The 111,282-nt window shown below is 38.0% G+C and overlaps 2 protein-coding genes and 1 long non-coding RNA gene across 6 annotated transcripts; all 3 read right to left on the reverse strand.

Moving 5' to 3' along the window:
* Positions 1-8,933: 8,933 nt before the first annotated feature.
* On the reverse strand, positions 8,934-23,085 carry LOC114096358 (17-beta-hydroxysteroid dehydrogenase 13). Of its 2 annotated transcripts, XM_027939849.2 has the most exons (7): positions 22,876-23,085; positions 20,431-20,538; positions 19,326-19,457; positions 17,131-17,237; positions 15,269-15,406; positions 14,285-14,401; positions 8,934-9,217 (listed from the first exon to the last, which is right to left on the reverse strand). In XM_027939849.2, exons 1-7 carry the CDS (start codon positions 23,083-23,085, stop codon positions 9,127-9,129), a joined length of 903 nt encoding a protein of 300 aa, XP_027795650.2. In that variant the 3' UTR covers positions 8,934-9,126. The 2 variants fall into 2 exon arrangements, with proteins under 2 accessions (XP_027795650.2, XP_027795651.2); XM_027939850.2 differs by lacking the exon at positions 20,431-20,538.
* Positions 23,086-29,724: 6,639 nt separating this feature from the next.
* Positions 29,725-64,515, reverse strand: LOC114096349 (estradiol 17-beta-dehydrogenase 11-like). Its single transcript, XM_027939837.3, has 7 exons — positions 64,170-64,515; positions 61,797-61,904; positions 56,705-56,836; positions 55,374-55,480; positions 51,315-51,452; positions 33,166-33,282; positions 29,725-30,462 (listed from the first exon to the last, which is right to left on the reverse strand). The coding sequence occupies exons 1-7, from the start codon at positions 64,377-64,379 to the stop codon at positions 30,372-30,374; spliced, it is 903 nt and encodes a 300-aa protein (XP_027795638.1). The 5' UTR covers positions 64,380-64,515; the 3' UTR covers positions 29,725-30,371.
* A 1,810-nt stretch (positions 64,516-66,325) lies between these two features.
* LOC139706415 (uncharacterized) lies at positions 66,326-72,583 on the reverse strand. Of its 3 annotated transcripts, XR_011707989.1 has the most exons (4): positions 72,149-72,583; positions 69,295-69,362; positions 67,397-67,570; positions 66,326-66,549 (listed from the first exon to the last, which is right to left on the reverse strand). It is a non-coding gene; the product is annotated as an uncharacterized lncRNA (long non-coding RNA). The 3 variants fall into 3 exon arrangements; XR_011707988.1 differs by lacking the exon at positions 69,295-69,362 and having other exon boundaries at positions 72,149-72,576; XR_011707987.1 differs by lacking the exons at positions 69,295-69,362; positions 72,149-72,583 and having other exon boundaries at positions 67,397-69,288.
* Positions 72,584-111,282: the final 38,699 nt, after the last annotated feature.

The following is a 111,282-nucleotide window of genomic DNA, read 5'->3' on the forward strand; positions in this document are numbered from 1 at the left end:
TGTGCATGCAAGGTAAGCACTCTACCAACTGAGCTATATTCCCGGCCCTTCCAGACAGTTTTAAATGAACTATATTTTTAAAATGCCAACTTGTTACTGTCATAAAAACAACCTATATTTACAACTTTTGGAAAATGAATCCTTGTTTATCAATTTGTGCATTTATTCAAAACAAATGCATAAATTATCAATTACACATTATGTATGTAAAATTATTATAATTTTTATATATATTACATATATATTTTTCTACAATACTTTCATCAGCATTTGAAGTTTACTATTTTTATCAGTTTTCTGCTATAATACAGAATTCCACAGATTGGATAATTTATAAAGAAAAGACATTTATTTATATCTCGAAGTTCTGGAGGATGAGGAGTCCAATGTCAAGAGGATAGCATCTAGCTGGGGCCTTCCTGCTGTGCCATCCCACAGAAGGAGGAAGGACAAGTGAGTTCTTGAGAAAGGGAGAGAATGGGGTCAATCTTAACTTTTTATTGGGAGGCAACTCCCATAATAATTAACCCTCTCTGAAGATAAGTTATTCAAGATAAAACCACCTTTAAAAAGTTCCCTTCTTAGTATGGTCATGATAGTAATTAAATTTCATCATGAGATTTGAAGGGAACATTGAAACCATGGCAGATGCTGAGACTTAAATGGGTTGAGAACCACTACTTTAGGTTACATATTCTACTTGAACAATTCTCTGTAATCAACCAGTTCTTCATTAAGGAAAAACTTGAAGGAGTTTTATTATTATTGTAATTCAAATTTGAAATTTATAATGCATATCTTTATAGGAAAACAGATTTTGTTTTCCTATCAAAAGTATCCTCTTTCCATTCAAATAAAGTGTGGTTAAAATTTTTATTAACATTGATATATATTTTATATAAATTTGGTTTTGTATTTTTTAAGTAACTAAAGTTTTATTGTTTTTTTTTACTTGTTTGATTTTAGTGATTACCTTAATACTTTCATAAAATATTCCCTTAGGTGGTATTGAGTAAAATAAGCTGAATAAAAACCATCTTTTTCTGGAATCACTTTCAAGCACTAAATTTCAGATTAAAATGTTGTTCTTTTAGTAAACATAATGTAATTTCATTAATAGAATAATTTATTAGTACATGGGATTTTAATAATGACACATATGATTTATTTGCAATTATTACATTATTACATTATTATTACATATTACATTTATTTAATCATTTATTCATCATATAAGAGATGGCAAAACAGGCAATGAAAATTTTATTAGTAACTGAGGCTTTGCTTCACGCATTATTATGGTTTTAATGTGAGGCGCCTCCCAAAAGCCCATGGGTGAGACAATGCAAGAAGATTCAGAGGAGAAATAATTGGATTATGAGAGCCTTAACTCAATCAGTGAATTCATCCTCTGATGGAATTAATTGAGTGGTAACTGAAGGTGGAGAGGTTGTGGCTACAGGAGATGGGTCATTGGGAGTGTGCCTTTAATATATATTTTCTATCTGGTAAGTGGAGTCTCTTTCTCTGCCTCCTGATCATCATGTGAACTTCTTCCCTCCACCACACTCCTCTGCCATGATATTCAGCCTCACCTTGAGCCCTCAGGAATGAAGTCAACCTTTGAAACCATGAGCCCTCAAATAAACTTTTTCTCCTCTACAATTGTTCTGGTCAGGTCTTTTAGTCACAGCAGCAGGAAAGCTGACTTTTTCCTTAGAAGGATAATAAACAAGCACTAATGTTGAAATGCCAATAGGCTAAGAGTCTTTGGAAAGAATTGTTTTTCCAAAGCTAATAAAGTCTAAAACCTCAAAGCATAATAACTTAAGTGGCCTACTTTGACCGTTTATCTATGTCTTAGTTCATTTTCTGTTGTTATAACAAAATGCCTTGTGGTAAAGGAAAAAGGCTTGGTGAGCTTACAGTTTTGGACATTCAAGAGCATGGCATCACCCTTGATGAGCTCTGGTGACATTCTATGGCAGATGGTGTCACATGGTGGAAGTGTGTATAAAAAGAGATCACATGGTAAAGCTAGAAACCAGAGGGATTCAGAGGTCAGGTTGGTCATTTTATAACAACTCACTCTTGAGAGAACTAACTGGGGTCCTACAAGGACTACATTAATCCCTGCAGAGGGCAGTGTCCCTAAGGACCTAATAACCTTGCACTGGGCTCCACCTCTTAACGGTTCTACTACCTCTCAGCATTGGGTCACTGAGGACCAAGCTTCTAGTATGTGAGACTTTGAAGGATACACACAAGCCATATTCAAGTCATAACATTCTGTAATCTATTCCAAAATCCATTACTTTGATTCATTACTTTAAAATCAACTGTCATCAACCAGAAGGAAAGGAACCAGAGAGCATCAGCAACCAGGACTTAAAAACAAGTGACTCTCAAAGTTAACATTTCAAATGAAAAGGTTTAAGGTTTTATTTTATTCCCAGTAAAAGTATACCTTCAAGCCCTCAAGAGAGGAAAAGGAAGAAAAGTCAAAAACAATAAACCTAGCAGTGCTGAGACCTCTACTTCAACAAGGGCCAAGATGGTCTGGCAGTGGCCTTTCTCAGATCTTGTCTCTGAGGGGCTGGCAGAGAAACAAATGGCACTTGGAATATGCTTCTTGGTTTCTCTGTTCACTCTCTACCTGTTCTTTCCTGAATGAAAAGAAAAGTGTTGGCTTTAGATAATTTTTCAGAGTTATCTGAGATAAGTTAAAAACAAAATCAAATAGAAATATATTTCAAGTCACCCAGAATCTTGTCTTTTAGATTTCATCTTTAGGATCAGTCAATAATATGTTATAACATTTTCCTACTAAAAAAAAGAATATCTGGAAATATGAATATTTCCCTAAGCAACTTAAATACACATAAAAACATTTTCCCCATAGGAAAAGGGCACAACTATCTCATATATTTTATGTTTACAAAATAAAAACATGATTTTATATCTTAAATATTTATTCATTCTAAAAAAAGAGAGTGAAAGTTACATGGTGTTAGTTCAACCAGGAAAATATATTTCATCATTATGACATCCTTTATCAATGTCTATTACTGTGCAGAAAAATAGCATGCATTGAGTGACTTAAAGCAGCCACATTATGGGTTCATAATTCCATGGATTAAATATAAGCACTGCATGGCTGAACTCCCACTCAGAATTACACAACAGAAATCAAGGTGTCAGCCAGGGCTATGATCTTATCTGGTTTCCTAATCCTCTTTCAAGCTCCCCACCAATTGGCAGGATTAAAATTTCCTTGCAATTGTGGACTGACCTCCTGTTTCCCTGTTAGTTGTGGGTGGAGGACTGTTTTCAACTCTTTGAGGCCACCTCTTGCCATATGCCATCTATAAAATGAATGAATGTTGCTTTCTTCCAGGCCACTAGAACATGTCTCTATGACTTCTCCTGGAACCAGATTGAGAAAAATTCTTTGCTTTAAAAAATTTCAGACAGCCATATGTGGTGATGCAACCCTGTAATCCCAGCACCTCCAGAGGCTGAAGCAGGAGGATCACAAGTTCGAGGCTCTAAGCAACTTAGGAAGATCTTGTTTCAAGATAAAAAATAAAAAGGGCTGGGGATGTAGCTCAGTAATAACTTTGGGTTCAGTCTTTAATACTGCAAACAACAACAAACTCATGTGATTTGATTAGGATCACAAAGAAAATCTCCTTTTCTTGAAGCAAATTGTGTAACACGACTCAACCTCATCAGGGTAAAATCCATCGTATTTATAATCACAAGGATTATGCAGGGCATGTACAATAGGGAAGGGAATCTTGGACGCTATCTTGGAATTCTGCTGCTCACATGTTCTTTTACTATAATGATTACTAGAGGAACAGCGTTTCTAAGGAGTAGGTTTAAAAAAAAAGGAAAAGAAAAGAAAGACAGTCCCAAAGAAGAAATGGTCCCAATGAAGATCAAAAGAAGTCAGGGTAAAAAAAAAAAAAAAAAAAACTTGTTATTGTTGTGTGATGAGACAGAAATCTTGACTATAGTGATTCCATTTTGTTTAGTGACTCCATTTTGTGAAACAGCCATGCCAACTAGAAAGGTCATGACTGGGGCAAGTTGTTTTTCCTTTTGTTGTGGATACCCTCAAGAACATGGAACTATCTAACTGGGCTTTGTTTCTGTAACTGGGGTAACTGGGCTTATTTTGATTGGCTAACCCTCCCACTTCTGTTAACTTGCTTGCTTGCATTAGCTAAACCCCCTAACATCTCTTTTGTGTGTTTTTTTTTTTTTGCTTAAATATGAAGCCAACTTGAAGGGGGTACACCACTCTGACTATCTCACTTTTAGAGAGTAGAGTTTCCACTGCTGGCCAGCAATAAAGGCTTAATTGGAATGGCAATGCATGGTCTGAGAGTTATTTGAGGGTCTCGGTTTGATCCTCAGCACCACATAAATAAAATAAAGGTGGGCTGGGGTTGTGCCTCAGCCTAGGTCGTGCAAAGCCCTGGGTTTGAACATCAGCACCACATAAAATAAGTAAATAAAATAAAGGTATTGTGTCCACCTAGAACTAAAAATATTTGAAAAAAAACGAAAAAGACAAGGAAGATCAGTTGAGTAGACAAAGGGGAATAAAGGAAAGGGAGGTGGGATAGAATAGGGAAAGATGGTGATGTAACCTTCCTATGTACCTATATGAAAAAACCAGAATGAATCTCACAATCACATACATTCCCAAGATACTAATTTAAAAAATAGACTCTAAGATAAAAAAAGAAAGGGGAGTTTGAAAAGAGAAAGGGTGTAATAGAAGAGAGGTGGAAGATAAAATGCACCAAATAATTGGACAAAGTATTGAATAGTGAGTACAGAGCCATCAAAGGGTAAGAGATTTTGGGAAACAAAAAGGAAAAAAAATCCAAGTTATTGAAATTAGATGTGGTAACAAGCAATTTAGATTTTGAGTTGTTTGAGAATATTTAAGTCTTAAATATTCCCAAGTTGGCCTCAAATTGAAAAATCACAAAATCTCTTGATATAATGGATCATTATTAGAGTCCAATAGCTAAATAATTTTGCGTTTTATAGGTGTTTTGGTGTGAATTTATGAATATCATCTAACTGTATATGGATTGTGAAGCTAATTTGAATGGGAAATGGTTATATATTAGGCAAGTCAGAATGTGTTTTCTCATAATTTGACTGTGATTTCTGTTACTATAAAAGATTGTCATCAAGTTCATGCCATTTAAGTTTCCTATAATCTCATACTTGTTTTAAGCAACTGGTAAGAATTGATCATATATAATATATCCAATCAAAGAAGAGGGTTTCAGCAAAACACCTGGCATATGTGAAGAAGTGAATTGAAAAAGAAATCATAGTTTATCTAACAACCTTTAGATATAAGAGGAACAAAAAACAGAGAAGTTTGAGAGAACCCTTAGGGCAGGGTTAGAATTCCCATCTTGTGGTTTCTCACATAGTTTGTGAAGATATGAACACAAATGTAATTGGATTTGATGCCGTTATCACATATTTAGAACAGCTTTTGGTCACACGATGCTGCATTAAATTCAAAGCTAATGTCACAAAAAAGCAATGTGTCTCAAGCTTTAGTGCACATTATGTAGGGATCTTTTGAAAATGAGGATTCTGACTTAAAAATCTGGGGTGAGTCCCAAGAGTTTGCATTTCCAGCACACTTTCTGTGATGGCTACAAGGGCAGAGGGCAGTCCTAGGATGAGTCTTTTGGGCTTCCCTCCTTGTGAAAGTGGAGAACTTTAATGTTAGATGTTAATATTATCTTTGGAAACATTATCATATATGCAATATAAGATGTAGAGGCTAACTCAACATTGTCTCTTCAGTCCTGTATTCACTTGGGTTCCTTTAAGCTCTGTGTAAATCTGGAGGTGATCAGCAGTATCACTATTAGACCTGGCAAGTGGGAACCTTGTCCTAGTCCTGCAGCTCAGGAGCCTTGCTCTTTGGAGTGGCCTTTTTGAAAGTTTTAAATCCTCTTTTGGTGGCACTTCTGTTTCTCCCCTTTGGGGTACTCTCTCTCCTCCTGCATATATGGATTACAAGATATCCTGGAAAGCTCTTGGACTTATATCTATGGGGCCCTGTTTCCTGGCTATGCTCCAGGAGGTTCACCCAGAGAGCAGATTGTTACTGCTGGTTGGCAGATATTTCTTTTGCTGGATCATGTGAGATTGGGCTTCCAGAATGATGCTCGCATATTTATTTTGAGTGATGTTCACTTACATCAGACATAGTTCTAATTCAGGGCTTTGAGTGTTTATTATCTGTGTTCTGAACATGGTTTCACCCCTGATATGTAACATCCAAGGGCTGCAGGGATGGGATCAAATATCCTTGACATTAACTTGCCAGTAATTTGCCACTGTCACTCAGAACAGTCGCCCCATCTCCTCTATGTCATGGGTCAGGGAGTCTTTTGGTGGGAGACTGTATCTACTTCTTGTGAGGGCTCTCTAGATTATTGCTTCTCCATACCAATAGATCATTCTGATTGATGTAGTGATGCTGTGTTCTCTATGACTGGTGTTAAGCTGTCCCAGAGGAGGGTCAGACATTCCTTGTACAAAGGGGACTGCTGATTTTGTTCTCCTGGGACAAAATAATTCCCTCCTGCTGGAAGTGATGAATGGGAAGCAGGGTGCAGTCAACATGAAAAGTATCAATCCTGGGAATGCAGTGTTTAAGGCTGAAACAGTTCAAGACAAGTCATGGTTGGAAGATGTGTTGTTCTGTTATGTTGTAACATTCTATATAATAAATCAAATCTATCTAGAATTCAAATTTATCATTTGTGTTTTCCTGTATAGCCTGGGTTAATCTTGAGTTCATGGTTATTACCAAAGAAATGCAATACTCATCTGTCACAGTGGATGATATTTCACAATGCACAAAGTAATGGTGAAATACTAAATAAATAGTAGTACAATATTGTTTTAGTCAGCTTTTTCACTGTTGCAACTGAAAGAACCAATCAGAACAATTGTACAGGAAGAAAAGTTTATTAGAGGGCTCACGGTTTCAGAGGTCTCAGTCCATGGACAGCAGAATGTATTCCTTGGGGCTCCTGGTGAGGCAGGACATTATGGTGGAAGAGTATGGCAGAGGAAAGCAGCTCACATGGTGATCAGAAAGCAGAGAGAGGTCTCTATTCGCCAGATACAAATATATACCCCAAAGCCACGCTCCCAATTCCCACCTCCTCTAGCCACACCCTACCGCTTCAGTTACCACTATCAGGCTTGATCTTTCTTGCATTGCCTCACATGTGAGCTTTTGGGGAACACCTCTCATCCAAACCACAACAGACATTTCAGAAGGTAGAAAATTCATATTATTCCAATATAAACATGTTACAAAGAGCCATAGCATTATAAGTAATAACAGTATTGTTACCCCTTTTTTGTAGTGACAGGTATGAAGTTGACAAGGAATGGCTTATTTGATAATAAAGGAAATAAAGAAATAACTCCTGGACCAAACAAGAAGAGATGATACCTGGGTATCAAGAAGGATTTTACAGGGCTGGGGCTGGGGCTGAGCAGTAGCGCACTTGCCTGGCACGTGTGAGGCACTGGGTTTGATTCTGAGCACCACATATAAATAAATGAAGGTCTATCAGCAACTAAAAAAATATTTTAAAAAAGAAGGATTTTACATGCTCTGACTGGACAATAAACTAATAGCCCATTATTCCAAATCTTCAGTAAACCACAATACCACTTGCACATGAACTATGAATTTTATGATACATCTTTATTTAAGTAGTTTATATAGATAAGATCATTTTAAAAAGTATTTGCCTATAGATCTGCACTCTAGTGGCAGTCCTGGGACTGGTGGGAGTGAGGAGATGGAGATTATCATAGTAAAACATTTAGAAACTCAGCTGGAATTTATAGGAAAGAAGTCTACATTCACAATATTCAAGAAAAAAATGGGCAAAAATAGTTCATTTGTGCTTCCAGGCATTTCTTTCTTTTTTCTTTTTCGGCGGACACAACATCTCTGTTTGTATGTGGTGCTGAGGATCGAACCTGGGCCGCACGCATGCCAGGCGAGCGCGCTACCGCTTGAGCCACATCCCCAGTCCAACTTCCAGGCATTTCTGTGAGCTTTATTTAGAAATGATTAAAACCAAAAGTGGAATTAAAACAGAAAATTTTGGGCCAAGGGCATACCTCAGTGGTAGAGCTCTAGCTTAGCATACACAAGGCCCTGGGTTCAATCACTAAAAACTAAATAAAAATAAAACAAAAACAAAAAGAAAATCAAAACCAAAAACAACCCCCAAAATAGGAAGTTTTATTTTTTGTGGGGATTTATTTGGGTAGATTATGGTGTTAATATGTGTATAACTGAATATTTTTTAATTGGCTGGTATGTTTAGTAATTGCTCAATAATGTACAACAAAAACCAAATATGTACAAGAACTTCCATCAAGTAAAAGACTAAGGTGTTGAGATTTCACAATTGCAAATCTGTGTAAATATTTGGCTCACCAAGTTAGATAAACAATATAGCTCATTATTTACTCCCATGCTGTGAGAAAAACTGAACATTAAAGACAGATTATTAGTAAAATAAATTCTTTTGTAATTCATATAATCAAAGAAACAAGACAAAATTTTCATTGTTTACAAAGTGCCAACTCAAAGCAATATTAAAATCCTTCATCAAAATAGAAATCATTACAAATAATTTTTGGAAGGCAATCTGGCAGTATTTTATGGAATTTTAATGGTTTGCCTTATTGTTTACTTATGTAGTAATTTAGTTTATAAAATATTTGCACAACACTGCAAATATCTATGTAAAAACATACTTACTATCTTTTTTCTTGGTTGCCTAATGAACACTGTCTTAATCCTTTCCTGCTGCTGTAACAAAATACCACAGACAGGGTTATTTGTAAACAGTAGAAATTTATTTCTCACAGTTCTCTAGTTTTGAGACATAGAAAGGCAATTAGTTTTGCTGCTAGTGCCAAATCAATGTTTTTAATATAAACATCACTGGAAAATGTGAAAGAACGCTTTGAAGCATTGACTCTGTGCTTAGATTCACATCATAAATGTGCATACATCTTTGTCATACATCATTTCATTCTGGTTTTGTGACCAACCACTGCTTCAAATTGTATATTCTGTATACGACTTAAAGCTGCCAAGGCACGTTCAGGAAGAAACCTACATTAAAAAAAAAAAGAAGAAAAGAAAAATTTAGTTTAAAAATCACTGACTCCAAAGTCATTAGTTTGTTGTTAGTTAAAATGGCCTGACCATTGAGTTATCTAGCTTGTATTTAATTTTCTTCTCTTTCTTAGTGCCCCTCTCTTTTGTGTGTCTTTTAGCATTAGTAGTCCATATTGCAGGCAAACATAAAGAAAACACTGAACATAAAAAACACTCTTCTCACCCTCTCATCTTACGTAAAATTGTATGAGATCTTATATCTTTGATGATCTAAAACTGAAGATCTGAACTCATTGCTGAAACTGTTGCTTAATCTTGATGTCAAGACCATATAGACAGACAGCACAAGAACACACTCCATCCATTTCTCCACCTCTCCTTAAGTAGAAACTGAGTATCTATTACATACTTTATAAAAAGATGAACTAAAGTACTTAAAAAATATCCAGTGCCTTAGGAATTTATTGTTTAGTGGGGAGGCTAATATAGCAAACTTGAAACAATCAATGAAAAATATCAGCCACATACAGTTAAGGACTGGAACCATGAAGAGGGTTAACATGGGCTGGAATGTCAGAAAAAAATCTTCGAAAGACAATTGTATGTTCAAGGATGGGAAAAATTTTGATAGACCAATGAAGGAAAAGAGTATGACTAAATGGAAAGAGACAGAAATAACGTGTTCTGCAAAGAAAGTCATATTGGAATTTTGGTACTGTTCTCTAATTAAAGATTCAATTCCCTGCCTTGGGATGGGAGGCTAGAAGATGAGGGAAGGATCAAAGGGGCAAGGGAGATGAGGCTGGGAGAAGGACAAGGATAAGAAAAGAGCTGGTGCAGGCCTTTCAACTACTCATGAAAAGAAACCTTCATATTAGTAGTTGTATCTGCTCACAAAATGTCTCTCTGAAGAGGAAGTAAGCGTAAAGAAGACTAACTATTCAGGGAGGGAAACCCAGTGGCTTTTATGTACAGGTCCATCTCTGGGGACCATACTTTCTGAGGGGCCTCATCTAGCCCCTTCCTGGGTCTCTGGAAACCTACTATAAAGAAGCAGGAAACAAAAGCCAGTTTGACTTTGGCACTTGCTTTCACCCCAAGGGAAAGTGGCAGCTGGTGGTATCTGAGTCTCTCCCTAGTGGTTGTGGGTTCTCTCAATTATTGGGAGATCAAGTAGACAAAAAAAATCAGTAGCGCTATAGAAACCGAATAACTCTATCAACCACTTTGACCTAATTGACATTTGTAGAACCCTCATTGAGAGCAGAATACTTATTCTTTTCAGGTGTACTTGGAACACTTTCCAAGATATACCAATGTATATTCATCTATACTATATATTAATCTCTGGTATGAAACATATCGGAGATATAAAACATATCTCAACAAATTTAGAATATTTGGCTAATACAATAGAATTAAATTAGAAATGAACAGCAGAAAAATCTCTAGAAAGTTTCCCCAAATATTTAGAGACTAAAAAACATTTCTAAAGAGTCCATAATATAAAATAGAAAATATTTTGAACAGAATGTAAATAAAAACAAAAAGTATCAAATTTTGAGGGACAGAACAAAAGCACTACATTTGGGGAAATTAATAGCAATAAATGATTTTTTTTGAAAAAAATGATATATATATATATATACACACACACACACACACACACACACACACACAATAGAATACTATTCAGCTTCACAAAAGAAGGAAATGTATAACATGCAACAACATGGATGAATCTTGAGAACATTGTTCTAAGACATAAACCAGTCACAGAAATGCAACTACTGCATAGTTCCACTATATGAGGTATTCTAAAATTGTCAAATTCAGAGATCCAAACAGTACAATGGTGGTTTCTAGGTACTGATGGATAGAGAAATGGGGAGTTAATAATAATAGAATTTTAGCCAAACAAGATATTTGAACAAACTAGGTGGGTGTGGTGGTGCACACCTGTAATCCCAGCAACTGAGAAGGCTGAGGCAGGATCACAAGTTTGAGACCAGATTCAGTACTTTAGGGAGATTCTCAGCAATGTAGTAAGACTCTGTCTCAAATCTCAAAAACAAAGAAAGGAAGAAAGGAAGGATGAAATAAATAAAAAGAAAAAGACTGGGGATATAGCTCAGTGGTAAAACACCCCTAGATTCAATCCCTAGTATAAAAAAAAATAGCATAAACTCTAGAGATCTGAAGTGCAACATTGTATCTATGATCAATACCAGTGTAATGTACATTTATAAATCTATTTAGCACTGGTTGTCAGAGTGAGGGAGTTACTGTTGTGCCAATTCTTCCCACTTAGGGGGGACCCACTCTGGGTGATTGTACTAGTATTATCCAAAAATGTAGCTTTTGAGTTTGCTCCAGTTGTTGATAAATTGAGTCTTACTGAAGAGGACTAAAATCCTGATGTAGGTATTCAGTGTCTTAGCACAGTATCTTTTCATCTAGAGGTAGCTTGAAGCGAAGGGCTGAAGGCCAGGAATCCTGAGGAGTGGGAAAAGCCTTCTAGCATGGGTGATGAGGCCTGATTTCAACTTGAATTTCACTTTTTCCCCTCATCAGGTCTGAGCCTGGGACCACTTATGTGACCTTTCTGAGCCCCAATTTCTGAACCTGTAAGAGGAATAATAATTATTTGGCCCTGAAGGATTACTGTGAAGTTTATATTAGATAATATGTCCTATTCACAGGTATTTGGCACACACAGAAAGAATTGACTTTTCCTAGATGGTTTGGGTTCATCTTCCCCAAAAATCAATTGTCTGAATCTAACTGACCTTTCTTATGAGATATTAATAATTAAATGGTGTGATTTTCTCATCATTATGACACATCAGAGAAATATTAACCAATTAAAGTAATATGTCTTTCATCATCTCATTTGAGTGGGTAGACTCTTAGTTTTCCTCTATTGCTTATAACACTGATATTGTCACATTTACACTTTTTTAAAACCATGGCTTATGTTTTATATTTTTATGTATTTTATTTTATGTATTGTATTTTAAAATATAAATATCATTAATATAAAATTTTCTTTTTCCTTTGAATTCCAGTCCTAGAGAAATGTTTCTAGTTTTAATATTTCTATTAAAAGATCACCCCACCCCCCAAAAAATAAAAACCAAACTGTTAAGATGTAGATTTCATGTTGTGTTCCTAGCACAATAAAATAAAAAGGATAAAGTATCAAGTCAATTAATTCCTCCACATTAAGAAATTAGAAAAGAGAAAATTAAATGAAAAGTAAGTAGAAGCAAATTATATATATATTAAAGGAGAAATTAATTAGAACATAAAAAAATGGGAAAAATTAATTAAACCAAACACAAGTTTTTTGAAGAGATCAATAAAGTGGACTTCTAACTAGATTATGAGAAGAGAAGGAACAGAAATTATAGGTACCAGGAATAAGAAATTCTAAAGAGTTAAAGGACAATAAAGTAGTGTAATATACAAATTTATGTCAGTATTTTTGACAACTTAGATGAAATGGAAAAAATTCCATGAAAGACACATTACCAAGAATAAATAAGTAGCCCCCAAATTCCTATGGTATTAAAGAAATTAGAATTGTAATTACAAACTATTCCCTCTATGAAAATTATAGGCCCAGTACTTTTGCTGGTGAATTCTACCAAATGTTTACAGAGGAAATAATACAATACCACAAAAAGTATTCCAGAAAATAGAGGTGGGAATGCTCTCCAGTTCACTCTATGAGGTCAGTATTACCCTGGTATAAAATCAAACACAGTACAAGATAGAATTGGTTTATCTTTTAGAATGAATCAATGTAATTCATAATATTAAACTAAAATGGAAATATCATAAGAATTTCTCTATATATTCAGAAAAATCATTTGACAAAATTTTTGTCAAAGTAGTAAAAGAAGGGAAATCCCTCAATCTGAAACCAGAGCACCTGTGATAAAAAATAATTTATAGCTAACATCATATACAATAGTGAAAGGCTGAACATTTTCCTCTTAAAATCAGGAAGAACACTTAGATGCATGCTCTCTCTAGTTCTATTCAACACTGAATTGAACTGGAGATTCTAGTCAGTATAACAAGACAAGAGGGGCTGGGATAATGGCTCAGTAGTAGTACTCCGCCTCGCACGTGCAAGGCCCTGGATTTGATCCCCAGTCCCACATATAAATAAATAAAATAAAGTTATAAAAGAAAAATGGCAAGAAAAAGAATTAAAATCATGTAAAGGGAGAAATAAAAATTTCTTTTTCAATGATTGTATAAAAAATCTGATAGAATCTACAAAAGATCAGTGAGTTTAACAAGTTAGTTTAGCAAGGTTATAGAGTACAAGAATGAAATGCAAAAATGAAATATGTGCTAGCAACAAACAATGGAGAAAGAAAAAAATTTAAACATGCCATTTGCAATACTTGGGATAAATCTGAGGAAAGATGTGAAAAACCTGAAACTGCAAAACTCTGCCTAAGGATTTTTAAAAAATACTTACTTTTTAGTTTTAGGTGGACGCAATATCTTTATTTTACATTTATGTGGTGCTGAGGATTGAACCCAGTGCCTCATGCATGCTAAGTGAGCGCTCTACTACTGAGCCACAACCCCAGCCCCTTGTCTAAGGATTTGAAGAAAACAAAACAAAACAAGAAAGATAGATTGTGTTCTTGGATTGGATGAAATCAATAGTGTTATTATGTCATTTCTCCTCCAGTTGGTCTATAGTTGAAGATCAATGCAATCTCCAACAACATCTCAGCAGATTTTTAAAACATAGAGCTTTTATTAACTACTTCACTATATTATGTGCTTTTAAAACTGTCCTTCCTTCTGTTTGAATAGTCTTTAGCAAAGATTGGCCAGAGATGGTAGAGAAAAGGAATCATTTTCTATTTTTGAAATGAGTGAGAAAAAAAGAGGGAAAACTTAAATGTTCATCCCAGGAATGGAGAGTCTCCATAACAACTTTTACAACTGAAAGATTGTCAATAGTATAGTTCTATGGACAAAGAGTACAAATAGTCCATTTGTGTTTTAGGTGTTCTGTGCTGTACTTACTTTTCCAGTATTAGAGAAATACCAATATATGATGGAACAAAAATCATTTTCTTATTAGTAAGTATTCCATCTATCAGACTTCTTGCAACTTCATCTGTCTCTAATACAGGCCATAATCTGTGATTAAAAAGAAAAAGTTTATTTTCATTTTTAAAAAGATTTATTTATTTAAGTGCTAGGGATTGAGTCCAAGGCCTCACGTGTGTGGCTAAGCAAGTGCTTTACCACTGAGCTAAACCTCAGGCCCCTAGTTTCAATGTTTTTCATTAATGAAGATAGACAAATTAATAGATCCTTTCACCAAAATTAGAATTAGGTTTTAAAATGTTCCAGGTTCTACCACACAAATGTCACTTCCCTCTTTCCCACACATCTCATGTTGATATTTTGTTAATACAATCTTATATTTTTTCATATCTAGTAGGTGTATTTCTTAGCTCACACAGTATAAATACCAAAATGACAGAGAAGTCTTAGATGGTAAGGAATAGAGGAGCCAGAGAACAAAGAAGAATATGTTAGTTCTGTGGCCACTGCTGTGGACAGTATAAAACTGGCACATAGCCTTACCTTTCCATACTGTATTTGTGGAGGATGACCCACTATTGGGAAAGGGGATATTAGGTATAATTCAATGTGGAGGTGTGGTTTCCAGGAGAGAAGGCTTTCTCCATTACCTTAAGTGTGCCTCACTAACCCACCCCTCCCCACTCCTGCTCACTCTTGGCACCCAGGTGTGTATTCACCTTTTTGCTGGACACAAATACCAGTTGCCTAATTAATTGGAATCTGATCACGCCTGCTAGTCCCTAATTTGTTTTGCCCCCCTTTATTTGTTTAACGTCAAAGCAAAACTTAAAGGTAATAAAACAATTTAAAAGGAACCTCCCATTTTCTTAATTAACCAACTTAAAAAGTTTCTCAGATAGTTTTCATATCAATTTCTCATGCCATATTCCCATCCTAACTTGATTTTGACTTTACCTTGTGCTTGGGTTTTTGGTGAACCCAGTATCCACAAAAACTGGGCAGAGACATGAGGTTTTGATACCAGTTTTCCCCAAGGTTTCAAGTTCTGCTGTCAGAGCCCTGTGAAAGCCAACAGCCGCAAATTTGCTGGAACTGTAAGAGAATAACCAACCATCATCAGCTAAAAGAGAGCAAGGCAGTCAGCTATCTGTAAGAAAGCAGAATCATTTGATTTGAGAACAAGAAATCAAATCCCCCAAATCGTCTCCTTGTGATTTTTCTGAGAGGATGAATGGTCATTAAGTTTCATTTACATTTTCATATATGTTTAAACAGAATTCTGAATGTACCAAATTGCCTTTTTCTTTTTTGTTGCTGGGTATTTGAACCCAAAGCCTTGCTCATTCTAAGTGTGTGCTCTATCCTTGGTCCCTGTGCCCAGTTTCTTAACTAGCAACCATAACAAAAGAACAATTATAACTTTATTGGCTGGCCCAATGCTCACTTTTCCACCCTACATATAGCATTTTTCCATTCAATCTTCAAAATGTTTTCTAATCAGTTTTTTTTATTATTATTATTTTATTTAGAAAATACCAATCATGAAAAACATATTTAGAAATACTGCAAAACTAATATCTGTTTGGACAAACTTCTGTGGGACTCCGAATGTTTTTCTGCTTTTGATGACTGACCTGATAGTTTCCCTCTTGACACTGGTGCCACTTTGTCATCTCAGCACATGTCTTTATCTTTTTTTTTCTTTTCTGATTTTTGAAATGAAGATATTAAAATATAGGTTGTCTTAAAGATTCAATAAAGTACCTACCATATGTATGCTTTATCTATGTAGATTTATTTAAGTATTATGTAGATTTATTTAAGTATTAATTATATAAATGCTTTTGACCGAGGTGACACATAAAAACAGTAATGTTAGATAATGGTTGTTTTCTCCAAGGAGAATGAAAGAAAAACTATTATTACATTGAGTTTCTGCATTTCTAAATATTAAAACAACAGAAATGTTTAATCTGTGAAATTCTTATTTGCATTTTAAGATGACCAAGGAAGATTGGAACAGCCATATGTGTGTATAATAGCAATCTACCCTATGTTGAAATTTAACTGTATCTGTGACTGCATTCAGTGTCAGAGAGAATTTGGTTCTTGACTCATTTAACCTTGAATGTGTATATATAAGTAAATAATAGATCAACTAACTGCCAACCCACACATCTACCCATTGATACTCATGTGTTGGTAGAGATTTTTCTGAGGTTAATGTAAAGCTGAAGTAAGAAAGGGAGATACCATTACAGAGTATACAAGGAAAGATATCTTGCAAACAGTATATGCTGAAGGCCTCCTACTTCCTTTTTTTTATGTCCTTAATAGAGCCTGGGGGTGTGGTGTTTGCATTGTTTTTACTCAGGTGGAGGCCTCTCTACCACACGTGAGCACACACACATGCACAAATGAACTTTCACTATTCAAACACCCACTGGAAAATGTTTTGATGCAGAGTCCACTGTGGTTGGCTTATCTTGGACAGACATGCCATGCCATAGATTTGCATTCGTTTTAACTTCTGTATATTTTGTTTCTTATGCTATGTGTTTCTGATTTCTTCTATCAACATCTCTTTATTCCAGGAAGTTATGGAAATATACTTGGTATTTCTACTTTCTTACATTACTCTATAGAGGAATTTTCAAAGATATTTAAAATAAAATTACAATCATTAAAAAAATTATTCTAACTTACTTTTCAAATTCTGCAACTCCAAATTACTGTGCTGTGAGCATTGAAATTCAAAGACTAATAATCACTCAAAAGTACAGAAATACATAGCACTGCTGGCAAGTAATACTTACCAATATGGGATAAGATAGGGAATTACTCCATGGCCACACACTGAAGCCACTGTGACAATGTGGCCGTAATTTCTCTTTATCATTGAAGGAAGAAGTGCTTTTATGATCTTAATGCCAATGTAGAAAGAAGAAAAACAATGATAGAGGCATTAGGTTTCTAAATCAGGTCATCTTATTTTTGTTAAGACATAAGGGCAGACTGGGGATGTGGCTCAGTGGTAGAGTGCATACCCAGCATGTGTGAGGCCCTGGATTCCATGCCCAGACCACAAAAAGAGAATGGCATTTGAGAGAACTTTCCAATGAAATAAAATAATTGCAACATTTTATGACAATTTCTACAAAATGAGAGAAATGAAAAAGATAAGCATGTATTGGTTTTTAGCTGGCATTAAACACTGAACCTTGTCTATCATCTGCTAGGAACACACCTCAATATTCCCCTTTCTTCTCTCCAGAATACATATATGCATGAGTGCGTGTGTGAAAACACACACACACACACACACACAAACACACTAGTTCCTTTTTGGATATGTCATCTAAACAATGTTATTATTATTTCAGTGTTTTTCCAGTGGAGATAGAACTCAAGACCTCATGAATGGTAGGTAAGCAGTGTGCCATAGACTTATACCTCCAGCCTCTTGATTAAGGGAGAAATTCAGTCTTCAGAATTGAAAGAAATCCCTATGGTAATCTGGTATTTTGTAATTTTGATTGGGGATTCATCATTCTAATTACAAGAGTTGAAATCTTTTGTACCTGTCAAACAGTTGAGAAGAATGAACTAAGAGTCATATGGAGACCCAAACTGTTATAAGATATGAGTAGATTCAGCATCTTCCTATTTGTAATATTATAGAAATTATATTTAGTATTATATATATATATATATATATATATATATATATATATATATATATATATATACTACAATATACTAAATCTGTAATACATATATAGTATTATACGTCCATGTTATAGGAAACAAAAAGCCTTTCTTTTTCCCTCCAAACCTTACTGTTTTGTGAAAAATATCAATAATATTTTATAATCCTACCCCATAGACCCTATATAAATTTATTAGGCTAAAACTACCAAACCAAGCCACTTAGAAATTGTGGACCCATAGAAAGTATGAGGAGATAATGAATGCTTATTGTTGCTCAAACTTCTGAGTTTTGTTATGCAGCTATAGATAGCTAATGTATGGGTCTCTGGGTAGTTTTGTGGGCATGATCATCAATTCATATTGGCATGTGTGAGGGGCTGGGAAAGGTAAAGGGAGGCATCTCTTTTCTGTCTTCAAGAATCCAGATTTGCCCCAGGTTCTACACTAATAGTAGGCCTGGAAGATTGATTCATATAAATGCTTTCCACAAAGGCGGTTGAAATTCATATTTTAGTTTCCCACAAAACTAACGAATTATAAGAGGTTTCTTGAGCTTCTTTCTCTCCTTCCCATCCTTTCTTTTCTTCTTTCCTTTCTTTCCTTCTTTTTGTGCTGGACATTTAACCCAGGGCCTTGACACATTCTAGACAAGTGCTATACCATTGAGCTGCATATCCACCCCCTTTGAAAACACATTTTATTTTATTTTTCTAGTTTGAAAACACATCTTATTTTGAAACAGGATCTCACTAGGTAGTGCAGGCTGGCCTTGAACTTTTGATCCTCTTGCCTAAGCCTCCTGAGTAGCAGGGATTATAGGCATGCACCACCTCACCCAGCAAGCTGTATTTCTAAATTTTAGCATTCCATGGGTCTGGAACTTATCTCAGAGTCCTACCCAGAAGTGTCCCAAACTGCTGTATACATTTAAGTACTTTCTTTGATGTCTTTTCAGTTGTATATTTCCTCTAGAGGTTTGAAAAGACATCTACTGATGACTGACCCTCAACAAAGCTCCACAAATATTTGATAAGGACCTGGTACTTGCCAACTGTGTATTCAATACTGGTGGATAAGACAGATCAAGTGGCTTATATTCTGGTGTGTTGTGACCAATTGAACTCTAACCTTCCGTCAGAGACTGTGGCTCTTACCAAGCAAACTTGATAATTCCTGGTTTAAGAAAAAGATTTGGTGTGTTTCCCACACCCAGATGTGTGAACTCAATTATGAACTCCATGTGTCTTCAATGAAGGCATACAGATGTGCACAGATCAGAAATATTTCTGATTATACTCACCCAAAAATGTCCCAGGATGTTGACTTCAAATGTTTTGGTAATTTCCTCATCCTTGGTACTAAGAAGATCAGCTGGATATATTGCTCCAGCATTATTCACCACGATGGTTACATCACCCACTTCTTTCTTTATCTTTTACAATGGAAAGGACACATCAGTTGAGTTATACAAACTCAAAAGTTTTGGGGCTGATATCATCCATATTTTTTATTCTACTAAGTGATGTCTCAGAGTTTAGGCATGAAAAAGCTTCTAGTTCAAATAATAGATGCAAAGGCAAAACTTTCATAAATGTGGGCTAAAATTCTTTTAAACATCTAAATTTTAGTACCAATACATAATGGGATTTTGAAATCTTATCAATAAGGTAACTTTAATATTTGTGTTGATAAATTGATATATAAGTTCTGATTACATATTTTTCAAGTGCTGATTGAGTTATCACAGTTCCACCACCTACAACTACATGATCTTTGTCTGGATTAACCTCCTTGAGCCTTAATTAGCTTATCTACAAAATGAGATTAATAGAACCACTGAACTAAACTAACTTAAAGAATACAGTAGTTTATTGAAGTGTTAGGTTCATTGTGTGTACTTGATATTTGTTCTTTTAAAATTTGTTATAACGTCTTTTTTTTTTTTCAAACTGGGGATTGAACTCAAGGCTCTACCACTGAGCTGCAACTCCAGTCCTAGAATTATTATAACTATTATTACATTTTCCTTACTAGAGTAAATGATAACTACAATTTTAAAATCTTACAAAGGAAATATTAAAGGAAGAAAAATTACTGCAAAAATACCAGGACTGAAAACTAGCAAGTAATCCATTTTTCCTACTGATAAACCTTTTGTCAGTTACTCTGAGCCACTGCTCAAACTTCTGATCAGAATGAAATCAAACCACAATATGAAACCATCATAATGAGCAGAGTTGAGTGGCTTCTCTAGAACAAAAAAAGCGTACATATCCTTCTTTTGTCACATTACTTCATTTGGCAGTAAAGTCTAATTTAAATCAGTCATGAAGTACCTTTTATTTTGCATGTCAGGGGCCATTGATAACAAAATGTGTGACCTGAAGTCACGGGAGCTGTCTCACCTGATTCACGGAGCTGTAAATCTCCTCTCGGCTACTGCAGTCGACCACAAATGCATGCACAGTGGCCCCTAATTTTTGACATTCAGTTGCAGTTTCCTCAACACCATGCTGTAATTGGGGGGGAAAATATTCAGGAAAGAGTGGAAGAAAAAGCACTGGACAAGAAAATTTTTAAAAATATTAAAATTCACATCCAGAGTACCTCCTTATTTTTAAGAAACCTCTTGAGAGAGATTGTTTGCTTGCATTTCTGAAAAATTAGAATTCTCCTCAAGATTTAACATCTGCTGACTTTTATAGACGGTTATATGTTTTTAAAAATTATACTTTTCCCCTCACAATTTATAAACTATTCTCTGTGGTAAAGAGGTGAGGACATGTCAAAGTCCTTTCCTCCATTATTTGGGTTCATCCCTGAGGGAATGGTGGCTGGTTTTCCTTTACCAGCACTGCCTCCCCTGCATTCTCTGTATTTCATGATTTGGGGTAAACCCTGGAGCAGCAGCCTGAAATCCCAAAGAACAGTCTTTAAAGAGCCCAGGACTATTGTAGCAAAGCCAGTGTCCTTTCAATTAGCCTTTTGAGGGGTTGCAGAAGAGTAAAAGGGGGATGGGTCAGGAGAGTCACTGACTTCAGCTTCAGCAGGTAGCTTGCTCACTGCCAGAGTGCATGGAGGACTATGTAATTCTCCATTCTGTCTGTAGATTCAAGGTCATAAGCAGCATTAGTAACCAGAGCTTTCATCCGATACTTTGATGAAGAAAAAATTCTTGAGTTATATCATTGAGCTAGAGCACTGCAAAATGTGGTGCCTTGTCTTTTTATAAATGAAATGCATGCTTCATTTGCAGCTTCAGTGTGCATTGTGAGCTCCTCTTTTCACTGTGTTCCTAAAGCAGCAGTTTCGATGGAACAAGGGCCAAACTTGCCTCTCATCTTGGAAGGCAAAAGAAACCAGCTATGACAAAAACCCAGTTGGTCCTTGACTAAATGAAAACTGAATTACACCCGATAGCCTTAGAGCAAGTCATTTAATATTTTAATATTTAACCATAAAATTCAAGGATTTGCAGAGAATTTTACAAGGTTGGGTTACCCATCATTCAGGCAGAACCTTAAGTCCTTTTTAAATAACTTCTTTCTAATTTTATGTTTGCCTTGTCACTGGAAATGTTAAAATTGAAAAAAAAAAAAAGTAATAGATATAGTCCTCTCTCCAAAAAGACATATCTGGAAAGAGATCCAAAGGTTAAATTTTCATGGATTTATGAAATAAATGCCTGAGAAAAGCAGATAACAATTTTCTCAATTTGTAAATTCTTGTCCTAATCTAGAAAGTTTATTGGAATTTCTTCAACGATCAAATTCATGCCAAGTCATTTTCATATGTCAAATCGTTTTCATCTAATATACAAATGCTCCTATCTGTTAAGTAAGGAAATACCAACTTTTTCTTGAAAGTTATTCTTCACTATCCAGAAAGAACCAGAGAAGAATTAGTTCCTAAAGTTCAGGAGATATTTTCAAAGTCCCTAGGAAAATAGGTGTCAACTAGACATGATGGCAAGGAACATGAGAGTAATAATTTAATGGCAATTTAAATCTCATTGTGATTGGTGGAAGATCTGGTTTTCAAAAAAATTTTGCAAGTTTTCCAATCTTAAATTTTTTTGGTACATATATTCATGATTTTATGAGAATTTATGAGTTTAGGGAAAACCATATACAACCTCAGTTATTTCAGATTTTGGGGAGGTAGTTAAGATAGCATTTACAAACAAGAATACAAGAGAAATATGAATATCCAAGAGAAATCTTGACTCCCTGCACTTAGATTTTATTTAACATATCTAATGCTAACCATGTGCTAGGCATTATTCTAGGCACTTAAAATACATACTTAATGCTCTTGTCTAGGAGTTGGCAACATTTTTCCTCAACAGGCCTAAGAGTGAATATTTTAAGAGTATATGTGTGAGACAGGAGGCACTAAGGGTTTCAGTAGCATGTTCTTCTTTGTGTTTTATTTTGATAACCCTTTAGAAGTGTTAATATTATTCTTAGCCTAGGCTGTCACAGGATAGATTTGGCCCTTAGCTATAATTTGCTATGGTTCTTGATACCCCTAAGGTATTATCCCCATTTCAGATTTAAGAAGGCTGAGACAGAGAGAACTTGTGACTTGGCTAATTTAAGCAGCTTGGAATGATCCTGGCTCTATGTTTTTTGTTATACTGTGCATAATGACCTTACTTTCAAAAAAATCACTGCTCGGGTCTTAATTATGTTCCCTTCATATAATCAACCTGATGCAAATGTATAATAAACTCCAGAAAATTTAACCAACTCTCATAAGAGAAATATGAAGATAAGCAATGCTAAATCAAGAAATAAAATATGAGTCCTACTTTGTGAGTTTAAAAGATTTGGCATTACATCCATTACCTTATTAATATCCCAAAGAACCAGTCTGCTTTTCCGCTTTGCAAATTCATAGGCAGTCAGCCTGCCTATTCCATGCCCAGCTCCGGTAATGAGAACAATCTCTCCAGCCACAGATTTTCTCCTTCGGGGAAGGAAAAACTTCACCAATGACTCCAAGTAGGAGTAGATGATGGTGACCAGAAGCAGGAGGATATCCAAGACAATGTTCATGGCTTAGCTCTACCCTCTTCCTCTGGCTATCTTTGTGTAGTCCTCAGAATGAGATGGCCTCTGCACAGAGCACCAGTGAAGACCTGTGTGCCCAGGTGTCGACAGCAGAGCTAGATGAGGAAGGCTTTTGTGTTCTGATGAGTCAGAGCCACCTCTTGAGTTTTTGAAGTGATGCCAGTTGCTAGCAAAAGCTTAGCACAGATCAAGGGAAAATGATCTTTGGTCATGTTTGTCTTAGAGCTGTTGTGTACCATGTTTCAACATGAAATTTAACCTCTAGAAGTAATTTTAGAGGTGAAAGATAATAGCCTGGTATCTCTCTGTAAATTGAGTGTGTGTGTGTGTGTGTATTTATTTTTTCAGAAGAGAAAAGGAGAAAGTAAGATCATTATCTCAAAAATTAAAACATGGGTCAGTGAAATGTAGTGGTTTTGATGTTATTCACAAAATTTCAGCATTAATACTATATTTCAGCTAACTAATCATCTTACATATGATTTTCATTTCTCAGAAAAACTTCTGAGGTTGAGGGAGATTTTAGGTTATGTAAGACAATCAGTTCCCTTTATTATGATATTTGAAAGATCATTTGACCAGGTGTTAGAAGTCTTGACATCTGACATCTGTTTTAGTTCAGGTAACTTTAACAAATTACATAAACTTATGTTGGCTTATAAGCAGTAAAAAAATTATTTCTCACTGTTTGGGAGGCTCTGAAGTCCAAGATTGAGGAAATGTTAGGTTCCAGAAGAGTCTATGTCTAGTGAGGACTGGCTTTCTGGTTTATAGACTGCTTTCTTTTCACTATGATCTCACAAGGCAGAAAGAGGAAAGGAACTCTCTATGTTCACTTTCTAAGGGCCTCATCCTACTGGCCAAGTCCTTATGATCTAATCACCTTCAAAAGGTCCTATTCATAATACTATCACATGGGGGTTATGCTTTCAACATATGAATTTGAGGGGAACACATTCAGTCTTTAGCAACTTCCTAGCCTAGTGAAAGAACTCTTGTCCATCAATAGATGAATGGTATGAGATACATAAACACACACACACACACCATATATGTACATATATATGTATATATATATATGGTATGCACAATGGAATATTATTCAGCTTTTAAAATGATAAAGGACTTTTTCTTTTCTGGAGGCTAAGACAACAGATTGGTTCCTGGACAAGTTAGCAAGCCCCTGTCTCAAAAAATTTCTAGAGATGATGTAGCTGAGTAGATTGAACTTCTAGGTTCAATCTTGGATCTAATTCCCAGTAATGAGAGAAAAAAAAGGAAGGAAAAACACATGCTACAACATGAAGGAAGCTCAAAGACAATATGCCAAGTCACATAAGCTAGACACAAAAGTACAAACATGGTATGATTTCACTTATAAAAAGTGCCTAGAGTAATCAAGTATATAGAGATAGAAAGCAGAATGGTGGTGGCTAAGGGACGCAGGTAGGGAGCATGGGGTGTTACAGTTTCAGTTTGGGATGATGGAAGTTCTGAAGGTGGGTGGTGGCAATGGTTGTACAGCAACAGGGATGCACTTCATGCCATTGAACTGTGCGTTTAGAAATGGTTAGAATGGTACACTTTGTGTTGTGTATGTGTGACTTTAAGTAATCCCTTTTATTTTTTCTCTGTTTTAGTTTCCTTTTCTGGAAAATATAGATAAAGCTCGTTTTACCCAATACAGACCTTTTCCCCACATCACAATGTCAACCTTCCTTTACACAAGGCAGTTATAAGGATCAAAGAGAGAGCATACATATGAAATGGCTTTACAAGTAGCTTGCTAAGTTGCCCAGGCTGGCCTTAGGCACTTGGGCACTTGTGTCATTCTCTTACAACCCTCTTGTCTTAGCCTCCAGAGTAGAAAGGTTCCTTCATTTTAAAAGTTGAATAATATTCCACTATTTATGTACTGTACCATTCATCTGTTGATGGACAGGAGTTCTTTCCACTCTTTGGGATGGTTACAGAAATGAAATAATAGTAATAGTGTTACTATTACTATTGAGCTCATGTGTTAGTGCAAGAAGGTTTAGAGGAGAAATATTAACCCAATCGGTAATTTAATTCCCTGATAGGGATTAACTGAGTGGTAACTGAGGTGGTAGGGTATGGCTGGAGGAAGTGGGAATTGAGGCATGGCTTTGGGTATATTTTTATCTGTCAAGTGGACTCTCTCTGCTTCCAGATCACCATGTGAGCTGCTTCCCTCTGCAGCACTCTTCTTCCACAATGTTCTGCATCATCTTGAGCCCCAAGAAATGGAGCCAGACATCTTTGGATAGAGACCTCTGAAACTGTGAACCCTCAAATAAACTTTTCCTCCTCTACAGTTGTTCTGTTGGATCTTTTAGTCACAGCAGCAAAAAAGCTGACTAAAACACATAGTAATGGGCTGAATTTATTAAGCACACACCATATGCCAGGGACTATGAATATTTAATCCTCCCAATATATAATTGAGGTGGAAACCATTAAAATCTGTATTGTATAGATGAGGAACTGATATTAGGGCAAATAAGTAACTTGTTGACAGTTACATGACTGGTAAGAAGTGGAATGAAAATTTAAGCCCAGAAAGTCTGATTCTGAAGCCCCAACTTGTAACTTAACAAGTTTCTGAATTAGCGCTGCTTTTGTACTACAGGGTACATGAGTGCATATCTGAGAGATTTTTTTGATTGCCACAAATCAGTCATGCTACTGTCATCTAGTGGGTAAAGGCCAGGGATGCTGCAACATCTTACAATGCATGGGACAGTCCTGTGCATTGTTTTGTTTTGTGTTTTTGTGGGGTTGGGGATTGAACCCAGGGTCTCATGCATGCTATGCAAGTGCTGTACTGTTGAGCCACATCTTTAGCCCCGTCCTGTGCATTAAAACAGAGAATTATCCAGCCCCAAATTTTAGTAGTGGTGAGTCTGAGACCCTCTGACCTATGCTATACCATTTTGCATCGGAGAGAGTATAATTGGTTAAGTTTGAAACTCGAGTATGTGTACACACAGACGCACACACAGATATGTGTATATATGTATATATAAGTGCTTGACTATTCGGCATGCAGTTTTGCAGTGTTATTTATATAAACTCTTAAATATTAACATGGGTAGGTTAGATTAATTCTCATGCTGGGCTGCAATGCAGAAATCTGTTTTCAGGTTGAGTGTCTCTAAAGGCAACAGTCAGTTTGCTCAGAGGGAGCTAGACCAGAGGACAACACCATCTAAATCCGTATGCTACTGATATACATCTGAAAAACCGTTTAAAAATTTATAGAGTCTAGATTATTTTGTTTCTGGGGTATTTGTGTTATCCAAGAAATAAGAAACACCAAGAAAGTGAAAAACAATATTTTTCTCAAATAGTTTGGATGCTTAAAACTTTTTGTCTATGAGATTACCTAATGAAACTTGGGAGGCTGAGGCAGAAGGGTCATTAGTTCAAAGCCAATCTCAGCAACCTACTGTACCCTGTCTAAAAATAAAAAGGGCTGGAGATGTGACTCAGGGCAAAGCAATCCTGGGTTTAATCCCTAGTACCACAAAGGTGAGAAGAGAGAGATATTACCTGGTGAACTACCATTTTTGTTTTCTGTTCCTCAAATATATAGGTTCCTATATACTTCCTTCAATAATGCTAGAAATATACAATCTACTCCCTGTTCCCTGCCCTCCCTACCTAATTTTTGGAGACATTTTGTTTGTATGTCTTTATGACACCATTAGCTTCATTTTAACATATTTTAATAATAAAAATGTTTAGTTTACTTTAATCATGTTTTTAGGTCAGTTTTTTTCTTCTGATATCAGTGAAGGTAACTTGAATTTGTCATTCATTTTCTTCATATCACATTTTAGGATGTTATTCTCAAGTAAAATTTTCTCAATTAAGCTAAAATCATCTATAGTATTTAGAATTTTATTAAACTCAAATACTTTCTGAACTCTGCCTTTTCCTTTTCCCATTGAAATGTCTGCTGGTGGTACAGTGGAGATATTTTAGGAACTTAGCTATGTGTCTGGAGTTCAGAGGGAGGATCTAGGCTGGAAAAAGAAATGTAGGGATGGTGACTGGTATGTGTATGTGTGTGGTGGGATTTTGGTGAGGTAGGGATAACTCCAGGCTTTTGGTTTGGGCACTTGTAAGTGTCATTCTCTATTAGGTAACACAGATGAGGTACAGGAGATGTTAAACTTTGCATATGTTGAGTTGAAGACATTTACTTAACTGGAACTGGAGATGATATAGATTATGTAGTCTAATTTAATTATTTTATGGATGAGGAAATGGAAGTTCAGGAACAGCTAGCTTACATGAGATTTCCCAGGGCATGTTCTGCAGTTTGAGGCCACCTGAAATTGTAGGGAAGACTATGTAAGTAAAAAATACCTCTAGGTCACTGAATCTGGGCTTGACTTAGTCATCCTAGATATCAAAACAAAAAACCCCCACAACTTTTTGTAGCCATATTGGTGCTCAAGCCAAGTGAAAATTCCTGCCTACTTTGGGGAAGAATTTAGTGTCCAGAGTGGGTTAACACTCTCCCAATATTGATTTATATTTATTTTGATTTCAGGAAACTTTAGACTGTGATGATAATAGGAATAGGCTAGGCTGGGCCTTTTTCAGGTGGAATAATTGGGCATCTGCATTGTAGCATTTATTGCATCTTAAAATGGTTGAATAGTTTGTTACTGTTGTAGATTCCTACTTGTGATTTTAAAATATTGTTTGAATTCCAAGGAAAGTTTGGGTAAATGGAAGTAGGGTAAATGGAAGGGTGCTTAGAACAATAATTCAACTCTCTGAGAATCCCAGTGAGGCTCTATGATAGGTCAGTAAGTCGCGATTTTCTATCCAGAGTTTGATTTCTAATTAGCTACAGAATTTTAGGTAGGTTGTTTCAACTTCTCTGGGATATGATTATCCATAAAATGGGGATAAGGGGGTCTACCACACAGAATTGTCAAAGGAAGCACATTTGGTTCTTGATCATTGTTTCCCTTCTTCATAATAACATTGAACCATTTAGCCAGCAGCCAAGTTGGTGTTGAAGATGTACTAAGGGTCAGTTTTAGATTTTCCACTCTTTCTAATCCCAGTTCCCAATAAAAAGACTACTTTCTGTCAAGTGAGAATGGCGGCCTGGGGTTGGGGGTGGGTGGTGGGAAAGCCTGGGAATGTTCTCAAAGGAAGAAGAAAGAGGCCAGTAAGTGTAACAGTCCTGTGGTAAGGTTCCAGAAGGATGTCAAGGATTCAAAGGAAGGCCTTGGGGTTTGTCGAGGGACGCTGGGTTTCTGACTGCAGGCAGAAGAAGTCTGTACCTCAAAAAAGAGAGCTGTGACTGTCAAAGGAGTCTTTCTCAATTTAACTAATGACAACATAAGCCTCTTTGGGTGTGACCCTTAGAAGTTCTGATGACTCAGATGGATTTTCTCATCTAACTATTGAGAGGTAGATTTCAAGTTAGGCTTAACTTCATTCAAATAACATTTAAATGTTTTCAGACTTTGAGCCTCAGGAGAAATTGCTTAATGTTGGTAAATTAGAATAAGCTTTTAAAAAATGCAGAGAACAAAATCAAGAACCTCCATCAACAAATCTGTTTCTTTCCTGCAGAGTGGGGCTCCAGACTCAAAGGCTCCTTTTCTGGGTTTCTACATCCACTGCCACATCCACAGCTAGTTCAAGTCCTTCTAACAATCCTACTGCACAGGATTGCCATGGGGTTAAATGGCAAACTGTGCCTGACATATGGTTAACATTCAATAAATGGGATAGACTACCATTCTGTCATATAATATCCAAAGAAGAATGCTTATTTCTCATCATGGTTAATGTTAAAGTTCATCCAAGTAATTTCTGATGAGTGTTTTAGGAGCCAAGACATATTTATTGGGAAAAGGGGAATACTATCAGTATACTTTGGTGTATGCTAAATGATCTTACTGAAGTTTCCTAAAGGCTTTCTCTTAGCTTACTTCATTGGCAGGCAAGCTGATACAGGTATTAAGTTAACAAATCTATTTCTAAGTGAGTTAGAAGCTTACTGTATTTACTGTATAAGGTAATTTATGGAAAAGAGGGAGAAACATAATGTGGAACAATGCCTTCTGAGAAATCTTGTAGAATCCATAGCACAACTTGCCTTAAACAGATTACCATGATTCTCATAATTTGCATTGACACTGATGAGATGACTTGTTGAATAAGTGAAGCTTTTAGCATTTGACATGTTATATAAACATTATTAATATGGATAAAAATCTATTACCTTGACATTTCTGAGCTTAAAATTTGCTCATTTGCTACATTCCACGGGGATCAGTGGTTCTTTCATGTTTTCTGAATATAACCATCTGATATAAAGATCAACAATATTTATTTCATGTACATGTGACCGAGGCAGTCAAAAAATATTTTTCTTTAGTAGGTCCCCAACAATCATACTTATTTTTTCCATTTAAAGGTCTAAACTTACAGTCTGATCTCATTGAGCTTCATACTTAAGAAATTTCTAGACACTTTAAAAAGAGACCTTTTATCATGATTGATTTTCCTTTAATTTGAAGGTTAAACTATGTGGTGTTTAAGACAAAAAGATGGAAACAACAAAAGTTGATATTTGGCCCAATTTATTATTGTTGCATTTATAAGTACATTCTCCCAATTCTCTGCCTTAAATCCCGGTGATGCTTTTAAATTTGTAACACGTATCCATCTCTAGTTTCTTTATGCTGAAATGTTTGACTTCAAAATGTGAAGCATGTCTCAGGAAATAGTGGTAACATGTAGGATGCAACACTTGAAAGATCACAAAATTCACTGTGAAATGCTACTAGACATGTAACCCTTCATTATATCTGGAGTTTGAAATTATGATTTTATACAGAATAGAAAAGGATATATGCCAGTTATATAAAATGTAATGCAATTAAAAATATGATATCTTAAACATTTATAGTACAAATTTTGAAAACCTGTAGATGAGTCACAAAATCTGAGAAATTATTGTGATGAAATTGCTTTTGTTCTTTTCTCCTCATTTTCCATAAGGTCAACTTTTAAGATCTATGTCTGTATTCCATGAAGTTAGCTTTTACCTACAGAACAAGTGGTAATAAGCCAGTATGGCATGGCCCCCAAAGGTGATATTGAGGAAAATAGGATAATAAGGGAAAATGATTTAAAATATTAAAGTTTTTATTATTATTAGATGAAATCAACTGAAACCTGGTAAATAAGTTTTTAAGAAAATCAGGTTCTTATTGTTCTTTTACTTTATATCCAATAACTGCATCAAACTTAATTTTTACTCTTTTTTTTAAAATTTCCCGGAAACGTTGAGGTAAGAACCTAGAAGAAAGATACATAAAAATAATTAGGAAATAAACATTAAGTGCATTTGCAAAATATCTTCTTTTAAAATACTTTAATTTCTCCTGAATCAGGTCATGTTCCTCTTAGATAAGATTAAGAACTTTAACTCTGAGTTTGTATTATATATTTTTTCCTATTAAATTCATTTCCTTTTCAAAAGGGTAGGAGTGACCTGAATATTTTTTGTAAATATACATATACATGTATAAACACACATACACACATATACATATATATACACATATGTATATACACATATGTACTTATCTTTGACGTTTATATTTATTTTTGAAATAAATATACTCCTATGTTTTTCAGAATATCTAAGGGAAGAGGCATGAAGAACAGAATAGTTGAGATACTAAAGGGTTAAAAATAGAAACATGACAATGAAAAATAAGTGAGAATAGAAGCTAATTTTATACTTTATAATTCAGAATGTTACTTAAATGTTCCACTAAAGATTGGGGAAATAGAACTGCTAAACAGAAAGGCAGCCAATGCACTTAGCTTTGAGAATACTGATGAACAAATTAATTGACCTTTGAGTTTAAATCCCTCACATGTAAATGGAAAAATTAATCTCTCTCTCCCAAGTGTTCCGTGAGGAATCTTTTTTTAAAATTGTTTTTAGTTGTGGATGGACACATAACCTTTATTTATTTATTTTTATGTGGTGTTGAGGATCGAACACAGTGCCTCACACATGCTAGGCAAGCACTCTACCATGGAGCTACAACTCCAGCCCTCCTGTGAGGAATCTAGTGTTGATAAAAAAATGTATTGAACAGTGATAGATATGTAGTATGTCTCATTTCCCAACATATAGTTAAAAGAATATTCAGGAGCTTGTAATATTCCAATGTGCTTGAGAGAAACAGAATTTTAAGTCACTGTAATATACAGAGATCTGACAGACAGCATTAAAATAGGGTTTGGAAATTGAATAGCCAGCCCTCATGGGGGGGAATTAAGGCAATGACAGTAATTGTAGTTGTAATAATAATAGTAAATAGCAGCATATAACATTCATTGAGTACTCATAGTATAAATACAGAGTACTTTAAATGTTTTATTTACTCATCTCAGCCTCAAAAAGTCCTACTGTTTTTTCCATTTCATAGAGGAAGAAACTGAGCTTCAAAGAAGTTCAGTAACTGATCTGTGTTTCTGTTGACAGCAAGTCCCAAACACAGCTTCATTCAACTCCGGAGTACAAACTTTGTTAAAGTTCTAGAAATCAGAATGACTTTAGTGCTTTCTATGTGCCAGTCACTTTTCAAAGTACAGGGGATATAGTGATGAAAAATTGGCAAATTTTTCTCTCCCAGAGAGTTACATTCTTAAGGGCCATAACACTGAGTGCTTATTTATGCAATGAGACACACACAATGCTAAAAACAGGTTCTCACTCATTTCTCATCAAGGACACCTGGAGCCTTATACCTAAATGTCTAGGACATATTCAACCATGGCTTCTAGCAGAAAGGGCTAGAAAGATTGACACATGTCATCCGTTAAATATGTAATTCTTTTGGTATTCTAGATCATTAATTCTCAAAGTATAATCTTTAGACCAACAGGTAACTTCTGGTAGCAGTTATCTGTTAAAATACATATTTCTGAGTCCCAACTCAATTATCCCATATTAAAATTTTTAGAAGTGAGATCCAGGAATCTATTTTTTAAATTTCCCTAGTGATCCTGATCTCCACCAACTTGGAGAAGCCTGAAGTTAGGTACTGGCAGCAAGAGGTTTCTTCTTCCAGTCAACTCAAGGCTCCTCTGCAGTTTCCCCTACTTACCTGAACAGCCTCACTGCCACACTGCTGTCTCAGGTGAGTGAGTCATGACAGGGCATATGTCATGATGAGGGAGTCTTTAAGCCAGAGGTTTCCAACATGGGCTGACATTAGTAATCCCCCAGAGAGTTGCTACATCTCTGAAAGCTAGGCCCATCATGGATCTTAAGGAGCAGGTCTCAGGCATCAGCATTGTTTAAAGCCCCCAAGTGAATTCCAATGTACTCCAAAGTTGAGTGCTATTGCTCCAAAGGAGGGCTTCTGGGATTTTAATATGTGTACAAATCATCTGGTATCATAGAAAGTTCTCATTCAAGAGATCAGGAGATTCTGTATTTCTAACAAACTTCCCAAGACACTTATGGAGGTAGTCCATGGACCCCACTGGAAGTAGTAAAGCTCAAGGATCTCCAAAATGATAAAAGATCATTTAGCAATTCCTATGCTTCACTATGATTTCCCACAAAATAAAAGGTGAATGATATCTGAGAATGAATATCTAAAACCTAACTAGGGTCTTCTTTTATCTCATTGCCCTATGATTTTTCTATGTGAAAATGCTTTAACATATCCTTCATAGTCATTCATTTGTAAGACAAGACTTCCAGAAATAAACATTTTTTAAAAAACAAAATGAATGTAAAAACATGTGGACATGATTCAGTTGGTTTACTCAATGGTTATACCAATCTCACCTACCTGATTAACCTGTGTGGTTTTTAAAAAAAAAATTGATAGAATCTTTGAGTCTATTGTTTTTTCTTAATTTAACTCTATTTAATTACACTTTATCAACTGTCTGGTTTAAAATATGAATTAAAAACATGTAAGAGATAAATGTTCACTTCCAATGCTGACAAACTTAACTGTTACTTACTTTTCCAAGATAAGTAAAAAGTTTAGAGAGGAGGGAACCAAAATCATCCTTTTCTCAGTCAGGATCCCATTCATTAGCTTGTCTACCACTTCCTCAGGTTCCAGGGTGGGTCCTAAACTGAAATCAGAGGCAGACTTTAGAAACAAAACATTCACTAAGGTTTCAGTTTTGGCTTAGTGTTAAATAAATGAAATTACCAGATGACTCAACGTAACTATTCTGTATCAGCTAGTTTATCAAAGGTGCTCAGAAATTGCAGCTACTTTATCATTAATAAGAACAACCATTTATTTAGTACTTATTAGGTACGATACATTGTGCTAGACCTTTACATTTGTTATTTAAGTTTTACAACACCTTAGTCATACTGTAAACTTTATTTTATGAATGATAATTATAGAAGCAACTAGGACTCAAAAATAAGTTAGCTATGTTAGGACTAACAAGTTCACTTCTAAATCTTGGGGAAGAAGTCAGATACTATTGTACAAGTTTTGTTATTATACTAAGTATCTCTAAAGTTTCAGAGGAATTAAAATATAGTTATTCCCCTGGCTCTACTTTCTTGATCATCCCATGGAACTTTTACATTTATTAGGTCTTGATTCACTTTTCAGCCTTGTTACTTAGTTCCATGTCACACACCATCACTGTGTAACCACCCTGCATCACAGACTAGCAAGTTGTCCCTAAAATGTGGCTTTTCACCAATCCCAAAAAACCAAAGCCTGAATGTTCACCCTGATACCTGATGCTAACACGCAATAAGGGGAGTATAGGGAAGAATAGAAGTGCTTTGGATTAGACAAATGGGAATGAAGGGAATGGAGAGGGGATGGGAATAGGAGATAGCAGAATGAAGCAGACATAAGTTTCCTATGTTCATATATGAATACATGGCCAGGGTAACTCCAGGTCATGTACAATGACAAGAATACTCCATGAATATTCCACGTATGTAGAATATGTCAAAATATACTCTACTGTCAGTATAACTAAAAAAACACAAATTTTTAAAAGTGGCTTTCAAGTCTGGGTGTTAGGGTTAAGATCACTTAGGGAGGATTGTTGTCATAAGAGTTTGTCAGTTTTTAATATTTTGTTAATCACTTACAAAAAGAGACACATAATTAAATGTACTCATGAAACTTGCCAATGTCACCAAACTGAGAGGCTAAGATTTTGGGGAAGCAGATTCTGAATGTGTATAATTAGTTAAAAGAAGTATGACAAAAAGTATTATACGAAGTTCTCTAGAAATAAATACATAATAGTGCATTTAAGAGGGAAAAAATAATGGAACTGAGCCCGCGGGGACTGCTTCTTGGAGCCTACTCTTATCGGAGCTTACACCGAGCACGGAGCGGCCAAGTTCCGGCTCCCGGAACTGCCCTGGCCCAGGGTTAGGAGCCCACGGAAACTGCTTCTCGGTCCGGGTCCTGCTGAGGGCCGGTCAGGACTCACCCGTTGCTTTGGTTGCCCGGCAAGGGGAACGAAATGCTGCCATTTGCATAGGATACCAACATGGCAGAGATCTGATGTCATCAGAAAGTGGCGGAGGAGAGAACTTCATCAATACCAGCGGCGACAGAAACAGTTGGTCTCCTGGTAGGGGGGGTGAGGCACAGACACCCGAGTCTCCTCAATTTGTCGTCGAGCCAGAGGGGAGGAGCCGGGCCGCCGCCAGCGCCCGGAGCAGGCCCAGCGGCTCACCAGCGTGGTGACCGCGTGACTCCAATTGGAGAGGGGGCGGAGCGAAGCCGCCACCCGCACCCGCAAGGTGGGCAGACCCGTGACCCAGTGGTACATGGGCGTGGTAGGAGGGGCAGGGCAGAGCCGCCGCCCGCGCTTGCAAGGTAAACAGACCTGTCACAGACTGGCGGGTCAGGCCCAGTGGCCTGCCAGTGTGGTACACACGTCACCCCAACTGGAGTAGGGGCAGAGCAGATCCTTCTCCCACGCCCGGATCAGGCCCTGCCGGTGTGGTGGCCACGTGACCCCAATTGGAGTGGGGGTGGAGCAGAACCGCCACCCGTGCCCGCAGGGTGAGCAGACCTGTGACCAACCTGCAGATCAGGCCCAGGGGTCCGCAGGCATGGTAGGAGGGGCAGGGCAGATCCGCCGCCCGTGCCTCCAAGGTAGGCAGACCTGCGACAGACCGGCGGATCAGGCCCAGGACCCTGCCGGCGTGGTACACACACCACCCTAATTGGAGTAGGGGCAGAGCAGAGTCGCCGCCCGTGCCAGGAACAGGCCCAGCGACCTGCAGACGGGGTAGTCACGACACCCCAATTGGAGTAGGGGCAGAGCAGAGCCGCCACCCGTGCCCGAAAGGTGGGCAGATCTGCGACCGACCAGCGGGACAGGCCCAGTGGCCTGCCGGTACGACAGACACGTCACCCCATTTGGAGTAGGGGCAGAGTAGAGCCGCCGCCCGCGCCTGCAGGGTAGGCAAACCTGCAACCGACCGGCGGATCAGGCCCGGTGGCCTGCCGGCGGGGTACACTCGTCACCCCAATTGGAGTAGGGGCAGAACAAAGCCGCCGCCAGCGCCCAGAACAGGCCCAGTGACCTGCCGGCGTGGTAGCCACGACACCCCAATTGGAATAAGGAGAGAGCAGAGCCGCCACCCGCGCCTGCAGGAAAGATACGCAAGCAGTATGAAAAGACAAGGAAAGAAAGGACCACAAGCAATGCAGGTCAACGCAACTTTAGGAGAGGTAACAGCTGCAGCAGATGGAATGTCAGATAAAGAATTCAGGATATACATGCTTCAGATGATCTGGAGTATCAAGGAAGACATTAGACAGCAAAATCAGACAATGAAAGATCACTTCGACAATGAATTACGCAAACAAATCCAGGAAGCAAAGGATCAACTATACAGGGAGATAGAGGTTATAAAAAACAAACAAACAGAAATCCTAGAAATGCAGGAAGCAATAAACCAACTTAAAAACTCAATGGAGAATACTACTAGCAGAGTAGAACACTTAGAAGACAGAACATCAGACAATGAAGACAAAGTATTTCAACTGGAAAAGAACATAGACAGCTCAGCAAGACTGTTAAGAAACCATGAGCAGAACATCCAAGAAATATGGGATAACATTAAGAGACCAAACTTAAGAGTCATTGGGATACAGGAAGGTACAGAGCTCCAAACCAAAGGAATGAGCAGTCTATTCAATGAAATAATACGAGAAAACTTCCCAGACTTGAAGAATGAGACAGAATCCCAAATCCTAGAAGCCTACAGGACGCCGAATGTGCAAAATCATAAGAGATCCACACCTAGACACATTATAATGAAGATGCCCAACATACAGAATAAGGAGAGAATTTTAAAAGCTACAAGAGAAAGGAAGCAGATCACATTTAGGGGTAAGCCAATCAGGATAACAGCTGATCTTTCAACACAGACTCTGAAAGCTAGAAGATCCTGGAATAACATATTTCAAACACTGAAAGAAAATGGGTTCCAACCAAGAATTGTGTATCCAGCGAAATTAAGCTTCAGGATGGAAGATGAAATTAAAACCTTCCACGATAAACAAAAGTTTAAAGAATTCGCAGCTAGAAAACCATCTCTTCAAAACATCCTCGCCAAAGCATTACAGGAAGAGGAAATGGAAAATAACAATGAAAACCAACAGTGGGAGGTAGGACAGTAAAGGGGGGGAAAATAATCAAAGAGGAAAACAAACCATGTTTAGTAACAGAAATAAACAAATATGGCTGGAAGAACAACCCATATCTCAATAATAACCCTAAATGTTAATGGCTTAAACTCACCAATTAAGAGACACAGGCTAGTAGAATGGATCACAAAACAAGACCCAACAATATGCTGCCTACAGGAGACGCATTTGATAGGAAAAGACATACATAGGCTGAAGGTGAAAGGTTGGGAAAAATCATATCACTCATATGGACTTCGGAAACAAGCAGGAGTGTCCATACTCATATCAAATAAAATAGATTTCAAGCCAAAGTTAATCAAAAGGGATAAAGAGGGACACTACATACTGCTCAAGGGAACCATACACCAACAAGACATAACAATCATAAATATTTATGCCCCAAACAATGGTGCAGCTATGTTCGTCAAACAAACTCTTCTCAAGTCCAAGAGTCTAATAGACCACCATACCATAATCATGGGAGACTTCAACACACCTCTCTCACCACTGGACAGATCTTCCAAACAAAAGTTGAATAAGGAAACTATAGAACTCAATAACACAATTAATAACCTAGACTTAATTGACATATATAGAGTATACCACCCAACATCAAGCAGTTATACTTTTTTCTCAGCAGCACATGGATCCTTCTCAAAAATAGATCATATATTATGTCACAGGGCAACTCTTAGACAATATAAAGGAGTAGAGATAATACCATGCATCTTATCTGATCATAATGGAATGAAACTGAAAATCAACGATAAAAGAAGGAAGGAAAAAGCATACATCACTTGGAGAATGAACAATAGGTTACTGAATGATCAATGGGTTATAGAAGACATCAAGGAGGAAATTAAAAAATTCTTAGAGATAAATGAAAACACAGACACAACATATCGGAATCTATGGGACACACTGAAAGCAGTTCTAAGAGGAAAATTCATTGCTTGGAGTTCATTCCTTAAAAAAAGAAAAAACCAACAAATAAATGATCTCATACTTCATCTCAAAATCCTTGAAAAAGAAGAGCAAAACAATAGCAAAAGAAGTAGAAGGCAAGAAATAATTAAAATCAGAGCTGAAATTAATGAAATCGAAACAAAAGAAACAATTGAAAAAATTGACAAAACTAAAAGTTGGTTCTTTGAAAAAATAAACAAAATCGACAGACCCTTAGCGATGCTAGCGAAGAGAAGAAGAGAGAGAACTCAAATAACTAGCATACGGGATGAAAAAGGCAATATCACAACAGACACTTCAGAAATACAGAAGATAATCAAAAACTATTTTGAATCCTTATACTCCAATAAATTAGAAGATAGTGAAGGCATAGATAAATTTCTTAAGTCATATGATCTGCCCAGATTGAGTCAGGAGGGTATAGACAACCTAAACAGACCAATATCAATTGAGGAAATAGAAGAAACCATAAAAAGACTACCAACTAAGAAAAGCCCAGGACCGGATGGGTATACAGCAGAATTTTACAAAACCTTTAAAGAAGAACTAATACCAATACTTTTCAAGCTACTTCAGGAAATAAAAAAAGAGGGAGAACTTCCAAATTCATTCTATGAGGCCAACATCACCCTGATACCTAAACCAGACAAAGACACTTCAAAGAAAGAAAACTACAGACCAATATCTCTAATGAACCTAGATGCAAAAATCCTCAATAAAATTCTGGCGAATCGGATACAAAAACATATCAAAAAAATTGTGCACCATGATCAAGTAGGATTCATCCCTGGGATGCAAGGCTGGTTCAATATACGGAAATAATAAATGTTATTCACCACATCAATAGACTTAAAAATAAGAACCATATGATCATCTCGATAGATGCGGAAAAAGCATTCGACAAAGTACAGCATCCCTTTATGTTCAAAACTCTAGAAAAACTAGGGATAACAGGAACATACCTCAATATTCTAAAAGCAATCTATGCTAAGCCTCAGGCTAGCATCATTCTGAATGGAGAAAAACTGAAGGCATTCCCTCTAAAATCTGGAACAAGACAGGGATGCCCTCTCTCTCCACTTCTGCTCAACATAGTTCTCGAAACACTGGCCAGAGCAATTAGACAGACGAAAGAAATTAAAGGCATAAAAATAGGAAAAGAAGAACTTAAATTATCACTATTTGCAGATGATATGATTCTATACCTAGCAGACCCAAAAGGCTCTACAAAGAAACTATTAGAGCTAATAAATGAATTCAGCAAAGTGGCAGGATATAAAATCAACACGCATAAATCAAAGGCATTCCTGTATATCAGCGACAAATCCTCTGAAATGAAAATGAGGACAACCACTCCATTCACAATATCTTCAAAAAAAATAAAATACTTGGGAATCAACCTAACAAAAGAGGTAAAAGACTTATAAAATGAAAACTACAGGACCCTAAAGAGAGAAATAGAAGAAGATCTTAGAAGATGGAAAAATATACCCTGTTCATGGATAGGCAGAACTAACATCATCAAAATGGCGATACTACCAAAAGTTCTCTATAGGTTTAATGCAATGCCAATCAAAATCCCAATGGCATTTCTTGTAGAAATAGAGAAAGCAATCATGAAATTCATATGGAAAAATAAAAGACCCAGAATAGCAAAAACAATGCTAAGCAGGAAGTGTGAATCAGGCGGTATAGCGATACCAGACTTCAAACTATACTACAGAGCAATAGTAACAAAAACAGCATGGTACTGGTACCAAAACAGGCGGGTGGACCAATGGTACAGAATAGAGGACACAGAAACCAATCCACAAAACTACAACTATCTTATATTTGATAAAGGGGCTAAAAGCATGCAATGGAGGAAGGATAGCATCTTCAACAAATGGTGCTGGGAAAACTGGAAATCCATATGCAACAAAATGAAACTGAATCCCTTTCTCTCGCCATGCACAAAAGTGAATTCAAAATGGATCAAGGAGCTTGATATCAAATCAGAGACACGCCATCTGATAGAAGAAAAAGTTGGCTACGATCTACATTTGGTGGGGTCGGGCTCCAAATTCCTCAATAGGACACCCATAGCACAAAAGTTAATAACTAGAATCAACAAATGGGACTTACTCAAACTAAAAAGTTTTTTCTCAGCAAAAGAAACAATAAGAGAGGTAAATAGGGAGCCTACACCCTGGGAACAAATCTTTACTCCTCACACTTCAGATAGAGCCCTAATATCCAGAGTATACAAAGAACTCAAAAAATTAGACAATAAGAGAACAAACAACCCAATCAACAAATGGGCCAAGGACCTGAACAGACACTTCTCAGAGGAGGACATACAGTCAATCAACAAGTACATGAAAAAATGCTCACCATCTCTAGCTGTCAGAGAAATGCAAATCAAAACCACCCTAAGACACCATCTCACTCCAGTAAGATTGGCAGCCATTATGAAGTCAAACAACAAGTGCTGGCGAGGATGTGGGGAAAAGGGTACACTCGTACATTGCTGGTGGGACTGCAGATTGGTGCAGCCAATTTGGAAAGCAGTATGGAGATTTCTTGGAAAGCTGGGAATGGAGCCACCATTTGACCCAGCTATTCCCCTTCTTGGTCTATTCCCTAAAGACCTAAAAAGAGCATGCTACAGGGACACTGCTACATCGATGTTCATAGCAGCACAATTCACAATAGCAAGACTGTGGAACCAACCTAGATGCCCTTCAATAGACGAATGGATAAAAAAAATGTGGCATTTATACACAATGGAGTATTACTCTGCATTAAAAAATGACAAAATCATAGAATTTGCAGGGAAATGGATGGCATTAGAGCAGATTATGCTAAGTGAAGCTAGCCAATCCCTAAAAAACAAATGCCAAATGTCTTCTTTGATATAAGGAGAGTAACTAAGATCAGAGTAGGGACGAAGAGCAGGAGAAGAAGATTAACATTTAACAGGGATGAGAGGTGGGAGGGAAAGGGAGAGAGAAGGGAAATTGCATGGAAATGGAAGGAGACCCTCAGGGTTATACAGTGGAGGGGGTAGAGAGAGAGGAGGGGAGGGGAGGGGAGAGGTGGGGAGGGGGGAGGGGGGAGGATGGGAAAGGCAGCGGAGCACAACAGACACTAGTATGGCAATATGTAAATCAATGGATGTGTAACTGATGTGATTCTGCAATCTGTGTATGGGGTGAAGGTGGGAGTTCATAACCCCCTTGAATCAAAGTGTGGAATATGATATGTCAAGAAATTTGTAATGTTTTGAACAACCAACAATAAAAAATTAAAAAAAAAAAAGAGGGAAAAAATAAGTTGTAAAGTAAAATTTGGACTACCGAGAAGTGTAGCTTTGTACATGGTAACTGAATCACAAAGGAGAAGACAACTTAAAAACCCATGATACAATCTTTCATTCTCAGTCATTTATTAGAAGACTATGTTTACCATGGGACCCTGAAACAATAATATTATTTATGAAAAGTTTGGAAACTAAACAGGAGAGGAAATATAAAAATTAGATGGATGTTTTTTGGCCCAGTGAAGGCAAAAGTCAAAGGCAAATGGAAGCTTGAACAAACTAAGCAGTCCTTTAGCTAGTGGTGTAGGCCAGTATGTGTGCCATGGAGGATGAATCCAGAAACTGAAGCTTATTTCGCCCTGAAAAGCAAATTCTTTGTAGCATATTGCTACCAGCCTTCCACATTCGCAAGTTCCCTGAAAGCTCATAAACACCTGTGTCCACAGCATAGCTGTGGCCTTGCTAACCCCCCAATCATGTGGTGTTGCACTGACTGATCTTTTCTTAGTGACCTGCTCTCTTAAAGTTCTTAGTATCTTTTCTTTGAAATGTAATGACTGTCTAATATCATTTTAATTAATTAATTAATTAATTAGATACTGGGATTGAACTCAGGGATGCTTTACCACTGAATTACACTCCTGTCCTATTTATTTATTTAAAATTATTTATTTATTTGAATTTGTTTATTTAAATAATCTCACTAAGTAGCCCAGGCTGTCCTTGAACTTGTGATCTGCCTGCCTTAGCCTCCCTGAGTTGCTGGGATTATAGGCATGCAACACTACACCCAATATCTTGACTTTAAAAGAACTAAAAGACAATAAATATATGAAAATTTTTCAATGTCTCTAGCAATCAGGGAGATGCAACTTGAAACTACATTAAGATTGCATCTCACTCTAGTAAGAATACAAATAGTAAATGCTGATGAGGATGTCGGGGGAAAGGTACATCCATACATAATTGGTGGAACTGTAGGACAGTACAACCACTCTGGAAAGCAGTATGGAGATTCCTCAGAAAACTAGGAAGGAACTGCCATATGATTCAACTATCCAACTCTTTACTATTTATCCAAAAGAACTAAAATCAGCACACCATAGTGATACAGTCACTTCAATGTTCATAACAGCACAATTCATAATAGCCAAATTATGGAACCAGCCCAGATACCTGTCAATAGATCAGTCAATTAAGAAAATGTGGTTTGCATACATGATGGTTTTACTCAGACATAAAAAAAGAATGAAATTATGGCATTTGCTGGTAAATAGATCAAAATGAAGAACATCATGTCAAGTAAAAATAAGCCAGACTCAGAAATCAAGGGTTGAATGTTTTCACTCATGTGGAAGCTAGAGCAACACAAAGAAAAGAAGGTGGGTTGGGTTGGGGTCAGGTATGGTAAAGATATAGGAAAGATCAATATAGTAGGAGATCAGGAGGGATGGGAAAGGGGAGGAAATTATGAAATGAATCTAACACATTCCTGCTGTGTGTACCTATAAATATGCCACAGGGAATTTCACCTTTTGTATATGCAGAAATAACAATAAAAAATAAATCAATAATGAGCAAAAGGGAGACAAGCAGAGTAGAGGAAGAATGGGGGGAGGAGGAGGGGAGGGAAAGCAAGGGAATGGGGATAAAATAAAATTCCATGAATGTTTGCAAAATTATAATGCTCTAATTTTTTTAAAAAGGGCCAAAAGAAAAGGCTTTTAGAAAAAATTCTAAAATTTTTTTGGTAGAATAAGATCTTTGTTTGGTAGAATAAAATCTGTTGGTAGAATAAAATCTTAATCACTTAAATGTCAGAACTTGGAAACATTTTCCCCCAACATTATAATGTCAACCAGAATTGCAAATCCTATTAAACAAATGTTCATAATGGATTTTGTAGAAACTATACAAAACCACTTGGGCCAATTTGTTTGGGTGGGGAAAAAGGGCACGTGTAGGGGAGGAGGAATATTTAGGCAGGAGAGAGTTACAAGGTCTGTTTGATTATTTACTTTATCAGCTAAGTAGCTGAGTAACCTGGAGAAAACATTTCAACTCAGGTTTTTGTTTTTGTTATTTCTTTATTTGAAAAACAGGGATAAGGCAGTGGAATGGTGGTAAATGTTTAAAAAATGACACTGGCAAAAATCCCAGTTTTGTAGTACTTTCTGATTTCCACAGTATACCTACTCACTATGGCTGACTTTAAGCTACCACCATGACATTACTGAATGAAAACAGGCCAGCATGGAAATACACGTATTAGCACTTGATACAGCTATATAAATGCCACTTAATTTTTTTCTTTTTGGGCACAGGACACTGAACCCAGGGCTTCACATACTAGGTGAACGATTTCCCACTGAGCACATTCCCAGCCCCCCAAAATGTCTTCTTATACACTATCTTCTTTTTATGATGCTATTCAGTAAAAACTAATGCCTTCCTGTGATACACACACACACACACACACACAAACACTTAAATATCTAAAGAAAAAACAATTCGAGTATATATATTACGGGTAGAAGAGGTGTTTTAAAACTTGTAGCTATCAAAAAATAATCAGAACACTCTATTATACCTAATCTAACAAATTCAGATTATACTACATTGTTTAAATCATTAATTGAAAAGCAAGAAATAACTTAATTCAGCAAAAAATTAAATCACAATTGCTTGTTCCCCTAACAACAGAGTCCCAATGTATATGAAGAAAATCTTTTAGAATTAAAGTAAGACACAGTTTTGACAATGACAGTTGGAGAATCTCTGCTTTCAACAATGTATGTAATAAGCAAACAGAAGATTAGCAGGAAACAGAAGACTTCAGCAATATCATAAATCAAGTAGTTCAACCAGACAGATATAAAATACTCCACCTAGCAACACAGAAAACACTTTCTTCTCAAGAGCATATGAACAGATCAGACAGATGATATTTCAAATTGTAACTTGGCTTCTTTTTTTTTTTTTTTGTAACTTGGCTTCTTATTAGCAGTATGACTTGAGAACAATTATTTAGTATCTTTGAATTTCATACAAAAATGTGGATAATAATGTTCCTTTTTATCTAATCTGTAAGAATTAGTACATGTTGTAAATAAAAAAATAAATATTAAGAACTTAAAAAATAATAAAAAAGCATATGAACAATCCTTTCCAGAATAGACCACATGTCAGACCACAAGGCAAATTTCAATATGTTTAAAATGACTGAAATTATTCAAAGTATGATCTCTGGGTACAATAGTGAAATCAATACAAAAGGAAAACTGGAGTCAGGTGCAGTGGTTCAGGCCTGTAATCACAGTGGCTCGGGAGGCTGATGCAGGAGGCTCCTGAGTTCAAAGCCAGCCTCAGCAACTTAGTGAAGCCTTAAGCAATTTAGCAAGACCCTGTCTCTAAAGAAAAAATTAAAAAGGAGCTGGGGATGTGGCTTAGTGGTTGAACACCCCTGGGTTTAATACCTGGAAATAAAACAAAACACAAAAATCAACCCATCAAATGGATTGATCCACTGATACAGTCAGAGCTCTCCTAATCCAGTGATTTCACATCTGAACATTACTGCATTGCCTTACACATTAGCTTTTGGGGGGCCATTCCAGATCCAAAGTTCAACATTGTTTAAGGAAGAATTAATACCAAACCTTCTCAAATTCTTCCAAAAAAGTAGAAGATGAGGAAACTCTTCTTAATCCATTTTATGAGGTCAGAATTATCCTGGATTAAAGTTGACCTAAAACATCACAATAAAACTACAGACTAATACCTCTTTGAATACAGATGGAAAAATCTTCAACAAAATACTAGCAAATTAAGTCTAGTATTATATAAAAAGCACTGTACCAAATGAGATTTATTCCAGCAATGCAAAGTGGCTCACCATACAAAAATTGATATTTGAAACAGTTGTAACTTAGTGAGGCCCTACCACTATGATGAGAGAATAAATTTGGACAGTCTTTTCAAAGGACAAATCTATAAAAAAGTAAACATGTAAGAACATGCTTTTTTTTTTTTTTTTTTTTGCACCTGGAATTAAACCCAGGGGCACCTTACCACTGAGCTACAGTTTGAGACAGGTTCCCCAAGTTCTCATCAAATTGTCAAGGGTCTTGCTAAATTGCTGAGTCTGGCCTGGCACTGGACTTGTGATCCTCCTGCCTCAGCCTCCCTAGTTGCTCAGATTTCAAGTGTGCACCACCATGCCTGGCAAAACACATTTTGAGTCAGCCATTCCATTCCAAAAAAACAATCATAACAAAATGGATGGAAAAGTGAGCAAAGATACATACACACACACACACACGCATCTATCTATATAATACATAGACACAACACACATCTATGTAGACATGCATACACATACAAAGATATACATTTATTATCTAAGTATCCATCAAACATTGGCATGCCAACATGATAAGAAATAAAGCAAGGTAATTATGTAACAATACAGAAGTCAAAGAGACCGTTTATAGAAAAGCATATTTCCAGATACAGGAAAAAATGATGCATTAAAATAAGGAAATCATTAAATTGAAAAACTGTAACTGGAAACTGAATTTTTTAATAAAGTGGTTATCTCTGGGAGAGGAGTATTTATAAAAGGGCCTTTTTCTTATAGTATTTAAATTTTGTTTACTATCATGATACATTATCAGAAAAACAATAAGGATGTTTCCAATAAACATTTAACATGCATATTAAAACGATGAGTCTCGGGGGGAATTTTTCAATTAAAATTTATGTGAAAAATACAGCTATTAGTAGGGCATTTGGAGTCAGAGAGACCTATGTAGGAATTCCAGTCAGTGTGACCTTCAGCAGTTTTCTCAAATTTTCCAAGTTTCAGTCTCTGTCTAAAAAAGGTATGAAAAGAACGCTATAGTTTGGATATTAAGTATCCCTCAAAGGTTTGTCTATTAAAGGTTGGTCCCAAGCTTGCTGCCACTTGATGGAACCTTAAGAGGTGGGCCTGGTGGGAGGTCATTGGGAGTGTGCCCTTGGAAGAAAGAGCAGGCCTCAGCACCTTCCTCTTCTCTTTTGCTTCCTGGCCATGAGGTGAACAGATTTGCTCCACCAGGGGGCTCCCACACTGATGTGCCACCTCTCCAGTGGCTCAAAAGCAATGGGGCCAATTGGTCAGAGATGCTGGAATCTCCAAAACTGTGAGCCAAATATTTCTTTTCTCTTCATAATTGATTATCTCAAAATAAAATAAATCTTTTCTCTTTATAAGTGGATTATCTTGGTATTTCATTACAGTGATAGAAAGCTAACAAAAAGACTTACCTTTCAGAATTATTATGAGAACTAGAGCAGGAATAGGCAAACTATGATCAGGAGATCCAATCTAATTTTCCAGCGTTAGAGATCAGAGATACCTAGTAATGTTTCTATATTTATGTAAGGTACTTAGGAATGCTTCAAATATTTAGCAGGTCTTCAATAAATGTTCTAAAGAAAACTATTGATGGCTAAGTTTATGTAACAGAAATAATTCTTAGCTTTCAAAAAATTCATCAGAACACCCTGCTATATTTAATTTCCATAAACTCAGATTATGCTGTGCCGTAACCTTTATAGCAAACCAGTTTCTTGGCAGTGTATTAGAAGTATATTACAAAAACCAATAAACTTCATCTGGGTGTTTTTAAAGAGATCATGAAAGTTCCAATATTAATATAAAACCAATTATTTCAAATTCAGCCATTTTAAGCTTGGTTCAATTTTCTCTACTCAGAAGTTGAATCTCAGTTCTGGTATTTATGGGCAAATTACTTAATATCTCTAATTCTTAGATAATTCTCTTTCATTGAAGACAACTAACAAAGTATTACTATGAGATTTAATAAAATGACAGATTTTATTGACTTAGTGTTCAATTAGGGTACTTGCTCTCCTTCTTCTTAGAAGGATCAAATTTCTATATTAAAACCAACTCAGGACTGGGGCTGTGGCTCAGGGGTAGAGTGCTTGCCTAATGAGCGTGAGGCACCAGGCTCGATCTCCACAACCACATTAAAAAAACCCAAAAAACTAAATAAACAGAATAAAGGTATTCTGTCCATCTACAACTAAAAATATTTTTTAAAAACCCACCTTTTTTTTTGCACTAAAATAGGACCGGGGTTAATATATAAAAGCAAAATATCATATTGTTAAAGTATAAAAGGTACAACCTTAGGGCACATACCACATTACAAATTATTGATAGGCAAGATTTAATGGCTGCCCAACATCTGAAATTCTTTTAGTCTTTTCTTCAGGAGAAATCAAATATTAAAACACCCTTAAAATTTCAAATTATTCCAAACCGACAGAGTATGAATGATTCTACTCCTAACCTCAGACATAAAGGATCTTTCTGTATGAAGTGGCCCAGAAAGTCAGTGACTCTGATAAGAGTTCAAAAATTAAAAACCCATCTTTAGGAAACACTCTATTACCAGTTTACTGTAAGAAAGGACCATGAGCCAGGCCCTTACTACCCAGTTTTATATGCATATGACTATCAGGCTAGAATCATGTTAGCTTCTAGTCATGTTTTTAGTGAATTTTGTTGTAGTTGTGCTAACACAGTTTTGTCAAAAGAGGGCACTATTGCCTTGTGCAGACTTGTCCTGGGGGTAAGGTTAAAAATTCAGTTATGACTGAAAAAAAAAAAAAAAATAGGGTATGTTTTTTTTTTTTTTTTTAGGGTATGTTTTTTTAACTAATGAAATACAGTCTGAGGGAAAAAAAAACACCAAAAACAAAAACAGCTTCAAGTGTGTTATTTTAGTATCTAAATCCTGAAAATAACAGGAAATTGGCAAGCGGTATCTTCCACATCTGCTCAGTTTTAGTGAACTCTTAACCCTTCTACTCCTCTTCTTCAACTTCCTTCCCTGACCCAAAAAACATTTCTTTCCTTCTCTTTTCAGGGTATAGTTAGGGTTTTCTGGTTAATAAAGATGAACTTTAGCACTAGCCTTCTCAAGTATGTATACTTATTTTGTGTTGAGATGGGATCTCACTGTGTTGCCCAGGCTGGTGTCAAAATTGAAGGCTCAAGTGATTCCCCACCTGCTCAGCCTCCTGAGGGTTGGGACAAGTGTGCACAGTCATGGCAAACTTTACTCTTATTTTCTAACAAAACTGTGCCTTAAAAATAGATATTAAGGACTACAGATGGATAGAATGACTTAAGATTTTTTCAACTTTGTGATATCCATCATAATAAACATCTGTCATATGCATCAGTGGAAACTATACTTTGAATTTTGGTCTTTCCCTGAGCTAGTGAGCGATATGCTGTATGATCCTCTTTCCTGAAGCTGGGTTAAATCTCCCTTTCAGTCATGTAGTCAGTCACAATCTTGAGGGGAAACAGTCGGTACTCTATGGTGTGCCATGTTTCTGAAATATGATGTTTGGTAGGTGAGGTATATTATATGCTTTTTGATTTATGATATTTTCTACTTACAGTGGGTTTATTGGAACATAATACCATCATATGCTGGGTAGCACATGCACTTCATAGATTCTTGGGAACTTGAGAATTTTGGAGAGCTCCCAAATTTTTTCTTAATATAGGCTTTTCACTCTGCCTACCTGTAGAGGGACTTAAGCTAAGGTGTTAGTCAAATTTTTGTTGCTGTGACAAAATACCTGGGAAAATCAACTTAGAAGAGGAAAGATCTATTTTGATCGTGGCTTAGAGGATTAGTCCATGATTGTTGGTTCCACTGTCTCTGGGCCTGAGGTAAGGTGCAATGTCATGGCAGAGGAAAGATGCTTAGCTCATGGCAGCCAGGAAGCAGAGAGAGGTTGAGGGGAAGAAGCCAGGGACAAGATATAGTCCCGAAAGGCATGTTACCCCAGTGCCTAGGACTCACCTACTATAGTTTCCACCACCACCTCTCAAAAATGCCATCAAATTATTAGTCGGTCAAAGGATTAATCCACTGATAAGGTCAGAACCCTTATAGTTTAATCACTTCAGGCTCCATCTTTGAACATTGTTGCATTGAGGGAATATTACTGATCCAAACCACAAAGGTGTATTTAAAATAGAACCTGCTGTCTCCCTAAGTGTCCACATTGTGAATATTTCTCATTAATTTTAAGTTTGTTTTCAGTAAGAACAGCTAAATTGGAGAAAAGAAGCACAAAGTTTGAGGGGGCAGAATAAAACTTAAAAATTAAATCTCACCAATGCAACGAAATAGAGAATCAAAAAGTATATCCAAGTAAATATGTGAATTTCTTCGATATAAATTTTAAATCAGTGAGGGAAATAATGCATTATTTAACAAATAGTACAGAATAATTCATTAACTATTTGGGAAAAGTACACTGTGCCATAACCTTATTTCTCAAATAAAATAAATTTGGGTGGAGTAATGACTCAAATGTGAAAAAAATGAAACCATAAAATATTTACTAGAAGGGCTTAGAGTGTAATTCAGTGGTAACACACTTGGTTAGAATGTGCAAGGCACTGGGTTCAATCCTCAGCACTGCTAAGAAACAAAAAAGCAAACAAAACAAAAACAAAAAACCCATGACTGGATATTTTCATATTTTCACCTCATAGAACCTAAAGGCCATGAAGAGGAAAAAACAAACCTTAGAAATTTTAAGGTGAAATAGACTTAAAGGCAATAATAGCATTTGGTAAAAATACATATGTGACAGAAGTGACACACGAAAGGGCATTTCAAATGTATCAAGGACTCTATGTATTCATTTAAAAACTCTGTTGTTTGATAGAAAAAAGTGAGCAGAGATCATGAAACGGGCAATTCATATAAGAAGTCAAGTGACCACTTTGGTCAATTATCTGGATAAAATTAAAATGATTCTTCATGTATTGAACTGGCAATGATTAAAAAACAAGCAGAGGGCAGACTCATGAAAAAGTAGGGTCTGAGGTGTTCCCATTGCACTGTGGGTAGGAGTGCAAACTGCTACAACATTTTTGAAGGGGAGGTTTTGCGACATTTTGAAGGGGAGCAATAGGCATGAATATTTACAATCTGTATAACCTTTGACGCAGCAATGCTCTTTCATGGATCTACTTGAAGGAGATAATTACCAAGTATGAAAATATTTGTTAACAAGATGTTCTTTACAGCTTTGCTTTGTTAAAAATCCAGAAAATTAAAAACCACACTAAAATTAACACTAGCGGCCCTTTTGTTCAATACAATTTTTGATAAAGGTTTGTATTCTATCAACATGAAAAGATGCCTAGAATGCATAATCAATATATTCATAAGTTCTATATTTACTGATATGAATAGATGCCCATGACATAACGCTGAGGGAAGTAGGCAGTTATTGCTTCCGAAACCTCATATGTAATATATGTCAGTTATTTAAAGTTTAGAAACTTATTCTGTACATACTGAGATACCTAGGAAGATGTTTATCATATACTGAGTGGTTTCTATGCATTAAGAAAATTTGAGAAGAAACTTTCTTATTTGTATTTTTCTGTAATGTTGAAAAAAATTTTTAAAAAGTATTATGATTACAAAGACATTAAAGCTAGTTTTAAAGAAAGGAAACATTAAAAATTATACTCAGAGGGCTGGGGATGTAGCTCAGTGGGAAAGCACTAGCCTAGGATGTGCAAGGCCCTGGATTAAATCCCTACCATTGAAAAAAAAATTAAAAATTATACTCAGAGCTTATCCTTTATTTTATTTTTCAATCAAGCAAAGAGTTTGGAAATTCAGTTTGGAAGATAATTTATAAACTACCATAGGGAAGAGTTTTTCACATGGTAATCCCGGTTATCTCCATCAGAATCACCTATGATGCTTTTGAAAAACAAAATTTTAAGGCCCTTTCCCCAATCAAATCCCAAAAATCATCATGCCTGGGTGTGGGGCTTACATGATTCCAAAACACTCCTGTGACATTTAAGCATATCTGAGTCTGAGAATCACTGGTTAAGGGAAGGGGAAAAAAGGATTACCAAGTTCACTTGTGTCATTCATATTCATATTTACAGTCTTCCTTCCCTCTTTTTTTTTTTAATCTCTCTACCTGTTCCCCACAATCTATAGAAGCTGAAAGCAAGATGAATTAAGTGCATTAAATATCAGGTGTTTTAGGGATTAAAATATTTAGGAATACCCACAAAATGATTGATATTCATAGTAACCACCAATCCTTTTGTCTCAACTTACTTGCTGCTTGGATTTTTGATGAAGCCAGTGTTTATGAAATTAGGACAAAGACAGGTTGTTTTGATTCCATTTTTTTCAAAGGCATTCAGTTCTTCAGTCAAAGCTCCATGAAATCCAACAGCAGCAAATTTACTTGAACTGAAAATAAACAGAGAATGTTTGCAAGCTAATTCATCAACACTGACATGTCCTCTTACTTGAGACACCTGTTTTCCTTAGTTGAGTATAGTCCAGCATCTCAGGCCCAGTGCACACCTAAGGAATCAGCATCTGCATTTTATAAGATGCTCAGGTAAATCTGAAGGTAATATTGAAGCCAAAGAAACACTGATATCATAGCATCACTCATCAGAGTCAGAATTCAGTGTGTTAAATGGGTTGACAGGAAAATTGGTACAATGTTTATTTGTGGTGTTGCTGTTTCATAGAATCCAAAGTCACTATAAGCTGCTTCTTATTATAAAATGTTCATGAAATTCACTAGAAACTTTCCCTGGATAAACCCTATTCTTTTTTTAAGTCATCACTTGACTTCCTTAAAGAGGCCTTTCCTGACCCCTAAACTGTTTGTTAATGACAGTGTAATCTTCCGTTTTCCATGATAGTCTCAGATTTGTAACTAAACATTCATTTGGGGCTGAGTGTTTTAACATTTGCCTCCCACAACTTTATTATAAGCTCTGTGACTGTGTTTGTCATCAATGAATCTCCAACAAAGCACAGTGCTTTGCTCTTAGTAGGTACTTAAATAAATGAATCTCAGGGCAAAGAAATCTTATAATAGTGCTTTCATTTGGAAATAGTAGTGAAATTATTGTAAATGAACATTATTTTTCCAAATAGGTTTTTAAAATAGCTTTACTGAAGCTGGGTATGGTAATGCACATCTGTAATCCCAGCAACTTGGGAGGCTGAGACAGGAGGATCACGAGTTCAAAGCCAGCCTCAGCCATTTAGCCAGGCCTCGAGCAACTCAGTGAGATCCTGTATCTAATAAAATACATATTTTTTAAAAAGGCTGGGGGATGTGGCTCAGTGTTTAACACCTCTGAGTTCAATCCCTGGTTTAAAAAAATAGCTTTATAAAAATATAAATTCATTTACCATGAAATTAATTCACTTAATGGGTACAAAATTCAATGGTATTTGTATATAATATTAGCAATTTTAAAAATTATGATATAGATAACATAAAAGAATATAGTTCAGTGATAATAATTTCCCTTTTTTTTTTTTTTTAACTTGGGGCATTCAACCACTAAGCCATGCCTCTAGGCCTATTTTGTATTTTATTTAGAGACAGGGTCTCACTGAGTTGCTAGGTGCCTCGCCATTGGTAAAACTGGCTTTTTTTGGGGGGCTGGGGATGTGGCTCAAGTGGTAGCGTGCTCGCCTGGCATGCGTGCGACCTGGGTTTGATCCTCAGCACCACATACAAACAAAAGGTGTTGTGTCTGCCGATAACTAAAAAAATAAATATTAAAATTCTCTCTCTCTCTCTAAAAAATAAAAATAAAAAAATAAAACTGGCTTTTTTTTTTTTGGTAGATGGACATGATACCTTTTGTTTTATTTATTTATTTATTTTTATTTTTTTAAATATTTATTTCTTTAGGTGTAGATGGACACAACACAATATCTTTATTTATAGGTGGTGCTGAGGATTAAACCCAGCGTCTCAACACGTGCTAGGCAAGCGCTCTACCATTGAGCTATAACTGCAGCCCAGTTGAGGCTGGCTTTGAACCTGCTATCCTCCTGCCTCAGCCTTCCTAGTTGCTGAGATAACAGGTGTGCACCACCCACAGGACTCAGTTTTGCTGAGTCTTCTTGCACTGGTAACTTTCATATGTCCCACACTGGGTAATTGGCTATTTGAGTTAACAAAATACATAGCCAGTTAATTGTTTTCTTCTGAAAATCAAAGTTACCTAAGAACAAAATACTTAGCAAGCATTAAAAATACATTTTTGCACATCTGCCATGAGAAGTAGAGAACAGAGGGTGCAGTTCAAAGACAACTCTTTACTTTTACTTGGGAAATTTCTGTAAACATGTAACTATACCTTGGTAACCAAGATCTTCCTATATATTCAAAATCATGTAATAGTATTGCTAGGAAACAAATGTTCACTGATCCTCGTTTATATGTGTGTGTTGTAGAGCAATGTACCACCTAGTTTCATTCCAAATAAATAAATGTAGTCATAAAAATATATGTTTTCGAATGTAATAAAAAGATTGACTTTCCCTTCCATGAATCCAGTTCTATCATCTTGTGTATTTTCACATTAATCATTAAAACTGTTGACCATAACTCCAAAAAGAAACTGAAATATTTTTTCTAAGAGAGATTATTAGGGTTGCAATAGATTCTACTGCTGTGGCAACTTGGGACAGTAATAGATGAGGGCTACACTATATGAGAAAAAAATCAGGTAAATCTGTTTTTCCTCATTTCATTCTAATAACCAGGAACCAGAGCATATATACTTAGTTTCATGGGAGCAAATTATTCTGGAACCTAAGTTGAGAGGTGAGACCTCACTGTTTGGTGTGTAAACAAGAGAATGGAATTTAAACATGATACCAACAGACACCCTTCTGTGACTGAACACCTGCAGGAGTCCAGATTCTATACTAAGTGCACTGAATTATATGATTTAACTGTAATCATCCTGATGATTAGATGCTGTTTATATCCTTTTTTATAGGTGAGGAAAATGAAGCACAGAAAAGCTAAGCAATTTGCTTAAGACTGCACAGCTAGTAACTGATTGAGTCAATAATCAAAATATCATCATTCTTAATAATCTTATTCTGGAAACAATCCAAATGTACATAATATAAGACTATACAGCCATAAAAGTGATCAAACAAAAGTTAACAATAGCAACAGAGAGAAATCTCCCAAATACAGTGTGATTCCACGTATATAAAAATTTAAGAATAAGCAAAATCAATCTGTGGTGCTACAAGTCAATATAGCAGTCACTTTAAAGAAGGCAAGAAGCACTGTGATTGGGAAGAGTTCCTAGAGAAGCTTCTGGGGTGTGGTATATTCTGCTTTTTGATTTGCATGCTGGTTAAGTGGATGTATACACTTTGCAATATATACTGCTGTATACTTGGGATTTCTTCATTTCTTACAACTATGTTCTACGTTTAAATAAAAAAGTTTTATGTTTAAAATCAATGTATCTGTTTAATTACCCAGTTGTTAAAAACAACATCTGATAAATATTGATTTCTGGCTGGCAGAAATCTTCAGTATCTCTGCAAAACTTCTATCATCTATCAGATGCTTATCCAAAAAACAGAGCCAAATCAATGCTGACCTGTTAGCTCAAATGACACCCTTGTATGAATTTTAAAAAGCCATTTTTCTTCTCAAGCTATTTCATTGCCATCTGCTTGAGAAATCATTCATTTGACAGTATTAAAAGTTCCTATTTGCTAAAATATAAAAATAGTCAAGAACTAGCAGGCTCACCTGGCTACTATAGTGGCCTCAATGATCAAGTCTTTACAGCCCATTTGGGCCCACAATTACTATGACTGACCTGCTATAGAAAATTCTTCAGTTATTACAATGATTTTTTTATGAATAATCATTCAATTGTTAAACTCCATTGTTAGAAGACTTTCAATATTTAGAATCCCAAATACACACACACATTCATTCTCTGTTATACTGTTTTGCATCTACAAAATTTTACCCATTTTTATTCATATTAAAGTTATTAATATTAATTTTGTTCTTGGTACAGAAATATTATTGTTTTGTACAACGCCTTGCTGCTAAGAGGGATGAAAAATGCTTTAAGTGGTTTGTTTATAACTGGATAAATTCCGTACAGCCATTTCTAGAATAGTTCTCTAGTTGAAATACAGAAAGCAATTAATAGTTGATAATGCTGTTACACAAGACACCATCCAACTCTTTCTATTTTAGCAATTTCAATTCTATTTTGATAAAGACGGTCCTCATTAAACAGGGTAAAATATCTCACACAAGTTAAGTATAGGAACCAATGAAGAAAACACGTGCTAACATACCAATAAGCCAGTAAGAAGGGAACCCCAACTAGCCCAGCTGCTGAAGCCACAGTGACAATGTGACCATGATTATTCTTCATCATCGATGGGAGAAATGCCTTTGTAGTCTAGAAAGAGTTTTTATTAAGAGAGGAAAAAAAAATATTGTATTTTTGATTTGCAGACTCATTAGGAATATTTTGAAACAAAGGTATATATTTTAAACATTGTTCCTAATATGAATAAAAACCCTAAACTGTCAAATGCAGTGACATAAGGCAAGTGGATGGGATACCCACATTAGAAAAACTAAGCAAAACAAAGATATGAAAGCTCTAAGAATCCACCTCATCTAAATGGTTAACTTTTTATATCCATGACCCTCCACCTCTTATCATTGAGGTCTTCTACTCATATATTAAATGGGGACAATAATCTAAAATTATCTAAAGAATTTACACTTAATGTGAAATTGTTAGAAAACAACTAAGTTATATCAGCAAAATATTGAAGTAAAGAGCAATCATCCAGTGATAACTAAACAATTCACGTACTAAACATTTATTGAGTACTTACTATATGCAGGAAATGCAGAAACAAGACAATATTCTACATTTTAACAAACATAAAAATACTAATGTAAACATTAGTAATCTGGGAATAATAATATAAAATAATACTGAAATTTCACTAACCCCAATATTCTTTTGCTATGCATCATCCTGAACTCACACCCAAGAAATCTTTGAGGAAACTTTTTATGAACTAGCTAATCAGGAACTATTTGGAGATTTTAGAAACATGAGGTATATATAAGATTTAAGACCTTATGAACAGTGAGGTTTAGGATAAAGTTTGCAATTTTTAGTCCAGGAAATAATATGAGAATCTGGAAGCAATGGATTCATCTTTACAGAACCACAGAGGTGACTCAGATGGTCTCTATTCTTTCTTTATTTCTCAACAATTGCATGAAAATGTAAAAACCTAGCTGACAATTAGAATATACACAACATCTGAAGTTTATAATTATTTATTATTATTATTATTATTATTATCATTATTATTTTAGGGAGAATGATAGGTAGAATTTATTCATAGCATGAAAAATGAACTCTGTGTATAATGTTATCCCTAGTACCTAAAAAAATTTTAACATGAACTTAATACTTTTTTTCCCCAGTGGTGGGGACTGAACCCATGTCCTTGAGCATGCTAGGTAAGAGCTCTACCACTGACTTATACCATCAGTTCTTGATTTCATACTTTCGTATATTTGCTAAAAGCTCCACTTTCAACTTAGTCTTTGGAGTTTTCAAAATGGAATGTTTTGTAAAACAAATCATACTCACCCAAAAATGTGCAAGTGTATTGACTGCAAAGGTCTTTTCAATTTGAGGGTCTTGTGTAGAAAACAAATCTGATGTGTAGACTACACCAGCATTATTTACTAAAATACTAATATCTCCAATTTCTGTCTTCACCTTTAAAAATAAGAAAAATACATCCATTGAGAGGTAAATGTATAAGTCTGCATGTAATCACTATTCAAGGAGTATATTTTTTCACTGTATGTGGAAAAAAGGTTTATCATCCACGTGCAAACATGAAAACAAAAAGAAAAAAAACTTTTTATTTTAGACAACTATACTCAAAACAGCTCTGCCAACCAGTCTACTAGGTAAAAATTTTCTTTTGCAACTTAGTCTCTTGACTTTGTACTATAGGTAAAAATTTTCTTTTGCAACTTAGTCTCTTGACTTTGTACTATTGATTAGAGCTCAAGAAGCAATTGGCTAAGCAGTATTTACTTTTTAAACATGATTGCAAATGGTAAGCCCCCAAAAGTTAAATTTATTGGCAAATTCTGAGACTTCTATGGAGAATTATGTAAAATTGACTATACTATACTATAAAGCTGGCCACATAGTTATTTCTTTCTTTGTATTTATGTTCAGGGTCACTCTATTCTATTGCTTATCAGCTTAAGTGGCTGTAGGCTTAGGGGTGAAGAGTGGGGTAACTTTGGTTAGCCTTGAGTTGAGTCCTGGCTTTTCTACTATCTGAACTTTGATCGTGTTATTTAATCTCTCAAAACTTTAATTGATTCTCTTGAAATAGAGATAATAATATGGTTTGCTTGTGAGTTATTTTTTGTTTTGTTTTTTTGTGGTCCTGGGGATTGAACCCATGGCCTTGTGCATGCAAGGCAAATACTCTACCAATTGAGCTATATTCCCAGCCCTTGCTTGTGAGTTATTCATGGGAAAAATGAAATAATGCATGTAAAGGCGCTAGATATACATAGAGAATTGCTACTGTTATCACTATTACTATTGTTACTTTGGTACTGAGGATTGAACCCAAGGGTGCTTAACCACTAAGCTACACCCCAGTCCTTTTTTTATATTCTATTTAGAGATAGAGTCTCGGGCTGGGGATGTGGCTCAAGCGGTGGCGCGCTGGCCTGGCATGCGTGCGGCCCGGGTTCGATCCTCAGCACCACATACAAACAAGGATGTTGTGTCCGCCGAAAAGCTGAAAAATAAATATTAAAATTCTCTCTCTTTCTCTCTCTCTCTCTAAAAAAAAAAAAAAGAAAAAAAAAAGAGAGAGTCTCGATGAGTTGCTTAGGGCCTTGCTAAGTTGCTGATGCTGGTTTCCAATTCACAATCCTCTTGCCTTAGCCTCCCAAGCAGCTGGAATTACAAGCATGCACCACCAAGCCTGGAATTAATATTATATATCATTATTACAGACTTATTTATACTTATGTGCATGGAACATGTTTGAAGATTCTTGCCCATCTGAGGTATCTATGAGAGTACTTTATATGAAAATACAAATATGATGTAAATAATATAAGAACTATGCATGCTTTCCTAACATGCATGTGTGGTACAGGTATGTGTTTTCTTTTGATAATTAAATCTCTACTTTGGTATTTATTCAGAAGGAGAAACACTTGAGAGATTAAAGTGATCATATACAAGTCCAGAAAATAATATGAGAATCTGAAAGCAATGGATTCATCTTTACAGAACCACAGAGGTGACTCAGATGGTTTTCACAGCTATCTAGGTAAAATGATTTCAGGTGAGGAAACATAAGCAAAAGAACAGAGCTAGCTGCAAAGAATAACAGAAGGGATCCTTTGAACTATAAAGATATTTGCATTCAATAGGGAAGAATTACAGATAATGCAATTTTTTTTCAAAATAATAGGTATATATTCTGGACTTTAATATCATCAGTAACAGTTCCTTTAAATAAGAAAGATTATAGAAACTTTTTTTTAAGAGAGAGAGAGAAAAAGAGAAGAGAGAGAGAGAGAGAATTTTTTAATATTTAGTTTTCAGTTTTCGGTGGACACAACATTTTTATTTTATTTTTTATGTGGTGCTGAGGATCGAACTCAACACCCGGCGTGCCAGGCGAGCGCGTTACCGCTTGAGCCACATCCCCAGCCCAAGAAAGATTATAGAATCTTAATGCTTAAGCTCTACTTTTCATAAGACCAGGGTGCCAAGGGCTATCAATGCAAGGTTATCTTATATGATATTTTTTACATTTCTTTGAGTAACTAAAATTTTTGGTTGAATAGACTCTAGAGTCATAATGAGTTTTGCTATATAACATATTTCAAATAAAAGCTAGCTTCTATGAATGGTTAGAGAAAATGCTATGGTGTGTTTGGGTCTGAGGAAAAGGTGGTAGCAAAACACCTATTAGAAGTTTTCACTTTGTTATGCATTTAACATGATTTCATTATTTATCTCATGTGATTCTCATAATAATTCTATGAGGCAGCAACTCTTGTATGTACACTTTAAAGATTGAGAAACAAGAAACACAGAAGGACTGAATTTCTTACTCAAGGTTCCATGGCTATTAAAGGGTGGGGCTGGGACACTCCCAAATCTGTCTAATCTCAGAGACCAAGATAAGACACCTCAAACCGAGAGAAAGCATGGAGGCAAAGGTCCATCAATGCAGAAGGCTCACCCCACACCACTAAATCTCATCAGGTTTTATTTAAATTAGTTAAGTGTCAAGCTAAGTTATTTGGGCCTTGATCAGCACCAATTGTACCTATGTCCACATCTCTAGAACAATATAAAAACTGTTCAGAATGATGCCCCCAAATTATCAAGAAAGCCAGGATGTTTTATGTTGTTGAACTGATGAAACTGTTATAATGTTATAAGATATTAATTCCTATTTCATATTACCAAACATTATCATATTTCCCCGATACTCCTGACTCTTTTCATTATTACTATTAACTCTTCAGGATAGGACTGTCTTGTTTGCGCATTTCATAATAAAGAAAGCAAGTCCAGAGTTTGTTTAGTGATTTCAAATGGCCTAATACCCAGATTGCTATATTAATTAGCTACTTCAAAACGTCTGATCATATGTCCTTTGTATACTCTGTTTAAGTACACAGGCTTAGAACAATTTCAATAAAAACATCATAGTTAAAATAGTTGGAATGGGCTAAAATAATAAAATTATTTTTTTCCCAGAACAGCCTAGTCCAAGATGAATGTGGAAACAAATGTTTTCCATTTAGATAACTAAAGATGCTGGGCTAGTAGATTCTTCTAGCAATATCTAACAACAAAATAATATAGATCATGTCCTGGGACAGCTACTGTAAGTACTCTAAGTACTTTGCATTGTTAATGCATTTAATTTTCATTAATAACCAAATGAAGTAGGCACTGCGGTAATCCCCATTTTATAGTCAGTAAAATCAGATCTGATATAGAGGTTAAGAAATGTGTGCACAGTCATATAGTTGGCATTAACTGAAGAGCAGAATTTGAACCTGCCAGTCTAGCTCCAGAGGCTATGGTCTTAACTATGCAACATGTGCTTCTGTGGGAAGGATAATCATTATTTATTCCAGCTTTCTAATCCAATTTTTTAGGGTTAAAAAAGAGCTTCAGGAGACATCCAAGGATATTTCCTTGATAAGAATCATGGACTAGGTGGGTGTGTAGGGTACACAACATGTAGTCTCCTGGGTCCTGCCCTAGACCTAGTGGAAGAAAACCTCTGGGGCTCGGTCCCAAGGATGTAGATATATTTTTTAAATTTACTTATTTATTTATTCTGATTAGGTATATATGACAGCAGAATGCATTTTGATTCATTTTACACAAATGGAGCACAACTTTTCATTTCTGTGGTTATACAATGTAGTGTCACACCATATGTGCAGTCATACATGTACTTAGGGTAATGATGTCCATCTCATTCTATCCTCTGTCCTGCCCACATCCCTCCTCTCTGCCCCCTTTTTGCCTAATCAAAGTTCCCCCATTCTTACCACCCTCCCCCCCCCATTATGGGTCAGCATTCACTTATCAGAGAGAACATTCGGCCTCTGGTTTTTTGGGGACTGGCTTACTTCGCTTACCATATATTCTCCAACTCTATCCATTTACCTGCAAATGCCATAATTTTCTTCTCTTTTAATGCTGAGTAATATTCCATTGTGTATATATACCACCATTTCTTTATCCATTCATCTATTGAAGGGCATATAGGTTGGTTCTACAGTTTAGCTCTTGTGAACTGAGCTGCTATAAGCATTGATGAGGCTACATCACTGTGGTATACTGATTTTAAGTCCTTTAGGTATAGACTGAGGAGTGAGATAGCTAGGTCAAATGATGGTTCCATTCTAAGTTTTCTAAGGAATCTCCATACTGGTTTCCATATTGGTTACACCAATTTGCAGTGCCACCAGTAATGTATGAGTGTACCTTTTCCCCCCACATCCTCAACAACACTTGTTGTTGTTTGTATTCTTGATAACTGCCACTCTGACTGGAGTGAGATGAAATCTAAGAGTAGTTTTTGCAATTAATATGCACTAATTATAATAAAAATAGGTTTTAAGAATGTAAAAAAAAAGAGTAGTTTTGATTTGCATTTCTCTAATTACTAGATACATTGAACATTTTTTCTTGTATTTGTTGATCAATTGTATTTCTTCTTCTGAGAAGTATCTTTTCAGTTCCTTAGCCCATATATTGACTTGGCTATTTATTTTTTTGGTGTTAAGTTTTTTGAGTTCTTTATATATCCTGGAAATTAGTACTCTATCTGATATGCATGTTGTAAAGATGTTCTCCCACTCTGTGGGCTCTCTCTTCACATTATTGATTGTTTCCTTTGCTGAGAAGAAGCTTTTTAGTTTGAATCCATCCCATTTATTAATTATAAGAATGTATATTTTTAACAAGCTTCCTGGAAGGCTCTGCAACATACTAACATCTGTGAATATCAGCTCTAGAGACTAATTCTGGGTCTAGCCAGCTTCATAGCATTGGAAAAATCATAGTATTTCTCAATTACCTTGTCAGTATCATCTCCAAAATACCTCCTAGCTCTAACATGGTGTGCTTCTAACTAAATATAAAATTTTACCTTCTTTGCAGAGTTGTAAACATCTTCTCGGTTACTGCAGTCTACTACAAAGGAATGAGCCTGGGCACCCAGTTTTCTGCATTCAGCTGCCGTTTCCTCTATGCCATACTAGAAAAAGCAACAAAAAGGCAAGAGAACAAAATAACAAATTACATGAACATTAATGTCAGCAGATGAAAAAAAAGGGGGGGCCAAGAAAATCTCAAAATAAAAGGTTAATTATTTAAACTAACTTCACCTAAAAAAAAAAAGCAAAAAACAAACAAACAAAAAACCCTCATTACATTGTCCCTAATTTTTTCGACCACTTGTCACAAATTCTGCTACTATCAGCCAGATCTGACAAGCCTCCATCATATTTGATTGTCAAAATACTGTCTTCACTTGCTCTTTTTATTTCTTTTCCTCCTCATTCTTTTAATCCAGTGGCTGGAGAATCCTCTTCAACAGAAATTGGCTCAACACCTTCTACCGCCTTCCCAGAGTAAAAACCAAAATGTACACAGTAGTTTCCAGGAAACTTTATGACCTGGAGCTTCTGTCCTTCCAACTCTAGAACAGCATGTCCCATAGATATAATGGGAGCCATGAATGTGATTTTAATATTTCAACAAGCATGATACAAAAATAAAATTTAACTTACCAGTATATTTATTTGGATCAATTGAACAATTTTTCTCTCAGATGCCTTCTGTTGAAGAATTGTCCCTGAATAGTTGTACTAAAGCATACTAAAGCCAAAAGTCAACATCATACTAATTAACAGAAAATTGTTCTAATAAATTCAGTAAAAGAAAACATTAGATCAGTTAACAAGGAATTGCTCTGATACATATAGTAAAGGAGAATTAAAGGCATTATTTCCAAATGGATTGCACCATATAATTTAGCCAAATATGAGTCAAACACTTCATGATAAACTCCTCTCGTGGTCTTATACTTTGTTTTACTTTTGTTCCAGTGAGACTTAATGTTTTGGGTATGCATCCCAAGAAATGACACAAAATGAAAGTTGGTATCATTGTGCTTAACCTGAACATGCAAGAAGTTAAGGAGAGGCTGAATGTGGAATTCAAACTCAGGTCATGAATCAGTAAGGGTCAAACCAGGCAGAACTATGCATTACAAAACAGGCAGCAAAGTTTGGTCAGAACCAGTTCCAACAATATCTAAAAGCCCAAGAGCTTGTTGATGTGTAGTTTCTGTAACTCACAAGGTTGTGGGATTTGACCCAGAGACAAATTGTTCAACTGATCTTTCATTTAGCCCAATATATCCATATTATCATTTTAACATATAAAAATGACTACATTGTTTTTCACACCAAATCCTTAAAATCAAAATGGGTTATTTCCATCCACAGCACATTTCAATTCAGAAATAGCCATATTTCAAATGTTCAACAGCCACAAGGGGCTGGTAGCTATGACTTATTCTTCTACTTGACAGCTGAGATCTACATCTTTTACTTCTCTCGCTTCCCTCTGTCCCAGGCTTTGCATTTGCTGATCTCCCTTTACAGAGAGCAGAGGGTTCACTGTTTTCTCAGCATCTTCTGGTCTTAATTGTCTCCATTTTTTTTTCTTTCAGTTTTTTTTTTTTCTTTTTTGGGGGGTGGGGTACCAGAAATGAGCCTGGGCACCCAGGGCACTTGAACACAGAGCCACATCCCCAGCCCTATTTTGTATTTAATTTAGAGACAGGGTGTCACTGAGTTGCTTAGGCCTCACTTTTGCTGACGCTGGCTTTGAACTTGCTATCCTTCTGCCTTAGTCTCCCGAGGATGGTGTTTCTGGCCACCAGGTGCCTTCTAGAAAGACTTTTGGGTCCTCTTTTCTTCCTTAAGCTCATGCTTACACTTGTCCTGGGTAAAAAATTACATTGGAATTCTTTTTTCCTTTTTATTGTTTTTGTTAAAGATTATTCTAAACATTACTCTTGCCAATAACTATAGTAATGTTGCTTTATGTTGGATATAATCTTTTAATTCATTTATCTCAGTAACTGCAAATAGGATGCAATAGGTACAAGCTTCTTAATCTTTTAATACCCTAATACTTTTTCTATATGACTAAGATTTAAGATCAGTGAAATCAAGTTCAGAAGAAGATCACAAATGATTTTAAGGGCAAAAGTGAAGATCCATTTACAACACTCATTTAGCCATGGGAGGTAATTGAAAAATCATATCCTCTAGGTATTCATCCTGGGATCATAAATATATTAATTCATGTCCCTCCCATCTGTAAAATGGCAATGGTAAGTTTTTTTCCATCTTCTTTACAGAGATGTTGTAAAGGTGTTTGCCAGCAAAATGTAGCCATGTCCACAGATTAAAGGTACCAGAAAGGAAAACATAGTAAGCACTATTACCTTATTGATATCCCAGAGAACCAGTTTGCTTTTAAGTTTGGCAAATTCATAGGCAGTCAGCCTCCCAATTCCATGTCCAGCTCCGGTAATCAGGACGATTTCTCCGGTGACTGATTTTCTTTTTTTAGGAATAAAAAGCTTGACAAAAGATTCTAAATAGAAAATGAACAGTAAGGGCAGAAGCAGGACTAACTCCACAAGGAAATTCATCTTTTTCTGTGGCTGTGAGCTTTGGTTATGTTTTCTTTTACCAAACAGTCTAAACGGCTTTGGAGAGCTGAGTGGTCAAAGATCGGAGTAAAAGCTAGAACAAGGAAGAGCTCCTTTACCAAAGAAAACAACCCTGAAACCGTTCCTTCCGCTGGGCTGGGCTTTGTTAGGTTTTTTGCAATTGGCTCGGGCTGCTGTGCGGAGCCACAGCTCGCTGGCTCAGAAATCTGGGAGGGACCTGGTCCACACCAAGCAGAGCTTCCTAGTTCTCAGCCGCAGGGCACCAACCAACTATGCAGCCTGCGGCGGCTGTAGCCTTTTATCCACTTCCTCCCTGTCTCATGCGCGGACCTCTGACCGCGGAGGGTTAGTTGCCTTTGTGTTTTCCTAAATTTGATTAAGTTTGGTAAATCCAGGCTGTTAAAAATACATAAATAAATAAATGTGTTTGCCAGCGATGCTTCTTTGGACGTTGACAGTTTTTTAACTCTAGATAAGGGATGTAAATGTAAAATTATAGGTTAAAGGACATGGTCCTGCTTCTGACCTAGAAGTGACTCTACAGCACATTTAGTTTGAATTAAGACAGAGGAAACTGTCCTTTCAAGGATTTAGCCATAATCAAGTTTTAGGAAAGTGTTTTATCATATTAAAGGGGACCATTTCCCTAAGAAAAAACAATATATTTATTTGACTAACCATTTTCCACTTGACCCATTATTATTTGGAAACAACAAAATATTTACTTTGCGGTAGTAATTGTATCTTTACCTAGATTAATAAATTGTTGTGTCCAAAATGCATAATAAAATAGGAAGAATATAATTTTAGCCTAAGATTGCCTACGTAATTTTGGTTCCGCCATATATATAATTATATATTATATATCATATATTATATATACGATTATTCCATATGTTAACTGGTGATTTTGAGAAACTGACCCATTTTTGAAAGTAAATAAATAACAGCAGCTTCTACCTCAAGGCCTGTCCTAAGGAAGGGGGCGAGACCCTGGTCCTGGAAAAAACCCACAGAGCACTCCTAGGCACATACCCACCCTGCTGAGTTGTTTGTCTGTAAATAACAGGAGAGATCTGTAGCACCAGGTGTCCCTGACTCATTTAAGGTAGGTGAGGACCCATAGCAACCCGCTACCAACCTCCAATCAGCATGAGACAGGGAAAATACCTGGGATGCCAGATGACCCTCCCTCTGTAGTTTATGGTGGTTGATAACATGTTGGGAAACCATGTAGTTCAGCACCTACACCCCTGGGCCTAAACCAATCAATGCAAAGGAATCCCCCTCTTGTACTAACCAACCAATCACCCCTACCCAACTTGTTCCCGCCAGTGAATGTGCTAATCAATGTTAAGAGTTTTTGTTTGATTTTCCCTCAGTGTGTGATGATTTGCTGTGTGATGTTGTGAAGCATAGAGTATCTCTCCAAATCCTACAAAATCTCACTGAACAAAGGGCCGGGACTCACTCCCTTGGACCCCTGCATTGGATATGGTTGTGAGTCCAGGCTCGAGCTTGCAATAAAGACTCTTGTGTGATTGCATCGGATTCAGCTCCTGAAGATCTATTGGGGTCCCACGAATCTGGCATTACAATTTAAAATTAAAAACAGCTGGACTCCCTGCCAAGCCTATAATCCCAGTGACTGGGGAAAACGAGGCAGGTGGATTACAAATTTGAGGTTATCCTCAGCAATTTGGCAAGACCCTGAGCTACTTAGTGAGACCCTGTCTCAAAATAAAAAAAATTAAAGTGTTTCCGGTGGCAAAGTACTCATGGATTCAATCTCCAGTACCAAAAGAAAAAAAAAAAAAAAAGGAAGAAAGAAAAATTAATTTAAAACTAAATATATCCTAGTGAGTAGGATATATATTGAAAGACCCACCGATTCCCTGTCCAAGAAAGACGCACGAGGCACTGGCTGCAAAAGCAAGAGGCGATTTATTGATACACAGGCACCTGCGGGTGCCCAGCGAAACCTCAGCCGGAGCTTCGGTGAACTGGCACACCGGGCTTTGGGGTACAGATCTTTTATAGGGTACAGTGGTCAGTTTCCCTCCTAGCACAGTAACAGGTATCTCAATGGCTCTTTTGAATCCAGCATATAGGTCACTTAAAGGGTAAACTTGTTTTTCACTATAGGTTCCTGGAAAAACCATATAAAAACCATTTGTTATTCATTGTATGGTTTTTCATTGTATGATCCCGTTTGCCCAACCGTGCCGGTTCCTTTCCCAACCATCCTGTCCTTTCTTAATCGGTTACACTTAACTGATTTTCTGAAAAATACATCTGACGTCTGTGCAGGTGAGGAAGCAAGCCCTGGTGATTTATTACTGGGCCTAAAGTTATTGGGCTGGGGTCTTTCATTCCCCCCTTTTTCTTTATCATGGATAGAATCTTATATCCATTGTTCTGCTTGCTCAGGTTCTTGGATTAAGCTTGTGTGTGACCCTGTTTGTTGTTTAAGCAACTGGTACTGTTGAGTTAGAACCATAGTTTGGATTATAGAAAGTCTCTCTCTCATGAATTGCACCAATCTATTGAGTATGCAGGGTCCAAACGTTAGGATTATTAGCAGAATAACTAAAGGTCCCGCTATGGTGGATAGCAAAGTAGTTAACCATGGGGATTTGTTAAACCAATGTTTAAACCATCCTTGTTGTGCTTCAAATTTTTTTTTTTTTTTTGCCTTTTTGCCAACCTTTCAGTGACTTTTTTCATAGTTTCCCGGACCACCCCCATATGGTCAGCATAAAAACAACATTGTTCCTTTAAAACCACACAGAGACCATCTTTCTTAAGGAATCACAGATCTAATCCCCTCCTATTTTGTAGCACGACTTCTGCGAGGGAAGAGAGAGATTTCTCTAAGGCAGTGATAGACTTGGTCACTTGATATTAGACCCCCGATTTATCTAACTACACTGACTACCTAACTTTAAATCTGGCTTTATTTATTTATTTATTTTTCTAATTTGGGAACTCCTTACTGCTGTGAGGAAGGGGGATGAAGAGAATCTTTCTGGCTTCTTCAGGCTGAAAAGGGACGGCGTGGGGCAAGCAGTTTGGAGTCCCCCTTAAAAATATTGGGTCTATCGAGTGGTCCATGATGAAAGTCTAATTGAGAAGTAATAGGCTGGAGGGCCATTTGAGTGATGGGTGGTCTATAAGAGAAACAAGAACTTATTAGTACTGGAACCATATTGATGCAGTAATAAATGCCACAGCACAGAAATATGCCGATGAGTATAATGGCCAAGACAAAGATTAACAATGTTTTCTATCAGGCAGTACCAGGAACTAGGAGCTAGGATATTATTTCCACGAAAAAGTTGCTGAGAACATGGCTTCCATCTGAGCAGGTAAATCTTTAAGGATATTTGTCACATTGTCAGAAATGTCAGGGATGTCAACACAACAACTAACATGTAGGGTTACAGATGTCTTTTTCTTTAAGATATAGTTTAATAATTTAATGCCATCTGATCCTGCAAAATCCTTGTATTAGTATAACCTCTGTGTCTAATAGAGAAATTTTTAATTTTGCTACTTAGGGCTGGATAACCATATTAGCAAACATCAAGCCTACCTGCGTTGGCTAGAAATAAAGGCCTTAGACTAAAACTATTCTAGCAGTCCCTTTGACAGTTATCAGGCATTTCTGTCTAAGAATCTCTTTTGTAGCCTCCAGTTTACTTATTTATGGAAGTTACATTTAACTATTATTATCATTTAAGATGTCCAGGAACAGCTGTGCTTTGGCTTTGACTGTCTTTGCTAAGTGTTTAAGATGAAGCAAGTCAAACTGACTTTTGTTTCTACCTATTGTTTACAGTCAGCTGAGTTATCCTGGGAGTCCTCGGGAACTTCATAGCAGCTTTTCAGTTCTGCTAGTGCCATTTGCGCTAGGATGGGTCCAGGCCTTGCTTGACCATATGGCTTCCCTCAGAAGCATCAGGGATGTCTCCCTTTTCTAATGACCCTCCTCTTTACAGCAAATGCACCAAATGCTTTCTGTCCTCCACTGGTCTCATTAATCTCCCTGCTCAGGAGGTTATGTGGCCTAGAGTTGCTGAGCCCTTTGAAGAAGTCCCCTATTCCCTGATTTAGACTGACTCAGAGGGCAAGAGCCGAATATTGGTTTTCTTGGCCCTTTTAATTTAACTAATTTTAAAAACTTGATCTTAAACATCCAGCAAATAAGTCAACAGCCTTATATTAAGAGCACTGGGCTTTAATGTTTATCTCTCTATCCTGTAGGTGATAACTCCTTATCTTATGTTGACCCAGGTTGTGTTCTTAAAGCAATACCTCTTTAAAACATTAACAGGCAATCCTTAAACCATCTATAAGCAAACTACAAAACAAAACTAACTAGGGTAAAAACATATTTAGCTTATATAATAGCTACCTTGAATTCTAGCAGGGTTATACATCATAATTTCCTATTTGAGATCCTAGTAATCTTGGCACAAACCTATTTTTGGACACAACTTTAACTGTACTGAAATCTGGCTTACTTTTTTATAGCCACTTTCACATGTAGTGAGATGGGACAGAGCCTTATCTCAAGTAAGGCAGGGCTCTTTATAAATCTCAAGTACTATAGTTCTGAAGCTGATCATTTTACAAAGTTTACATAAATTGTTGTTCAAGTTTAATATCACACCTAAAACATGAATTAAAGGCTGAAAGCTTTTAACCTCTTATAGAAAAGTTGTAATGTACTTTTGTGTTTTGCAATAAAACCTTTACACAGATTAGGCTCTCAGACCCTCAGAGTAGAAAGTAACATGGAACCGTACATATCTTATTGATAACAAGTTCAGTTTAGAACACAAATGATATAATTGAATCTCTAACATGTTTTTTTGAAGCCTAAAATTACCATACAACTTTAGAACACCAGCTTGATATAATGTTCTTTTGAAGCTTCTACCTTACAGACTTGTATACCTGGAAGATATGAACACATTAATAACACCATAATTACATAAACCTCCTTTTGTTCACATTTTGAAACAATACTTGTAAACTTTTAAATTTAAGCAGAGTTAACATTTTATTAGGGCCTTTTTGAACACCTAGAGAAACTTATAAGCTTAATTTTGAGGACATTTTTACTTTTATCTGTTTACCCAATCTAAATTGAACCGTTTGAATCACGTGAATTAAAGATATTTGGATCTATTTTTAATTTTTTTTTTTTTATGAGCACTCCTCATCTGTCAATTGTTATATCACTGCAGGATATATGGACATACACACATACAGACATACCGACATACAACACATAACAAGAGTGTGCACACATAACAATAATAAAGGCCTCGTAGCTTTTCGCAGATGAAATCTCCATTGCAATGTTTTTTTGTTTTTCTTTTTTTTTTTTAAAAAAAAACTTCACTGATCAGAAAAACATTAACCTAGGTCTGCAGGATCAGAATCACGAGCTCAAAAAAAAAAAATACAGAATCTAAGAAAAAACAAGAGTCCTAAAAAGAAAAAAAAAGATGACTGGCCAGTAGTTAGTAAATACCATACAATTTACTTCTTGGTTTGGTCTAGTTTGAGTTGAGCAGACACTTTAGGCCTAAGGCATTTTAACCTTAAGTTATATTTCCAGGTTTAGATGTTGAAAATTATGATACAAATTTAAGAAGCAATTTCCAAAATTTAAAATTTTATATCTTTTTACACTAGAAAAACTTGTTCATATAAAACTGGAAATAGGATCTCTACCATCAGAAGAAATTTCTTTAGTACCTCTAAGCCACTTTGCTTGTTCTGAAGTTTCTAAAGTAGCATTGAGTTACATTAAATTTGCCCACACATTACCATATATATCTGAAATTAAGCTTTGAAAATTTCTAAGACTATTGGTATTTTATCTAATGTCATTTTTATGAGCCAGACCAACGTTTTAATTTCTTTTCAGGCTACCCAGTTCAAAATTGAAACTTTTTAATTTTTTTTTTAATCCCAAGTATTTAAGTTTTTTTTTTTTTGGCATGAACCATCTGAAATCAAACTAAACAATTGCTTAAACCCAACTTTTAACTGCAAGATAGTGCAATGCTTTAGAAACCCATTCAGGTACCAGATTGTTACAATAAAAAATTATTATTATTATTTTTTTTTAGACATACATTTAACCTAGATTATCCCTAAGAAACAATCAGACAACCAGATAAGAAAATATCTCTCCAGGTTTTGAACTTTCATTTAATTATGACTCCCATCAGTGGCACCATAGACTTTCCCATGAGTGGACCAGATGTTTTCATGTAGGGGCAACTATAGGTGTAAAATCAAGGGTCTCAGTGTGACTGGCTTTACTGCATTCAGTGTCCCTTCTTTTTAAGTAAACAGAGGTGGCGTAATCCTTAAGATGTAGACAAGGACCCAGGGAACTCCCCAGAGCTAAATGGCTCTGGCAGCTGCTGGGAGTCCCTTAATCCCATCTTTCACCCATAGGATCAGTTCCTCCAGTTTGGTTTGACCTTAGGCATTAGGCATTTTTTTTTTTTCCTAACTTTTTAGTAGCCAGCTCCCAAAAAGTCCATCCTCTGCTTGCAGTTGTTTCGAGTGCTAGGCTTCCCCAAGAAAGCAGATTGGGGATTCCTTAAAAGTCCCCTTGAGAGTGTCAAAATTTGTGACTGAAAATTTGGTTCCCATCTCTAAAGCCAATTAACACCAATTTAATAATGAGGACAGGGCTTTGAGAAAAGTCAAAGCGAGATGTCAAAGTTGTTAAATCCCCAGCAGGCATCTCTATTTGCACTCAAGCTGGTTAGGGGGGGGGAAGAAAACATTGCTTCTCTAGTCTCAGTATTCAGCCTTAGATGGAATTTATCATCCGCCTTGGGCTGCATTTCCAAGCAGCCCGACTCCAGGAAGACCCGTTTGCTTCCTGGGCCCTGTGATAACACTCGGGAGGTTTGGGGACCCGGTCTGGGACAGATCCACCATACCGCCGGGTGGAATCTTCCCGGCGGACTGCGCGGACCCCACCCATGCAGGAGGAGATTCGCAGAGGTCCTGAAAGGTTAAAAGCCATGATCTGGATGGCCATGCGGCCCGGCTGAAAGACAATCTCTGACTTTGCAGATTAGAGAGAGAGATGGAGGGACTCTCCTGGGGGCCATTCAACTCTGAGGGTGGGCCAATGTTGGCCACTCTGTGGTACAGAGTGTTACCCATTTTTTTCTTTTTAATTTTTACTGACTGGTTGTCTGCCCGATTTCGGACGTCCTGCCAATGGTCAAGGGTAAGACTCAAGGGAGTTGTCCCATGTTAGTCTCAGGTGGAATGAGAAAATGCAGAGGCAAGGAGACAGATACAAATCAGACAGGACACAAAACACAAAGAACGCTGCGCGGCTTCGGGCAAAGGCAAGAAGACAGACACAAATATCAGACTGTACACAGAGAACGCTGCGCGGCTCGAGCACAAACCGAACGTACCTGACGGATTAGGGAGAGGAGGGATACCGTCACCTCCGTCACCCACGAGTACAGTGTACTCTACAGAACATTGGAGGCCCCCCAAGATGGGCCTCCCTGAGCCCCTGGGACGTCTCCCAGGGTGGCAGGGGAGAAGTCCGAGTTCGTCAACTCCTTCTCAAGCTGCCCAGAATACAGAGCGATTACGCGTAATCGTACAGACGCTGCGCATGAACAGATAACAAGATAACAACCAGACAGAGAGAGACACAAAATGACACGAACTGGCCAGCTTACCTCCCAGTGGTTATCGGGTGTTCCTCGGGCAGGGATCCGGACGGGGTTACAGGAGTTCTCCTGGCTGGCTCGCCAAATGAAAGACCCACCGATTCCCTGTCCAAGAAAGACGCACGAGGCACTGGCTGCAAAAGCAAGAGGCGATTTATTGATACACAGGCGCCTGCGGGTGCCCAGCAAAACCTCAGCCGGAGCTTCGGTGAACTGGCACACCGGGCTTTGGGGTACAGATCTTTTATAGGGTACAGTGGTCAGTTTCCCTCCTAGCACAGTAACAGGTATCTCATTGGCTCTTTTGAATGCAGCATATAGGTCACTTAAAGGGTAAACTTGTTTTTCACTATAGGTTCCTGGAAAAACCATATAAAAACCATTTGTTATTCATTGTATGGTTTTTCATTGTATGATCCCGTTTGCCCAACTGTGCCGGTTCCTTTCCCAACCATCCTGTCCTTTCTTAATCGATTACACTTAACTGATTTTCTGAAAAATACATCTGACGTCTGTGCAGGTGCGGAAGCAAGCCCTGGTGATTTATTACTGGGCCTAAAGTTATTGGGCTGGGGTCTTTCAATATATTCTCTCTCTTTTTTTTTTTTTTTGAGAATGTGTAAGTAAGGCTTGAATGTGCCGCGTCCGGCTAACGGAGCCGAGTCCGGCGAGGGACGTCGGGGTTAAAAATACACAGGACACCAAGGTTCTTCATCCAGGAGGGAGCGTGTGCGCGCGCGCTTTATTGCCAAATTTGTTCCCCTTATATATCTTTTTAACAGCTGCGGGAAATTACTCAAAAGTGAGGAGGGGAGAGTAATAACTGCGTCCTTGGGTTACCGTCACGTCACCGTCCCCTATCAGGAGGCTCGAACAGGTCAAGATGTTCCCGAGACACATATGTGCGAGGCAGATAAACAGGGAACCGCAAGCCTGCGTCATGGCCTTGTGAGCTGGCCACATTGACATGCATAACAAAGAACTGGGGGTTGAGTCCCCAGGGGCCAGGGCGGGCCTACTATCAGCAAGTCCCCCTTTTTTGTTTTTTGCATGTCAATGGGAATCAAGTAGCCCCTGTCTTAGGTCGTCCACCGCCCTTGCATTGTTTACCCGTCTCTGGGGAGGCCCCATTCCCCTGGCTTAGGTTGCAGTGCAAGCGTGGAAGTTGCCCGTCACTGGGTACTACAAGATCAGCTCTTGTCCTACGTAAACGGACACTTTTCAGTTAGGATGTCATGGCCAGCAGGACACAACTGCAGATCCCAGTCATCATCTTTGCCAGTGGGATAGCTATGACCAGGGAGCTTTCTGAACGTAAGGGTCTGGGATGACGGCACCAAGTCGGCAGGGTAATTAGGGACCTGGGCAAAAGCAGGCATACATAGGAGGGCTCGGGTATTGGCTCCTGTCCAGTTACATCTCATCTCCGGATGGGTCGTAAGTACACCTCGTGGGCGGAGTCATCCATCTCCAGGCGTTGGTAGTGAACCTGTATTGGCTTGGAGGTTAAAATGTTAATCTGGTCCTTAATGAATTGAGTTATCCTATTTGCAACACAAGGTCCCTAATAGTGCCAGATAGGGTCTGCACATCTATAAGCTGCTGAGATAGATGGCGATAAGAATGTATAGCCGTACCCAGTCCAGTTGTAGAACACAAATGATATAAATAAATCTCCAACATGTTTTTTCTTTTGAGCCTAAAATTACCATACAACTTTAGAACACCAGCTTGATACAATGTTCTTTTGAAGCTTCTACCTTACAGACTTGTATACCTGGAAGATATGAACACATTAACAGCACCATAATTACATTGATGATTTTTATTAACCACAGCTGTTGTTTAACCATAGTTGTATAATTTTTAATTCCTTCAAGATTACTTGCTCAAAAAACTTACATATATAACCAACATACACAGACCTTCTTTATCACTTGCTTAAACCCTCTTATTTACTTAATCACATAGACTCTCTTATCCAGAAACACATTTTCCCTCTATTAAATCCATACCTAGAACCTTCTAATTTCTCTTTCCCATCTGTTAATTCCTTCTTTATTCACACTTTGAACCAATCCGTGTAAATTTCTGAATTTAGGCAAATTATTCCATTTCAATAAGAGATATTTTGTTATTTGCACAATTAATCACATCTGTTTACTATTTCATGAAAACATGAACAATGTTTTAGTGTATAGAATTATATTGTTGTAGGGACAGACAAGGCAAGGCACCTAAGATAGCACCAAAGATAGGGAAACAGTCTTATTTGGTTGCAGCCAGAACCTGACCAGTAATATGAGGCCCATCTATATCTTTGCATGCTCGAATCATGTCATCTATACTTTTGGCCCGGGAGGACTTAATAGCATTTTGGCAGTAAGTGTTAGCGTTTTCATATGCCAGTTGTCTAATAAGTGGCATAGCCTGTTCCAGATTAGGGAATATTTTTCCAGCCGCCTGCATTAGGCGGGCTATAAAGTCCGAATAAGGTTCAGAGGGCCCTTGAGAGATCTTGGAAATTTTTGCTTCAGTCTTAGAAACGGGCAGGGCTTTCCAGGCATGGACCGCAGCTGAGGCTATCTGAGCATAAACACCTGGGTCGTAACTAATTTGTTGGCCTATGGTGGCATATTGCCCAGTTCCTGTTAACATTTCAGCATTTCGCTGTTGATGGCCCGCATTCAGGTTAATCTGAGCCAGCTCGCGGCACCTTTCATGATATTCACTTTTCCACAACAAGAAATCCCCTCTGGACAACACAGCCCTGCGAAGCTGTTGCCAAATTAAATCCCAATCATTGTTATTGAGAAAGCCTCCTGTCAGAAACCAAGGACAAGCCTGGGCTATAACTTCAAAGAATTCGGTTGCAGTCTTAGTTTTTATTACCCATGGTACGTACCCTGTCTCTTTAAATTACCTTTAAACCAATCCCCCCCCTTCTACCTTTTAGAAGGTGAGCCCCGTCCGCTTACCCCTACTTTCCGGATCTCGGTGGGAACCTCCAGATGCCGCGTCCGGCTAGCGGAGCCGAGTCGGGCGAGGGACGGCGGGGTTAAAAATACACAGGACACCAAGGTTCTTCATCCAGGAGGGAGCGTGTGCGCTCGCGCTTTATTGCCAAATTTGTTCTCCTTATATATCTTTTTAACAGCTGCGGGAAATTACTCAAAAGTGAGGAGGGGAGAGTAATAACTGCGTCCTTGGGTTACCGTCACGTCACCGTCCCCTATCAGGAGGCTCGAACAGGTCAAGACGTTCCCGAGACACATATGTGCGAGGCAGATAAACAGGGAACCGCAAGCCTGCGTCATGGCCTTGTGAGCTGGCCACATTGACATGCATAACAAAGAACTGGGGGTTGAGTCCCCAGGGGCCAGGGCAGGCCTACTATCAGCATGAATGCAGTAAGAGCTTAATAGCTTTCTGTTATTTGCATTTGTTTTTTCAATTCAGTTCTTGACAGTAATTGAATTTGGGCCTTGGGTAAGGTGCTCTACTTTTGTAGAGGAGACTTTTGTGGGCAATGAATGATCACAGAAAATTGAAATTCACAAATAGTTCATATCCACTTCTTCTTACTTAGATGGGGATGAAGATTAAGGGATAGTAACAGTCCCACCAATTCTGATATCTACTGTTAGGTCGGTGGCAGTGACTTAGAACAAAGCAGCCCCCATGGAAAAGAAACATCAATCAGGCGCTGAAAGAAATGCCTGTCAATCAGCAGAACCCCTTGCCAGTCCTGGCGTTCAGCCAACTCCCCTGACCAACTCAATGGGACAAGGGACTCTAAAAACATCTTATCCTGTCCCAAGCCCTTCCCTTCCTGCTGTAGCCCCATAAAAGTCCAGTCCGGTCAAGCTTCCACGCAGTTTCTCCTCAGACCCTTCTCCTGTCCACTCTGTCGGTCTGATAGAATTCCGCCCAGGAGTGAGTCTCAATAAAGCCTCCTTCGGCGGCCTTTTTAAATCTGCCTCCTTTGGTTGCTGCCCGCCTTGCCTGATCTTGTTATGCTCAAATTCGGGACCCCCAAAGACCATCAGAGACCCAAGATCGATGTAAGCAGCAAAGAGGTGTTTATTGCGAGCTAGCTCGGTCCTCCGTGCACACACAGCAACTAGTGACACTGAGAGGCCCCGAGCCCAGGGTTTGCAGCAGTTTTATACATTCTTTGGGGAAGGCAGGGACTTCACATACATCATAGCAAATCATCACACACCTCGGGAAAATCAAATAACAACTCTAAAACATGATTAGCACATTCACTGGTGGGAACAAGTTGGGTAGGGGTGATTGGTCAGTACAAAAGGGGTATTCGTTTGAACTGATTGGTTTGAGCCAAGAGGGGTGTACGTGCTGAACTACATGGTTTCCCAACTTGTTATCAACCACCATAAACCACTGGCATCCCAGGTATTTCCCTGTCTCATGCTGATTGGTGGCTGCTAGGGGGCTGCTATGGATCCCCACCTAGCCTGACTAAGTCAGGGACACCTGGTGCAGCAGATCTCTCCTGTTATTTGTAGATAAGCAACTCAGCAGGGTGGGAATGTGCTTAGGAGTGCTCTGTGGGTCTTTCCAAGGACTAAGGTCATGTCCCTTCCTTGGACAGGCTTTGCTCTGAGATAGAGGCTGGTTTTTCAATCTTAACATCTACAATTTAATTTTTTAATATCTTTGTCAACTTTTTCATATACTCTTCAAATCAAGTTTTAAAAGTACAAAGTCATATTGAGAGAATAGTTTCCAAAGTTTTTTTCCATATATTTTATCTCATTTGATTTTCAAAAGCCTCCTAGAAAGTAAGAAATTTATTTATATCCCTGCTTTATAAAGGAATAAATCAGTGAAATGACTTTTTAAAAATTTCACAGTAAGTAAAAGCAAAAGTGGGGTTAGATGCATGGTTAGTGATGGTCAAATATTTTTGACTCATACCTACAGGAAGAAATTACATTTTACATGGTAATCAAGTACATTTATGCATGCTTGCTTTCATTTACATTGACTTTCATACATACTGAAGTTTAGGCTTTTCTATTTCCTATTTCATTCTATTGAAAAAATTGGCCATGCATGGTGGTGCATGCCTGTAATCCTAGTGGCTCAGAAGGCTGAGGCAGGGGGATCCTGAGTTCAAAGCCAGCCTCAGCAATTTAGTGAGGCCCTGAGCAATTCGGTGAGACTGTATCTCTAAATAAAATACAAAAAGGTCTGCGGATGTGACTCAGTAGTTGATTTCCCTGAGTTCAATTCCTGGTACCAAAAAAATAAATAAGTAAAATAAAATTGTATTAGCTGGGCATGGTGGTATATGCCTGTAATCCCAGCTACTCTGAAGGCTGAGGCAGGAGGATTGCAAGTTCTTGAAATAAAATAAAAGAGCTGGGAGTGTAGCTCAGTGGTAGAGCACTTGCCTAGCATATGTAAGGCCCTGAATTCAATCCCCAACACTGCCAATAAACAATTTAAAAACTGTATTAAAAAGCACCAGGGAAGTTTTAACCCACTAGGTTTACCAAGGTTTCCTTGGTTTTGGGAAAGAACCCAGCGTATGAAAGAAGTCATACCTGAATCTATATGTGTATGTAACTTATGCTCTGAACAGTTTCCTAGTTTGTAGAATTGAAAGATTACTGAGTTACCTACAGGATTCCCATGAAGCTCAAATTGTTAGGGGACAGACAAATTAGGATGGTGGAAACACAAGGTTAAGAGAATAATTCTATAAAATGGGCCCACTATGCTAACCCCAATATGCTTTCTTTGCCAAAAAGCAATTTACCTGCCGCCTTGCCTGGCCTAAGTGGACAGGATATGCCACATTGCTCAGCAAATTACCTGTTATTCCGCAAGGAAATAAAGGCAGGAAATAACCTTGATAAAGTAACAGTGGTCCACTTCACGTTTTGAATATAGTTCTGAGGCTTATTTTTAAAAGGGACATGTTTTCCTTCTCCTTTTCTCCCTCTCCCCCTCCCTAATCTAGGAGTAAGGAACAAGATTACCCTGAGTTATCTGTGCTGCATAGGAAGGAGATATCTGCCCCAGGATCTAGGAAGTGAGTATCTCCCAAATTAACAAGTGAATCCTAGCACATCATCAGGGTGCTCAGGGACCCCACTGTCAGGGCAAGCCTGGAATGTAGCCTTTGAAGAGCTCCTTTAAAATCTCACTGTTCCTCCTGATGTCAATCAGCAGGACCCCTGGCCAGTCCTGGTGTTCAGCAACTCCCCTGACCAACTCCAACTGGACAAGGGACTCTAAAAACACTTTTTCCTGTCTCAAGCCCTTCACAGGCTCAAGGACAGGAGTCCCCTCTGTTTCTCCTTTGCTAGCAAGGCAATAAAACAACTTTTTCCTTTTTCTCAAAACTTTATCCTTATTAAATTGGCATTAATTGGCATTGGGGACAAAGACGGAGCTTTCAGCAACAATAAGAGTACCCTTTTCACAGACCAGAGTCTGGAAGATAAACATAATTCCTCCTAATCATGAAACCTGTAAAAAGATTAAGAATCCAATTAGAACCAGTCAGCATGGGCCAAGGTGACATAGAGTTGTCACTGCAATGGGGACTTGAAAGTCTGTCACTCTGCCTTTAGTCAAAATTTAAGAGGTGGACCTGGGCAGGGCTTTCTGGGATCCCCAATAAAACTGGACTGCACAAGAGGCACATTGTCTCTCCTCTCTGAGAGGACCCACTCTCTGTCTTGAGAGTGTCTCCTTTCCCTTTTTCTGTCCTTTGAATGAACTCGTTCTTGTTATTCTGAGCAACAAGTCTGAAATATTTCTGTAAGAATCAGGGTTTGAAGAGGAGGTCTTCATGCTGCCTCAGTTTCCCAGAAGGCCTCAGCTCTGAAACAAAATGAGTTAATGAAGAGCACAGTGCTTTATCAACTCTTCATCTCTATGTAAATTATAATTAACACTAATATGAATGATACAGATATTCTTGTGAAGGATGGTTATAATATGGATGGTTTTGGGAAATTAACTTCTGACCATGTAAATACATGATCTTATATATTTGTGTTTTTGAAAAATACCTTTCATTAGGAGGGTTTGAAATGTTTTATACTTGGGACATCTTAATTTCATGCTGCTTTTCCAGATGTCAAAGTGGTATTCAAAACAGGAACAGGTAAGGCTAAGGGGTCTTTCATCAGTGTCTTGAACACTTACTATGGGCAGGCATTATGCTAAGTGCTTCATGTATGTAAACACTTTATTCTATCTTCTCAGTAATCATAAGAATAGTTTCCATTAAAAACTCTATTATATGAATGAAGAAATAAAGGATTAAGAGAAATTAAGCAAATTGTCCAAAGTCATAGTAAAAATGGCAGCGTTGAATTTAAACCTTTCCCTATCTCTCTTTCTCTCCTCCTCCTCCTCCTCCTCCTCCTCCTCCTCCTCCTCCTCCTCCTCCTCCTCCTCCTCCTTCTTCTTCTTCTCTCTCTCTCTCTCTCTCTCTCTCTCTCTCTCTCTCTCTCTCAGCTGGGGATCCAACCCAAGGCCTCACATAAACTAGGCAAGTACTCTACCACTGAGCTATATTCTGGGCCCCTGGTCCAACACTATGGCTTTGGGCTAAGTAATCTTCAATCTCAAACTCCCTTGAAGAGTTATATCAATATTATAAAATACTAGAACACATTGTCTTCTCTTTCAGTGCCTTCCTCTCCATAACCAAAGGCAGCTCTGTGGACATTGTGACCCAGTTTTGAAAAAGAGTTAAGTAGAAGGGAATTAGATTGTAATAATCTTGGAGATGTACCCCTCAGGTTCTCCATCCAGCTGCTGTGGATGTTGATTAGGAGACTGCCTTCAAGTGGTGACCTCTTCTGGGATTGCTTTATTCATGGAGAACTGCTGCACCTAAGGTAATTGGGAAGCAATTTCTTAAACATGGAGCAAAGGTATAGCTACTGAGAGAGGAGAAAATAGAGGAATTCAAAATAAAAATAATATGAATCTGTAAAATGCAATGAGGCAGAGTTCTTTATTATATGTTAGCACAATGGATGACTTTAGAAACTCATCCACGAGGAAAATCTCTAGATAGCCAATACTGCTATTTATTCTGAAGAGATTATTCTGTGCCATTACCCCTGTTTTTTCTTGGAATGCTTTTCAGCTGTTAGATTGTGATTTGTAGGACTAAATCCAAGTGTTTCCAATTTCTCTATTTAAAATTAAACAAAAGACTCAGGCTCTCTCTATATAATTTTCTCAAACAATCTGTTCTCTACTGCATGTTCTTATCTTGAAGATTATAGCAAATAAAGCACAAGTCCCTAGTACATACTCCACTGCAACGTCAAAATGCACAAATTGTCGGGCTGGGGCTGGGGCTCAGTGGCAGAGTACTTACCTAGCATGTGTGAGGCACTGGGTTTGATTCTTATCATTACATACAAAAATAAATAAAATAAGATAAAATAAGGCATGCTGTCCATCTATAACTACAAAAAAAAAAAAAAGAAAAAAAAGAAAGAAAGAAAAAAGCACAAATTGTCTCACTGAAAAGTAAGTGAATATCCATTTAGAAATAGTCCTAACTAATTAAATTTATATACTTAATTCAGTAATTAATTTGTTGAAAAAATAATTTTATCAAATTTCTTGGTCTAATTTTTAAATATTTTTTAAATTTAAACATAAAAATTAAATCTTAATTCATAAAATAGGAGCTGGTGTTGTTGGTTCTCAGGAGAGGCCTGAATTGGGGTCTCAACAAATCAGGTCTGGTCATTTCCCCCCCAAAAAAAAAACAAAAGGAAAAAGTAATAGTGAAAAGCAGGAAAGGAACTTTAATCAATATAGATATTGGGAAAGCAAATGAGATCAAGTGTCTTGGTCCTATATTCTAGTACTGACATGTGCTTTAGGTTTAAATAGAGGAAGAATTGGGACAGAGCCTGGGAGGTATGTATGATTAAACCACTTGGTCAAACTGTGGTTCTGGTTGATCATTATCTCAGTTCTAGTTCTGCTTCAGCTCCAAGTAGTTCTTATTGTGTGAGGAGGCTTTCTTCATTTGTTTCACAGAATGTTTTTCTATCAGTCCTGTGATCCTTGAATTAGGAAATTTGGTTTCCAAGAGATGATTGCTTCTGCTTGGGGAGGGACATTCTCAACCTGAGGTGATTTGCCTGCAAGGCCCCATTGTTCCAGGAAGGTGTAGGGCAATGACTGGAGACTTCTAAGTGTTTCCCCAGTGGCATGGAACAGGATTTTGTAAAAGCTGGCAATTGAGTGTTCCTGCTGATCTTGAAAATATCTCAAGTTACTCTTAATCTTGGTGTCCTTGGTCTTGTAGGGGGATGAGTGGGTTAGGTAAATTTAGGGATAATAAAACTTGTATTAGCATGCCGGGATGTGCACAGCTGAGCAGGAATATTACCCGAAGATAATAGGAATGTTACCCAAAGGCAGATATGTCAAGCTTTTACTTGTTTTTAGTTACCCATTCTGCAGGCCCAAGTGAAGAGTCAGTGCATTTAGCAAAAGCAGCTTCTAATTCTTTGTTTTAATGGGTCTACCCTAAAACAAAAGAATCAAAGAAAATACCATTATACTGTGGAAAGGCTGAGAAGAATTAATTGTTCCTTTTCTTTTTTTCTCCCAAGAGACTCCTTTAGTTAGTGTTTTTATCCCTCCTAACAAAAACTTCTAGAAGATTACTGTCAATCTGTTTAAACCATTCAACAAGTGTCAATCCACATTTTTTCCATGCAAGTAGATAAAAAGATCTCTCTTTAGTAACCTAAAAGAGCAAAGACATATCAATAAATTACCCATAAAAGAAAAAACACAAATATTTGAATAGAAACTAAAGCAAAAGGGGAAAGAGATGAATTCCGATGACTAGGGTTAGAAATGACTTACTGCTGAATTAGATTTGAATTGTGTCCTTAGGGTGGGTAGTGAGAAACCATCTCTACCTCAGAGCAAAGCCTGTCCAAGGAAGGGGGCATGACCCTTTGTGAACGTCTAGAGCGTTCGGGTCCCTGGGTAAGGGTCACGAAATAACCAGGACACAGGGGATGCAGAGCCAAGGCAGCAAATGCAACTGCATGCTGAAGTTTATTTCCAAGTTCCTTTTATACACTTCTTCTAACAAAGCAAGCAATTCTTCAATAACACTTTACCCACATTGTCCAAATATCATGCCTCAGCGGATACACAGAGCTAGATTCAAATTGTTGCTGTTTGTTTGATAAGTACCCTCCTAAAGTTCTTTGTAGACATTATCTAATCCCCTGAGGATGAATTTGTTTCTTTTAGAATGTACTGTTCCCAGGATAAGTATGCAGGAAGCTTCTTCCTCTTGGCCAAACCATGCAGAACTTGTGACTTGCGATAAGGGGAAGAGAACGTTTCCTCCTCCTAACTGAGGTTTGCCTCAGCTGACCTAAATCACAGCCACAGCTCTTGCAAACTGTCAGGCCTGAGGGAGCTAAACTCTGCACACTTAAACCCCAACAACCCTTGTCCTTGGAAAGACCCACAGAGCACTCCTAGGCACATACACACCCTGCTGAATTGTTTATCTACAAATAACAGGAGAGATCTGCAGCACCAGGTGTCCCTGACTCAGTCAGGCTAGGTGAGGACCCATAGCAACCCCCTAGCAACCACCAATCAGCATGAGATAGGGAAAATACCTGGGATGCCAGATGACCCTCCCAGTAGTTTATGGTGTTTGATAACATGTTGGGAAACCATGTAGTTCAGCACGTATTCCCCTCGGCCTAAACCAATCAGTTCAAAGAAATCCCCCTCTTGTACTAACCAATCACCCCTACCCAACTTGTTCCCGCCAGTGAATGTGCTAATCAATGTTAAGAGTTTTTGTTTGATTTTCCCCGCAGTGTGTGATGATTTGCTAAGAGATACTATGATGTAGGTGAAGTCCCTGCCTTTCCCAAAGAGTGTATAAAACTACTGCAAACCCTGGATTCGGGGCCTCTCAGCATCACCAGTTGCTGTGTGCGCACGGAGGACCGAGCTAGCTTGCAATAAACACCTCTTTGCTGCTTACATCGATCTTGGTCTCTGGTGGTCTTTTGGGGGTCCCGAATTCAAGCATAACAGTAGGACTCTAAAAGAGTGATGGAGAAGGACATTTCAATCTTGCTTCTAAGTCCAACCAAGAGAGAAAAAACTATGCTGTTCCACATAAGTAGAAACTTCATTTTCACAGAAGGCCTTCTATTTTTTTCAAGATAATTAAACTTTTAAATCCACTCAATATACTGCTTGCTGCGCACCCGAGCTAACCGGCGGTCTCCGGCCTCCTCGCCATGGCCAGCAACGTCCCACCGACCCCCAGGGGGTCCTTCCCGAGGTACCTGGAGCACCTCTCCCGGTCCGGCAAAGCCATCGGTGTGCTAACCAGCGGTGGGGATGCCCAAGGTCTATTTTAGCAATACTGGCAATGGGGTGGAACCACCCTTGGAGGTCGTTCTGTATTTGAGTCATAGAATGGAGCCAGGCATCCCTGCCAGAGCTGGAGTACCGCAGGACTCCCCGGATGCCACAGTACCCACCCTCTGGGGATCTTCCCAGCCCCCCAATTGTAGGAAAAACAGCTCCCCCCCCCCCCCACCGCGCCTCCTGCCGACTCGCGCCCCCCTCGCGGCGCTGGCATAGTCTCCTCTGCTGCATTGCGGGACGCGGCGGGGGTCTCGCAGGGGGTCCCTCCTCTGTGCTGCCTCGGCTAACCCGCTGGGCCCGTCGTTTCCGCCGGGGTTTAAAAAGGTTTAAAAAGTTTAAAAAGGTTTCTCTGCTCTGACCTCCTGTCGTCTTCCGGCTTATGACAAAAGTGAAAACAAAAATGGGTCACTAGGCCCTCCCTGCCAGCCTCCCCTGGACGGGAAAGACCAGGAAGCGGGGACTCCGGGACGTCACCAGCACTCGGGGCGCGGACTCCGGGCTGCCCTTTACCCCTACGCAGAGACTGGTTTCAAGGCGGAAGGGACCCAAGCCTGGGACCCTTCGACATCGAGAGTGGTCAGACACTCACAAGGCCTTTCGCCCGGGGTGCACGTGGGGCGCCGGGGTTCCCTGACGGTGGGGTTCCCCGGTCCATGTAAATCCCTAGTGAGAGTAAACCAACCACTATAAAGTGGATCTGCGCGTCTCAGGTGAACACACCCTTGGAGCCTTCAAGATCACGCGGGATGGACACATGTTCCCTGAGCTGGGTTTTGGTTTTATTTCCCCCTCTTCTCCTAAATGAGTATGAAGGCACTGATGCCTCATTCCTCCGGTTTTGAGGCTACACATCCAGGAGGGATGCTCAGAGGATGAGCCCAGTACCCCCACCTTCTGCCCACCCTGCGGGTGACCTTCCCTTTGCCCTTGAGCGAGGCGAGGCGAGGCGGGCCGGGCCGAACTGCCGTGGGGGGCGGCAGGTTGGGGAGTCGTGAGCACCGCCCCGCCCGCTGCGGGAGCCTACGTGATGCCCAGACCGTCGCCGCCCCTGCGCCTTGGCCGGGACACGAGGGACACAGGGGCAGCATCCCCGGAGCCTAGCGTCAGGTGCGCCAGCAGAGGAAGCCCGCGCTGCGGGGTGGGGGTTCCCAGTGAGTCAGTCCTGATTGCTTTAAAGTCTGTTAGCACTGCACCAGTCACCACCGGCACCTTGGAGGCCCGCCTTCCTCAGTCAGAGAAAGGATTGCTCTAGTATTGGTATTATAGTAAGGAGAGCCCCAGTGTAAACATTCCTTATGAAGGGCTGCTTTCCTAGGGAAGGAAAATGTTGTGAGATAGCAAAGGCTGGGGTTGGAAAAACAGGAGACTGAAATAGGAGATAACATATCCTGAGTTATTTAAATAAACGCCTAAAGATGTGCTTGTGTAGGGCAGCCTGGAGGTCTGTCTTGTGACCTGAGTGGCTTCCCAGTCCAAGGGCTTCAAAAGCATCTGCATTTTTTCCAGAGACCTCGTGCTAGGTCAAGTTAGGAAGACTTTGAATCTTATCCTGGGCTGCTGAAGAAGAAGCCATAGCCACAGGAAGAGGAACTAGTCTCCAAGCCATCAGGGCTGCACATCAAGATTACTTTAGGATGAAGATGTTGTATTGATTGATAAGTGTTTGTCAAAATACTTGCCCCAGTGTTTGCCAAAATACTTGGTGATTGGTGTACAAACCTATGAGATACTGCTGCAATTTGCAGAATCAGTTTTCTGTTGCTTATCTGGAATCTGCCATTTGTGAGGAGAGGTTATAAATACTTAGTAGCTTATGTAATGCTAACATGTCCATCTCTCCCCTTTCAGCAGAAAAGATACCTAGAAAATGAAAATTGTTTGAGAACTTTGTGCTTGGTTAGTGGGAGATGGCTGCTCTTAGTTTAGCAGGTGGCATGGAAAATGGCCTGGTGCTTTTTCAGCTCTGGGCTCTCACTGGAGAAACCAACCGTAGTCTCCCTTGCTAGAGGATGAAGCCATTATTCATTTTCCTGAGGCTCCATGAAACCACCGAGTCTTGTGTTTTCTTGGACCTGCTTGAGAGTTGCCACGTTGCTTTCTTAGAAAACTGGCCTCAAGATATATGCTCAGAAGCTTTGGCCTTGGCAGTAACAGGTTTACCAATCCTTAGAGGAGGTTATTCTGGAGATGGTAACTATTATACTCCCATGCTTTCACCATTTTGTCTTGACTATATTAGTACTTGATTTTCCCTGAGAAGATTTTTGCACAATAGCTAGAGAGCAAGGATAAGTATTTGGTCTCATTTTTAGGGTCATTTTCTAATCAGGTATGGAATTACGGTAAAATTTCATGTTGAGATAGTTATAGGAACTATTTTTTTTTGTGTGTATTTTATGTACTAAGAGCTTTACAATTTCTATCTCTGGGTCTAATCCTGTAGCCCCAGGATATGTATTTCTTAATTTTGGCATGGGGTTTTTCTCCCCACAGAAAGATGAGTAATTTAGGCAAAGCCATGAGGCTCCAGATAGTTTGGCAAGGTTTAAACTAAGCTTTGAAATCTTACCCCCCCATACTCTCCATTAAACCGTGTTCTTAGGGGTTTTTTCTCAGTGAGGTCTTGTGATCTAGTCATGCTCAAATGTGAGCAGAACCCATCTCTCTAAATTATGCAGAGTAAGCCTTTGGACATCTTTTTCTGGTGGAACAGAAAATGCCTTTTTATAGTAATGACAATCAAGGTGGCTAAAATGATGTACCATCACACTTGATATCAAAGTAACTGAGCACTTTTATTCCCAATGGAGTTTATATAGCATAAAGTAAAATTAAAAGTCCCCCAGCTATATTCCTGACTCTTTTAGTCCCCACGTTAAGAAAGAGTATTTTAAGGCAATTTTTTTCATCTTCTTAAGTTTTACAGTATATCTGCAATATTAAATTGATTTCACTTTCATCTAAAATTAAGCTCTGCTGTATAGACAGGTTTACCATGACCTAGTACCTACCCTCAGACAATATTGTTTCACACACCAAAAATTATCCATGGTCTTAGACACAGGCTGTAGTGTTTGCAAGGCTTCGTGTATGGTGGGGCTGAGAATGAATGCTCAGGAGTCAAAGTACATTCTTAGGGGAGGTGAAAGATGCTCAGGAGTCAACATGCATCCTTAGGGTGGGTAGAAGGGCTCAGGAGTCAAAGTCCATCCTTTGGTTAAGTAGTGGACAATAAGGAATGTAAAGGCACCTTTTTTGCCTAAGGCAAGGAGAACATTAAAGCCGAATTTATGGACAGTATATATAGTATAAGTCTTATCACAGAATAGCCAACATTGAGTTAGTGTTATGAAGCATGCTTGCTGCCCCCAGGTGCTGACTTATTCCCGTTTTACACACATGCACTTGAAACCTGAGATGAACTGGCATTCCAGAGTTTGCAGAGCTGAGTATTAGTGCCTGGCCTTATGGCTGCAGTGAAAAGGTGCCAGACTGAGTACACCTGTGTCTGTTCACGAGACTGTATTTCCAGCACCCAGCACGGGTGGCAAATATTCAGATGTTTGTTGATTGTTCCCCACCTGGAGTCACCCCTGAGGAAGTGGCAGGTGATTAGGGTTCCAGGTCATTTCCTTTGTCATGAGGTCTTCCAAGTGAATGACTCAAAAGTTCTCTTTAATCCTCAGAGCAGGAACATACAGACTTGACCAGAGTGCTAGTTGGTTCTTCAGTGTCTGTCCTCCAATTTGTGCCTTCCGCATTTACAGATACAACCGACCTCAGATTGAAAAATATTTAAAAACATATTTTAATATTTACATTGTATTAAATATCATAAGTAATTTGGACATGATTTAAAGTGCATGGGAGGATTGTGTAGATTATATTAAAATTCTGCATTACATCATTTTGTAGAAGGGACTTGAAACATTCAAGGTTTTGATGTTTTTGATATCTGAGGGAGTTCTTGGAACCTAACTCTGGAAGATACCAAGAGACAACTGCATTTATTGAGCACCCAATCAGCATACTGCTTGGGTCCCTTTGGTGCCCAGAGCTTGCCCATGAGCCTAGTAAAATGCACATTGAGAATACTGGCATTCTGTCTCACACAGCTCTGGGGCCCTTCAGTATCCTGGAATTCTGTGTGCCTATTCTTTAATGGGATCATTTTAGTTTAAAATGTAATGATTAATTTAGCAAAAATTAGTGGGCCTAGGAAGCAGTGCTTGAGAATTGTAGCATAGCCCAATTCTGTAGGAGAGTGGTGGATTTGTGTAAATGCATCCTTTTCTATGAATTCAGGTATTTTTTGTGGGCCATATGCAGATGACCCTAAGGGAAGACATCTTGTTGTCTTTCACAGAAATGCATATTTTCTTCCTTGGTTCCAGTTGCTGAAAGCTTTTGGTAGAGATCTCAGACCTTCTGGCAGGCAGAATTGGGGCTATTTAAACAAGCACTACCAATCTTAGGGGCTGTCAGAAGCCATTAAAATTAGAAAACCAAGTTAACAGCATGTTAAAGGGCAAACATCAGTTTATAAAACTGTGCATCCACTACCATTGTGATGATGTTAAAATGCATATATGGATAAAGAAAAAAAATAAATAAATCCACTCAATATAATTAAGATTACTTGTTTTATCTACAACTAAGCCAACTAAAGGAACTTCTGCCCAATTAAAAAATGCATTGATATTCCAATCTGGCATTTTAAAAATTGCACATCATCACCTATTAATAAATCAAAGAGTCAGTTTTGTTGCAAAATCAATTTAGAGGATCACACCATCATTTGAAAACAAATGTATTTATAGGATATTTATAGAACATATCATATGGTATTGCTCTGGATAATATTTTGATTTTATATAGGTAGATTGGGTGGGGTGGGGACAGAGAGAGAACCTTTTGTACTGTTTACTTGAGAGACAACAAAGCAGTGTTGAGAGTAGATTCTGCAGCAGATTGCCTGAAGTTGAGTCCTAGCTCAGCTAATTACTATCTGTGACCTGGGTGCAAATTATATAACTATTTGGTTTTAACTCCTTCAATTATAAAAGGAAGATCATTGTAATTTTTATTGTGCTCATCATGATGATTAAATGAAATATTTATCAAATGTTCAGAGTAGGGCTTGTTACATGGTAAGCTATGCACTTGTGACTGAGAAACTAATGTGACTCCGTTTTTGAGAAACCAGCCTCTATCTCAGACAAAGCCTGTCCAAGGAAAGGGGCGTGACCCTTGTCCTTGGAAAATCCCACAGAGCACTCCTAAGCACATACCCACCCTGCTGAGTTGTTTGTCTGTAAATAACAGGAGAGGTCTGCGGTGCCAGGTGTCCCTGACTCAGTTAGGCTAAGTGAGGACTCATAGCAACCCCCTAGCAACCTCCAATCAGCATTAGACAAGGAAAACACCTGGAATGCCAGATGACCCTCCAGTAGTTTATGGTTGTTGATAACATGTTGGGAAACCATGTAGTTTAGCACGTATACCCCTTATGGCCTAAACCAATCAGTTCAAAGGAATCCCCCTATTGTACTAACCAATCACCCCTACCCAACTTGTTCCTGCCATTGAATGTGCTAATCAATGTTAAGAGTTGTTGTTTGATTTTCCCACGGTATGGAATGATTTGCTGTGTGATGTTGTGACACATAGAGTATCCCCCAAAAAAACCTATAAAATCTCACTGAACAAAGGACCAGGACTCACTCCCTGGGACTGCTTCGTCGGAAACGGTTGTGAGTCCAGGCTCGAGCTTGCAATAAGACTCTGTGTGATTGCATCGGATTCGGCTCCTGGAGGTCTATTGGGGTCCCACGGATCTGGTATAACATGACAAAGAGTCAGCAAAAAATTTTGGAAGTTATTATTCTACTCAAATCTGAATTAACCCCAATACTTTAGACTTTAAGAACTGTTTGAGGGCTGGGGTTGTAGCTCAGTGGTGGAACGCTTGCCTACCATGTGTGAGGCACTGGGTTTGACTCTTAGTACTTCATAAAAATGTCCATCTACAACTAAAACAAAACAAAACAAAAAAACTGCTTGATTATTTATCAATAACAGTTTTAAGTTGAAGGCAAAAATCTGTAATATATCCTTCACTTTTTTTCCTTTTTGAGAGGGATAATATCTGCAAATATTGACTATACAAGAAAAGAAAAACATTCCTGGAGGAAGGAAAATAAAATACCCAATTTCCAAAGGAAGGACAGTTCAGGGAAGGTGAATAACTTGCACAAGGAGGTGCTATACACATGGTAGGGCTGGTATTTAGGTCTATGACATGTTTAAAAAGTTTTATTCAGATATAATTTACATACTATAAAATTGACCTGTGTAGAGTATATAATTTAGTGGCTTTTCAGAACATTCTCAGAGTTGTATAATCATTACCACAAATGGATATTAGAACATTTTCATCATCTCAAATAGAAAGCTCATATCCATTAGCAATGATTCCCCTCTCTTTCCCAATTCCTCATTCCCAGCCCAAGACAACCACCAGTTTACTTTCTCTGTATATTTGCTTATTCTGAACACATCATACTATGCCATCACATAGTATATTCACTTTTGTGATTGGCTGCTTTCTTTCAGCATAATGTTTTTGAGAACTTGGATACATGCTTCCACATTGCAGGATGTACAGTTCCTTTTTTGTCACCAAACAATATTCTAGGATATGGATACATCATATTTGTTTATCTAGTCATTGAAGGATATTTGTGCTGTTTCTACTTTTTGGCTGTTATTAATAATGTTACTATAACATTTGTGGGACTTGGGATGTAGCTCTGTGGTAGAGTGCTTGCCTGGCATGCATAAGGACCTGGGTTTAATCCCCACACTATAAAAATAAATAATAACACTTGGTATACAAGTGAAATTGAAGTTTGGGAGAAAACTAGTTTAGCACTTCTGCTGGTGGGTTGAGTTTGTATAAACATAGGCCTCTGCAGCCAAGAAAGCCCATTTTAGTGTTAGCAGCTAATCACAGCAGGGGACGCCTGCCCTTGTCAACTCTGAGGGTCACAGCTGACAAAGCCAAATTCATCTCCAATACTATCAAGTGGCTTGTTGCAGGCTTTAATGGTTGACCGTGACCTCCAGTGTTGCAACGGACTCCAGCAGCTCACTGCTGATTTCTTCTTTCTGGATTCTTGTCTTGCGAATTCAAAGAATGAAATCCACAGACAAGGAAGAATGAGTGTAAGAGTAGGATTTATTAAAGTGTGAAGAAAAGAAACAACTCTCATAGGGTGAGAGGGGATGTAATAGGGGTTGCTACTTGAAAGTGCTAAGTCCAGGGATTTATAAGCACTTGGTCAATGTTACTAGTCCAAATTTATGATAACCTGGTTTTAGAAAGTATCAATGCTGTTGTTTAGCCCTGCACTCTCCATTTGGGTCTGCCCCCACTTCCGTTTTTTCACTGCTCATTGGCCCGCGACTGGGCCACCAGGTGACAGATCAGCATGTTCTGACTTGTTTTGGCTTTGGCTCTTCTTGCCTCAGGCCTATGCTAGCATGCTGGGTTCAGGCATAGCTCTGACCAGTGCTCACTTCCTGTGCTCCAACAAGCCCCGACCACTGTTCCACCACTCCACCGCTGATTTTAGGAGGGGGATTAGTGGTCTGTCTCTGTGGCTCTGCAGCCCAGCTAGGGAGTCAAGTCACAAAGTTTTTTGTGTGAACATGCAATTTCAGTTTTCTTACCTATATTCCTAGATGTTAAAGTGCAGGTCATATGATAACTCTATGTTTAATTCTGAGGAATTGACAAACTGTATACACAATGAGTGTACTATTTTGTATTCTCATCAGCCCATGTATGATGGTTTCAATTTTTCCATATCCTCACCAATGCTTGTTATTTTCTGTTTTAAAAATAGAATTATGTTCATCTTAAAGAGTATGAAGTGGTATATCATTGTGTGTGTGTGTGTGTGTGTGTGTGTGTGTGTGTGTGTTGGTACCAGGAATTGAACTCAGGGGCACTTAACCACTGAGCCACATCCCCAGTCCTATTTTGTATTTATCTAGAGACAGGATCTCATTGAATTGCTTAGTGCCTTGATTTTGCTGAGGCTGGCTTTGAATCCTCCTGTCTCAGTCTCCTGAGCCACTGGGATTACAGGTGTGCATCATTATGCCTGGCTCATTGTTGTTTTGATTTACATCTTCCTAATGACAAATGATGTTGAACATCTTTTCATGTGCTTATTGGTTATTTGTATATTTTTTGAGAAGTGTTGATTCAAGTCCTTTGCCCACTTAAAAAAAAAAATGGACTGTTTTTTAGTTGTTGAGTTTTCAGAGTTCTTTATATTCTCTGGATACTATACCTGCTATACCCTTACTGGATATTTATTTTGTGAATAATTCCTTTCATTTTGTAGGTTAAATTCTTTTTACTTTGTTTATAATTTCTGTTTTAGTCAGCTTTTTTTTTGCTGCTGCAATTAAAGGATCTGACCAGAACAACTATAGAGGAGAAAAAGTTTATTTGAGTGCTCATGGTTTCAGAGGTCTTAATCCAGAGAAGGCCGGCTCCATTCCTTGGGGCTTGGGTGAGGTAGAACATCATGGTGGAGTGTGTGGAGGAGGGAAGCAGTTCACATCATGGTGGTCAAGAAGCAGAGAGAGAGACTATGGCTCCAGATACAAAGCCATGCCCCCAATTAATGACTTCCTCCAGCCACACCCCACCTGCCTCTAGTTACCACTCAGTTAATCTCATCAGGGATTAATCCACTGATTGGGTTAAGCCTCTCACAATCCAATCATTTCTCCTCTGAAACTTCTTGCATTGTCCTCACATGTGACCTTTTGGGGGATACCTCATGTCAGATCAGGTGAGGTGGGCAGCAACCAAAGGAGGCAGATTTAAAAGGGCCGCTGAATGAGGCTTTATTGAGATATCACTCCCAGGCAGAACTCGATCAGACCCACAGAGGGGACAGGGGAAGGGTCTGAGGAGAAACTGCTTGGAAGCTCGACCAGACTGGACTTTTATGGGGCTTACAGCAGGAAGGGAAGGGCTTGGGACAGGAAAATGTGTTTTTAGGGTCGCTTGCCCCTTTGGAGTTGGTCAGGGGAGTTGGCTGAACTCCAGGATTGGTTCAGGGGGGCCTGATGATTGACAGGCATTGGTCAGGAGATTTGGCTGATTGACAGGCATTTCCGCAGGCATCTGATTGATGTTCTTTTCCCTTGAGGGCTGCTTTATTCTAAGTCACAACTAAGTCACCATCACCGACCTAACACCTCATATCCAAACTATAATAATGTCCTTGGTAAACAAAAGTTTTTAATTTTGATGAAGTCTAATTTATCTATGTTTTTCTTTTGATGCTCTGCATTTGGTATCACAGTAGCCTAAAAAGGAAGTTCCATCTGCTTTAACCTTTACAAGAAAAAAAATTTTGAAGTAACCAATCTTTTTGTTCAGTTTCTGTTTTCCTTGGTGGTGATGAGGGGGTATGCATACACACTTACATCCTGAGGATTGAATCCAGGGACTCGCACATAAAAAGTGCACATCTTACTATTGTGCTATATCCCTATGCCCCTGTTTTTCATCAACAAAGCCAAATTCTTCTGCTCAGCTCATCATAGTGCTTGTTCTGTTTTATAGAATAGGTGTTGAGGTGTTGCCCGATCCAATTCTATAATCAAAAATAAAAGCTCTGTAATGTTTTGAACAATCAATCAAAAAAAAAAAAGATCTTTAAATTTGTTGTAATTTTGTATTATAATACTGTCTTCATAGATTAGAAAATTGAAGTATAGGGAATTGAAGTAATTTGTCTAATGATCCATGGTTTATAATATGAGAATCTATGATTCTCTAATGTCAAGATCATACTTTTGTAATATTATGCTTTTTTTTTTTTTGCCACAATGATGTCATTGGATTCAAAGAGACTAAAGAGAAGATCCAATTTAAATGGATGTTATATGGTCTCCTTAAGCCAAGCACCCCTCTTGACAGCAAATGTAGACTCTGAAGAAAACATTAATACCAAACAGCCTCTCATCCAACTAACCAATGGAAAAAAGCAGAGGTGATCAACAGGTAAATATCCAATAAATGTTTGAGGTGCTGGTCAGTTTCTTCAGGACTTCTCTTCTCCCCTTCTAATCTCTCTGCACTCTAAATAACATCAATCCAAGCAGTTAGACTGACCCAGCTTTTGCTATTCTTAGTGTCAATGCTACTCTTAGTGTCAATGTTGACCAGGTAGTCAATAAGACTCACACAGTAGAGGTGTTTACTTTGGACCTTTATTTTGCATCTAAAAAATGATGAGAAAGCCTTTGTTGAAACATAGGCTTGGATGTAAGTTTTCCAAATCACATGCATGTGTTTAAATGATAACTTCTTAGAAAATTGATATAATTTTTTTTTCTTTTTTGTGGTGCTGGAGATTGAACTTAGGGGCATTGTATCATTCAGCTATATCTGCATTTTTTTTTATTTTTAATTTTGAGACAGGTTCTCACTAAGTTTCCCAGAGAGGCCTCAAACTTTTGATCCTTCTGCCTCGGCCTCCTGAGTACCTGGGATTATAGGCATGCAAAATGCTGTGTTTGGCAAGATTTATTAGCATATGATACCACTTCAATAAAATATTAAGGCCTCTGATGAAGAATTTTATTTTGCTTAAGTGGTAATGTACTAAGAGCTCTAATAATGAGGTTATCAAATAAATACCAGTATAAATTCTCACATATCACTAATCGGCAACCACAATTTTAGTGTTGTCTATCTCAAAGTGTTTAAAAGATATATATTTTTGCTAAAGCAATCTGATTTATAATACTAAGTTATTGTTATTAAATATCTTAACAAGATATATAATGCAGGGCTGGGGATGTGGCTCAAGTGGTAGCGGCTTGCCTGACATGCGTGCGGCCCGGGTTCGATCCTCAGCACCACATACAAACAAAGATGTTGTGTCCGCCGATAACTAAAAAATAAATATTAAAAAAAAGATATATAATGCATTATTAAATAGTATGTTTATTAGCTTACACCACTTGGGAAAAATAAGTTTAGAAAATTTAGGCAGAGAATTGCCATTTAATGTATTTCAATGAGTCAGACTGAATGACAGAAAGCAAATATCAAAGGATGACTTCTTGAATTCAGAAAGCCAGTATTGGACACATATAAACAAAAAAACAACTAGGCAGAAAGTAAACATTATGTCCTATGATGCAATAAAAATATGTTATAATAGACCAAATAAAGCAACAATGACAACAGATAAGCTATAAAAGAAAATAGAGAAATAATTTATCTAGTTTAATAAACTATGCTTTATCAAAAGGTTAATTCATTAAAGTACCTGTAGTAAATTATAGTAAACATTTCTGTTCCTAGGAAGCCTCCACTAAGAGACAGTGGAAGAGTGGAGGCAGCTCACTGTAGTTTATGATATATCAGCATCCACAGAAAGAAACATGTTTTATGCTTCATGAAAGCCAATGCTTATCTGCAACTGCAAAGGCCCTGAAGCAGTTTGTGCCTGGCACTGAGTAAAATGCATGATTCACCTAAAGTCAGAATGACCTGGGCTTCCTGATCCTGCTCTTAACAGCCATTAGACCTAAGACAAAGAACTAATTATTTGTTTCTAGGCCTTAACAATTTTTAAACCCGTGACCTTTTTGATTAAGAATAAATTTGTTCAAACAGTAGGCTTTCCTTTAACATTATTGGAAATAAACCAACAAAAATTAATTACAATTAATGTGTAAGTATCTAGGGCTATTAATAATAATAATTAAGCATATTAACACTATAAGCTTATGTTTAAAATTATACAAAAGAGATCCTGGTAAACCCTCCTTAGGGGAACTCTGGTTTGCCCTCTGTTCCATCTTTACCTTCATTTGAGAATCACTTGGACAACCTCACTGAATCTCAGAAGTTTCCTTTTTTGTGGTCTGAGCAACCTAACTAACGTATACAACCATCTCCTTTCTGGAGAAGTATTTGAAAGATGCATATCCTTTCTGGGAAGTATGTTGAAAACTCATCTTATTTTGTGATCATCTAATCATACCTCAACAGTAAGTATGATTACAAAATAAAGAAAATCATGCCTTTCCTTTAGTCTTTGACTTTCTCATCACAAGTCTTTTGTAGTATAAATTATTGGAATTATACATAAAGTGTATTTATTTTAAAAATATATTTTTAGTTGTAGATGGATATAATACCTTTATTTTATTTATTTATGGGTGGTGCCGAGACACAAACCTAGTGCCTCACACATGCTGGGCAAGTAAGTGCTCTACCACTGAGCTACAATCCCAGCCCTTAAATGTCTTTCTTTCTTTCTTTCTTTCTTTCTTTCTTTCTTTCTTTCTTTCTTTCTTTCTTTCTTCCTTTCTTTGTACTGGGGATTGAACTTGGGGGCACTCAACCACTGAGCCACATCCTCAGCCCTATTTTGTATTTTATTTACAGACAGTGTCTCACTGAGTTGCTTAGGACCTTGCAAAGTTGCTGAGGCTGGCTTTGAACTCCTCCTTCCTCAGCCTCCCAAGCCACTGGGACTACAGGCATGCGCCACAGCACCTGGCAAATGTATCTCTTAATAAAGGGTCAGTGAATGACATCTAAATGGAATTTTGGACTGTAACTAAAATTTTATTCCCTAGATTCTTTAAAAATGCGGTACATTTTTTATTGACCTCAAATATTTAATGTAACCCAGATGATGAGACTATATTAACTGAATCAATCAAAGGGGACCAATTAGCCACAAAGGTTACTAACTTTGAAGAATTCAGCTATAGTTGTGGAGTTTTTCAGAAAACTCTGATCTATAAATTTATAAGTAAGAAAACACCTTATAAGGAAATTATCTAAGGTTGTGCTCCAAGAAAAATACTTTCCTGAATGAGATCATGTCATTAAACAAGAATTGACCAGATATATAGAGATGAAGATTTTATTTTTTTCTGCCTCAAAGGTAAGACTGGAATTTAGATATGGACGTCTTTTCTAAGAAATGCACTATATAGAATGTTCAAACTATACGATTTATTTATTTATTTTTTGTAGTGCTAGGGATTGAACCCAGGGCTTGGAGAATTCCAGGGAAGTACTTTATCACGGAGCTACACCTCTGGCCCCAAAGACTCAATTTTTAATCCAGGATTTGAAGGAGATTGGTTTTCATTGTGTACCAGAATTTAATATTGTTTCCACATTATGTATTTACAATTTTCTGTTTTTTAGTGAATCAAGCTCAGAGAGAAAGAGGTTCAAAACCTTCCCTATAATCTCCACCTTTGTTTTTTGTCTTTGTTTTCCTTTTCAAGGCTTCAGTGGGTATACAGATCACTTAATTTACATGAAGATATTCCTCTGCGGGTAGACGAGGCAGTACATAAAAAGGCCCATAGGGTTAATTCTCCCTGGTTTGTGACCCTAGGAATTAGAGTGAATTTGCTTAATCCAGTTCCTTTCCTACTGTTGACTTTATCTCCACTTATCTGAAATAATCCAACACTCTTCTCTCTTTACTACCTTTGTTGTCTGTAGCCTTCCAAGTCCCACAGGGGTTTTTGTCCCCTTAATTTTCCTGACACTTTAGAGAGCTGCCTGATCCCTTTGTCTTCTGACCTCTACTGTGTGAATTATGAGTCTGTTTACTATTCGATATCTACTTACCAGCAATAACCTTTGAGAGTTCACTGTTTTTCATACACAGTGAAGCTCTACTGCTGTTGTGCAATGGTAATGACAGTCACAGGTTAGAGACCAGCATGCAGGCTGACATTTCACTCAGTTTTCTTTAACACCCATTCCTGGGGCTATCTTCATGACCTTGACACCCCCAACCCCTAAACCCTAATCTGAATTTGAAGTCTCTCCCTCTCTCACTATCAGCCCTAACTCTTCAAGTCACACACATGAGTGAGCCTATCAGAGCCACTGCTTGACCATCATCATGGATTAATGGACTCTACCACTTCCTATACCAATCTACTGACTGTTCTTCCCTTCTCTTCTTAGCTTAAATCCTATGGCTCTTCATTATAATCATTTTAATGTTTGCTCCTTCCACTGGACTCATGGCAGAGATCCAACTGTACTTGAACTCCACCATTTTCTACATTGTGCTATAGGAAGAAGCCAAGCATTCATGCTATAAGCAAACCACCTCAACCATGGTGACTGAATTCACATGGTCAAATTTCATATTAGTGTTCAATATTCCCTGGGAGAAACTTTCCCATGATATCTGGTTTTCTACTTTCTGAAAGAAGATTGTCCTCTTTTGTGGAACTGCCTGGACTCTCTTTCATACCTCACTCTCAGCTGATGGCCTCATGTCCACTGACAAAAGCAGAAGCAATCATGAGGGATGTCCTCATCGTCTAACCACAAGATCCCTCAAACTTGGGGCTGGGGATGTGGCTCAAGCGGTCACGCGCTCGCCTGGCATGCGTGTGGCCCGGATTCGATCCTCAGCACCACATACAAACAAAGATGTTATATCCGCCGAAAACTAAAAAATAAATATTAAAAAAAAAATGGATGGCAAGTTTAAGCGCAACCTCAGCAACTTAGTGAGACCCTGTCTCAAAACAAAAACTAAAAAGGGCTTGGGATGTAGCTCACTGGTAAAGCATCCCTAGATTCAATCCCCAGCACACACACCAAAAAATTAAAAAAAAAAAAAAAAAAAAAAGATCCCTCAAACTCCTGGTACCTAATCCCAGGCTCTTGTGTCCTTGATTGTTCCTATGAAGGACGTGTTTCTGCTCCTCCCTCAGGTTAACTCCCCCACTGGGCTCTGGATCTCAAGCCTTCCTATCCCCTAGCCTTTGACAATTAATGTCTCTTCTTTGTGATGGAGTTGATGTTTTCAACAGTAAGTAATTGTCTTCCCTGGAAGACAAGTCCTCCTGTAGAGCCCAAGGGATTGGGTCTGTGCCATTTACTAAACCATAAACTATCTGTAGGTGAAGAGACACATTTTTCTCTAACCCCTTAAATCCAGTTTTGGGGCAGGGGCTGTGAATTAAACCAATAAAGATTATCAAGGGAAAAAAAAAGGCAGATTTTTACTCATGCATTTATGGGATTGCACAGAAAAATGTGATTCAAAGAGGGGGTTACTTATCATTTTTATAAGGAAAAGGGAGGAAGAGTTGGGCATTTATGGAAAAACAAATGATTTTTAGGAAAGATAAATGCTCCCTTAGGAAAATGAATGGGTGATATGATAGTTTTGTAACAATCTGTTTAAATGTTGCTGTGGTTTGAATATGTTCCCTCAAAATTCATGTGTTAGAAACTTAATCCCCAAATTCATGTTGATGGCATTTGAAGATCAAGACTAACGGAGGTAATTAGGGTTAGAAGAGGTCATGAAGTTGGGGCCCCAGATGGGATCAGTGGCTATTCAAGCAAAGAAAGAGAAGTCTGAGATAACTCACTTCCTGTCTTGCCACATGATGTCTTCTGCCTCGGAATGAAGCATCAAGAAGGCTCTCAGCAGATGCCAGCACCGCATGCTTGGACTTCTCAGCCTCTACAACTGTACTATAAGCAATTTCTTCTCTTTAGAAATACCCACTCTGTGGGTATTCTGTTGTAGCAGCAGAAAATGGACTTACCACAGTTGTGGTGTTGACTTCTCTCCAGTGGTAAGAATCTATCTTCCTTGGTTGTACAGCTCCCTGGGAGAGGACTTATTTCACTTGAGTTCATTTGAGAGAGTCTCCTTTTAGGCAGATAATAGAAAAAAAATCCTATTCTTAAATGCCTTCTGCTCAAAAATAATTTTTCTGCCTCAATATCTACTTGGAACCCTTTGTAGTACCTCACCACATCATTCTAGTTGGCACATACTCTTATCCTCTATCTTTTTTTGGGGGGGTGGGTATTGAATTCAGGGACACTGGACCACTGAGCCACATCCCCAGCCCTATTTTGTATTTTATTTAGCGATAGGGTCTCACTGAGTTGCTTTTGCTGAGGCTGGCTTTAAACTCTTGATCCTCCTGCCTCAGCCTCCGGAGCTGCTGGGATTACAGGCATGCACCACCACGCCTGGTTTATCTCCCTATCCTAAACATGAACTTTGCCTTACTTACACTCTTCTTCACCTACCACTCTTAGTTTATTCCAGGCTTCTCATTATATGCAAAATAAAAGAAAACTCCTTGCCCTCTTTCAGAGAGTTCTACATAATGTGGTCTTTTCTTCTTTGCATTTAATCTCATCAGCACATCTATGCTGGAAGTTCCAGATTCTTAGGTACTCTACCAAATATTCCAATTCCAGCTCTGAGTCCTGATCTTTTCCTATCAGGGGTCAAACTTTGTCCTCAGATACCTAGAGAGCTGTGCATTCAGTCTTTGAATATCTCCTAGTCCTACAATTAAATCCTTTATTTCATCTACCATATGGTTTGCATGATGTAAGGTTTTCTTTAAATAGCGCAATGGAATATTTCCAAATTTAATATCACACTTCAAGAAGATAATTGATCTGATTCTGTAATTTTCATTTTTAAGACATCTAAAGTCTTAAAGTCAATCACCTCTATTTCTCAGCAGAATGATTTCTCCTATACTGTTCAAAAGCCAATGCCACCAGCATAAGCCAATGCTTTACTTAACACCTGTACTTCATCGCCACAAGTGAGGTCTTACTTGTTTTATCACTGCTGCATACCAGTAGTTATCACCACTCAACCAGTTGCAGTGAGATCCTTATTGGTGTACGAGACATGCAGGATAGGATCCAGTTCCAGAATCCTATCCTGCATGTCTCATACTTCCCTAGTCTTAGCCTAGGTTACCTCAGGAAAACAGAGCAGGGAGCTGATGAAGTGATCCCAGGGAAGTGAGTAGGAGAACTATAAAGTGTACAAAAGGGAAAAAATAAAAATCAGTACAAAGATTGTAGTATGGATATAGTCACTGCAGTGGGCGATTGAGACTCATGATTCTGAAGAATCATGTAGTATTCAGAATTTTTCATCTGAAGGATGGAAGAGAAACACCTATATCTACAAGCTTTTGGTCTCCATTGTTCAATTGGTGGCCCCGTAGAGTGTTAACTCCTTCGAACCTCTGGGTAGTACAAGTAGCCTCTGGAACCAGATTGAGTCCTTGTTGATGTATCTTGCAGCCTTGGCATCTGAAAGGCACCAGAGCAAGAAGAGAGAGATGTGTTGTTGAGTGGAGGTGCTATAAGTTTACTCCTTGAAAAAACTGGTTGTGGCAGCAATGACTGGGGTAAAATATGGACAAGAGAATGTGGGGTGGAGCACAGTGGATGTCTGATGTAGTATACAAGGAGGAATGTATTGTAAAATGAAGTTCCAAAAGATGCCAGGCTATGCTGGATCTTGTCAGTTATGGTAAAATATTTGAATGTTATTCTAAACTTAACAGGAAACCATTGAAAAGGTTTTAAACAATGGAATACTGTAATTGGATTAGTATTTCTTTTTTTAATGCTCTATTAGCCATGTGGAAAATGCAGCAAAGAGGAAGTACAGAAGTGAATTAGAAAGCTATTTCAGGAGCCCAAGAAAAAGATTCTGGTAGACAGGCATAGGATGATGGTAGTAGAGGGAATATGGAGAGATCATTCTGGTTTAAACCAGATAGGCTTTACTAATGGCTTAGAAATTAGTAAAACCAAGGACTCAGGGATGATTCTTAAGGTTTTTTTTTTTAATAGGAAATATGATATTCATATGATCCAGCAATTCCATTTCTGAGCATATACTAAAAAAAAAAAAAAAAATTGCGATAGGCATGGTTGTATGTGCCTGTAGTCCCAGCTACTCATTAGGATGAGGCAAGAGGATCACATGAATCCAGGAGATCTAGGCTAGCCTGAGAAATATAGCAAGATCCAATTTCAAGGACTTTTTTTTTTTTTTTTTAAAAAAAGAAGAATTGAATGCAGAGACTCCCATTGACATTTGTATACCAATATTCATAGTAGCCTTATTCAAAAGAGCCCCAAAGAGGAAACAACTCAGATGCCCATTGATGGATTTACGGATAAACAAAATGTGTCTACATATACAACAAAGCATTACTGAGCTATAAAAGGAAATAACATTCTGATACATACTACAAAATGGATGAAGCATGTTATTTTTTTAAGTGAAATAAGCCATAAAAAGACAAACATTGATTCGACTTATATGAGATATCTAGAATAGTCAAATTCAGAGAGATAGGTGAGTTTTGTTGGTTATGGGAATAGTACAGAGTTTCAGTTTGGGAAAATGAAAAATTTCCAAAGATGGAGAGTGGTGATGATTGCACAACAATGTGAATATACTCAATGTCACTGAAATATACACTAAAATGGTTAAAATGGTAATTTTTAAATATATAATTTACTAAAATAAAAGGAATGTAGTATTGCTTCAACATGGAAGATGCTGTACTCAAAATGTTAACCATGAAAAGCACATATACTCTGTTAGATAGGAGAAATATAAGGTGCAATGCAGGGATGGGAACTCATAACTACGGAAGTTTGTTCAGGTAGCTCTTGTGTTATGCTTTCTACTATACACAGTAGTTTTTATTTGTTGTAAACCCATAGTTCTCAGTTCTTTCTCTAGCTATGAATTCTGTTAAGAGGTCACTAATGAAATTTTATGGAACTTGCTAAAAAGAACAAAAATTACTTACTTAAAATATGAAAGCCATTTCATATTTTGTTTTTCATTGGCTGTTAAACAAAATAAACTTTGTTTTATTTTATTAACAAATTTCAGTGAAAACTTTGAAGTTTATTTTCAACTGCAAAAACAAATTTCCTGAAATCCCTTTCATGTAACACATAATAACAGTTGCAAAGATTGTCCTTGAAAGAGTTTATCTTGCACAATAACTATCTGAGATAGAGTCAACAAGACCTTCTTTTTTTTTTTTTTTTTTAAAGGAGGACATACAATCAATCAACAAGTACATGAAAAAATGCTCACCATCTCTAGCAGTCAGAGAAATGCAAATCAAAACCACCCTAAGATACCGTCTCACTCCAGTAAGATTGGCAGCCATTATGAAGTCAAACAACAACAAGGGCTGGCGAGGATGTGGGGAAAAGGGTACTCTTGTACATTGCTGGTGGGACTGCAAACTGGTGCGGCCAATCTGGAAAGCAGTATGGAGATTCCTGGGAAAGCTGGGAATGGAACCATCATTTGACCCAGCTATTGCCCTTCTTGGACTATTCCCTGAAGACCTTAAAAGAGCGTACTACAGGGATACTGCTACATCGATGTTCATAGCAGCACAATTCACAATTGCTAGACTGTGGAACCAACCCAGATGCCCTTCAATAAATGAATGGATAAAAAAAATGTGGCATTTATACACCATGGAGTATTACGCAGCACTAAAAAATGACAAAATCATAGAATTTTCAGGGAAATGGATGGCACTAGAGCAGATTATGCTTAGTGAAGCTAGCCAATCCCTAAAAAACAAATACCAAATGTCTTCTTTGATATAATGAGAGCAACTAAGAACAGAGCAGGGAGGAAGAGCAGGAAGAAAAGATTAACATTAAACAGGTACATGAGGTGGGAGGGAAAGGGAGAGAAAAGGGAAATTGCATGGTAATGGAGGTAGACCCTCATTGTTATACAAAATTACATATAAGAGGTTGTGAGGGGAATGGGAAAATAAACAAGGAGAGAAATGAATTACAGTGGATGGGGTAGAGAGAGAAGATGGGAGGGGAGGGAGGGGGGATAGTAGAGGATAGGAAAGGTAGCAGAATACAACAGTTACTAATAGGGCATTATGTAAAAATGTGGATGTGTAACCGATGTGATTCTGCAATCTGTATTTGGGGTAAAATTGGGAGTTCATAACCAACTTGAATCTAATGTATGAAATATGATACGTCAAGAGCTTTATAATGTTTTGAACAACCAATAAAAAAATAAATTAAAAAAAAATAAGCAAATACATACATGTAAAAAAACAATGGTAATAATAACAATGGCTAATAAATTAGTAGCTTCTACTTTCTGTCTACTATGAATTTTATATTTTTAATTTATTTTACTACAAATAAATGTTTTATTACAAACAAAATATTGGCATATCCCTTTGCAAATAAAAGCTCAAGGAGGTTAGATAATTTGCCAAATTCATACATTGAGGAGGCTGTAACTTGAAATTTAAAATAACTGCTCTCTATTCCCTGCTATTAATGTTAGGGACAAATGTGAAAACAAACTACAGTCAAAATCCATGGGTTTAAAAATAAGACTAATATTTGGAAAACTTAGTTAAATAAAAATTACTAAAAGTAAAGAATGGTTTAAATTTCCTCTTCACTTGCTGATTTTTTTTCTAACCCTGCTTATACTGTCACTTGCAATTTTTCAAATGGCAGGTAATGAAGATCAACCTAAATAACCTTCATTTTTTAAAAAGTACTTTTTAGTATAGACTGACAAATCTAACGGAGCTGAATGGTTTTTTAAAACTAGAAACCTTCTAGGTGTCAAGTGTAGCCAGGTGAATGTACCTTTCAGGCTTGCCCTTTTCTTTAGATCTAATAGTTGACAGAATCAGCCAGGGGTGCTTCTGTGCATCCTGCTGCTGGTCCAAATGTGATCTATCAAAGAAAGTACACATCACACTTCCTGTAAGAGTACATAAAGAGGGAAACACAGAGAGCCTCAGTACACATTTCAGTCAAATGGACATGTACTTTAGTAACTATAAGATTTACCCAAGAATCTTACTAAAATATTATAGCACATAGTTTAAAGAAGCATATGTTCAAAATGTCCAGTATCACTCATAAAAAAAAAAAAGTCCTGATAATGGATTATCTTTTGGTCTCTGGGAATGTCCTTGATCATGTCTCAGTCCCATCTTAGAGCACTAACAGCATTGATAAAATGCTTGTCACTATACATAGCACACTGAGTTTATTTTTTAGTTCCTGTCTTGCTGAAGCAAGACACATGAAAAATTAGTTAAAATTTACACTGATAACTATTACTTCCAAAGACTACAGAATGTTGCATAGAGTGTGAATTAAAAAGACTCTCAAAAAACTGAATATTTTACAGCCCCACTGTAGTCATAACCCTGCAGCTGCACTGATAGATTTCCTAAAGAAGGGAGGGGAATGAAGGAGGGAACTTGATTTTCTGAGCACTTAAATGTGCCAGAAGTGCTCCTAGCAGAACTACATAAGGGCTTTTGCTTCTTCTCATTTTATGTCTGAGGACTCCCATTCTTCCTTCAGATCTCATCTTAAGTGTTAGTTCTCATGTGGAACATTGCCACACAAGGCCAAATTTCCCCAACACCTATTCTCAGAGCACCATGAACCTCTCAAAACAACATGTATCATATTTGCAACTTGGTATTTATTTAGGTGATTTTTACCAATATTTATCTCTCCAGTTAACCTGCAGGCTGATGGGGGCTGCCTCAATCCACCAATGGTGGTGGGTTTTGCTAACCATTACAGCTCAGTATCTACCACAGTGCTTGCACATATCCGGTGATTAATAAATAGTGAACAAATACATGGTTAGGAAATTGGGCTTAGAACATATAGACCTAAATTTTAATCTTGGCATAGTATACAGAGTGATGACACCAAAAGATGTGAGGTCCAAATCTCTGGAACCTGTAGTATTACCTAACCTGTAATAGTATTATTGAGATGGTGATATTATCATGAATTAGCTGGGAAGCCACGTGTCCTTATAAAACAGGTAGAAACATAAAAGGAGGAAGTCAATATGACCACAAAACCAGAAATTGGAGTGATGTGACTATAAGCCATGGATGCTGGCCGGCCTCAGAAGATGGAAGACAAAGAACAGAGCAGATTTTGGCACTGTGGAATCGATTTCAGATTTCCAGTCTTCTGAACTGTGAAAGAATGAAGGTATGTTGTTTTAAACTGCAAATTTGTAAGGTGTTGAAGATATAGCTCAGTGGTAGAGTGCTTGCCTGGCATGTGCAAGGCTCTAGATTTGATTCCCAGTAGTGGGGGTAAAAAATAGCTAAACTACAAATCTGTGATAACTTGTTACAGTAGTCAAAGAAAATTAATATATCTGGTCCTACAAATTATTAGGTAGGTTGCATAACTTTGGCAAGTTATATATATTTTTAAGTTCTTTGAGTCTTTATTCTCATCTCTAAAGTAAGGGCCAGTATACCAGATGTCCTGCTAAATGTGGTAATATGTGTAAAGTACAGAGCAAATAGTAGAGACTGCATTGTAAATGCTTGAAAAGAATAATTACAATTTTTTGTTAGATATTTTTACAAATCATCATCTTTAATAATTCTCATAGTTCTATGATGTCAAGGACCATATCTCCTCATTTTTTAAAAAATATTTATTTTTTAGTTTTTCGGCGGACACAACATCTTTGTTTGTATGTGGTGCTGAGGATCGAACCCTGGCCGCACGCATGCCAGGCGAGCGCGCTACCGCTTGAGCCACATCCCCAGCCCCCATATCTCCTCATTTTATAGGTGTGGAGAAGTTAAATAATTTGCTCAAATTACAATTTGCTCAAAATGCAAAATAGCTTAAGTTTAATGTTTTTGAAATGTTTTTTGATGTATTTTAAATATTCCCAATATCTTATTTGCCTGAGGCACCCCATCCATTGAAATAATGGTTTCGGTGTTTCAGAGGGAAGGTCAGATATGAATTAGAACAAAGACATGTCTGTCAAATGGGAGTTTTTGAGTCTCTACCACAGGATTAATCTTGAAAGTGAGGCTTTGTCAATTGAGAAAGGATTTCAAAATTCTTTCAGCATGCACTAACAAGAAGCAGGACCAGTATGTGCGAAGTTTTCCCTGATTGAATGAACATAGACCATATGAAGAAAATTCTTGCCACAAGAAAGAAAGAGGGGGAAGAAAATTGCCTCTGACCCAGTAGATGATGGAAAGAAGGAAGAGATGATAGCAGTGGAAGCAAGCATTAAGAATCCAGTAATCAGACTGTTCTGCTATAGTTTGAATTTTGGATATCCCACAGAACTCTTGTATTAAAGGCTTGGTCCCCAGCCTGAGGGGTCATGGGAGGGAATACAACCTTTAGGAGGTGGAGCCTCAAGAAAGGAATTTAGGCCATCAGGCATATGCCCTCAAAGAGGATACTGAGATCCTGTTTTTTTCCTTTTCCTCTCGCTCTTTTGCATCTGGCCTTTAGGTGAACAGGTTGTTTCACCATGTTCTCCCTGCCTTAACGGGCTGCCTCCCTACAGGATCCAAAGCGGTGAGACCACCCAAATATGGACTGAAACTTTTGAAACCATGAGCCAAAATAAATCTTTCCTCCTTATAACTTGATTTATTCCAGTTATTTGTTACAATAGCAGAAAACTGAGTAACACATCCCATCCTGATGATGCTGTTTATACTTTTATAATACTTACTTCTCTATGTTGTGAAGAATAAAGTGGAGTTTTAATGGCTTCTCATTGCTCTTGGATAACTCTGTGTTACCATGATCTGTAAGGCCTTGTATGGTTAGCTCTTGTGTCAGGACTTTAAACAAACGCAATCTTATTCACTTTGTCAAATTGGAGTTTATTTTCTTCAGTTCGGCAGCAGGATGTTCAGGGATAGTGCTCCTACTTGTGGAAATCATTAAGGACTCAGGTTCCTTCTTGGATAGTGCCATCCCACACCGTGTGGCTTTTGTCATTATGGTCTTAAGGCAGTTGCTCCTTCTCTAGGATATCTGCCCTCCTTTCAAGCAGGAATAAAAGATGGAGGTGAAACAGGAAAGCGCAAATGGTGCTTGCAAAAGGAGTCAGTGCCTCTTCATGAGGAAAACAGTATTTTTCCCAAAAGAACCACACAGTAGACTTTCACTCTGATCTCATTGAACAGAAAGGGTCATATGGTTCCCTTTAGCTACGGGGAACATATGGAAGTTAAATTTTGAACTAAACCATTTTCTACATGTAACTTAGAAAAAAGAAAACGTGTTGGAAAGCATCCAGCAGTGTCTATGCATTGGCCCACTCTCCAGCTGCCTTGCAGATTATCATTCCCCTAGATTATATGCTTTACTATGTTGGCCTTTCTGTTTCCTAATTATGGTCAAACTTTTGTACCTCAGGGATGTATTCAATCTATAATCCTCTCTTCCTGGAATGCTCTTTTGCCAGCATTTCCAAGGTTGGCACCCTCATGTCCTTAGGTCTCTGTTCAACTGTGTGACCTTTTCAGAAAAGTCTTTGATACTTCTACCCTGAAATTGAAAGTGGTCACATCTGCCTTGCTAATTATCTTCCATAACAAGTTATCTATTTCCTTTTTAGTATTTTTATAGTACTTTCACACAATCCTGGAATTGGAATTTCCAATTCATTTACTTGTTTATTATTTCCCTCTCTCAGAAAGTAAACTTCTTGGAAGAGGACCTCATCCAACTGTTGGGTTCAGCACTAATCAGTGCTTAGGAAAGCTTGCAGTAAGACAAGAATTCCAAAGACTGTGATAATAAAGGAAATAGGGGAAGCTGGGCATTGGGAAGTGCCCTTATCTCCAATCTTTAGGTGGGCATCAAAGCAGAGTGACCTTGGTTGGAAAATAAAGGAATGCGCTCATAAAACATCTGAGGAATTCTACCTGCACAGTGGGCATGCAGCCAATCCTACATATTCCCTCTGCTTGTAGGCATGGTTCAGCCCTCTATATTATCTTAGCCTGCTGCCCACAGAATTGCATGAGTAATAAAATGTCTAAAACTTCCCAGCTTCCCTGTTGAGTTCTCCTAGTTCTTTCATCCTCCCGCCCCTCCCTCCCTCCCTCTCCTTCCCTCCCTCTCCTTCTCTCTCTCTCTCTGCCCCCCCTCCAACTCCTGCCTTTCTTTCTTTCTGTACCAGGCACTTAACCACTGAACCACATCCCCAGCCCTTCCAGCCCTTTTTGTCTTTTATTTTGAGACAGGGCCTTGCTAAGTTGCTTAAGGACTCGCTAAGTTGCTGAGACTCTCTTTGAATCTGGAATCTTCCTGCCTTAGCCTCCCAAGTTGCTAGGACTACAAGTGTGAACAACTGCACCCAGCTCCAAGTTCTTTCTTTAGGATTAGTAAAACTACTAATGCTGGGACATTTTCAGCTCTGGGACTGAACAATTGGCAGAGTCAGTGGGGTCCCAAAAGAGGATGTGTTTCCCAGAGTTGGGAAAGGGCATGGGTCTGTGGGGGAAATCTCTGACTGGCCATAAGCCTCCATGTAGTTTGAGGTAGCTTCCCATTGGAGGGGTGGGGACTACCATGTGAGTATAGGGATGCTCTGAAAACACAAGAAGAGGTGCCACAAATGTGGGAAGCAGCACCTAAAGTAGTCACAGAAAAGCAAAAGAAATTCAAGGTAATCATGGGAAAGTGAAAGGAATCCAACAGTGCTACTCCCTTGGTGGCAAAGTCCCTGCTGTGTGAATTAAAGTGAGACACAGACTGGGAGTCAGTCACGCAGGTTTAACTCTGTAGAGTATAGAAAGAACTAGAAAGAGAGGCCTGTTTAGCACAGGTTGACAGCAAAGATAAGCTGTTGCAGTGCATAGAATCTGCAGGTAAGTGTCTACAGGTCATAGCTTACCTTTATGCCAAACTGAATGGACATCACAGGCCCATATCCCATAGGAAGGCATGGGTGACTAGAGAAAATTGGGACCCTCAGATGTGGGACCCACTCAGGGAGTCCACTAGTGCCAGAGACTCAGAAATTGAAGTGGAGGATGAAGATATAATAGCAGGAAGCAGTGATGGTCCAAAATTTAAAGAACCAGCAGGAGTGGCCTGAGGTAGCTGATCCAGTCTGCTCCCCATTCCAGAAAGAGATTTACCTACCGCCATGAAACTGTACACTCAGGCAGAGCCAGCAGAACTGGGGTCCAAGTTCAGGCAGAAAACAAAAGCAAGTACCTGCATGGCTACTCTACTTGTGCAACAGAGAAGCAGATGGGATTATAGTGAATGGTATGTAATTGTCTAAAATGGCTTACGCTGCTTTATGTCAGCAGCTTTACACCAATGCTACTGATAAAAGTGTAGGGTCATTACTAGCTCAGCTGCCTCTTGCCACTTGCAATACATGTTTAAATTTTGGAGATATCCTATGCCTAGAGGCATCTGGGCCTCTATGGAGGAGCTACAGAGCTATCTGTGGGGACTGGGAATGAAACATGTTATTTATGTGCAGTCTTTTCCAGGACCAGCAGTATGACTTTTACTGTCAGGATGAGGGATGCAGTGTTACACACAGCCCCTCCATCCATTTGGGGTGTCCTAGTAGCAGTATTATCCCCATTAGTAGGGCAACTCCTCCAGCAAGTAACACAACTGATAACAGATCTAAGGGAAAAAGGAAGTTGCAGCAGAAAACAGGAGCCTAGAAGAATCTCTTTAAGTCTATAGTAAACAGATTCAGGTGAACTTAATAGTAGCAAGAGTAGATGAAAGGAAAATAGATAAACAATCTAAGGCAACCCTGGTATGCTTGTGGAAGCAATGACCAAAGGACAAGAGATTTCAGTCATTATCTCTCAATGAGAAAAATGAAGATGTCAGAAAGTCAGAATGGACTTCAACTCCAAAAACAGACAAAGAGAAGCCTCTTCTATTAGGAGATGTAATGAAAGCAGAGACCACAGCTTTCCCCGGGGAGTCTTTGAGTCCTTGGGTAGGGGAGAACTAGGGGAAAAGTGAAGGTTCTTGGGTCTGAGCCATGTCTCTGATGGGAGGCCATATGTAGAATTGGCAGTACATTGGTCTTCAAAGAATATTCAGAGAGTAACAGCACTGGTGGACACAGGATCTGAATGTGTATTGATATATAGTAATCCTGTCAAAGTCTCAGGCAGGTAAACTGCTCTTGACCGATATGTTGGAAAACAGTGAGAGCTGAGCTATAACATTGACACCAAGGCTTAGATGCCTGCCTTCCACTGCAGCATGGAGCATGATGGGGTTGGGTTCTTTATCTCATGAATTTGAAGAATAAAATTCATGGACACAAGGGTGAGAGCAAAGTACAGGATTTATTGGGGTAATAGAAAGAAAGCAGAGCTCTCAAAGAGGGAGGGGTCCCAAGAGAGGGATACCGAAGAGTAGCTATTGTCTTGGAGTGTATATAAATCTACAGGGTTAAGGAAGTCAGCCCCCTGCCCAATCCTGGGTAAGGCATTCAGTGTCCAAGAGGTATTCATGCAGACTTTAGTCCAATCAAAATATCAACTAGGCATTTTTCCTTTTTGGAGAGGCATGAATCCTAGTCACATATTCCTGATTTTTAAATAACATTTTTGTACATTTCTTAGCAAATATTTGCAGGAACTGTTTGTGCTCTATTGCCCAGGAGGTTAACCAGTGGCCCATTTCCCTATCTGCCCAGCCTTAACTCTTCCTCCTGATGTCATCACCCTACCCTTTGTTCACAGATTGCATTGGTGAATATTTAATAGGTATTGATATATTGTGGGGTAAATGCCTACAAACTATCATAGGGGAATTCTGTTTGCATTGCGAGGTGATTAAGCATGCATCCACTATAAAGCCAACATTAAGAAGGCTTGCTAAACACTCCCCGTTTTTGCCTGTACCCTGCTGAATTATTGCCCCCCCAAACTATGTCTTC

Source organism: Marmota flaviventris, chromosome 7 (assembly GCF_047511675.1).
Source record: "Marmota flaviventris isolate mMarFla1 chromosome 7, mMarFla1.hap1, whole genome shotgun sequence".
NCBI lineage: Eukaryota > Metazoa > Chordata > Mammalia > Rodentia > Sciuridae > Marmota > Marmota flaviventris.

Bases quoted from the DNA above. Each gene is read 5' to 3' on its own strand.
- LOC114096358 (XM_027939849.2), bottom strand. From the start codon at position 23,085: ATGAACATTGTCTTGGATATCCTCCTGCTTCTGGTCACCATCATCTAC. The intron at 14,402-15,268 runs GTAAAGTCAAAA...TTTTAATCACAG, and splicing joins ACCAAAAACCCAAGCACAAG to ATTATGGCCTGTATTAGAGA. The intron at 9,218-14,284 runs GTAAGTACAGCA...TTTTTAATGTAG, and splicing joins ATTTCTCTAATACTGGAAAA to GTTTCTTCCTGAACGTGCCT.
- LOC114096349 (XM_027939837.3), bottom strand. From the start codon at position 64,379: ATGAATTTCCTTGTGGAGTTAGTCCTGCTTCTGCCCTTACTGTTCATT. The intron at 51,453-55,373 runs GTATGTTAGCAC...GTTTATTTTCAG, and splicing joins CCCTTCTTACTGGCTTATTG to TTCAAGTAAATTTGCTGCTG. The intron at 33,283-51,314 runs GTAAGTTGAGAC...CTCTGATTTCAG, and splicing joins ATCAAAAATCCAAGCAGCAA to TTTAGGACCCACCCTGGAAC.